Source organism: Rhamphochromis sp. 'chilingali' (assembly GCF_963969265.1).
Source record: "Rhamphochromis sp. 'chilingali' genome assembly, chromosome: 5".
Classification (NCBI taxonomy): Eukaryota; Metazoa; Chordata; class Actinopteri; order Cichliformes; family Cichlidae; genus Rhamphochromis; species Rhamphochromis sp. 'chilingali'.
Window position 1 is genome coordinate 35,879,301 of NC_137932.1, and position 131,436 is coordinate 36,010,736.

At 41.5% G+C, this 131,436-nt stretch overlaps 6 protein-coding genes across 7 annotated transcripts; 3 read left to right on the forward strand and 3 right to left on the reverse strand.

Moving 5' to 3' along the window:
* Positions 1 to 3,800: 3,800 nt before the first annotated feature.
* cgrrf1 (cell growth regulator with ring finger domain 1) lies at positions 3,801 to 12,895 on the forward strand. The gene is made up of 6 exons (XM_080882218.1): positions 3,801 to 4,020; positions 6,031 to 6,161; positions 7,928 to 8,105; positions 9,256 to 9,403; positions 9,809 to 9,916; positions 11,247 to 12,895. Exons 1-6 carry the CDS (start codon positions 3,917 to 3,919, stop codon positions 11,547 to 11,549), a joined length of 972 nt encoding a protein of 323 aa, XP_080738344.1. The 5' UTR covers positions 3,801 to 3,916; the 3' UTR covers positions 11,550 to 12,895.
* Positions 12,896 to 14,435: 1,540 nt separating this feature from the next.
* psmc6 (proteasome 26S subunit, ATPase 6) lies at positions 14,436 to 23,000 on the reverse strand. The gene is made up of 14 exons (XM_080882217.1): positions 22,843 to 23,000; positions 22,357 to 22,436; positions 21,887 to 21,926; positions 21,614 to 21,666; positions 21,117 to 21,184; positions 18,680 to 18,794; positions 18,414 to 18,501; positions 17,271 to 17,332; positions 17,062 to 17,185; positions 16,672 to 16,733; positions 15,436 to 15,556; positions 15,272 to 15,352; positions 14,916 to 14,987; positions 14,436 to 14,836 (listed from the first exon to the last, which is right to left on the reverse strand). The coding sequence occupies exons 1-14, from the start codon at positions 22,925 to 22,927 to the stop codon at positions 14,718 to 14,720; spliced, it is 1,170 nt and encodes a 389-aa protein (XP_080738343.1). The 5' UTR covers positions 22,928 to 23,000; the 3' UTR covers positions 14,436 to 14,717.
* Positions 23,001 to 26,611: 3,611 nt separating this feature from the next.
* nus1 (NUS1 dehydrodolichyl diphosphate synthase subunit) lies at positions 26,612 to 37,134 on the forward strand. Its single transcript, XM_080882219.1, has 5 exons — positions 26,612 to 27,168; positions 33,118 to 33,249; positions 34,638 to 34,790; positions 36,188 to 36,287; positions 36,445 to 37,134. Exons 1-5 carry the CDS (start codon positions 26,757 to 26,759, stop codon positions 36,533 to 36,535), a joined length of 888 nt encoding a protein of 295 aa, XP_080738345.1. The 5' UTR covers positions 26,612 to 26,756; the 3' UTR covers positions 36,536 to 37,134.
* A 3,635-nt stretch (positions 37,135 to 40,769) lies between these two features.
* Positions 40,770 to 58,349, forward strand: slc35f1 (solute carrier family 35 member F1). The gene is made up of 8 exons (XM_080882045.1): positions 40,770 to 40,918; positions 42,707 to 42,882; positions 45,750 to 45,877; positions 47,632 to 47,791; positions 48,034 to 48,190; positions 49,326 to 49,378; positions 51,042 to 51,196; positions 57,057 to 58,349. The coding sequence occupies exons 1-8, from the start codon at positions 40,830 to 40,832 to the stop codon at positions 57,288 to 57,290; spliced, it is 1,152 nt and encodes a 383-aa protein (XP_080738171.1). The 5' UTR covers positions 40,770 to 40,829; the 3' UTR covers positions 57,291 to 58,349.
* Positions 58,350 to 60,119: 1,770 nt separating this feature from the next.
* serinc1 (serine incorporator 1) lies at positions 60,120 to 70,976 on the reverse strand. Its single transcript, XM_080881869.1, has 10 exons — positions 70,842 to 70,976; positions 70,145 to 70,306; positions 67,389 to 67,582; positions 65,767 to 65,846; positions 65,410 to 65,547; positions 64,946 to 65,115; positions 64,568 to 64,658; positions 61,702 to 61,843; positions 61,341 to 61,565; positions 60,120 to 61,094 (listed from the first exon to the last, which is right to left on the reverse strand). The coding sequence occupies exons 1-10, from the start codon at positions 70,878 to 70,880 to the stop codon at positions 60,956 to 60,958; spliced, it is 1,380 nt and encodes a 459-aa protein (XP_080737995.1). The 5' UTR covers positions 70,881 to 70,976; the 3' UTR covers positions 60,120 to 60,955.
* A 5,179-nt stretch (positions 70,977 to 76,155) lies between these two features.
* Positions 76,156 to 100,854, reverse strand: hsf2 (heat shock transcription factor 2). 2 transcript variants are annotated; one of them, XM_080882214.1, is made up of 12 exons: positions 100,529 to 100,846; positions 100,025 to 100,133; positions 89,519 to 89,646; positions 88,079 to 88,203; positions 87,252 to 87,327; positions 86,850 to 86,911; positions 85,556 to 85,634; positions 84,145 to 84,275; positions 82,715 to 83,002; positions 79,061 to 79,163; positions 78,161 to 78,227; positions 76,156 to 77,478 (listed from the first exon to the last, which is right to left on the reverse strand). In XM_080882214.1, the coding sequence occupies exons 1-12, from the start codon at positions 100,619 to 100,621 to the stop codon at positions 77,144 to 77,146; spliced, it is 1,596 nt and encodes a 531-aa protein (XP_080738340.1). In that variant the 5' UTR covers positions 100,622 to 100,846; the 3' UTR covers positions 76,156 to 77,143. The 2 variants fall into 2 exon arrangements, with proteins under 2 accessions (XP_080738340.1, XP_080738341.1); XM_080882215.1 differs by lacking the exon at positions 76,156 to 77,478 and adding an exon at positions 77,716 to 77,765 and having other exon boundaries at positions 100,529 to 100,854.
* Positions 100,855 to 131,436: the final 30,582 nt, after the last annotated feature.

Sequence of the window (131,436 nt, forward strand, 5' to 3'; positions counted from 1 at the left end):
AAGGATCGCTCGATCCAGAAAGTATTTACAGCGCTTCACTCGTACCAAATTTTGTAATGTTACAGCCTTATTCCGAAATGGATTCATGACAAAGTGAAATTCCAGGATTCCAGTGAGCGCAGTGACCTCTATCATCCAGAAATGGAGTCTTCCTAGAGTTGGCCAAGCTGACCTATTTGTTAACAGTGCTCACAACAATTTTTCGAGTATGCAAATATCTCATAAACAGAGAAGCCATGTGAAATAAATGGAACCCAAACTCCAGTCTCAAACAGTCAAACATCATGCCCCAGTCACACACAATATTACATCCATGAGGAAAGTTTATCAGCTGAACAGCACATGACATGCAGTTTCAGATTCTAGTTTCAGATTCTAGGATCAAATCTTTAGGTGACTCAGCCCCTGTTCATAATGTCATGCATAAAGTCCTGAAATTAATATTAATTATTCAATTAATATTCTGCTTTCACACTGGGTAAACAAACAAACAAACAAAAACTTTCAGTTATTAATGGATGCTTACACAGCTACAATGTTCATTTACAACAGTGTCATATTTGCTATGTCCACCTCCAGACTGTCATAGAGCTTTGCACTGCTACAGATAGACAAGCACACACAAAATATAGTTGATAATAAGAGTGAGAAGGGACAATAATTTCACCCTAGTGCATGCGGATATCACTTTGTATTAGTTCTGATGGATTGTGCAACACGAAATCCCAAAGCAGTGCTACTGTGCACCTTTTTTTTTTTACAAAGAGTGTTGCATAGGTGCAATTTCAGGCCATTTTCTGAGTTGGCATCCTGAAAGAAATACTGACCAGGACACATCGTGTATGTCTCGCACATTAAAAGAACTGCGTGAATTATTGGGAATTACCTTTGAGAAAGTCAAGGTGTTAGACCTAAAGAAAGAAAACTGGAAGCAAGGTCCAAGACCAACTAAAATGAGATTTAATACATTCTGGACACTCTGAGGGCAAAGCTTCACATGTTAGGGGAGTAGAGGGCGGACGTTGCTGCATAACAACAGCGTTTTGCAGATGTATTCTCCCCTTATTCGGCTGTACCAATCTCCTGGAGCACCATTTGGAGACGGTTACCCTACAGGTTACCTGAGCATTAGGGACAATTTGTTCAAAGAAATTGTCTGAAATGCTAAAAATGTGAGTAATAGAAGAGTCACACAGTGCCTGGTGTAGCCCCGTAGTTCTTGTAGTAAGGAAACATGGATCTATCACAAGGTGAATGAGGTGTCACAGTTTGATGCATATCTGATGCTTCGGTCGACTGTGTGAAGACTCGCCTGATTCACCTGATTCACTCATATCCATGTGTATCAGGGTCGACGATGATGCTTGGTTGCATCGGGGCAGACAACAGGCTTGGCAGCTTCGTGACTACAAGATGGCTGCAAACAGACGGAACAATGACCTGTGGCATTTGTATAACCTGTATAACTGTGGTCACATACAACATTTGTGCCCAGAAATGCTTTAAAATGTTAATTGGTGTAATAAAGGTTCTCAAATAGAAATAAAAACAGGGTTTTTGCAGTATGGTGTGTGGACGTACTCTTTGTCTGAAGGTTGCTAAACTCTTGAGGGACACTTATTGCGAAACATAAATGGTGACTCAGGTCATGCCCTATGCCAGCTTTTCTTTTTGATTACTTCATTGTTCAGTAACTATCAATATGTGAAGGAGCTCTGATGGTAACAATGGAGCTCCAACTTCCAGCGAGAACATTACAGTCAGTCAAATTCAGACAGATCATTATTACAGTACAGTCGCAGAAACACTATTTTGCAGCCGATGACCTCGCAATTCTAACTTAACTACATCTCAGGCACACTTCCCATAATATTCGGCATAATTTGGAGTATTATCTGGAAGTGGAAAATTCAAAATGCGTCTAATCTCCATGTTATTGAATGCACTTCTCAAAAATACAGCAGGATGTGGTACTCTGTTCTGCATTTCCTCCTGGTTGTTGTAATGAATAATCACATTGCTGGTTTAATGCAAACTTTGCAGCCGAGGTCCTAATCGATGCACTATCTTCTACATTGTTTTGGTATAAAGTTACCTAAGGGTTGACAGTGACAAAAATTTGGGAAGCACTGGACTTCCGAATTTTCACTTAGTATATTTATCTCACTTAAGAGCTCATCTGATATTTGAATCTCTGATTCTAATCGCAAGTCTTCAAGAGCCTCGTTTCTGGGTGTCAGCAAAAATGTTTAGTAAAAAGGCGATTTCAGACTGATCTATCTCCACATTCAAATGTAAAATAAAACTATTTCTAAAAATACACATACATAGAACGGTATTCTTTCTTTAATATTAACATTGTTTAAGTCACCAAACACGTTGTGCAGCATAATAAAGACACACATTGCTGTCCCGGACCAGCTGTTATATGAGAGATGGTCTCATTTTTGTTTCTTTAATGTTGTCTAAAACACCATCATCAGTAAAAATCAATTACACATTCATCTGTATTTTGAATGGGGAAATCAGAGTCTGAAAGAGTAAACAGTGAAAAACATTTCAAACACGTAAAGAAAGGCTACACCATGTCAGAGGAAGCTACGATATCAAATGTATCAGCTACCGTTTCTTAGTCTTCAGCTTTGTACATATGTAAAACTGCATTAAGGTGCTATAATTCCCCTGTTATCAAAACGCTGACAAAAGAGGCATGAAAAATAACAAATCTTTGGCCAGGTAAAATTAACACCCTGCCTTATCATAAGCACAGCAGGACACCACCATCTGTTTTAATCAGCTCTGAATTGGCTTTGGTCATCACAGAGGCTTATCTCCCAGCGTGACCTTCTGAAATCCCCCTTTGTCTGACTGATTTGAAACATAAAACCTCTTCCTCAGAAGGCCGTAAAATCAGTTACGTTTCCCACTGGTCAGCTCAAAGCCATTCTCCCCGCTCTCTTGTTGGTCTAAGCGAGAGCCTGCCTATCCCATATTGCTTTATTGGTGATTCAGGGAGGAGCTCCCAGACAGCCAGTATGGTCAGGTGTGGACTTGAGGTTTGTGAGTTGGTGTGAAAAAGTCCCCCCCCCCCCCCCCCCCCCCGCTTCCTGATCTCATATTTTTTTGGTGTATTTTCCACATGTAAAAGTTTTAGATGATCAAACGAATTTAAATATTAGAGAAAGATAACACAAGTAAACACAAAATGCAGTATTCCATTATGATTTTTTTTTGCTTCTACGGTTATAAATCACAGGGCCAGAACTCACTTTCTAAAAGTACTCTTATCCCTCCTTAGCATGAATGGAAAATGCAGTTAACATTTACATGATACGCGCAACTTTCTTGCTACTTTGTTGTTATTTTCGTGAATGGTCGGATGATCCGTCACAATGAATTATGGGGCGGCGTTTTCTCCTCCCCTTTCATAAAGGGTGGTCCAGTGTATCCTCTGCTAAAGGAAGTGCTGATGCTTCTTTCCTTAGTATTTGGAGAATATGAACAGCTCTTACTTACTATGACAGCCACAGAGATACTTCCGGGAGTGAAAGTTATCAGACTGTTTCAAATTATGGAAGAGGATTAAAGTCACTGGGGGAAAATGAAAGTGGGCACATCTTTTTTTCCAGAATTCTGAGAAAAAAAGTTAGGTTTCTGCCTTTTTTCTCAAATTTATTTTTTCAGACATTTTCTCAAATTTTTGTGATATTTCACTCCACACCAGTTGGTGGCGGTAATGCACCATTTTGCTGTTTGACAACCACCAATACATAATAAAAACAAAAAAGAAGAAGAAGCTATTTCCGTGTTACGTCTCAGTGAGAACCTTGCTAAGCAAGATGGATTATTGGAATGAACCCAAGGTGTTATATGAGGTTTTTTAAATAAACACGCTTATTCTTGAAGCTGATGTGAAATGGCAGGGGTGTTTCTAGCCACACTCTACGAGTACTCTCCGCTCTTTTATATTAGTGTGGTGTCGCTTTGTTTCGTTGTAACCGCTGCTATGGTCCTCGGCTGGTAAGTTGTATTTAGCTAATATAGTTAGCCACACTTTGATATATAATTTACATTCGTTGTCACCACACAGGTACCCTTCGACTTTATATATTAACGACTTGAATGTGGCCTTCATGATATAACATAGCATGTAGGTCTGGCGCAGCGTGCTGTAACATGTCTATCAATCATTTTGCTTATTTTCTGTTGAACAAAATACTGCATTGACCTGTAATTAAAATAATCCAAACTATTTTTTACAGTCCATTAATTTTCACGGTTTCAGAACTAACTGGAGAAACTATCATAATTAAAAATCTGAGTTTAGTATCGTTCCCATTGATACTTTAATCATAATGTTTACAGTCTCTAATGACTGCCTTAAGACTGGAACCGACGGGCAATAACAAATTTGATGATTTTTTTTCCCTCGGTGATGCTGCCAGACAATCATAGCTTCTGCACTGAGCGATCAATCTGGGACTTCTGGGCTTTGTTATGATGTTTGTGTTCCGGTGATGGGTGTGAAAATGTTCTTACCACACTACCTGGCGTTATCCACGCTAGTGTACTCACCATTGCTTAAGTTTGGTTTCTGGGTCTCATCGGGGTGCACTTTAGGGCTGTGGGTATTATGAAGATTACTAGAACAACCTCACAAATGTGCACACACACACACAACGAGGTGAAAAAAATAATGGGCTAGTGATGTTTCAAAATAATATTCGTTGTCAGAGGCCTCGACCTGTAGATGATAGTAAATATGACATGTGACTCTAGTAGCGCGGCTTACCATTTAATTCTTTTCTGATCCCCCGCCCAAAGGAGAAAAAAATAAATAAAATCAATGTACAGGAGTCTGGCGTGGTTGTCTTTACTGTCCAGGTGGGTTAATACCGAGTGCTGTGAGCAGTGATGTGTCAGCAGGGAGCACACCTCTATGGTCTTCCAGGTTTTCTGATTGCCACATGTAGTGAAGTTCTTACCTACAGTGACATCCTCTGTACACTGTGCAGTGTTGCTGGTTACTGTCTTCGCATACTCTTGGATGTTTATGTGGTCTCGCCGAGAGGCTTCACTCAGTGTGCCTAAAGTAGAAGTGCTAAGGCTGCATCCTCTGTTTGTCATTGGCTTTATGTGCTTCAGTGAGGTTTGTAAGCAGGTACAAGCATAATGGAAAGATGATCAGGTGGGGTCAGGGGGTTGCCTTGTATGTGTGTTGGTGGTTTGTGTACACCAAGAGTCCAGCATGTTCACCCCTCTGGTTTTAAAGTTGTTGTATTGCTTGAACTTGGGGAGCGCAGTCTTGAACCTGTTGTGGTTAAAATCCCCTCCAATCACTTCAAAGCTGCTAAAGTGTTTAGGTAGAAGCCCAACGTTGCTGTCGTGTAGGCCTCCAAGTGCCTAATTAGAAATAGCCTTAGCACTGGGAGCAGTGTACACAATGGCAGTGATAATAATGGTGAATGGCTGCCGTTTACTCTGAGGAACTCTGCCATCTGTCATTTTTTCTCCTTGACAATTGGTTTTTGTTCCTCTGAAGTTTTTGCTCACTACCTGAATTTCTTTCATTTTGCAACCTAATAATTGCCCGTTATTCTTGAATATGTTATTCTGTGAAATGGACATGCAACACTTAGAAACAATTCAGACGTTGTATCTGGTTAGCTGATGAAGAAATAACAAATTGCTCATATGACCTGCATTTGAAGCTCTAAAGATTTGGGTCTCTGTATAAAGGATTGTAATTCCTCAATGCATTATTTTTGTTCAATCCTTTTACAATAAAGTTCAGAATCTGCACTTGAGTTGGATTTTTGATTGTTGATAATTGGTTGTAGAAACATTTCCAGGCATAACTGTGTCATGTTCTAGACTACAGTCAACATAGTAGCAGTTAATTCAGAAGAGCATGTTTCTACACAGCCAGCCAGTGTGTGCACCCCTCTGCATTTAATCGAATCGGTTTAGATTTAAGCGAGAACACCACCAGACAGAGAGACTCTGCTTATTCTCGCCTCTTTTCTGTAGGTTTGGCTTTGACGTTCCAGTTATACTTCGCAGCTATGATGAGCAAGAGCCCAGCTTACCAGAGAAACAGATGGTTCAGGTGACCAATCCCTTCGCCCTGGAGTTGGGTTCTGGATCAGCAAGTGTTACCGGTGAGAACAGATGAGGAATGAAATAATGCTGTTACTGGAAAAAGGTATTTTTTGGCCCAAAAGTATTTGGGGATGTGAAACTTCCATGCCTGCATCCAGAAACATCTGTTAACCCTCATATTCTAGTGTGTTTCCAGAGGATGGTGTCCAGCTGGATGTACTAAATAGAAAAAACTGTAAATCTATTGACTGCCAAGAGAATGTTTCTGTGTAGTAGAGCAGGGCAATATGGCCAAAAATATTTATCACGATATATATTTGAAAATTTGCGATAACGATATAACTGATGATATAATTGATGCGAGACAAAATACAACTCCACAACATTACTAGCGCAAAAAGACAACCTTCCATTTATTTTCACTTAAACAAGAAGCTGGTTTTTATGTACATTAAAGCTTTATAAAAATGTAACAGTACAAATGCAAATTCCTTGCTGAAAGTTTAACCAAAAGGCATTTCCAGTAGAAATGGGCTGACATATCCTGAGCATAACCATGTATAATATCCACTGAAGTTAAAAAGAGGTGCTTTGCAACATTAAACTGCAGTGTGCAGTACGCATTTTTCGGACCATAAGGTGCACGGGATTATAAGGCACATTAAGCGAAACAAAGCAGTCAGATAAATCAAACTTTATTAAACTCATTCTTCTTGCTTCCTCCACTTCTGTACCATTGATTCATTAACGTTGAATTCTCTGGCAGCTGCTCTATTCCCATGTTGTTGCAGTATATTAATGACTAACCTTTTATTGTGGATGGATTATCTCAGTTCTCCTGACTGAAGTTTGGTCCGTTTACAGTATCCTGCCATGCGATTGCATTTGTCTCTAACTATCAGGAACCTTAACGTTAACTTTTATAAGTGGAAAAGTGTTAGTGTTCGTCCTCCAGCTTCACTGTTTATGTTATGCTAACATAGCTGTGTCGCTAGCGATCACGTAGCACATCATTATATACCAGCTAGCCCAACTTCAGTAACCCTACAAATGTCACTGCTGTTTAGTTTCCTGTCTTCATTTATGTTGGACGTGATAGCAGAGCTGTACGTTTGATTTTTTTTCAGAAATCTCTCAGTCAGAACATGCTATATCATGCTTAGGTAACTAGCGAAACTAGCGAGCTAACTTCCGCTAGCTCCCTGCTAACTTCTAACTCCGTTAAATGTAATAAATTTTGTTTTCATGGATGCCTGGAAGTTAAACTTCATAGTTACACCTGGTAAAGCAGCAATGCTGATCGTATTAAAGATGAAAGAATTTAGACAGTTTTTAACTCTCAGTGATGCTGCAGTGTTCGTTTGACCTGAAGTATACGGGGTTTAGGACCCAGATTACTCCCAGATTTAAGAGCATCTTAGTCCGACAAATACGACAATAACGACGGCCGCTTGCATGTTCTGCAAAAAAATGTGCTTTGTCGTGTATCTGACGGACAAACCCCAAACCAGTTCCACATCACTGAAGTTGCACCATTTTTACAAACCAATTCTGGTTCATCTGTTTCACTCAACAATCGGCCATGTGCGTATGAAAACAAAGGCACTGCGCATGCGCGTTTTACTCATATTCTATCGCGATACTTCATTTTCCTATCGTTGTCTAACATTATACCGGTATTACCGTGAACGGTATAATATGGCCCAGCCCTACTGTGTAGTCTATATAATTATCAATTTGATTTGTGGTCTGCTGTTCAATGGAAAGAACTCTAAATGGTGATGCTGTGGAACACTGAACCTTTTTCTGTTTTTGCTCTGTTCAGACGGTGTGCTGGTGAGACCTTGTTGTCTGGAGTCCTGTGTCCTGAGCTGTTTCTGGGGCTGTGAGGTCAGTACCCTACAAGGAGTGCTACATGCCCACCAGCATGGCATGATGCTCAGCACCCACCAGCATTTCCAGGAAGCCCTGAACCTCCACTACTATTATTGCCAGAAATTCCAGTATCCTATTTGTTGCTAACCAAGTATCTCAGTGGTATGCCTCTGTCAAACAGTTTAGACTTAATCTTTGACCTGTGAGATCTAAACTTGTGTTGTTCAGTCGAGCTGGAGTGTAGAAATGTCTTCTTTCTTTTTTCACACTGTGTGTCACTCCCCTCTTCCCTCACTCCTGAACGAAACCCAGAGACATCTAAACTCCCCTACTTGGGGCGTCAACTCGTCCTTGACCCAGCCTCAGATGGCCTCAGATTTAGAATGGGAGATTTCTATTCCTGCTATTTCAAACTCTGCTGTGAACCACTCTAGTGCAAGCTGGTGGCCACCACCACCTGACAAAGCCAACAGAACCACATCATCTAAAAAAAGCAGAGATGAGGCTGAGGCTACCAAAGTGGAAGCCTTCCGGCACCTGAATATGCCTAGAACTTCTGTCCATAAAATTTATTATGAAGAGAATCAGTGACAAAGAGCTCTAGCGGAGTAAAACACCTACCAGAAATGAGTCCGACTTATTGCTGCAATGCTGCTCTAATGTTCTATGACCAGGACGAACGCCACACTGTTAAGATTCAACTAATGGACAAATTGTCCTTTCCAGTATCCTGGAAAAGACCTTCATAGGGAGACTAAGGAGTGTGATCCCCTGTAGTTGGAGCACACCGATGTTGCAGCAGCCAGCCTTGATAGCCGGGTATCCAATTGCTAGGGCCTGTGCCACTGCCCTCCACCTGAAACACATTGCACCTGACCCCAACACTGTGTCCTGGAGGGGGTGGGCGTGCCCATGTTGTCTTTTTGGGGCTCCTTTCTTTCTGCCCAGCTGGACCAAGTGGGCTAGGGTCCGGTCATCAAACACTTACAGCATAACAGCATAGTCCCTGAGATCACACAGTGGAGCTTGTTTCCGCTTGTAGGAACCTTTGAGGTCCATTCAGGTGATTGGCACTGGACTAATTGTTACATGTGGTCTGTTCACGTTCTTGTGCCAGTGGCAGCAAAGTTTGTGTTATTAGTCATCAGTCAAAGCAATCATTTCTAACATTTCCGCTCTTTGACTCATTGAGCTTCATGCTTCATGTCTGCCTTATGAAGGAAGACATGAAGCATGTCTTCATGTCTCCTGCCGTTAGTGTCTTTGACCTTCTCTCAGTATCAGCAGTGAAGATAGAGCGGAGCGGCACGCACAGATCCCCGCTGATCAGGGCATCACTGATTTTGGACCACTGCCAAGACAGCGCTACCCTCTCGTGGCTGTGCTGACCCTGGAAGAGGCACAAGAAAGACACGTGAACGACATTGTGAGTTTAATCATTTAATTTATTTATTTTATAAACATCTCCAGTTTGTCTTAAGGCTCTTTATACTGTGAGAAGGAAACCCACACAGGAAGGCCCCAACTGGGATTTGAACCAGGAACCTTCTTGCTGTGAAGCAACACTATACCATCTTGCCTTCACTCAGGGTAACAGTGTGGTCAAAATGAAGAGGGGCGTGGGGGTAGAGAAAGTGGGCAGTGCATCATGAGAACTCCCCGAGCAGTCTGATCTAACCCTAACGATGAGTTTTATCTAATAAGAAAACTTAAAGTGTGTCAAAGTGGGAGCAGCCGTCAGTCAGAGAACAGCAACACTCACAGTGAGTTAAAAAAATGCAGATTTACATGGTGAACTGGTAGAAGTGATTGTAAATGTTTTCTCTTTCAGGTGGCTAGTGTCATAGTTATTCATGTTCCTGATGACAAATACAAGCTTTCTGCACGGATTCTCTTCCAGTACCTCCTCACCTCACAAGGGAGCATGTACGAGTTAAAGGTTGGTCAATAATAATAATAATAATAATAATAATAATAATAATAATAATGCATTTGATTTCAAGGACACCATTAAATGTCAAAAATAACATAAAAGGTCCACTTCTTTGTACATTCTGATGTCAGTTTGATCAAACTGTCAGGACTTTGCTGTTATTTCTAGGTTGATGCTATTATTCTTATTAGTATTATTCCTTATACTGAGACCATTGTTATTCTGTCACTGACAAATTCAAAAACTGAGGTGAAGAATTGGCCAGAAAATGCATGAGAAGAACAAAACGGAATAGTTGTTGGCTTTGTTCAGTTATTTTTCACCCATGGTTTGAGAGGGGGTTGCGGTTATGACTTCATTTCCCACTGAAGCATAAATCCCAGTGACTCCTGGATTCTCCTGTGTCAGCGCAGCCAGCCAGCAATCAAGAAGCACTTGTGTTTAAAGGCCAAGAGTGAAAGTGGACAGTCTTTCCTTGGTTTTCACCACTAGAGTCATTGCTGCAGCCACGGCCAGCACAACAAAAAAGCAGCTTTTTTTATTTTACCAACAATACAAACAACAGGAGGTTGGTTACTATTATGTAGTGCCACATTATGGCTCTAAAAAGTTTGGGTTTAAACAGTTATTTCAAGGACAGTCTTAAATGTGACAGTTTTTTAGAGCAAGGCTCCATGTGGTAAATCAGGTTTCATTAATGCAGTGCTTCCTGCCTTCTGTAATGTGTGCTTTGAAGGAATATGTATCATGATGTAGTGGTGTGTCAGTCAGGAATGAAATGTGTCTCTTTGAAGTCAACAATGGGACTAAGAGCTTTTTTCTTTTTGTTTTAAGCAGTTACATTTATTTAGTTGTTTGATTGTCTTTTATTATTTCACTGTAAATAATTCAAAGTTTATAATCAGGGATTGTATGTTTTTTGGCAAACTGAGATGGATGTTTGTTTTTGTACTTTAATAAGTCATTATATATAATAAACATTAGTCATTAATTATAGACATCATTTTACTTAGTTAATTTTTTACCTAAACTTAACAAAACTTCTGACGAGCTGCTTAGAAACCAAAAGAGCAGGCTCTCTTAGTAGAGCTAGAATTCCCGTCACTTGCAGGATGAACACTCAGAGGAATTCACTGACTCTTCTTGCAGTTCTCACCCTGATGCAGATTACTGCAGATGCCTATCAGGCAGATCTTGTGGCTTTAGACTAGCAAAATGTTACATATTTTGTGTCGTCTCTGTCAGTGTCAATACACGTGTGAAAATCTCCAGTTTGCCAAGCACTTAGGGCCTTGTTACAGCAGTTTAAGAAAAACCTATCTCTTGTCTCTTGCAGCCTCTTTTCATGTCTGCTGACAGCGGGGGGATGTCTGGGTCTGCTGATTCGGGGCACACTTTCACACCCAGTGACACTCAGAGCGAGGATCAGATCCCAGTGATGGAGGAGGAGGACTGGTCAGAGGGGACGGAGGGCAGAGACTGTGTGGTGTGTCAGAATGCAGCAGTGAACAGGGTGCTGCTGCCCTGCAGACACGCCTGCATGTGTGACAGCTGCGTGTCCTTTTTCCAGCACTGCCCCATCTGTAGAGCCTTTGTCCAGGAGTCGTTTGCACTGACACAGAGCAATGACTGTCAGTGAACTGGTGAAGATGATAGAAGAGATGACTACAAGGATCTGTCGCCTGTGTGACAGGTGTTTTGGTTAGCAGCAGATCAGACCTGTCTGTGCTCCTTTAAGGTCTGGTGGCTTTCTTTAAAACATTCTCCAGGACTTTACAGCGTTACCCAACTTCTGCAGTGCTTCAGCTAGCCTCTGGGATAGTTTCCTTTCTACGAGAGTGACACTGCCTCCACCATACATGGAAGGATGTTCTCGGGTTGTTCTGCAGTACTTTTGTTACACTAAACAGTTCCTTATGTTCACTCAGTTCTTCCGCAAACAGGATATTGTGATGTTTTCTGGCTCCTCTTGCTGAAAGTGGCATCACTGTGACCGCTTATGATGTGGTTGTTACTCACAAAAGTAATCGATTAGATGTTACTTGATAATCTTCCTAAAAGTAATACATTATATTACCTATATTCACCACTTTTGTGTTACTCCATAATTGTCTTATAGTTACCAGTTAATAATTTAAAACTACAGTTCTGCACAACATGCATACAAGCTGTGTTGTACTTTTGACATATGAACAGAAAAACAGCCCAGAGTGATGGCCGGGGTGATTCTATGGTAGAAACAGGTGGAAGTGGAAGCTACAAGGTTATTTTTGGCTTTGTTTTTCTTGTCCTTTAATTCAATAAAAAGATTGTCCAGACCTGCACTCATCAAAGCTGTCAATCTCTTCATTTTCCACCTCCCAGAAACGAGCTGATTCAGCTGACTGTAGTGTGAGCATGCAGGGTAAAAAAACAACAACCTGAGAGCCATTGCAATTTAAATAATAACATAATTGTAATAAATTACTAAACATGATGACTAAAAACATGGAAACTGGTTACAGTAACTTGTTACATAACTGCTTGCCAGAGTTTAGTTTCACTGTTGATGCTCATTAACTAAACTCTGGAACATTGTCCAGCTCCAACTTCCGAGTTCTGTGTCAAACTACACAGCAAAACTTTGATGCATTAGAAGGAACAGCATACATTTTCACTTCTATGATAATACTTTATCTTTCCGTGATAATTAAACTGCAGGTGTTTCTGTAAGACTTAAAGACCTTGATGACCTCTAATTTCTTGTTTGCTTACTCTGGATGGCATTATCATATCAAACGTAGACTGAGCCCATGTTTGACGTTTGTTTTTATATTTTCATTCAGTCTTTTATTTACAGCATGTTTTAAGTGACAATATAATGGGGGAATATGTTTTATATGAGCAGTGTGCAGCCTGCTGTACTAAAATCAGTGCGTCGCATGGTCACAGGAACATGCGTGTATTAATTTGGTGATTTATTAAATGTATGAATGTTGTACTTGATTCTAATCTGCTGCTGAGTCTCTTACGCTGAAGAAAATAATGCAGATAACAAAGAACACACATCACAAACACTCGTTCAACCAATCGCATTCATTTCACTTTGACCTGCAACAAACTGAAGCATTCATCTCTTTTACAAGTGTTGCGTTTGACTGCCATATTTTTATGTTCTTTACGATGCAGGTTTTCCCATCTCTGGAATAGTTGGCAGTAATAAGGATGAGTTTATGTTGATGAACACAGATATGACCATTAGATTACTTTGATGCTTTCATGTGCCCATGCTGGGAAACCTTGGGTTAACTTAGAGCTCCTAACCTCTTATCCTGGTCCCAGTGTTGGGGTCAGCGATTCCAGATAATGGAAAGATATCCTGGAGATGCTGTCCTCGCTCCATGGTGTACAGGGCTCTGAGGCAGCAGCTGGACTGCCTGTTTAGCCTCATGATTATTATTCACAATAAAATATTAGTCTGTGTTTCACTAACAAGCCTGGTACAGTTAAACCAAACAGTTACTACATGACGGACACCAATGTTATCCATTTTAATAAAGCTTATGTGTGTATACACAGGTCATGCTGATTATTGAACAAAAACTCAAAGATCAGATATTAATCAGATTTATTTGCTCTCTCTCCTCCTTTAACATGTTTTTAATGTTAGTTATAATTCAGAATTGGTGACTGAAATGAGCATGACACATACGAACATCACGAGAGAAAGACTCGATAGTTTAGTTAGTTTCTGTTTGTTGTTGGCGCTGAGAAACGCCCGCTGAAAGGCCAAAGCAATGGTGTTGACTCGACCAGCGTTAACCCCGCCCCCTGACTGTGATTGGTGAGGCTGACTGATAAAATTAATTCATGAATTGTCCCTCCTGGCCCTCCATAGACACCCTCTCTACTTTTAGAAATAAAGCATAGAGTTAGGACTGGATCCATTTACACTCCAATTGGTCTCAGCTGCTTCCCATGATGTACCAAGTGTTTCTTCTTCAATTACTGTGTGTTTATACAACACTCTGCATTAGTTACTCATTAGTTATTATTCTCTGGCGCGCCTCCTTTCCCTTCACCCTCAACTAGTGGTAGCAGATGGTCTGCTGGAGGTTTCTTCCTGTTAAAAGGGAGTTGTTCCTTCCTATTTTTGTGCTTGTTCATAGCGGGTCATCTGACTGTTGGGTTTTTTGTATTATTGTGAGGTCTTTATAATCAATATTAAAGAGCCAACTGTTGTTGTGCTTTGGCGCTATATAAATAACACTAAATTAAATCAAGTAGGACCTTCACCATGGATCCATAAAGTTTAGTCCATATTATTATGTCCCAGTTGCTGCCATCTTAAAATATGCATTTCAAAGGTTAATATCACCCTTCTAGATAAAAATCAGAGACTGGTTGAAAAAGTTTAAAAGCAGACTAAAACATAAACTGAACACCTCTGTGGTCATCTGTGGATGTGATTAGTTAACAGGAGCATGTTTTTGTCAAATTTCCATTTCAGTTGTGAATAATTAAGAAGAAAACTGAACGATGGAAATAAAACACAGCTTCGGCAACAGTTGTATTTGTGGACATAAAGCCGTTTTATACAAGTGTAGATTATAAGACACAGCCTCTTTCATGTGGTGTAAACACTGAGGCAGGTTCGACTAATAAGTGGAAACAGCAGGTAACGTCACTATGAAAGTCACTTTTGGCAATCTTAAAGGTGGAGGGATTTTTTTTTCCTTTTTCCTTTTAATACCGCTTCCCAACAAACAAACTTTAACACAGCAAATCCATGACAGAGGAATAAAAAATAAAGAAAAGGACAGACAAGTTATACAGGTTTGTAGTCCAGCTTAGACTCGAGCTTCTTTGAGTCCGCCACCTTCCTCACGGCCTTCATAAAGTCCTCCTGAGTTACGTACTCACGATCTGAGCGGATGGCAAATAACCCTGAAAACATACACAGAGCCATGTGAGAGAAGAGCTTCTCAGAGCTCATCATAGATCTGATAAGGAATGATCATCTGACCTGCTTCTGTGCACACGTTTCTCAGGTCAGCTCCATTGAAACCATCTGACAGCTTCACAATGGCTTCAAAATCTGAAAGTAATCATACAGTTAGATCCATGAAAACGGAGGTCACGTGTCGATTATTCTGCAACAAATACATTAACAAAAGCCTTCAAAGAACAGAGATATGTACAAGTCATGAGTAGGCAGCAAAGAGGAAAGCAACCTGTTGTTCATCTGAGGGATTTTTGTCAAGTTAACATGCTGAAACTTCCAGGCAGAGCACCTTAAATGAGCAAACTACCAAAGTAACACAGAGTCCGTTTGACATTTGGATAAGTGCAGCAGGACTGAGGTGAAGCTCGTCTACTCACCTATTTCTCCGTGCTTGGTGATAGGACTGGAGTGAATCTTAAGGATGTCAAGACGAGCCTGCTCATTGGGCAGTTCAATGTCTGAGGAAGAGACAAAGGAAAGTGGTTTTCCTGCGTGGGCTCACATAGCGCTGACAGAGAAGCTGAACAGGAGAAGTTCTTACGAATTTTGCGGTCCAGTCTGCCAGGCCGCAGCAGGGCAGGGTCGAGAGTGTCAGGTCTGTTGGTGGCCATGATCATCTTGACTCTGTGCAATGTGTCGAAGCCGTCCATCTGATTCAACAGCTGAAAACACACAGACGTCATGTATTCTGTGTGATTAAGCACTTGTCCACTGCAACGGCAACCATGTTACTGGTGACTACAAGAGTCAAGTTAAAAACAACAAATGTTTGGAAAGGTCTGCTTCAAATGAACAACCGACATACTGACGTGATGTCTTATTGCCTAAACAGACCCAGTACAGACGATTGAAAAAGCGTGTTGTGCTGTTAATGTCTTTGTGTTAACATCTGTTATAATAACAACAGATGGGTGGGGTGGGTTGGGTGGCTGCGTCAGGAAGGGCATCTAGGGTGAGTTGATGTGCTGCTTGTGAGCAGCCAAAAGCATTTTTAATCTCACAGACTCAGAGAAACAGACATTCTCTCTTACAACACTGTAACCACACAATTTTACTTTCAGGTAAACTTGTCTCCTGTATAGAAAAATGGGAATGTGTGGTATGTGGATAGCATAGTGAGTACAAGCCCAGAAATTTGGAGTACTTCTGATTCATGTCACACATGGCAGAACAAAAGTGGAGATGCTGTAGCTCAGGGGGGAAAGCAGGCGAGACACTAGCCCCAGTATATAGAATATAGAAAGTATTTAAACATAGAAAGTGCTTGTATGTATGGGCGAATGAGGCACGCTGTATAAGAACCAGTCCACTTTAAAAGCTTTGCATCAATTTGATGGAGATTTTGTGTGTGAGCTTATTTCTCGTGCAGGGTAAAAACGTGCATCCTTACTCACTAAGGCTCAATTATACTTTCATTTGTACTTTGCTTTCAAATTCATTTGGTTTAGTATGTTTCTTACTGTAGATAGTCACTACGTGACTGCAGAGTTACTATAAACTGATAACTGGCAGTTATTATTGGCAGGGACTGATACAGCTAAGGACACCCTCCAAGTACAATACAATTCTGTAGAATGGAAAATGAAGTCCAATAAAATGTTTTTTAGTTTTTATAAAGGCACCTAAGCTGGACACTTGGGGTATTGGGTGGATTGAGCACCTTCTGGCTGCAACATGAAAGCATGACGCAAAACAGGCGATCACACTGTTCCATATTTGCTGTTTATATTCAAACAACAAAGAGTGCTGCTGAGTGGTGTTTTGGTGCTTCTGTTACCTCCATCAAAGTCCTCTGAATCTCTCTGTCAGCTGAGGTTCCCTCTGAGAAACGTCGGCCACCTACAGGGAAAAACAAGTATCTCAAGCACCCTTCTAACAATTTCACTGTAAATAAATGCTCAGTACACAACTCTTTTTTGAATGAACTTTGTGCTTGCTGTGTCAGTATTGAAGCTCACACCTGTGACATGTCTTTACAAAGTACTTCAATTTAATTCAAACTGGTGACAAGCAGGCAAATAAAAAGACAGCTCCTGTTTTCAGTACGTCTTAACTTTAAGTATGATCTGAATTTTGGAAATACGGCGTTACTACTTTAACAAAAGAATTTCCCAAATATGGGATAAAGCATTTCCTATCGTTCTCTGTAGAGCTGACGCTGACTTACCAATGGCATCAATCTCATCCATGAAGATGATGCATGGCTGGTGGTCCCTGGCATAGTTGAACATTTCTCTGATCAGCCTGGCACTCTCACCAATGTACTTGTCCACAATGGAGCTGGACACCACCTACAGCAGCCACACAGACACACAATAAGCTGAGTGACTGTGTCCGAGTGTGGCAGTACACTCTGATGGAGCTGCTGAGACTCACCTTCAGGAAATTGCAGTCCAGTTGACTGGCCACAGCTCTAGCAAGAAGAGTTTTTCCAGTGCCTGTTTCACAACAAATCATCACTGACCATTAGAAGTACTGGTTGTACGGATTTCAAAAATACTACATCGTGTTCTACTCGATTTATCACATTCACAGACTTGGGTGTCCATGCCACCCGCCTGTCTTCCTGACACCAACACCCCCACCAGGCTTTTACGGCTGATTGATTACATTATGCTCCCAACGAAGAATCAGTGGGGGAAAAAAATTGTTGCACCCATAAAACAAACATATCATGGATGTATGATGAAGCCTATTGGCGTATTCACACCATGCGTTAAGTGAAAATTGGTGTGATTACATCAGTTCAAGAAGGTGTATTGAAACCAAGACAAGGCTGACATTTTCAGCTTAGGCAACAATTTGCTCCACACTGCATCGAGGTGTGATTAGAGCGTGTAGCCTTTAATGTGTACAGCACTTTGGCTTGCACTGACAACCCAAGGCTAACTAGAACTGTATGTTCAAAGTCACTTTTTGCATATGAAAAACAATGAAGAACTCTAATTGTGATTAAAATCAGGTGCAGTTGAAACACTAGTGACAAATGAGTAAAATTCAGCTTATTCAGCCTCACTTTAACACAAAGACAAGAAGGAACACAGAAGACTCTTTGGACTAAAATGAGTGAAATCACAGGATTTCTTGGCAAGCTGTGAAAACATTGTATTCTAACTTGATCCTAGCTGTTAGATGTACTCTTCCTCATGCCATTGGCCATTAGGAAGAAATATTCATAGGTTTATGAATGTTTTCAAGAGAATAAAGCATTGTATTATTCTATTTTTATCTTATTGTATATTTTTATTCGATTTTATTCTACTGTATATAGTATATTATTTTATTCTATTCTGTACAGCTGTGTACTGTATTTATTCTTATTGTATTCTAATTTTTGCATCATAACTTTTGCACTGTCCACTTCCTGCTGTGACAAAACAAATTTCCCACGTGTGGGACTAATAAAGGTTATCTTATCTTATCTTATTGTAGGGTCTACCTTACAACATAAAGCACCTTGAGGCAATTATTGCTGCGATTTGGCGCTGTAATGTGAAAACACCAGGAAATGACAGTTACCTGGGGGCCCATACAGCAGACAGCCTTTAGGAGGAATGATGCCAACTCTCTGGAAAAGCTCAGGGTTGGTCAGTGGGAGCTCAATCACCTGCAGGAAAACAGCAGCAGCCCCATTATTGTAGACTCATTTAAATATATAATGTAAAACAATGACTAGTGAAGGTGAAATCATACAAACAAAATGTAATAAAACACTGGAGCCAGTCACACTGAGATAAATAATGCAGAGCACACGAGAGTTGAGGAGGACTTCATTTTTGTTGTACCTCTCTCAGCTCACGGATCTGTTCAGACAAGCCTCCGATCTCAGAATAGGAGACGCTGCCAGGGTCCTCATGGGACATGTTGTACACCAGAGGGTCCACCTCCCTGGGCAGGTACCTGTGAAAAAACAGGCCACACATACACTGGCATCATCACATAAGCCAAGTTCAGGAAGCTTCCTTTTTATTAAGTTTGCAGACGACACCACCCCGATGGGCTTCAGCACAAATAGGGATGGGTATCGTTTAGGTTTTATCCGATACCGGTGCCAACCCGGTACTTTTGAAACGGTGCCGGTGCTTAAAGAATGGAGAACACAAACTTTGTCCAAAAACCTCTCATGTTTAACTGTTTTCCACTTTTTCTTTGGTCATTTTAGCCTTTTTGGCCAGGGTGAAGGGAGTATCTGCCATCAAACAAGAAGACAGCCGCATGTAGCTATGATGATGTTTGCTAGTTCACCTTACGTGCATTAATGTAATAACATGGTTAACCTACTTAATGTAAATTACACACGAACAACATTAAGCTACTCGCCCAGAGAAGAACGGCTGCTGCTGCCATCATCCGTCATCATTTCTGCTACACTGGCAGGGCTAGGGGCCAGGACTCTACTCTTTTGGTTCTTGGGGGATGTTGCTAACTCCGGGTCCGATAACAGGCACCACACCCGCAGTAGATGTGCTCGGTGTGAGGTCTCGCAGCAAGCTATCAAATACGGTGCATTTCTCGGCTTTTAAAAAAACCCTATGCGTCGCCAGGTGTTTCATCAGATTCGAGGTGTTACCTCCTTTGCACAGCATCACCTTAAAGCACTTGTTGAAGGCTGCTGAGTTTGCATATTTTGCTGTGAAGTACAGCAAGACTTTTGACCACTTTGCCTTGGACATTTTTAATCTGTAGCTCTGCTCTAAAAGAATGTACGTACCTCGGCCCGCCTACTGTCCTTGGAAAGGTAAAATGATTGGCTAGAATCCCAAAAAATTCTTTCCATCTCAGGAAAAAAAAAAAAAAAGCACCGAAATAATGGCACCGGATACCAGTACCCATCCCTAATCACAAAGGGGAATGAGGCTGCTGACAGAGTGGTGTGAAGCCAACAACCTGCTTCTAAACACCTCAAAAACCAGGAAGGTCCTCGTCGCCTTCCGTAAGACTGCAGGGGATTATACCCTCTATGGAGACTGGGTAGAGACGATTTCTGGGAGTTGCAATCATAAATTATAATAAATTATCTCTCATGGTTGGAGAATACACGGGCGATGGCAGTGAAGGCGATGCAGGGTCTGCACTTTGTGCCAATCCTCAGTAAAAAGAAACTGAATCAGAAGCTGCTTGTGTCCTTACTTACTGCATCTCAGTGTGGTACAGTGGAAGCAGCAGAGCGTGATAAACACAGCACAGAGGATCGTCAGATGCTCTCTGGCCCTTCCTGGAGGAGATCGCCAATTCCAGATGCAGAAGAGCTAAAAACATCCTGACTCCTCCCACCCAGCTCATCATCTGTTCAGCTTAATGTCTTCAGTCAAGCCCTACAGGCCGATGAAAGCCCCCACAACTAGTATGAAAATTATTTAATTTATATTGATATTTAAAGGAAGCTGCAACTGTGATTTCATTATGTCATATAATGACAATAAAGCAAACCCATATGGAGTTTCCCCACTGCAGCAGACTTATTAATTCAGAGATGTAAAAGTAAACAAACCTGTGTGCTGTGATAAATCTATTGTTTATTAATCAGTGCTGAGGGCCGTACTGCAAAGCTGGAGAGCACTTTGTTGAACTTTCAGTCAGAGCTTTCCTGTGTCATCAAAGCAGCTCTCTCTTGTTTCCTGGCTGAATTACTATTGTAGCTTATTGTGAATAACAACCTGATAAAAGATGCTGTGTTCCTAATTTGGGTTTTCAGGAAGCTCCACATTTCCTGGGATCTGCTCGGGCCACTCGCCAGGTTTGGGGGTCACTAGCTTGAGTGCTCCGATTACCACGTGCTCTAGGACCACTGTTGCCTTCACCCTCCACATCTTCTTGAGCACCTCTCTCAGCCCTTATTACTTCTTGAGCTTGTTCTGTTCCTTCTTCCTGATGTTGTTATCACTACGGCCTCCTTCCTCTGCTTGTCCACTACTATGGTAATAGTAATACTGTTGGTTAGCCACCACCATCCTCTAGGTTGTATTCCGTTTTGACCTCTGGACTTCAGGTCACACTTGGCACAGATGTTTCTGTATACTATTCCAGCCACTTGGCTATGGTGTTCCATGTATGCCCTGCCTGCTAGCATCTTGCACCCTGCTGTTATGTGCTGATCTCACTGCTTCTTTACACAGCCTGCACCTGGGGTCTTACCTGGTGTGCCTCTATAAACCTTTTTCTTAGTGCTGTGAGACATGATTCTGGTGAACCAATTCAAAATAATAATCATATCCACCTTACCTCATAATAGTAAGCGTAGTCATGTCCAGAGCCACTCTGGTCCCCGGCTTCAGCTGGGATTTGTCCAACTGGAAGTTTCCATTTTATACAGTCAGGTCAGCATTTGTTGAGAAAGTTTGATTAGTGAAAATTAAACAAATCATTTTTAATATGTCACAATGTAAACATTGTGAAGTGTGTTTCTTCTTTAGCTGTATTGACCCAATATACAAGAATAAAGTTAGACTGCCACTGCTGATTCTAAAAATTACATAACTCAGTGCTGAATAATGGAGTACTTCCAGCTGATTTACAACATTGTACACAAAGAAACAGATCTGGTCATTGGTACAGAGTCTTTTGTAAACCTATTTTTATTTCCTCATCATTGATAAATGATGAAAATCAAATGACTTAGCACTCAAAGCTCTCAGATGTGACTACAGAGGGCTTCCAAACCCTAAAGAAAATTCTGCATTACAAGACAGCACAAACACTAGAATGTGATCAACCCTTACCTGCCTGCGACATCCAACCACATATCGGGGTCCATTGGTAGCCTTTACAATGACTGTAATTTAGAAATACAGATGACTTCAGTCAAAAAACAAACAAACCACACACCTGAGTTTAACACTGTAACACATGTCACAGATTCACATTTGTTATTTCCATTGATTACCAGGCTTCAACATAGGTGTTGCATAATGAGCCTGACAGTAGAAGACTAAAGAGAAGTATAAAATCAATCAGCCTTTTCTACCTCTGCTATAATATATGGGAAGACTTACATTTCTCCTCAGTGAGTTGTTTGAGCACTTCTCCAACAATCTGCAGGGAAGACAAATAGTTAGCTAATAAAAAAAATACATCAGGTCCCTTCTGTTTGTGTTGAAATTAGCTTCATGTACTATAGCCTCACTATTAGTTATTTAACTGGGACACAAAGGGGAAAAGGAGAAAAGAAAAATCACTCTTTTCATATTGTCTGCTGTTAGTTTCTCACCTGTAGCACAAAGCAGCTTAGTCAGCTGAAAGTGTTTAGCACTCTAGCGCATTGGTGGAAACTGCTTGTTTCTGTCTGTTGACAGCCAGAAATATCGCACATCTAATTACTGTCACTGGCTTCAGATTTCTGTCATCAGATAACAAGTGAACAGTCTTCTCTTTGCATTGCTTGAGTGTGACTGCACTGATGTACAACGTTAACCTTCAGTCTTTAGTTGAAGCCAAATGATTAATTTCCACACGGTATATTTACCTGACCGACGCTTTGGAGAGCCTTGAGATCATTCTCTGATTTCTCGTACTGTTTGGTCTGTTCTCGCAGCTGCTCTCTCACTGGAAAACAACGGACAGTCAACATGTTTCATACACACACTAAGAGCTAATTGGAACAGTTTGTTATAGCTAATGCTCGCATCAACGTGAAAAGTCAGACGTTAGCTCTACTTATAGCTCTTGATAACGTTAACAAATAATGACCTCACATTCTTAGATTAACCAGCCTTAAAATATGAATTATCCAATGAACGGACGAACTGTATCACTGTCGTGTTTATGCTCCTAAGCTGGTAGCGAGACCCGGTAGCCTCCATACATTTCCACCAAGAAGCTAACTGCATGACAAAGCACTAGCTAGCTGGTATGCTAGTCAATGCTGCCTGTCCATCTACAAGTAACCAGTCAACTAAACAACACGAATTTCTAGCACGAACGCAAATATCAGTGTTAAATGTTCCTTTACATTCTTTTAGTCGCCCATCAACTTCTTTGTGTTCCAGCAATTTCTTCCTGTAGTCCTGCAGCGCTTTTTCTCTAGTGTCCGCCATGACGCCCCGCTGAATGATGGGAAAATGCGGTGTCACTCCACTCTTGGTTCGTTCACTTACCTCAGTCGGATAGCGAAATTTCGCGCCCCGTGATGTTGCTGTTCGCTGGGATTGATATTCACACACACACTGCTGCCTGTCATTTTGACATGCAACACGTATAATGCAATAACTGATATAACACTAATAGAAATAAATAAATAAACAAGAGGACCCTATAGAAAATTTACAGAGCTCATCTTAGATGATGACAAAAGATGACGAACGTCCCAACCAAAACCTGAGCCGTTTGTACTAGATGATCGTGTAAATAAAGCTTACATTAAAATAGTCCTTCATAAATTATTTAGCCGCATAGCTAAAAAATTAAAGATTAAGTGCACTTGTGTATGCACACCAAAGATCCACACCTGGCTTTTGGAAGAAGTATGGGGCGAACTCAGGGATAAAAAAAAACTCACTATAACGCCACAAAACCTAAAAAATGTGGAAAAGTACATTCTTAGAGACTTGCGCAATTTCTTTGGGAGTGTCGAATATGTTCAGGTTGCTCTGGAGTTACAGAAATCCACAGCTGTAAAAACCATTGCACATAGCTTGACTGAACGTCAGACGCAAAAAAGAAGCCAAATGGCATAGTCAAGTTTTTCACTGTTGGCCAAAGCCATCACCGCACAACTTGAAGTGGTGTTTTTTAACATCAACTTAGTATTCATCTTGAAGGAAAAACAGTCATCTTTTTCCTTGCAGATGAATACCTAAATACATCAAACATCAAAAATGTCGTCGCAAGAGAGAAATTTGATTATAACTGGATTATAATCCCCCAACCGGTCTCGGCAGATGGCCGCCCGCCTGAGCCTGGTTCTGCCGCAGGTTTCCTCCCATTAAAAGGGTTTTTTTCCCCCTGCCCACTGTTGCCAAGTGCTTGCTCATAGGGGATCATCAGATTGTTGGGGTTTTCTCTCTTGCATTGTAGGGTCTTTATAATATAAAGCTCTTTCAATCAGCTTTTCTTATTGGGCCCTGTTTAAATCAAATTGCTCAGCAATTTGAGAATATTTTCCAATTCAATAAAACAAATTCTAAATGTTAACTTGTATTTCTGTCTCTTTTTATTTTCTGATTGTCATTGGATTGTCTTTTAAATGAACATGTACTGTGATTTTAAAATGAAAATGCATTGGTCCTTGTATATAATAAAAATATTGTTTCTTATAAATAAATACTGTTAAATGAATAACTGCTCACTATCAGTTTTCAGGAAATGAATAATGTTGATCATTTTTCTATTAATGGAAAAATGGAAAAGTTCTGCTGACATACGAGCTGTTTATTTAAAAAAGGACAAAGCCTTATATATCATACATACTATATAAACAACATATATAAACAGATTTTCCAATATAATATTTACCTTTGAGTTGTTGGTGCTTTGTAAATGGAAATCTCCAGAGATGAGAAGATGGAGCAGGTTTGTAGTCCTGGTTCAGTCTGTTCCTGCATTGTGGTCAGACATACAGCAGTGTTAAAGCTGCTGCCTGAGTACTGAAAAACAAATAATAATGCTACAAATTATTTCTCCTAAAGGATGTAAACTGTCCAGAGTGCTGCACATGTAACTTTGTGACCATTAACATGAATTCAGATTCGTTTTTTAACCTGAATATTTGAATCAAACTCTGTAAAAATAAAAATAAAAATACAGAGTCGGTGCTAAAAAAAAAGAATTAATTTGTGGGAAAATTAAACGTAAATTTTAACTTAATCTGCCTGCTCTATCTGCCGTTCCCAAACACAAGTTTCACCGTGACTGCAGCTGCCAGTCAAAGAATCAAACATGGGAAAGGAGACCCCTTGAATATAAATGATGAGAACTATTGATAGTTAACGAAAGAATCTTTGGAGAAATTTTTATTTTAGTCTTACCCCAGTCCCATCCGCTAACATGGAGGAGGTGGGATTTATGACCTATACTGCAGCCAGACACCAGGGGGCGATAGAGACGTTTTGGCTTCATTTTTGGGGAGCTGTTGTGTCGTCCATGTTATGAGTTGTATGAAAGGTTAAGTTAGGCGTGCAATCTGATATCAGGTTGTACTTAAGCTCTCAAGGTTACTTTGTTTATAAGTTGTTGATCAAGTAATTTCTTTGTGCGTGACAGAACAGATTCATTTTTAAATAACTCATGACCAAAACTAGCAAAATTTGGCATACACAATGAAGTCGTTTACTAGATGATGTATTCGGTGAAAAAACTGAATATGTGAGGGTAGCCAGTAGTAGCCTCAGTGTGGGTACAAAGTTCTCTCCGTAAGTACAGTGAAATGACATTAAACAATCATTAAACAATCATATAGAAATATCACTGTTTCTTCGTGTGTATAGAAAATGTACAGTGATTGTAAAGTAAAACCCAGGGTCAACCCTGAAGTTACCCACATAAGCTTAAAGCCTTTCTTCACAGTATAGAGGCCTATGAAACAGGATTTTTGACTTATCCAGATAACTTCAAAGCTGACCCTGAAGTTATCCAATTTTTGAATAGCGTGACTTTGAAAAATAGACGTTGTTTATTATCTAAACTTGCATGAGTTGAAAACTGAGTCCAGTCCACACAATTTAAATTCCATGACTTACATTAATGAACAACAGACCACACTGTAGTGATGGGATTTCCGTCTCTTTTTAGAGAACCGGCTCTTTCGGCTCGACTCAATAAAAAGAGCCGGCTCTTTTGGCTCCGAACCGGCGCTTCAGGTTGTTTTGTTGCTTTAATTAATTTATTATTAACAATAATATAAAATTATGCACAAAAGGAATTACTAATGTAAAAAAAAGAAGTTGTTTTATTTATATATATGTTTATATATAAATATAAACCGCATATATTTATATATAAACATATATAAATATATGCGGTGGCCCCTAGAGACAAAGCACGTACAAACTCCAAAACACATTTCTAGCATTAACTGAACTTCCAAAACAGAGCTACCTAGATCACTTAAATGACACAATTGAAAGCATGTGTGTATTGTTTGTGCATTTATACACAAGCACTCATATATATTCAAATAATTAAAAAAAAAAAAGTTCATTTACCTGTTACTACCACACACCAAATCCGGTCTTTGGTACTTGCTGGCTGGTGTAGCCACTAGGTAACAAAGCTCAACACTGCGTCCTAGCATCCTGGCACACTTCTGTTGTATTTTGTACGTGTTTTGAGTTTTTGTGTGCTTCTGAGTTTGTACATGTTTTGGAGTTTTTACGTGTTTTGCAGTTTTTACATGTTTTGGAGTTTTTACGTGTTTTGCAGTTTTTACGTGCTTTGTCTCTAGGGGCCACCGTAAATATACTTTTATTTATTCACTCCACATAAAATGTAATAAATAAATCATATAATACAAAAACCAACTATTCACATTTCAACTTTTAACTATTTAAATTTTCAGCTTTTTCCTTTTACAAATTTAAAGTGAAACAACACAAAACACTGGAAACCACAATACAATTAAATATAAATTACGTCGTTCACGTCAAAGATCCGGCTCTAAGAGCCATTTCGTTCGCGAACGACACATCTCTACTCTGTTCGGTTCTCTGTAGTCAAACGCATACGCAGCAGCGTCTCGCTTACCTTGTCCAATCCGAGAGCTACGTGTATCACACGCGGGGTTCGGAGTTCAGAGGTTGCCAACCAGAAAACAAGATGGCTGCAGTCATGATGAGCCATAAGCACTGCTGAGCTCATTTACGCGGATAATATATCAGAATAAAGTGGTCGTGTTCTTGTACTTTATCCTGGGTTTTCCCCCTACACGAAATGCGGACACGAATGGCGCTTATGTACAGTTTGTTATGGCGGCTATTACTGATTCTCGTTCACGTCAACAGAGCGCTCTTCTCTTGGCTCCACGTCCGCATCCAGAGCTGGAAGGGCCGGCTGTGGGAGCGAGCAGCGACCGTCCTGCTGTTGCCGATATCTCTAGTTGGATTTCCAGACTTTCAGAATAATCTGAATCATGGCCCAGATGCTAATGTTAAACCGATAACTGAAAAGAGCACCGGCGGTGGCCGGTCACGGTGTCTGTCTGACGGAAAGTCCCTGAAGAAGATACCGGTCCATATCGGCCTGTTGGTTGCGGAAGAAGAGCCCAGTTATCCGGACATAGCAAACGTGGTGGTGTGGTGTATGGCTGTCGGCATATCCTATGTTAGCGTGTATGATAATCACGGTAAGCATGTTACTCCTATCAGCTGAGTTTGCTGCTTGCGCTTTTATACAGTGAAGTTCATAAAATAATAAATCACAGCTTCATCAAAAATAGCTTTAAATTTGTTGTTTAAAAAAAAAACTATACACGTAGTTTAGTGTAGTTTGGATATTATTTGGACAAGTTCATCCGATGTGAATGCAATGATTTGCAGATGTCACTGAACCCATATTTTATATCTTTATATCTCTCTCTCTCACTCACACACACACACACACACACACACACACACACACACACACACACACACACACACACACACAGATTCTTAAGTGGAAAAAAGAAAATCATAATTCCAGTCTTAAAGAGTATTAATGTGTGTGAGCTTTAAATATTCAGTATTCTTCTGACTCTTAAGCATTTTTATTTTATTTTATTAGATGTACATTGTTTCTAATATGCATTTTAAAGATATTGTTTCCAACTTTGAGGCTTTTAAGATTACATTGTATTACATTCATTCTCTGTATAAATTTCCCCTTTAATGCTTAGGCTGAAGATGTAGCGAATCTTTTCCTTTTCAGATTAGCAATACCCTGTTTAATTGTTTACATTAAATGCAAATTAAATCTGTCTTTTTTCACCACTTCCAAGTCCTAATTTTGTTTCAACATACTTTCAGCTACAGACACTATTCAAACGTTAAAACAACTGCGCAATATTTAACTATTAAACTTGTATTCATCTTTTCATTTTTTTGGTTGATTCTGTTCATTTGGCCGTCACATTTTCAGTAGGAGAAACGTTTCATCACTCATCCAAGTAACTTGACAGTGACCTCAGCTGACTGCAGATTTTCACTAACCTTATAAAACGTTATTGTGCAAATGCACTGTTTATAAGATTGGGGAAACATGGATGAGTGACGAAACGTTTCTCTGAGTGAAAACGCTACATCCAAATGAACAGAATCAACTTTTGGGATTCACTTACCTGGATGATTGAGCATCCATCAAGACTTCATTTTGTTGCTTTTTTTCCCCTGTTACAGTTATGTTTCTGCTTTTTAACTTTAAGCGGAGGTTATACTGCAGCTGAGCATTTTAGCCTCAAATTGTTGAAATTATTGTCCCCTTCTCCCTAAATGACAAATCTCGTAAAGCTAACTGATATTAATGTTTTGACTGAATTAGGGAGAGTGCCTTCTGACTGAAGTTATTTTACATTCCCAAACTACCTCAGTTGGCCCCTTTTGATATGGAGGAGCAGCGGCTCTATTCCATCCCTCTCTAATGACCAAGCTCCTCACCTTAGGGTCTCTCAGATTGTAGTTTTTGTCATTGCCAAATGATGTAAAGTCTCCACTATGGTGACGGTTTTTTATTTAGCAGTTTTCTACCTATCCCTCAGTTAAAGCACTTCATACAACATGCCACATTGTGTCTGTCTGATTACTGAATCACACAGACGTAAATACAGTACTTTTATCTAACTTTCACACACATTCAATTTTCAATTCAATTTTATCACAATAGCAGTCGCCTCAAGGCACTTTATATTGTAAGGTAGACCCTTACAATAATACATATAGAGAAAAACCCAACAATCATATGACCCCCTATGAGCAAGCACTTTGGCGACAATGGGAAGGAAAAACTCCTTTTTAACAGGAAGAAACCTCCAGCAGAACCAGGCTCAGGGAGGGGCGGGGCCATCTGCCGCGACCGGTTGGGGTGAGAGAAGGAAGACAGGATAAAAGACATGCTGTGGAAGAGAGCCAGAGATTAAAAACAAGTATGATTCAATGCAGAGAGGTCTATTAACACATAGTGTGTGAAAAAGGTGACTGAAAAGGAAAACCCAATGCATCATGGGAGTCCCCTAGCAGCCTATGCCAGCATAACTAAGGGAGGATTCAGGGTCACCTGATCCAGCCCTAACTATATGCTTTATCTTAAATCTTAAAAGTAGAGATAGTGTCTGTCTCCCGAATCCAAACTGGAAGCTGGTTGCACAGAAGAGGGGCCTGAAAACTGAAGGCTCTCCCTCCCATTCTACTTTTAAATACTCTAGGAACAACATGTAAGCCGGGAGCGTGAGAGTGAAATGCTCTAATGGCAGGATTTTGAATTCAATTCTGGATTTAACAGGGAGCCAGTGAAGGGAAGCCAATACAGGAGAAATATGCTCTCTCTTTCTAGTCCCTGTCAGTACTCTTGCTGCAGCATTGGATTAGTTGAAGGCTTTTCATGGAGTTTTTAGGACTTCCTGATAATAATGAATTACAGTAGTCCAGGCTAGGAGTAATAAATGCATGAACTAGTTTTTCAGCATCACTATGAGACAGGATATTTCTAATTTTAGAGATGTTGTGCAAATGGAAGAAAGCAGTCCTACATATTTGTTTAATATGTGCGTTGAAGGACATGTCCTGGTGAAAAATGACTCCAAGGTGCCTCACAGTGTTTCTAGAGGCCAAGGTAATGCCATCCAGAGTAAGAATCTGGTTAGATACCATATTTCTAGAATTTTCAGGGCCGAGAACAATAACCTCAGTTTTATCTGAATTAAGAAGCAGAAAGTTAGCGGCCATCCAGGTCTTTATGTCTTTAAGACATTCCTGCAGTTTAACTATTTGGTGTGTGTTATCTGGCTTCATAGATGGAGCTGTGTGTTATCAGCATACCAGTTAAAATGTACACTATGTCTTCTGATGATACTGCCTAAGGTAAGCATGTGTAATGTAAACAGAATTGGTCCTAGCACTGAACCCCGTGTAACTCCCTAATTAACCTCACCATGTGAAGAAGACTCAACATTTACATGAACAAATTGGAGTCTACTAGATAGATATGATACAAACCACTGCAGTGCAGTACCTGTAATACCTACAGCATGTTCTAATTGCTCTAATAGAATATTATGGTCAACAGTATCGAACGCTGCACTGAGGTCTAGCAGTTTCTGTGCTGTGATGAGCTCTGAAACTTGACTGAAACTCTTCAAATAAGCCATTCCTCTGCAGATGATCAGTTAGCTGTTTGACAACTACTTCTTCAATGGTTTTTTATATGAAAGGAAGGTTGGAGATTGGCCTATAATTAGCTAAGACGGCTGGGTCTAGAGATGGCTTTTTAAGTAAAGGTTTAACTACAGCCAGCTTGAAGGCCTGTGGTACATAGCCGATTATTAGAGATAGGTTGATCATATTTAAATTTAAACACATGTAGATGAATGCATTAGGGCAGGGGTGGCCAACCAGTCAGAGACCAAGAGCCACTTTTTTTTTACTGTGTTACCGCAAAGAGCCACATCATACGCATGGGCACACATGAACATCACCCATCCTTTCCTCTCTCTCTCTCTCTCTCTCTCTCTCTCACTCACTCACACACACACACACACACACACACACACAAAATACACACATCTCTGCTCAGCCAGATTTATTGTAAATGTCACACACCAACATGATAATGACAGAAATGGACTCCTACAGTACTAAAACCACAGGCCAGTCATTTTCAACAATGAACATTGTGTGCACTGTCTCACACACACAAACTCTCAGTTCAACCAAGTCCACAAACAAAAATATAATAATCTACAATAGCATTTACTTTTATAATGCATGTTGTTTAGTGGGACTTCTGGCATTCCTTGCCTTGAACAATCCTCTTTAAATCTGGCTTGTATTCCGTTGTTGTCACTCGAAGCAATTCTTTCACATGTGTGTCAGTCAGAACAGATCGATGCTTTGATTTCACATGTTTTAGGGTAGAAAACACAGACTCGCAGACGTATGTTGACCCAAACATTGACAGTATCTTAAGCGCAGCCCGTTTGACATTGGGGTATTTTTCCATTGGCACACTTTTCCAGAACTCAATGGTCCCTTCCCTTAAAGCAGGTTTCAATTGGTCCTCTTCACAAAGATCGATCATCTCCAACTCAGCCGCAGCTTCATCTGTGACTAGCGGGACTTTCAAACAGCCGGTCTCTGCATTAAATGGGTCGGCGAGGAACGTAATCTGTGGCCTTTTCAATTGTAGATCATGGAACCGGGTCACGAAGCTTTCGTGCAAGTTTTCAATCAGCGTTGCATATCTGGCTCTTTGCTTACTCAGGGCAGCACTGGCGACTTGCCCGCTGGCTTTTAGCAGAGTGGGAAAATGCGTTAAATCTCCCTTTTGAATATGTGTCTTGAACAGCTTCAGTTTGTTGACAAACGCAAACACACTTTGCACTAGGTCAGGGAGCATTTTTAACTTACCCTGCAGGGTCAGGTTCAGTCTGTCCAAGTGACACAGCATGTCGACCAAAAAGGCCAGATCCATAATCCACTTGAGGTCCGAGAGCTCGGGATAGTCCTTGTCCTTCTTTTCCATAAACAGTTTCACGGCATCCAAAAGCTCAAAGAAGCGAGAGAGTACCTGGCCTTTTGACAGCCACCTCACAGTGCAGTGCAGCGGCAGGTCACCTGGAAGCCCTTGGTCCAGCTCAGCGATGAGATTCTTGAATTGCCTGTGGTTAAGCGCATGTGTGCGGATATAGTTGACGATTTCCATCACAGGCTTCATGACGTTATCTAAATTCAATGATTTAGACACGAGTTGCTCCATGTGGATGATGCAGTGGAAATTCCAAAAGTCAGGAATAGTTTGGTCAGCTTTGCACAGCCCCACAAGCCCGTTCACAGATCCCATCATGGCTGGTGCTCCATCCGTGGCTATTGCAGTTAATTTCGTTATGGGCAGATTTGCTTTTTCAAATGCAGCCATCATGGTTTCTTTCACATCTATGCCACGGGTTCTGTCTTTTAATGGCACAATATCCAGGAGTTCTTCTTTGATCACACAATCGTTTGAAACAGACCGTGCAAATATTGCCAACTGAGGCTTGTCTTGTATATCACAACTCTCATCCAATGCGACACTAAAATACTCACATGCTTGAAGGTCAGAGTGCAACTGTGATTCAATAGCCGTGTTAATGTCCGATATTCTGTGTTCAACAGTGTGGCGGGACAGTTGGACGTCTGATACCATGCGTTTTAATTTGTCGTTTTCAGGAGACAAGATTTCAACAACATCACTGAGGCATTTTTTAACGAACTCCCCTTCATTGTATGGCTTTTTAGCCCGTGCAATGTTCCAAGCCAGCTGATAGGATGCGAGCGTTATGGTCTCTGACCGCTTCGTAAATTTTTGGAAAAACTGTATCTGCTTTTCTGCCTGACTTTTCAAAGTGGCCAACTCGTGCTTGCGAAGTTCAGTCCCTTTTGGAAATTCCTGGTCGATGTTAGCATGGAGTGAGCTGAAGTGGCGCTGAAGATTTGAAGCTTTGAAATGCGCTAATGACGTCTGACATATAAGGCAGAATGGCTTACCATTGCGTTCAACAAAAAAATATAAACTCTCCCACTCTGTTAAAAACGTCCTGTGTTCATCTTCATATTTTCTTTTTGCTGTGCATTTTTTTCCTGCCATTTTAAGGGCGAACTTGCTCCTACTGGGAAACTTTGCGGTATTTTCATCTCACACACATGCGCATTTGATGAAAATACCGTATTGAACTCAAGCGAAGCGAACGCGCACATTTTAAAACAACAACATAAAAAAAATCAAAACACAAACTTTGATATGAACGTAAGAGCCGCATGAAACCAGGCAAAGAGCCGCATGCGGCTCGAGAGCCGCGGGTTGGCCACCCCTGCATTAGGGGATTCAGTATTTTGCACATTGATACCTGGTTTCTCCAATCTATCTATTGACCTTCCAAGTGGTAGACCACGCACCCTACTGACTGAGCCACAGTTGCCCCTAATTTTGGATTTATTTGCTTTGTTTTAAAGAAAATAGATTCTATCAATCCAAAAGTCATGTTTCTTCACAATTACTGTTTCTGTCTTAGGTCTACTTGGTGATTTTGATCAACCTGAACTGAATGATGTGCTTTTCCTCAACCCAGGTGTTTTTCAGAAGAACAACTCTCGTCTACTCGAGGAAATAAAAAGGCAGCAACAGGATCTGCTGGGTGTTGATGGATCTATGCACAGTGTGGAGTTCCTGAGCAGTGGTAGTGACCAACACCAGCACAATGGTAAGAACCTGGCATGATATCTTTGATTTTAAGTTCATACAATTACAGACTCAGATGTACTTGGAAGCTTTTTACCAACAAGAACTTTTAAACTTGTAATACCAACATTTTGATTAGTAACTGTATTTTAATTGTATATTTCCAGATCAATGTTTTTCTTGTAATTAAATTCTGTGACTGTGTTACATATAAGTAGTTACATTCCAAAATTTCTGTGTCCACTTGTTGGAAGTGCCTACAACCTCATTTTTGTTTTCTGTATTGTTCTTCATTAGGTTAGATGGAATCCACTTATAAAACTTCAAACTTCAGACCCTTACACCCTTTACTTTGGAGAGCCCCCGGTTCTGGGGGCAAAGGGGTTAAACTGTAGTTTAACGTCAATTCTTTGATGCAAATATCAACATGTCTGATATCCATAGAAACCTCAGAATCTCAGCTAAATGCTAATATAAACCATTTCTACAACCACTGAACACAGCAAAAAAATAAATAAAAGAAAGACAATTAAATGAGTAGTTACGTAATTGTGCAAAAACACACACCTGAGCCACTTACTCTCAAGTTCAAACTTTTCATGTAATGTATGTACAGGCTGAACTTTTTGTCCTCACACAGTGTCAAGAAAAAAAAATTAAGTCAATGTTAAACCATGATGAGCTGGTCCTGAAGTTTCGAATTAAGACAATAAAATAATGGAAATTCTGGGTTCATCAGATTCTCTACAGATAGAAGTAGCAGGTAAAATTTCATGGGGCAGTTTCAGCTGTTCTTGGTAAAGTTGCTGTCACATCTGAGGAAGAGAAATAATTTCAGATACCCAGTTGACCAGTCATGTTTTGAGCTACGAGTCCACTGGTCTGGCTGGTCAGAGCTTTTTATTCAGACTTGGATTGGTAATAAATGCCACAAATTCATACAGTGAAGTTACATGGTTGGTGTGAATGGTTACATTTAAGAATAGGTGAGTCAGAAAGTGTCAGTTCATTTCATCGTAGTATTTATCCACATATTTTAGTTTTCTTTAAGTAGTTCCTTTGTGGAAAAAAATTATTAGTCAACGAAATGAACATAGATGGTAACATAAATAAATAATGTCACTAATTGGCTTGTTCCACTGAGGTAATGTCTGACTGAAGCCGAAGCATCATTATATTGACCCAGCAGTTTCTCAGTTTACCCAACAATATGTTTCCCAGGTGTAATCTAAAATCCCTCAACCCATACTTCACCAGTGTGCTCCAGTAGTCTACATCAGGTGTGCAAGTGAGGTTACAGTATTAAAAAAAAAAAATTTACAAAGTTGAAAATTTGGGTGTGTATTTGCAGAAGAATACCATTAGTAGTCATATTTAATTTAATGTGTTTTTATGTGTCCTTTGTTGCAGTTGTGTCCTGCAGGCCCACAGTGAGGGTGCTGTCTCCTGACGATGGGAAGCAGAGCATTGTCCATGTAGCACAGCAGCTCTGCCGCTCTGTGGAAAACAAGGAAAGGAGCTTCAAAGACATTAATGTTTCCATGCTAGACCTGCTTCTCAGAGGTAGCACTTTATGCCTGTGTGCATGTGTAAAGATACTTTGATGTTTTTCAGAACACACTTGAGAGATTGTTGCTCACCAACCTGGGAACACCTTGGTAGCCCTTAATAAAGCTAGAGGGGGTTACTGAAGCTGCGTGTGCTTATTAAGAAAGAGTCTTAGAAGGCTTCTTTTCCCTAATCATTAGAAGTGTGTCATGGAGTTCATTAACTCATTACTGTTGAAAGCAAAAGAATTTCAAGATCCAGTGGATGTGTGTACTGTGTGTTTTAAAAGTAATTAAGACGTGTATTAAGTATTTTATTCTGTCTTTATCCACTCACTCCCAGCTGGTTACGCAAATGGCCGCCCCTCCCTGAGCCTGGTTCTGCTGGAGGTTTCTTAATATTAAAAATGTTTTTTTTCTTTCCCACTGTTGCCAAAGCGCTTGCTCATTTTGGGGTGGGGGGGGGGGGGGGGTTTATATGATTGTTGGCGTTTTTGGTTTTCTTTATCTATTATTGCATTGCATTATTTTAGGGTCACCTTACAATATAAGTGCCGTGAGGCAACTGTTGTTGTGATTTGGTGCTGTATAAATAAAACTGAATAGGATTGAATCATTATTGGACAGCTTAAAGAAGGAGCGTAACCTGTAGAGGATCCAGGTTAGCTGCGCCATGTCATGGGATTGTACTTTTACATGCAAGAGATGGACATGACATTGAAGTGCTGTAAAATGTTTCTCCTGGGCATTTTTCCCCACTGTTGAACCTCTTGTGTAAAGAGGCCTAGGAAAAGTGTCGTATGGATATGTCCAAAAAAATACTTAGAGGAGAAAAGTGAATGTGTGCCATGTAATTTATGAGTGTTGGAAAGAACAAAGAAGCACAGATGTAGCAGTCAAAATGTCTTTTTGTTATTTGACACAAAATAATATCCAAAAACCATTAAACTATTTTAAGAAATAAATCATCTTGTAACAGAGGTATTACACAACATATTGCCCCAGTAGAATTCCAGTCCACTGGTTAGGCTTCTGTATTTAATTAGACTATCCAATGCAACAGTTCAGCCAATTGGAGACAAATAAATGCAAAACAAACAACCTCTAGAAAATCAATTTAACTTAAATAATGACTCAAGTTTTCTAAAATTCCGGGGATTGGACACATTTATGGCACCAAAAATGACCATAACTGTGGAGAAGTGTATTATCCAGTGAGAGTGGATGTATATTACCTAAATTTTCTTTAACCTGTGTGGCTGTGGATCTCGGGTGACAGCTACACAAGTACTGCTGAATGGGAGCCACTCTCAGATTTGAGTTCATTCTATAGTCAGAACATGCAGATTCTCAGTAAATAGGAGAAAAAAGATTGTCTTGATAACATGTTCGCTTTCTTTGTGCTTGTTTCAGAATCAAAGAATATTCCAGACCCTGAGTTGGTGGTGAAGTTTGGTCCTGTGAACAGCACACTGGGCTTCCTCCCCTGGCACATCAGGCTCACAGAGTTCATGTAAGCTTCTTTACATCTCAGAATTTGCACGTTTCGATGGACCACGTTTAATAATGACAAAGTATGAAAGTTTGTTTGAATTTTGAAATTGATGTCATTAACTGAATTCACTTTGAAGCGCACTATGTTCAATGTGTAACCTACTCTGTGCCCTCAGCTCCCTGCCATCCCACAGAAATATCTCGTATGAGGACTTGTTGGGTGCCCTGCAGCGGTACGGGGCTTGTCAGCAGCGGCTCGGACAGTGATATTAAATACACAAGTGTGGGCTTTACACAGCCAGGACATCCCGGACAGATAATGACTACCGTCCCTCATTACTCGTCGGCTCAGCTATGCCCATCTGCTGGACCTCTAATACAACAAGACATTTCAAATATATGGAAACCAGGAAACATAGCCAGCCAATCTTTACCACCAGCTTGTCTTCTAATGAATTCACATTCCAGGACTCATGGAACATGCTCGGTAAAACAAGAAAAAATGGCACTGACGTAAGACTGTCTCCACAGACTCGGTGGTCCTAACACCCTTGTTTGTTTCATTCTTTCTCCAGCTGTCATTTACTGCTGATGGAAAAATTGCCTTCACACAGACTATATAAAGAAAAAACGAATCTTTTTGTGCAAGCTGCATCACAAGGAAATATAGCAGCAGTTTAGGGGCATGCAGCACAGGAGCTGAACAGCAGAGTGGCTAATGTGTAAATATGAGAAATTCCTGTAGCTCTGTTTGTCTCTGTGGCCTCCAGCTTGCAGTCATGTTCATGTGTAGTGTTGTTTCATGCACATACAGACGGTTGTTCAACATTGTTTTTGGTCTGAAATAAAGAAATGCACTGTGTGTATTTGAGTGTGTTTTTGTGTCTGTTAACACTCTTAGAGGAAAAGAAAGCTCCTTTTATGACAGAATGAACTCTTTCTATTATGATTTAACCTCGACTCACTGTGTGCTTGGACACGACTCAGTTCTTTATATTTTGCTTCAGTGCAGCAAGACTTGTTTGTCATTTTTAAGGTGGTCTTGAATAATAGTTTGTCTGAAGTTTTTCTTCGGACATTAGTCTGAAAATGGTTAGGTACAATGTTGTTTTTTTTATTGTTTTTTTTTAAAGTCACTTAGCATATAGATCGTTGAATCAAGCATAAATCCAGCTATGAAAAATGCCAACGGTGACATTCTGATGGGCATCAAATAGTATTTGTGCATCAAAAAAGTTTTTAACTGAAAACTTGGCATATTAGCATTCTTTGCATTTTAGTTTTATTATTTCACCAAAACACAACAGTCATCTCAAGGCACGTATTGCCATGTCCTTGAGATATAGAAACAGAAAAAATCCTGCAAGGTATTGGCACAAGACCCGTGAGATGGATCTGACCCTTCAGGTGATCCATATGTTTTCGAAGCCTCATGTAAAATGGTTGCTGCCAAGAAGCCATTCTTAAGGAAGCTGAGCAATGCCAAACTACACAATTTTCTTCCCAGACCAATCATTTCAAAAAATCGTGGAGGGGTGACTTGGCTAGGGTTGCCAACCGTCCCTTAAAAAACGGAATCATCCCGTATTTAGAAACAAAAGTACATGTCCCGTATTGAGCTAATAAGGGACGCACTTTGTCCCGTAATACAGTGAGAATCAAAAGTAGTCTATAAATGTTTATGGAATTAACACTTTGTTTGAAAACATAATTCCCAGCCCCTCTCCTGCTTTGTGACCAATGAGCTGACACCACACTTATGACAATTCGAGTATAACAATTCAGATTACCGCTCATCTCATTGGTCGAGGAAAGGTCGCTTACAGAGAAAATACCGGAAGACAACAGATGACCACAACAAGAAGCATGGCCAACAGGGAAACAAACGCCGACACTGCGGTGCAAGTCTCGGACGACAGTACACCTAAAGCTGGGCAGACACTGCGATTTTTTCAGTCGCGTTATTCAGCTCCTGCTCAAACTGCACAATTGACTCGCAGGGGTTAGAAGTTGGTAGGTCACGATGCAGGTCTCACACTATACGGCCCGATGCTCTGATGCGACCTGAGTGCGCACACTGTGCCTCCATAAAATGAAGGTTATAACAGAAAATCTGTCGCTCGCTCTCTCTGTCTTTCACTCACACAGACACACCACCACCATCAACTTTGCTAAATTGCTAATGAAAAACATTGATCAGGCAGCTGTGATTGAGCAGCAGTGTAGATCCAACTATTTTCACGGTTGTTGTGGTCGTGATCATTTTGTGATGCCACATCGAAAAGGCTCGGATGAGCTTTCCAAAGTTCTCCAAGTTGTGCCTCCGTCGCTTGTGTCCAGATCACACGCTGCACAGCCGTGCTGCTCCGTCTTTTTCACCGACGTTTACGTGTTTGCGCGTGAGCAGTGTGAGCCCCTGTGGTGACACCCTCACGAGCGATTGATGATCGGGAGCTGGTCGTGAGGTGTTAATCACTTCTCGTTACCCCACGTATACTACACGACGCACGATGACGGCCAAAATCGGTCCGATCACTCAAAAATCGTCTCAAAATGGGCCTAAAACCACACAGTGTGAGCCCAGCGTTAGAGCAGCAATGTTTGTTCCCCTCAGAGAAAGGGAAGAATGGGAAAAGGAAAACACCTGGCTGGAAAAAGTTAATATGGGCATGTGCAATGAATATCAGCGCTATGTGGCCAGAAGTGTGATAATATAACTTATTTTGTGTAATAAACAACTGCAAGGATAGATGATTACAACAAATTGATGACTAATACATAAAAGTAATACATAGATGAATAATGATGATGAGTTAAGATGCGTAATCATGGGAACAAGCGGGTTTACAAACAGGAGCAGCTGATTAGCATTAGAAAAGCTGAAATAATACCTCAACTGAAGCCAATTGTACTAAATGCACTAAATGTGCACTGTTACAAGAATATTTTTCTTTCTATTGTTTTCTATTATTTTAAGTTAAGCAGGACAGAGTTCTTTTAAAGAAAGATTTACTTATATTCTCAAAAGTTAAGCATGACAGGCTTCTGTTTAAGAAAGAGACCTGTTTTACTGTGTTAATGTTGTCATTTTGAGCTAAAAATAAATGGCTAAATGATCATTTGTTTCACATGTGTTCATATCACAAAGAATACACATCTACTTAAATCAAATTCAAGTCAAATGGTTAAAAAAATAATTTCACACACAAAAAAAGAGCTAGAAAATTCACCACACTGGGAAGGGTGAAGACAACTGGGTCGCCCGGCCCTGGCCACGAGGTGTCCCTTATTTATTTTTCAGGGAGTTGGCAACCCTAGACTTGGCCTATGTTATCAATGAATGCTTCACATACCATCTGGAGATCACACCTGCTATTTTATTATTTCTCATCACAGTAATTTTACTTAGTAAAACTTGATAATGAATGCAATATTCTAACCTCACTCATAATGTAACAGCAGTCTGGCGAGGAAGGAGCGGCTAGCCGGTCCAGCGGGCATGTGGTGTGGAGGTTAGCCGGATAACACGGAGCCAGTCAGTTAAATTAAACAACAGACCTTTATTCCTTGTCAGCAACATAAGACCATACAAGCCAGGTCTCCACGGCTCTACACTGTCCGTACATACATGTGCGGGGATCGGTAGTCGCCGGTGCCAGGCCGTTACAACGGTGAGGTCTATCCTGAGAACAGAACACGAGCAGCATGTAATGGCTGCCGCTAACAACTCACACACCCCCTAGGAGACTCCCATAGCTACTACAATAGTAGGGCAACCCCCCCCCCTAGTGGTGCTATAACCCAAAAGGGTTGTTACAATAAGTAAGTAATTCGTTACTGTTACGTCTCCAAGAAAGTAATCCCATTACTTTAAAAAAGTAATCAGATTATGCATTACTGTCCCATCTCTGCTCATAATACACTGAAACCCTTAGTAACTCTCTAGGGTTACATTCAATATAGAAACAGCTTTAGTGAAGGTTACAAATGATCTTGTGGACTCATCTCTGCCTGTCATGCTAGACCTCTGTGCAGTGATCGAAAGTTGATCACATTTTATTACAGCGATTAGCGCCAGCTGTAGGCATTAAAAGGTACCGGGCTATACTTGTTTGAATCATTTAATAGATCTAATATGATCACGGAGATGGAGAGTCCTCTTCACACATTATGGAATTCCACAGGGTCCCATGTCAGGACCAATTCAGTTTACATTATACACGCTTCCCTTATTAGAAGGCATATTTTCATTACTATGCAGATAAAGAGCTCTGTCTGTCCACAAAGACGGATGACACACACCAATAACTTTTTAATAAATCTTAAAAGATTTATGCAGTTAGAGGTCAGCTCCTGGATGATCTCTAATTTTCTACTTCTAAATTCAGAAGTAGAAACAGCGTCGTTGCTTTTGTATCACCTGCGAAGTGCATTGCAACCTGTGCACTGCTGCCCGCGGGACGGAGACCAGTAGCTCCGCAGCTTCTCTGCCGACGCCCCTCCTTCTCCTCCGGTACTCCTCCGAGCACAATGCGCTGATATCCGCACGCTCGGTAAAAGAATGATTTCTTTTGTGTCGACAGTACAGGGTGTTCCCAGAGATACGGGCACCGCAAGCCTTTACCAGCGGATCAGAAAGGTCTTGACGAGGTAAGATGATCGTGATGGCGCTGAACAATTTACATTCACTCTGCGCTCCAAACACAGGCTCTCCATCACACCCGTCAGATTCTGCTGCATACTGAGCAACAGATGTCATCGTAGCATCGTGCAAAGAGCTGTGTGTGTGGAGGGTAAAGCATTCGAGAAGGAGCGTTAATACATTTATAATACATTTCGTTTTATGTTGGTGTCCAGGGCTAGACAAGTTGTGTTGGGTCGGTGTCTGCTGCCGTGCTGCGTTTATCTTTCCGCTAAATTGCTGCTGTCCAGTCCCCGTGTCTGCTAAAGCCTCCGTCACCTCTACTCATTGGCCTCACTCACTGCATCCTTCAAACTCCCTTTGTATTTGCCTACTACATGCCTACCAATACCAATATGTAGGACTGCTCGCTTCCATTTTCGAAACATCTCCAAAATTATAAATATCCCTGTTCACAGTGACGCTGAAAAACTAGTAGATGGATTTATTATTTTTAGGCATGATTACTGTAATTCGTTATTATTAGAATGTCCTAAAAAACTCCCTGGAAAGCCTTCAGTTAATCCAAAATGCTGCAGCGAGAGTACTGACAGGGACTAGAAAGAGAAAGCATATTTCTCCTATATTGGTGTCGTCTATTAGCTTAAACTAGCTCGAATTTATATGTGCAACACATCAACGTTTCAGCTGTGAAAACAACGTGACAAAGTGAAAGAGTCACTTGTAGTAACCTACAGAAAGGCTTAAGTTGATCCTTCTTTTGCAAGATGCGGAAAGTAATCGAATGGGTTCAATAGGTTCTTCCTTTTCTCATGTCCCACATCTCCACCAAGTTTAATCAACATCCTCTTGGTAATTATTGCACAAATAGTTATTTCCGTCTTGGTGGAGGAGGACCATTTCAGTTTTACATAGCTTTATGGTAAGTTCAATTCTAATTCTATTCTATTCTACTTCTAATTTTTAGCTGCCTTCCTTGTACTGTTTTGATTCATTCTCTGTCATTCCAACAGTGGACAACCTTATCAGACACAAACAGTAAGATATCAAGTGATGATCATTTTTGGTTTCCATGGCCGAGCAGCTACATTTAAGCATTACATCACTAAGTACAATATAAAGCATTGGATGCAGTGGTTGGTGTAAACTGGGTATTATGGTCTGGGGTTGTTTTTACAAGCTCCAGTGAAAGGAATTCTTGTTTGTTTCAAACAAACTATTTTGTCTGTTTTTGTCTATTTGTTTCTACCTCCCCACCTGTTGTATTTTTTTTTTATTGTTTTGGTGTCTTGCCTGTCTTGCCTTAGACATCATTGTACTATTCCACATATAATGTAATGTCTGAAATAAAACAAAAACAAACAAACAAACAAACAGATAAAAGATTCACATGAACAAGAGGAGCCTATAGAGATTCTGTATAGCTGTTGTTGCAAAGGCAAAATGTGTTCGGCACCACCGTGCACTCAGATCACAATACTGACTGCAGGACAGGTTTTCTTTTTAAAAAAAGTTCACATACTTGTGAAGGCGGACAAGCGTATACTTTTGACAAAATATTGTGGGTCACTGTGTGCTTCTTGGTACATTCAAGTACTCCTGGTGGCCAAAAACGGTTATTGCATTAGTAAGTATGATTTCAGGTATTTAATTTTATAAGTCATCTCTTATGACAGAGAATGATGTAACAAGCAGAGAACGTTAGAGTATATTATTGCCTTATGATTATAATAATCCTTGCCATTCATGCTCAGTCATAAAACTGACTTTTTGTCCGTGTGTGCTGTCCTCCACAGGGACCTGCTGGTGACCTTGGCCCTGGGTCAGGTCCTGTCCTTGTTAATTTGCGCTTTAGGTCTGACAAGCAAATACCTGGCGAATGACTTTCACGCTAACACTCCAGTGTTTCAGAGCTTCCTCAACTACATCCTGCTGTTTCTGGTGTACACTACCACGTTGGCAGTCAAGCAAGGTAAAGCCACAAGCTAAGATGTGTGAGTGCATAAATCAATATCAATATTCTATCTAGCTATCTAATTATAATAAGAATGATAATAATGAAGATGAGGCAACTGTCTATGTCAATGAATACCAGGGTCTATACAGTCTTTTTTGTGTTGACTTTTAATTCATGTTCAGTTTGAGTACCATCAGGCCTGTTTTATGTTTTGTTTTTATGTTAATATTGTCACAGCCTGCGGAGACAGACTGTGTGGAGTGTGTGAGGAGGACCCAGGTGGAGACACAGATGACGAACCAAAACTAAACTTGAACAAAAAGCAAGCCTTTATTTTGGGGCTGAAACTCACAAACATAAGACAAGGCAAAATGAGAGAAAACCGAAATTTACACTGGGCAAATTTTAACTATGACTTTAAACTATGATTCTCACTATGATTTTTAACAAGATAACTATGAAAACTGTGAGATGATGTGGGTAGCACAGACACAAGACACTGAAGTCAAGAAGACAGAGGGCTTAAATACACAAACGAGGAGATCAATGGAAGTGGAGACACATGAGGAAACAGCTGACTAGAATGAACCTAATGACACCATGGAACACAAGACCCCTTCAAAATACAACAGGAACTATAAATAGGACGCAGACGTGACATGAGCTTGACAACATGAACCACGCAGACATGAGACATGACAGACAGACACACTAACCAATATGGGAGACTTAAACACAGGGGTGGGACATAAGGGGAACGTGATAAGCCATGAACTTACACTGTAACCTAGGCATGACAGAATTTAACCAGATAAGCTGAAATGAAACTAGATTCGCAAATAAATACCAAAATGAAGAGCAGGGATCCAAGCACAGAACCTTGAGGCACATCTTGGTTAACTGGAGTAGACGTGTAACAGACTGGGTGGCTGTAGCTCAGGCGGTAGAGCAGGTCATCTGCTAATTGGTTGTTCAAACCCTCCAGTCTGAATCCTAAATATCCTTGGGCAAGATACTAACCCCAAGTTGCACTCCGATGCATCCACTGGAGTATGAATGTGTGCCAATGTTAGTTAGAAAGCACTTGTATAAAGTGCTTTCTAACTAACTGTCTGTGCAGTCAGCAAATATGCACTTTCATATTTGCTGACTGCAGGTTTCTCCAACTGTATATAGAGTAGAAAAGTGCTTTATGTCCATTTACTGTTCACAAACTATTGTGTGTTGGAGAGATAGGACTGAAAGCAAGAGAGTAAAGCACCGGTTAGTTAGATGAGAAACCGGTGTTGAAGGCTAGAGAAAGGTCCAGGAGGATGAGGATGCTGAGTTAGAGGTTAGTGGTCAGAGTCCACTCCAATAAGAGTGGACATTAGTTATTTTGATGAGAGCCACTCATTTAGCTTGGGAGTCACTTCACCGAGCGCTTCGATTACCACTGGGATCACTGTTACCTTCACCCTCCACATCTTCTTGAGCTCTTCGCTGAGCCCTTGTTACTTCTCAAGCTTCTCATGTTCCTTCATGCCTTCCTTCTGTATTGCTACATCTATCACTAAGGCCGTCTTCTTCTGCTTGTCCAACACTATGTCGGGTTGGTTAGCCACCACCATTTTGTCCGTCTGTATCTGGAAGCCCCTCGGTCATTCTCCACCACCCTTGGGGGAGTTTGCCATTTTGACCTCGGAACTTCCAGGCCATATTCGGCACAGATGTTTCTGTATACTATGCCGGCCACTTGGTTATGGTGTTCCATGTATGCCCTGTCTGCTAGCATCTTGCACCCTGCTGTTATGTGCTGGATTGTCTCGGGGACATCTTTACACAGTCTGCACCTCGGGTCTTGCCTGGTGTGATAGACCCCAGCCTCTATGGATCTTGTGCTCAGAGCTTCTGACTACCTTCCCCTCTTTTTGTTATCATCTGACTACACTTCTCCAGTCTGAACTACATTCCGATGTCATTGCTGTATATCCTGGTGGTGTGGATCAGTGAATCGATGTCTTGTTCACTCTTGGCATACAGCTTAATGTCATCCATGTAGAGGAGGTGACTGACAACTGCTCCATTCCATAGTCGGTATCCATAGCCAGTGTTGTTAATGAACTCACTGAGGGGGTTCAGGCCTATGCAGAACAGCAGTGGGGACAGAGCATCTTCTTGGTACATCCTGCACTTGATGGCGACTTGTGCTATGACTTTGAAGTTGGCCTCTAGTGTTGTCTGCCACGTCCCCATTGAGTCCCTGATGAAGACTCTTAGGGTCCTGTTGATCTTTCACATTGATGTGAAAGACTCACTGTCACTTGTTGCAAACTTCTGTGTTGCAAGATCCTAACTTTATTTGATAATGACAAAGTTGTGGAAATGACTTTCATATTTGATCTTATGGTATAAACTACTTGCACAATTTTCATGAAATATAAACAGAAAATAATATTTTTGGCTGACTGACTAAATAGGACATTTGTAACTTTGTGTGTGTGTGTGTGTGTGTGTGTGTGTACACAATGTTTACATATATTTGTGGGGACCAAAAATTTGAATATTACTAAACTTGTGGGGACCAGTAGCCCTTATGGGGACAAAATGCCTGTCCCCAAGAGTTTGAAGTCTTTTTGACACTCAAAATGTGGTTTTAGTATCAGGGTTACAATACGTTTATGGTTAGGTTTAGGCTAAGCAGTTAGGGTTATCCTTCATTTGTGATGGTTAGGGTAAGATGCTAGGGAAAGCATTAGATGTCCCCACTAAGATATGAAAACACGATTTTGTGTGTGAGTGTGTGTGTGCACATGTGCTGTAATGGAGTGAATTCTTGTCCCTATGTTTGGAATACTGTTGTGAGATTCTTTCCTTTTGTCCCTTTCTATGTTTCTCACCAGGGGAAGGGAACTTGCTGGCCATTCTAATGCAGCGCTGGTGGAAATACATGATTCTGGGTGTCATAGACATTGAGGCCAACTATTTGGTCCTTAGGGCTTACCAGTACACTACACTGTCCAGTGTACAGGTTGGTATGTGTGAGTGCTTCTGTGCGTGTTTGCAGACATTACATCAAAGCCAGCTGTCCTCATAGTACCCATAGAGTTTTTGTGAAGTCTGACAAAATAATGTTGATGTTTATGGTACAAAGCTTGTTTGAGGTTTTTTGTTTGTTTTTTTTAAATAAAAAAGCCCTTGAGTTCCATTATGGAAAATCAGTGAAGAATCAGGATACCTTGACTTCTGCTTCGCCAGTGTGGCATGGTGGTGCCATGCTAGGTGTTGCTGCATCAGAGCAAGCAGGTCCTTGGTTGGATATGTGGGATTTGCAGTTCAGAATTTAGTTACTCTGGCTTCCTCCCACATTTCAAAGAAATGCATGTCTTTGAATTTCAAAGACATGCATGTCTTTGAAATGTAATAAGTGAATTTAAATTAGCACAGGGTGCAAGGTATGTAAAGTGCTTAAAGTGTATAGAATAAAGTAGGGCTGGGTGATGAGAGGAAAATCTAATATCAAGATATTTTTTGGCCCTCTCATGATACACGATATATATTGCGATATGTTTACGCGACTCAGGAGGGGAAAGTGGTGCTCTACCTGCACTGTGTATAGTGCGAGTGGAGCACTGCCGACTTCAGTTGAATTCAATTTTATTTATACAGCACCAAATCACAACAACAGTTGCTTCAAGGTGCTTTATATTGTAAGGTAGATCCTACAATAATGCATACAGGGAAAAACCCAACAATCATATGACCTCCTATGAGCAAGCACTTTGGCGACAGTGAGAGGGAAAAACTCCCTTTTAACAGGAAGACACCTCCAGCAGAACCAGGCTCAGGGAGGGGCGGCCATCTGCCGAGACTGGTTCTGGAGAGGGAAAGAAGACAAGAAAAATCATATGCTGCGGAAGAGAGCCAGAGATAATAAAAGTATGATTCAATGATGGGTGATGTGAAGGAGATGTGAAGGAGAGTCCGTAGTTGGATACAGGAGGAACAATGCGGCTTTCATCCTGGTCGTGGAACACTGGACAAGCTGCTTTGTGGACTTGTGGAAGGCATTAGACTATGTCCCTGGTAGTGTCCTGTGGGAGGTGCTTCAGGAGTATGGGGTGTCATAAATGGAAACTTTAACGGCCTTTGAGCCTGTTACCAGCTTAGGTGGGTTGCCGAACTGGCGGTGAGGTGACAGTGAAGTTGGCCATAAATAGCCTCCATTGATTGTCCAGATCTAACTCTAGGTGCGCTGTCCAGTTGAGAGAATGGTAGGCCCGCCCCAAGGTGGTTACAGGAGGCAGGGATCCACACCAGCTACACCCACCTGCTCAAATGGACACTTCTCTGCTTAGGCTGCTGCTCCCACGACCCAGATCCGGATAAGCGGAAGAAGATGGATGGATGAATAATTATTCCTGCAGTCTTACTATTTATATTATATTCCTGCAGTTTGTGTGGGTCACCCACAATTTCATTGTACATCTACAATGACAATAAAGGGCTATTCTGTTCTATTCTATTTGATTATTAATCTTTGGGTCTCTTAAACATTAAATTGGTATCCTCTGACAGTGATGCGGATCTAATCTGCATTGACAGACCACTAGGAACTCTACTGAAATCACTTATTGCATTGTTTAGAATACACAGTAATGGAGCCACTAGTCAACAGTAACAAAAAGATAAGTCTGATTAGAATGAAACAACACTTCCGGTGTGAACGAAAAAGAAATCATCAACCTGTTTATTTTTTTCTCTGTGCACGATTCTTTCTCTCAGCTCTTAGACTGTTTTGTCATCCCAGTGGTATTGCTGCTGTCCTGGTTCTTTCTCCTAGTGAGATACAAGACTGTCCATTTTGTCGGGACAGGTCTATGTTTGCTTGGCATTGGCTGCATTGTAGGAGCTGACATTCTTCTTGGTGGACAGCAAGGCTTTGGCAAGTACCAAGTACACACTGTCAAGTACACATAAATACTTAAAAGATGACACTCAACAAATTTACATTTGATTGCAAGCAGCTCATCAAGGCACAGATCCACTGGTAATTTGATATGATAAAGAATGCATTATTGTGGCCCACTAAGGGTGCATGCATGTGTGGGTGCTGTGAGTTTGTTGGGGTCTCTTGGTCATTTGTGAGTGTTGATTCCTCCTCTCTTTCTTCCTGAATCTTTCCAGGAGAGCAGAAGCTGTTTGGGAATCTGCTAGTTCTGGGAGGAGCTATGCTGTACGGAATATCCAATGTATGCGAAGAGTTTATTGTAAAGAACTTGAGTCGTGTTGAATTCCTGGGCATGTTGGGACTATTTGGATCCTTCTTCAGCGGCATTCAGCTGTGAGTTTGTGTGGAGGAGAAACATGCTTCATAAATGCAAGTGGTCAAAATTTAATAAGTAACAAGCTAGGTATATTTAGCACAGTTTTGATGTAGTTTTCTTTAATTTCTAAATTGAAATTGAAATTTAATCAAATTTTAGACATATTGTACTTTTAACTGAACTATGTGTATTTTACAGCATTTGTTATTAGCCTTTAAGAGAATACATTTTACCTTTAAAAAATTAAGTATTAATGCATAATGATAACACAGGTACATTACAGGTACAAATGGTGAGAGGATGTAAGAACAACACTTTCTGAATGTAACTTATAGGTAGGCTCAGGTATTTTAGACAAATTTTCACCAGGAAATGAAATCTAAAACTTTGAGGCACATGGACTAGTTCTTATATAGAACTTCTTTTACTCCACCTGAGCACTCAAGCCAGTTTATACAACTTAACTTATTCACCCATTCACACAAGCACTTTTTTAATGTGTTTTCTAAGTAAGTGCTTTCTATCTAACATTCATACTCCAGTATATGCATTGGAGAGAGCAACTTGGGGTTAGCATCTTCCCAAGTATATATGGCATGCACAATAGAGCAGCCAGGAATCAAACCACCAAACCTTCCAGTTGGTATGCAGATTACCTGCTCTCCCTCCTGAGCTACAACCACCCCATTTATCTGCAATTTGAACCTTTACACAAAAAGCGAAACACCACTGAAAGTGTCTTGATGCATGCTCAATCATCCAGGTAAGGAAATCCCAAAAGGTTCATTCTGTTCATTTGAACATAGTGTTTTCAGTGGGAGAAACGTTTTGTCACTCATCCAAGTGACTTCTTCAGTCTCTGCTGACTGCAGGTTTCTCCAACTGTATAATGAGTACATTTGTATAATGACTGAAACTAGCACCACTGGCAAACAATGGGCCATGAGGTCAGTTTCTTGATCATTAATATGCAAATTGTTATGTTACGTCCAGATGAACAGAATCAACTTTTTTGGGACCACTGAAAGTGGTTTTGGCCATACTAAACTAGAATAAACATTCTTTGTCCACTGTGCACCAAGACCCTAAAGGAACTCTGGTTCTGTAAAAATAAGCCAGTGCTATTAAATCTCTGTGTATGCTTTGTTGCAGGGCTATCATGGAACACAAAGAGCTTCTAAGAGTATCCTGGAACTGGCAGATAGGTGACTCTGAACACACACACACACACACACACACACACACACACACACACACACACACACACACACACACAACTGTGTGTGTGTGTGTGTGTGTGTGTGTGTGTGTGTGTTAGTTGACCCTCGGAAACAGGTGGAACAATGCAGTTTTCGTCCTGGTCATGGAACACTGGACCAGCTCTTTATCCTCTTGAGGATACTCGAGGGTGCATGGGAGTTTGCCCAACCAGTCTACATGTGTTTTGTGGACTTGGAGAAGGCATTCGACCATGTACCTCGGGATGTCCTGCGGGGAGTGCTCCGGGAGTATGGGGTGTCTGGTCCATTGCTACGGGCCATTCAGTCCTTATACGACCGCTTTCGAAGAGCTTGGTCCGCATAGCCAGCAATAAGTCGGACTTGTTCCTGGTGGGTGATGGGCTCCGCCAGGGCTGCCCTTTGTCACCGATTCTGTTCACTATTTTTATGGACAGAATTTCTAGGCGTAGCCAAGTGGTGGAAGGCTTTCACTTTCTCAGGATCTCATCTCTGCTTTTTGCAGATGATGTGGCTTTTTGCAGAGATGCTGACCTACAGCATCTCTGTATTGACCTAGAGGTCAATGAAAATGCAGTTAATGCATTTACTCACACTTCCAAGCACATGGGTCCTCGTATTGAAGTATGTAATGAAGCTCATCACTTAGGAAAACATGGGAAACCATCACTCAAGGATAAAAAGTCAAAGCATTTGTTTCTCAAACTTTATCAGACTTTCTCAAGCTTTCTCACAAATAAGACTTCAAAGATTTGCACGCTCTTCAGCTCCCTTCTGTAAGTGACAGAGTCAGAGATGGAACCAGTGTGCTTTATCAAGGGATGGGCTTCTGAGAAGAAATTTTCAAGCTACATGCTTGCATTATAAGGTAGCCCTCTCTAGTGGCTGCTGCCAGTCACACAAGATGGCATTTTGATGGTAGGTACATCAGCCATAAAAGAGGAGGCAAAACACCCTGAAACCTCTCGTTCTCAGATCTGCTCACATGGATCTTGGTCAAAGTGGCAGGAATCACATTCAAGTTAGTTCAATTCAACTGTATATGTGTATAGAGACTATTTACAAAAGTCCCTTAAGGCACTTCATTTTAAGATAAAGACCACATAGTATTGGAATCAGACAACCCCCTATGAGCAAGCACTTAGAGACTCTGTGAAGAAAAAACTCCCTTGTAATAGAAAGAAACCTCTAGTAGAATCAGGCTAGAATTTAAATATAGATCACATTGAGGCACCTGTTGTTGTGATTTGGTTCAATATAAATACAACTGAACTAAAATGAAAAATATTGGAGAAGTACCCTGTTCACTTACAAAAAGACACAAAATGTGTTAGGAAATCCCATAAAAGTTTTTTGCCTTGGTTTGTCTGGAGAAAAGGGCTTGTGACTATGCCTCAGTATGTAAAAAATGTTGGTACACAAATGTGTTTTTCTGCATCTCTACAGTGTAGGTTGGGAATGAAGAGTTAGCAATAACTCATAGCATGATCCATAAGATCACAATAACCACTTTTATGGTAAATGGTACATAGACTGGTTCTTATATAGAGTTTCTCTACTGTATTTGAGCACTTTATCATGAAATAAAAGTAAATCCTATTAAAAACGATACCTCTTTGTGTGTTCACAGGTCTTCTTTATGTTGGTTTCAGTGCCTTCATGTTTGGCCTTTACAGCTTCATGCCTGTTGTGATGAAGAGGACTAGTGCCACCTCAGTCAATCTGTCTCTGCTCACAGCTGACCTTTACAGTCTCTTCTGTGGCCTCTTTCTCTTTCACTACAAGGTAATCAACTGCCAGGAATCATTTATGTGATGATGTGCAGTTTAAAAGATATATATATAAGAGTAAAGCACTATTTAGTTTGACTAGACTAATTGATTTAGTTGATTAAAACTAAAATAAGTGAACTGCATTGTGGTATAAATGATGTACACTGTTGTGACTTATGAAAATGCTAATGATACTTGTGGCACTTAGAAATATTTTTTTGCTCATAAAAAGTGATATAAAGTTAAGAATGGATGAGGTGAACACAAAAAGGCAAGAGCTATGCTGGCAGGCAGGTGGCACAGGTCTGATGGTGGAGGGTGAGTGGGTTTGGTGACATGGGCAGCAGGACATTCACACAGGCTCCAGAAGTAATACAAGGAAAACGGAGTTTATCTTTACTGTATTCGGTGATGCTATAATGAGAAATGTATCTTCAAAGCTGAGAACTTGAGATGTGTTGTAAAAATTTGTCAAAGCATATTTTAAAATGCCACCTAAGAGTTTAAACTGAGCAGATTTTCTGGAAACTGTTTTCTTACAACCTTAGAAAAAAAAAATAATAATAATTTTTATAGTAAATTTTTATCGGAAGTCTCGTAACTGACGGTCTTTATGCCACATTTATTTATGTTGTAGCTTAGTTGTAGCATATAAGAAACTATCAATAGCTTAGTTGCCATTAACCATGTCCACTAGAAGGGAAAACAGGTAATCCCAAAACTGGGAGCTGAAATGCTTAAATAATGCCTTTAGAGAGTTTATTTGTCAGATGATTGTTTTAGCACAGTATAGGGGGTAAAATAAGTATTGAACGCTTCATCTATGTTCTTAGTAAATATATTTTTAATGGTGCTATTGACATGAAATATCACTAGATGTCGGTAACAACCCATACAATCCACACATGAAAAGAAGTCAAGACATTGTATATGACCTCAAAAACGCCATCCCAACACCGAAGTTTGGAGGTGGGAACCTCATGATGTGGGGCTGTTTTTCAGCATAGAGCACTGGTATGCTTCATGTAATTGAAGAAAACATGTATTGAGACGATCATATAAAAAGCTGCTGCCATCTACCAGGATGATGATGATAAAATGAAGGTGGATGTATAAGCAAGAGAATGATCGCAAATACACAAAGTGTGGAGCATGAAATTGTCTAAAATGTCTTGGTATGCTGAACTATTAAGAGTTCCTGGGAACTAAGGGGCTAAGCTCACTTCCTGAAAAACAACCCCACACCATATTTCAATTCAATTCAATCTTATTTATATAGCACCAAATCACAACAGCAGTTGCCTCGAGGTGCTTAATATTTTAAAGTAAAGACCCTACAATAATGTAGAGAAAATCCCAACAATCAGATGACCTCCTATGAGCAAGCACTTTGGTGGCAGTGGAAAGAAAAGCTTTTAACCTCCAGAAAGAAACTTCCACCAGAAGCAAGCTTAGGAAGGTCATCTGCTGCAACTTATAGAGGTGAGAAAGACGGGACAAAAAAATGCTGTGGAAGGGAGAAAGAGATGAATAATAATGCTTAATTAAATGCAGAGTGGTGTATAAACACAGTGAGTGACAAGGGTTGAGAGAAGGAGAAATACTGGGCCTATGGCGCAATCACTAAGGGAGGATTCAGGGATACCTGGTCCAGCCCTAACTATAAGCGTTGTCAAAAAGGAAAGTCTTTAGCCTAATCTTAAGTTAGAGATAGTGTCTGTCTTCCAAATCCAAGCTGGGAGGTAGTTTCATAGAAGAGGGGCCTGAAAGAAAGCTCTGCCTCCCATTCTACGTTTAAATACCCTAGGAACAACAAGTAAGTTTCCAGTGTGAGAGTGATTGGGGCTGTTGGGGTGATATGGTACTATGAGGTACCTAAGGTATTTAAGATAACATGAGGTCTGATTTTGGTCAAAATCTTTTGACTTATTTGAGCTACACTGCCAGTCAATTTGTCCAGTTTGTTATTGAAAATTATCCAGTTTAATGTCTGATTGAACTCTGAAAGGAAAGCACAGTACAAATAAGTATTCTAAACTGTTGACTCGTCAAAGTAGCCACCCTTGCAGATATAACAGCTGAACACACCTGTGGCATTCTTTCTACAATACAATCAAATATTTGTCAGAAAGTTCTTCCCATATCTGTTTTTTTTTTGTTTTTTTTCAAGTTTTCAAGTCAAGTTGGCTTTATTGTCACTTCAACCATATACAGTTAGTACACAGTGAATCGAAACAACGTTCCTCCAGGACCAAGCTGCTACATGCAACATAAATTTACAACATAAATAAACAGAAAACACTAAACTAGCTAACTAAGAGGCCTAGTTAGCTGGCTAGCAGAGACAAGACAGACTGACCTAACATGAATTACAACATAAATTAACAAAAACTAACTATCTAACTATCTAAGGAAGACTGTTGCACAAGTTCCCATAAATGTGTGGCACTTGTAGGTTACTTTGCTTTCACTCTTTTGTCCACCTTGATGGGGTTTAAGTCTGGAGACTGTGCTGGCCATTCCATGTTTTCAAGCTTACCATCTTGTTCTTTTTTCTGTTGTGGTTTATCAGTTGTGGCTTTGGGTCTGTCAGACCTCTTCCTGTCAGAGTGTTCAGAGTGAAAGGTTGGAACAGCTGTAGGAATTAGTATGAACAGCTTTCAAGGCTTGATGAGCCTCTATTGCTGCAGAACAGCTTTAAATTGTTAACCCATTTTGTGTTCCCTGAAAAAGGCATTTTTGTATAATTCTGAAATAAACATTATCTTTCAGTTTTTGGTAACCTTACCTTTTTTAACCTCTGGCAGTTCACCACTTACCCATTCATTAGACTTGAACGACTTGAATTGTAAGAAATAACTGGAAAAATTGGGGTGTTCTGAACCTTTTGACCTGTAGTGTACCTTACTAAGTACTGATGTACTAAAGAGAGGACATCCTATGCTTTCCATTGATATGTCATGTGTTTTTTGGTGGGTACTTTTAGTTCCCCAGAGGAAGGAAAACACAAAAAAAAAATTCAATGGGAAGATTCTACTAGTTATTACTAGTTAATGTTAAAGCTCAACAGAGCTAAGTTATCTTTTTCAGAGGAGCCAGAGTATCCAGGGTCATACTGACCAAAGATGTAACATTATTAACGAGATAATCGACCACTGTGGGAGTAGAATTTAGCTAGCTGCTCTCTGTGTTGGTATATAACATTGAAGAGAACGGTGGAGGAATTCTTTCTGTACTTACCAGACTTTCAAAAAGACATCTACTCTGATATTCCCCTACTGCTGTGTAATCCATTAATCTAAATTTAAATGTTATTAGGAAATGATCAGACAAGAAAGGGTTTTCTGGAAACACTTTTAAACGTAAAGTTTCTATGCAATATATTAAAACAAGATCTAGAGTGTGATTAAAGTGGTGGTGGGTTCTTTTAAATTTTGAGAGAAGCCAATTGAGTCTAATAACAGATTAAATGCAATGTTTATGCTGTTATTTTCAGCATCTACATGGTTGTTAAAATCACCCACAATATAATTATTTTATCTGAACTGAAAACTAAATCAGTAAGGGCTAGGGTGGACAATAGATAACAAATAAAACTGTTTTTTGAGTTTTCCAGTTAGGGTGAAGAAGGCTAAGCATCAGGCTTTTAAATGAATTAAAACTCTGTCTGGGTCTTTGGTTGATTAATAAGCAGGAGTGGAATATTGCGGCTGCTGCTCCTCCTCCTCGTCTTGTGCTTTGAGGATTCTGAGCTAGTATAACTCAGGGGTGTTGATTCATTTGACCAGTTTTCTGTAACGCAGGGTACATCAATATGCTGATCAATTATTAAATTGTTTTCTAGCCTGGGCTCAGAAAGACAGACCTAATGCTTAATGATCCACATTTAACAGTTTTACTCGTTGGTGCAGTTATAGATACTAAATTGGTCTTTCTTTGTGATTTGTTTATGTTTAAGTTGTCTTTTGCTGAGTTTTGGTTTGTTTTTTGTTGGACTGGGAGCAGATACAGTCTCTAAGGGGATGGGTTTTTGGGGAGATAACGGGAGGAGAGAAGCTGCATAGAGGCTTTTAGCACTGCAACTCTGCTTCCTGGTCCCAGCTCTGGATAGTCATCTTTTGGGGGCTTTAATACATTTCTAGAAATGAGAGCTGCTCCATCCAAAGTGGGATGGATGCTGTCTTCCATGCTAAGATCAGGTTTTCCCCTGAAAGTTTCCCAATTATCTATAAAGCTCACATCATTTTTTGGACACCACTCAGACAGCCAGCAATTTAAGGAAAATATGTGACTAAACATCTCATTCCTGGTTCGACTGAGGAGGGGACGAGAGAAAACTACATCTACGTCTGACATTGTTTTGGTAAAGTTACACACTGGTTCAACATTAATTTTACTGACCTCCGATTGATGTATCTAGGTTTTAATTGCTGCCGATGTGAATTAGAATTTTACCAAATCTGTTTATCTTTAGCCAGCAATTTCAGGGTTCATTGAATGTCCCTGCTCTGGCCTTTGGAAGACATGGTGTTTGTAACGACACGTTTCTCAAAACAGAATGATCCAAACCAGAGTTTGTTCCTTGGCGGGTGTGCCACAGAGTGGGGAAAAATTTTAGATGTGAATGGTTGGTGTACTAGGGGTTTCTGTGTAGGACTACTTGGACTAAGGTGCAGGAGGGACAGTTGAAGACACTGTACTGCTAGTAAGTTGGCTAAAAGCTAAGCTAATGTAATGAATCCCTAAAGACACGGTGAATGAATACTGTAAATATAATTAGCCAGTTATTCAACAAAGAGTGTGCTTTGAATAAAGCTTTGGGACACTAGGAAATAAGTCATTTTCCAACAGTTTTTACTTAAATGGGCTACACAGCTAAGCTACACCATTGTGTAACAGGAACAGGAAGTGATACTGTTCCCAACACTGGACCAACACCGAGTGAGAATGCCACCACCCTCGACCAAACCTTGGCACAGTACAGTCAGATCTTTCTCCTGGTAACCACCAACCCAAATTCATCTATCCGATTGCCAGATAGAAAAGCGAGATTCGTCACTCCAGAGAACAGGCCTTCCTTTCACTGCCTGCACTGAAGTCCAGTTGTCCAGCATGCTTTACACGACTGCATGCAGGTTTTGCATTGCGTTTGGTGGTGTAAGGCTGGATGCAGCTGCACAGGAATCTGTCCTTGAGCTAATCTGAAGATCACATGAAGTTTGGAGGTCTGTAGTGATTGACTGTGCAGAATTTGGTGACCTCTGCTCACTATATGCATCAGCATCTGCTGACACCACCAATTTGTGAATAAGTTACTGTCTTCCCCAGTCACTTCCAAGTTGTTATAATACCACTTACACTTGACTTTGGAATATTTAGTAGCAAGGAGATTTCAGAACTAGACTTGTCGCATAGGTAGCATCCTACCATGGCACCACACTGGAATTCACCAAGTTCCTGAGAGTGACCCATTCTCTCACAAATGTTTGTAGAAGCAGTGGCCATGAAAGCACCGTAAGTGGGACACTTGAATTTGGTGATTTGGATTGGTGAGTGAATACTTTTGGCAATATAGTGTTAATACCAGCAGCAGAGATCTCACTTTGACACTGCCTTCTTGGATAATACTGATTCCCTACATTTTCTACCATGCACTATCAAATAAAGACAAATATAATAGATTTTTATGAGACTTTAAATAAGATTTAAATAAAAGACAAGTCAGGACAACCAATCCCGATGAACTGTTATTAATCAGCATTATCCTAAAAGAAATGTGCATCTTTACATTAGTTTTAGAATAGGTTGAAAATAAAATATTGCATGTATGCATATATTGAACGTCACATGATAGCTCTGTCTCTGTGTTTCAGTTCTCGGGTCTCTATCTGTTGTCATTCTTCATTATTATCTTGGGCCTGGTTTTTTACTCCTCCTCGTCAACCTATGTGGTCCAGGACCCACGAGTCTACAAGCAATTCAGAAACAAAGACAATCAAACACCATATGAACCACCTCCACTTTGCCCTAGAGTCTTGGAGCCCACTGTCATCTACACTACCCTGAGCCCTGAGCAAGGAGACGAGTTTCCTGTTAAAGTAGCCTAAGAACTGGGACAGAGTTAAGTGCATTAGCCTGATAAACTTGTGAGTCAGGTGCAACCCCCAGGTTTCCCTTGTATACAAATGAATAGTGCTAGGCTTTGCCCAATCTGGTAAGCAGGATAGCTGGGATCACCCAGGTAAGTCATGGTATTCATTTTATGGTCTGAATGGAGAAATGTCTCCATGCTCATAAACACAAATTCATTTAGCTACATATTGTATGTACTGAGAAATGACTGACCAGAATGTAATTTAAACACATAGCAATGTGAGTTGAGTTCACGGTCATCAAAGACTGTGCATAGAGTATAGTAGCTGTATATGATGATGTAAAGAGATGGTATTGTAATTTTTATGTTATCACGTATTTCTTCTAATATTTGCAAGAGGATATTGTATGGATGTAAACTATCGTCTGCCCAATATTGCTCTTATTTCAAAGAAAGAAGTTCAATAAATTTACAAAAATAAGTGCACATTGTATATAATAAGAAGGATTCTCTGTAGGATCTGATTGTTTGCAGGCTGAAAGAAGGATAACTATATTCTAATGCCCTGTTTTCCACAGTGTAAGTATTAGTGAGGCGTGAAAGAGATTTCAAATTCAGTGTTATATTTGTCATAGGCCCTAGAATGTTGAATTCAGGATCCAGCAGATGTTTGTGAGGTACATTTTGGTTTTTCAAGAGATGCATTCAGAGGAGTCATGTATCATCTGGACTGCTGTTACAGCTGTATGCTGTTTTGAAAAATACAGGTCATTGTTCAAAATGTTTTTGTTGGTTGCTTTGGAAAAAAAATGTACAGTACATACAGTGAGATCAACCTTAACTGAGTTTTATTTATCGGACACGGTTTTTATGTATAAATAATTGTATGCAATTGGAACATAAAAAACGAAGGTTGACAAAACATAACTTAATTGCGTGCAACCAATGTACATTTTTTTTATGTTAATCCCACAGGTAATTTTTTTCAGTGTACTCTAGTGGTGTACATGACAGATGATTCATTTCAAATAATAAAATATAAAAGATGTCCATTTGTTGGTGTTCATAATTCTATTTTTCACATCCCAAATTTCCTAAAAATAATTAGAAAACCATTTCTGAAATGCACTTACTCAGTAGAAACAATAATACAGACATAATACTGCTGAATACTGACTGACATTTTTAACAATATGTTGCGTTACTACTGAGTCACTCATATTAAATGAAACCCATTGTGGAGGAGGGTGTTTCTTCTTCACTCACTATGTGTTAATAGACCTCTCTGCATTGAATCATACCTGTTATTAATCTCTGGCTCTCTTCCACAGCATGTCTTTTATCCTGTCTTCCTTGTCTCACCCCAGATGGCCCCGCCCCTCCCTGAGCCTGGTTCTGCTGGAGGTTTCTTCCTGTTAAAAGGGAGTTTTTCCTTCCTACTGTCGCCAAAGTGCTTGCTCATAGGGGGCCATATGACTGTTCGGTTTTCCTCTGTATGTATTATCGTGGGGGTACCTTACAGTATAAAGCACCTTGAGACGACTGTTGTTGTGACTTGGTGCTGTAAAAAAAAATTGAATTGAACTGAAGTAAATACAAATAGCAATTTAAACGATGACTTATTTGTTGAGGAATAAAAATATCCAATCCTACTGGTCCTGTGTGAAAAATAGTTGTAAGTTGTTAAGCTAAAGATTAATCATAGAAAAATAATTTAGGTTTAAACCGAATGAGAAAATGTAACATGTGAAATAAAGTGTCCAAGCATGCCAGGAACATGCTTGGATGTAGTTATGTGGAAGTATAAAAGTGCTGAGCAGAGAAGGCAAACTGTTATTCCTTGTTTCAAGCTGGTGAGCAGACGGGTGACTGATCTGTGGGATCTGCAGTAGAAATAGTTGAAACGAGGAGCGGCAGGGGAATAGCCAAATCCCAACCACTGCACGTATCTACTCTTTGCCCCCATTATTGTCAGAAACCCATCAGAGACAGGTTATATTTTTATGCCTTAGTTTAGCTTGTGTTCATTGCTTATTTTATTTGACCTCTGAATGTACTCGAGTATTTATATATTTTTGCATTGAAGTTACATTTAACTAGGGCACGTAGACAGACGTAGCTAAAATGGAAATTTTCACCTTTTGAATATTTATTATTGTTCATTAATAAGAAAATGATTTATCTGATTAATTGGTGGAATACTCAATAATTACTTGATGAGCTCTACACCTCACTGCAACAAAAGGAATCCTTTGCAAATGTTGACATACAAGCACTGAGAAGAGATGCACTTTATTTGTCCTCTATTTGATACATTCCTTTATTACAGCAGTTGAAATTAATATCTGCAGAGCGCAGTACTGTATTATAGATGAAGATTATATTTGGTACAAAAGATTTCCACCTGAATCTTTTGGTACACGGCCTGCATAAACTGAAGAACACTGCAAGATATCCAGAAAGTGGAAAACTGTCGTTGATGAGCACTTAAAAAAATAAAATACAGGTCTAACTGCCTGGACGCAAACTACAAAGAAGTGAGCAAAATTGAAGATAAATGTAAACGCCTATAAATAGAAAAATAACTTTAGAGTTTCCTGCCACTACCCTGGTGGTTTTTCATGTTACTGCCATCTCATCTTGTGATTTCAGCTTGGATTTAATGGTATTAAGCATGATGAGATGAGATTTCCTTTCAGGAAACAAATGACTGAACACTGTGTGACACATTACCACAGGAGACCTTTAGGTTCAGAGCTCAATGAGTGTTTTGGTGGACCTACCAAATAATGGTGAAGCTGACAACTGTGTACGACCCAGCTAAACAACAAACAACAACAAATTAGACTTGACTCCCCCCACCCATATTTCTTTTATTAAATCAGTTACAATATACTGTTAGGTCAAGAAGAAAAAAAAATATCACAGATGAGAGTCAAACACATCCACAATATGTCTGAAACAAGCTAATGCGCTACGCAAGAACTTATCAGGAAGCTTGTCAAGCAGTCAAAACCACAAATGTTATCAAAAAGCAAGTCAGAAGCAACAAAAACAAGAATGCATCTTGTTACTCAATTAGCTGAGCGTGTGCAGACATGTGCAATATAAAGAAGAACTATCTACACCAACACATATGCACAACACTGCTCACGCAGGGTGATGGAGCCAGTGGGAACCTACTCTTGCTTCTAAATGTCACAGCTGCTCATGCACAACTCAAAAGAATAAAAACATTTTTTCCCTTTTTTAAACAGGAAACAGCATACAGAACATTACAGTGCAGAGTTGATGTGCACGCAGGATCATAGGAACCTTTTCAGATACAACTACTGTTAACATCACGTCGAGTTTTCAAAGAAAAACGTGCAAGTCGTCACTGGGTTTAACAGGATATACTAATGACTGCAATGAACTGTTAAGGATTCATGAGAATGGGCTGAAGTCACAGCTGGAAAAAACAAAAACAAAACAAAACACATGAACGTCCTGACTAGTTCATCATCTTCTGGTTATGTAGCTACACTCAGCAATACAAGCAACTCACCAGAGCCAATAAACAACCATTCCTTCAGCACTGACTCATGCAATGTTATTTAACTACTAAGTTTCTTAATTTGCAGTAACAAAACACAGGTGAAAGCTTCAATATTTGGAGCAGTGGGACAGTGTGCAGTTTCAGTCAAAGTCCCTATTGACCAGGACCAGTGGAGCCACCAATGTCCACACATAGAGTGCGATGCAGATCCAGCTGGAGGAGATCTTCACCCACACAGACGGCCACTTGCTGGTGATGGCCTCATACTTGGAGTCAGGGCTGCGGACACACACAAACAAAGTGGACTAGTTGCTTCTATCCAAATAATATACCTTAGCAGAAACACAAAACGCGCCTTATTTGGACCTAAACCCCACATATGAGGTAAGAAATCCAGAGCAAAGGTAACGTCTCTGACTATGGAAGACTGCGCAACTTTAAACTTATTGTGGACAAAACCCATGAAATAACAAATATAAAGTACAAAGACAGACTTATACAGGTCTCCTACAGCGTGAAACCTACCTATACCAGTTGGTGAGGGTCATCATGATGTAGAGCGACGCAAGGAACAACATGAAGTGGAAGAAAGAGTAAGAATACGTGACACCATCTTTCTCATTGTCCACAGCTCTGTTGGGGCCGTTTCCCTCCTCAAAGCTGTCCGTCTGAGGCCCATCTTCAATGAGAGCAGACTCATCACTGGTCAGAGTCAGCTTGTTGACTTGGGCATTGGATGAATTGCGGATGCTGACGAATAAACAGAGGGCTACAGTTAGAATCGTGCTATCCACAAAGAGACAGCCTGCGGGTTAGTAAATGAACCATTTAGTTGTCTGGGTGTTTGCAAGTTTAGAATTACAAAGATAATTAAGGAGTTCCATACCTGGAGTAAAGGACACACATGAGGAAAAGGATCAATCCCACAATCCCTTGGGCATCCCACCACTGAACCACATGGTTCTGACTGCCAGGACTTGTGGTGTTTAGCCCAATAATGCCCAGAAGGCTTGGGTTACATTTCCTGTCTGAGAGACAAGAAGAGATTCTTTAATTATCTAATTACCGTCATCTGCACAGCCACTGAAGTCTATTCAAATGCACTACATGTCAGTGGTATCAGTAGCGTTTAGCATTCAGGAAGGTGTTCTATCCATCTATATTCTTAGTGTGCTCCTGTACTTCCTTTCCTTCCTGTTGCCACCAACCCAGTGAAGAGGTAGAAGACAGCAATGCCCTGCAGGAATGCTCTGACACTACAGACATGTTCTGTGATCCAAATGGAAATGATAGCTATAGCATCACAGACTACATCACTGACTGTATACATTTCTGTGAGGATCGTCCCAACCAGGACTGTATGCAGTTTTCCTAACAACAAGCACTGGATCACCATCGACACTACACTGGTTGGATGTACTAAGGGTGGGCAGGAGTCAGAGTACAGAGAGCTGGTGAGGAAGAAATCCCCTCGTTCTGAATGTAATCAAGACAACAGAGATGGCAGTTGACTTCCAAAAGAAAAAGTCTTCAGCTAGGCCCATCAACATCATGGGTGAGGAGGTGGAAACAGTGGAGAGCTACTGGTAGTTTACATTGATGCTGTTTATAAGAAGGGGAAGCTCAGATCCTTTAATGTGTTGGAGGTGATCTACCAGTCTGGCCATCTAATTTGCTGTTGTCTGCTGGCGGAAAGCATCAGCGCCAGAGTCCGTAGGCTTTGAGTCGGTGAGGGACAAACTGCTCTCCATTATGGACAAGCCAGCATCACTCCACACTTCGAAGGCAGCAAAGCTCCTTCCTTCATTCTTCCTCAGTGTGATTCAACCCCGCTGCCTCAAACAACACTACAGAAACTCATTCCTACTGTTTTATAGAGAACAGTACAGTAACTACTTGTTCTACGACAGCAGATCACACCTATTAGCCAAACCATCCCACACATATTTTTGTATTATACCTTCATGCAGCAGTTTCTTAGATTAATAGTGGACATATTTATCAACACAATTTGCAGTACTCTGCAAAACGTCAGTCTTAATTTTACTGTTTTTTTTAAACCAACTTCGTTGCTACTTTTTTAAAAATCACTGTTGTATTTGTAAATCTTTGCATGTGCATTTATTAGCGTCCGCACTAGGCATCTGTGGCACTCTGTTTATTGTACACTGCAGTATTTTTATTCTTTGTCCAGCTGCTCTAACACAACAGTTTTCCTTGTGGGATCTATCTGGACCAATAGAAACACCCATATTCACAAGTAGAGTGTGACCATGTGGAGAGAATGGAACTGATAAATCACACAATAGATCGATGCAGCATGAAGCATCCCAAAAATACACAGGCCCACATTAGATAAAAACTATTATTGATCAGTTTGAGAATAAAGTTGAAATCCGTTGGTGTCAAACTGATTCTCAAAGCAGCGTTCCGGGATCACTGCTGGCTTTGGGCGGGCACCTGTCCGTTCACGTCAGAGCATGGGGTAGATGTGGACGGACGTGTATCTGTGTGTGTGGGGCTAGGCCTGGGTCTGGGGGTCAGTTATGGGCACATACCAGTAGGGCTGCTCAATTAATCGAATTTTAATCACGATTACGATCTGGGCTTTCAACGATCATTAAAAATGACTGAGCCGATTATTAGCCCCTCCCTCATTTATCCGCGACACCTTAAAGGCCGGTCCGTGAAAATATTGTCGGGCATAAACCGGTCCGTGGCGCAAAAAAGGGTGGAGACCGCTGATTAAGAGGACCTGAGGGAAGCTCGGAAAGCTAAGCAGAAGTTATTTGGAGAGTGACTGCCGTTGGTTGAAAAGAGAGGTTAAAAAAAAAAACTTCAGTGGTGTTGCACACTATTTTATATTATTTTTTTAAAGTCATTGTTAACCCTTTAAAGCCAGTCAGAGCAGCACGCTCCGTTTTGCGTAACTATTTTTAAATCCCTGTAGAACCTGAACCGTGTAAGCTAGCGCAATAATTTGTTTTGCATATGAAACCGGAGGAGTTGTACTTACATCTGATGCCATCAGCTTGTCCTCGGTCACGGTTTCGTTCCACATATAGCTTTGCAAAAATTGCATAAAAAGCGCTTGCAGGAACAAAAACATAATATTCCAGAAACACGCTTTGCCGATCCGATCAGCTGTTCGTAACACTTCCCACAGTGAAATGATGCACATGCTGTTTTCTTTGCAAATTTGCATCATAGAATGTTTTTTGTTTTTCCTGCAGTATATAAAAATTGCTGTATCTCCAAAATAAAACTATGAAGACACTCAAAATAAATTTCCTGTGGTGGGAAACTATTTTTTGCAACTTTATTGTATTTAAAGTTTTGAGGGATAAACCTCTTAAACTTCTCCAAGTAGAAATATATGTAAACAAAACAAAAGCGATTTTCAATTTTTTTTGTAGTTTATTGCACTTTTTTGCAATTTATGTAATTACTATGCACTTAATGCATACATATTATTAAAATATGGGCTATAACAGTTGTATTGATGTATAGCAACTTGAAATGCTCCCACAAATGGCACTACAGCATGTAAAAAAAAAATAAATAAAAATAATATAAACTCTGGTGGACTTGGTTCTATAGTAGGTCTTAAAGGGTTAAATAAATATCGTCAAATAATCGTGATCTCAATTTCAGTGAAAATAATCGTGATTATCATTTTTGCCATAATCGAGCAGCCCTACATACCAGTACACTGCAAAACACAGCAGGCTGAAAAGCTTTTGTTTTCTTACCAGGCTCATTGGTCATAGCAGACCAGGTCAGGTACATGGTGTACAATGTCACCAGAGAAGACTGCAACAGGCCAGACCTGGGCTGGGACTCCTGTACATGACACACCACACATCAGTTATCTCTAATTTCTAACAACAACTTTCATACATGACACATTCTGAATTATATTAGGCGACACCTCCATGACTCCATCATCTCATGTCTGACTCATCTTGCTATAATTCATGCCATTATTCTTTTAGTGTTACATTGCATAACATCACTTCATAATAAAGCCCTACATATCCTGTCATGTTAATATGATTAATGCATCTTACTACTACATATAAAAGCTGAACATGTCGAGTCATCTAATGTACACAAGAAGTGGTGTGAACCTGGATCTGTGGCAGGATGGACATGACGGAGGCAGCGATGCAGAGGAGCATGTTGATGCTTATGAAGACCTTGTTTTCAGTGCAGCCATCAGAGTGGGTGTAGTAGACATAGAACATGACCAGAGACACCAGAGACAGCAGGTAGCTGACTGTGGTGACTGACAGCAGAGCTGTGAACATACAAAAACAAAGAAACCTCATTAACATAGAGTTGTGTTAATCTTTTCCAGCTGATGGAAACACCACCTTGAATTGTTTACTTGTCATATAAAACAAATACACCCAAGCGTACACCTAATTATTTCTTGTGACTGTTGTAATTAATAACATAAAAATAAGTCTTAAGTAAATCCTATTTTTCCAGCTATGACCAAAACATTTTTGTCTGCACTTCAAATCTATTAGATCAAAGACAGAGCTCTTTAGTCATCTCCACGAGTATCCTCTATCACTTGTCATCATACCTGCATACCAACAGCGAGAGTTGCCCTCCTCCATCTTCTCCACCCAGGACTCGTTCCAAGAATGGGCAAAGTCGATGAGTAAAACAAGCTGGATAAGGATGAAACAGAAGGCCCCCGCCATACCGATGTAGAACCACACTGTGGATCAGAGTGAGAGAAAGAACGTCACACAAAGGACACTAATATAATGAAACCTCCAGTTTAGTGTGAGATGAATAGAGAGCTTTAATCTGGCACATTCACATTTCTTTATTCTTGTCCTTTAATGTGCACTGTAAAATGAAACAAGGTGTGTGTGTGCAATCAATGATCAATGTAATCAATTGGACTAAGTGAGAGTGAACCAAAAACAGTTACCAGTAGTGAAGGGCCCTTCTGAGATGAAGAAGGATCCAACAGTGATGGCAACAGCTGCTGCAAACTTGAAGAACCAAAACCTGACAAACAGAACATAAAGAAATTAACAATCAGATTACTGCTGAAAACGTTTGCAGATGTTGTCATTCAAGTACATTAATGGTAACATGTTTTAAACGTGCAATGATGGACATCAGGAAACTGTGAGCAACACATCTGGTGCTGTGCTATTTAAATAAAACTGAATTTAATTGAAAATGCTTCTTATATTCATGAAAATAATCACTAGCTGCAGTCCTAAGTGGGATGTTCCGCAGTAAAGATGGCCTTTCACTCCCTGCTGCTAGTTTTGATGTGAGCTATAACAACAACACGTTCCAGCTTGTCACATGTTCTAATAACATGATATGTTTGGCATGTTTAAAGCAGGTAATCAATAGGGGTGGGTTTTTATAATCGATTTATTGATTAAAATCGATTCTGGCTTGGATAACGTAAAATCGATTCATTAAAATCCTGAATCGATTTTTTAATATTAATGTATTTTGCCCGAAATGCCAGAATCTCAGGTGAAAGATCACAAAATTTCAACAACCACCAAACAGCTAAGACAGTAAATGAGAGCAGGTACACGGCTTCTGCACAAAGACGTAAACACACAGCGGGACCCGCGGATCAGAATCAGTGAGATGTCGCCTTTCTCACCTGACGGCACGGACACGGTCGGGGCTGAAAGCCGACAGCTTGCTGATTCTGATCCGCGGGTCCGCGCTGTGTTTACGCCCTTTTTGCGCTGATCATATGGCTGTTAGTTTTATCTCTCTCCAAACAATATTGACCGAACCAGCAGCAAAAGAAGATCCAAACTACGCTTCACATAAACATCGTCATGAATTCCCTCCGACTTTTGCTGACTTTTCAGGATAAAAATCACACTTCATGCACAGCTCTCTCTCTCTCTCTCTCTCTCTCTTCTGCATTATTCGCTTGCTTGTTACGCACAAGTCTACCGTTGTTTACAGCGCTGTCAGCCGACGTTTTTTTTCTCCCTTTTACTTACTTCCGAAAAGTAAACCTAATTTCTGCTGTTCAATACTGAACAAATTTAAACTTTTTAAAATTAAGCAAAATGCAAAACGCTTAGCCGTGTCTCTAATAAAACCGCTGTAACTTCAGAGGTAATGTTCATATGCTGATTAATGGTTTTCTTTCGTTTTTGATGTACTGCAGAATATTTTTTATAAAATCCCAGGCCAGGAAAATCACCTTCATGTTTTTCTGTGTTTTATCTTCAGCTACTTTGACACAAAGGCATCTGCTGTGATGCTCACACCTTTGATAAAGTCTTGCGTGTGTCAGCTTCCTTTTAATAGATACAAAAATATGTAAATGTACTGATCTGAATTATAATATTTCTGACTGTCAAAATTTCCCAGATTCAAATCGAATCGAATTAAATCGAATCGTGGATCGAATCGATTCGGGACCTTGTGAATCGGAATTGAATCGATTCTAGAAATCAGTGACGATACCCAGCCCTAGTAATCAATCCATCAAATCTCAATAAAACCTGACTTTGTGTCATAGCAGACATGATGTGGAAGATGGACATGCTGACTCACCCGTTGTGGAGTGCAGCACGGGGGTCTTTACTGCTCTTGACTTTGATCATGAGCAGAGAGAAAAGCAGGAAGAACATAGCCATTCCGAAGCAAACACGGTACACGGCCTTGTAGCCAACCAGCACATCACAGTTCACATGTCCCTCCACACCAGGAATAGACGAACCCCTCCCTCCTTCACAGAAACCTGGAATCTAGAGCAACATAAAAAGAGACAATGTATACAGGTGTGTCGTAGTGCAGCACCCGCCACGAAAGGGCAAAGGAGCCACTGGATGCAACAGAGGCACTGTACTGCGAGCCAAAGAAAATCCACAGAGATCCCACAGGTCAATTATCCACCTGTCAAGTGCAGGCTGGACATGAGCTAGCCAAAATTATCCTTTAACATGTTGCATTTTGTACTCAAACGACGTGTCGGTCATACAAACACCACCACTGGATACATCAAAGCTAATATTTGCCTCTTTTCTAACTTTTCTTTTGGTCAGATATGTCACGCTTAGATATTTTAGAGCAAACACATTTCAGTATTAGACAAAGATAACCTGAGTCAATAGAGAGCAATTTAAAATGATGATTTCATTTATTAAGAGAAAAGTTATCTGAACTGAATCTGTTGTAGTTGCTTTTGTTTTAAGACAATTAGTGTTGCTTAATGTCACTAACACAACTGCTTGCACAAGGCCATACAAAGCTATCTTGAAAATGGAAATTGGTCTGGTTCTTATACAGCGGTCAAAGTGCTTGAGCACACTTGGGTTATGCAGCAGGACAATGACCCAAAGCACAACAGCAAGTGGTGGTTCCATCTCTCCAGTCTGCATGCCAAATATCCGCATTCATTGGATGCATGTGTGTAAATGTTAAATGGAAAAAAATAGAGCTAGATAGATCCAGCATAGAAAAACGTAGAAAAAAGTGCTTGGGTGAAAGAGACAAGTTGAATAAAGCACCGAGTGCTCAGGTAGAGTACAAAAGTGCTACATAAGAACCAGTCCAATGATCATTTGACTAGTCAAAGCCTGGACTTAAATTTAACCAAGGTCATGAACTTAAAATCCTCCTTTGTCGCTGAATTAAAACAATTCTGCAAAGAGGGGGCAAAAGCTCCTCCACAGTGATGTGGTACACTCACCGTCAGTTATCACAAAACAAGGAGGATGCAATCAGTTATTACGTTTGAGGGGCAATAACTTTTCCATTAGAGCATTTGTAGCTTTTCCATTAAATCAAATTATCATTTAAAAAAATTTACATTTACTTGGATAATCTCTGTCAATGTTCAAATGTGAAAAATTAGTGATGTTTGCGACTAGCCGACTAATCGTTGTCACTATTTGGTACCAGATTTGATGCCTAATGCTGGTAAATTGTTGGATCATAAATGTTATGCAGCCATCTGCCACTAGATGGAGCACTGTTGAAAAAACACCAAAAATCTGTTATTCTAATAGTGATGGCCTGGATTGAGACAGCTATACAAACGACGGACAATGGCTTTCTTCGAAGGGCGGATGGTCTCTCCCTTTGCGAGGCTGAGGAGTTGGATCATTATGGAGGAGTTCAGAGTAGAGTAGCTGCAGCTCTACACAAAAAGGAGATGGCTAAAGCTGTCACCTCCTGGGTAAGGTGTCTAAGCTGGGCGCGTCATATCGGAGGAGGCCGCAGCGCAGACCCAGGACACACCAATGGCTGGATGTTTCCCCGGATAACCTCCAGGAGGTGATGAGAAGGAGGTCTGGGCTCCCCTGCTGCTGCCCCCGCGACCAGACTTCAATAAACGGAAAAAATGGCTGCAAAATTTGTTGTTTTCTTATTTTTAGATTTGAACTTTTATTGAAGTCGTTGTCATGAATTTTCAAACAGTGTGCATCGTTCATGATGCAGTGCCACACTGTTCAGTTACAGTTTTAGTTTTTCAGATGTTCATTTGTCCTATTTTAATAATTCGTGAACATGTTTCCATAACATATTTAACATTGGTTTATCGGAAGGGTTTTTCCTCTTTGGTGTCTATTTTGAGTATAACGTGTTGATGATGAATGACAAGAGGTGGCGCCCATCTAAACAGCACTGAAGAATCGGATTAATGGTTTGAAATGCCTTTTTATTAGTTTTTGACATTTTCCACTAAACTGTTCTCAAATGTAACATATTATCTTAGTGTTTCTGACTTGTCAGTTATTCTAGTATTAGAGTGTTGTCTCACTTGCTTAGTTGAGAAACAAAAAAAACCCCCAAAGAATGAGGTTTTTCACAGCACTGCAGCTTCCAAACACGGCCGACTGAACACCGTTAAAACTTTTTTCCAAACATCCCACCAGATTATTTTGTTATAGCCGATATTATACAACAAAGCTGCCCAAACAGAAAAAAGGGGATTGAGGCCACTGTAGGGATCAACATAAAAACAGTTACCACGTGAGAGGAAAGATCACAGTATTTTCACAGCCGTGTATAGTTCTCTTGGTGTGAATATCACACATAATTAAGTATTTAACAGTTGGAACGGGCAGGTATGGCTCATTAGGAGAATACGGTGATTAACAACTGGTAAGCTACTTAACAGCAAACAAATGCCATGTGTCTTACATAATTAGGAGCAATGAACCAAACTATATTTACTCTCACTGCAGAATCCTGTTAAAGCCTTAGCAAACTAAAATATCCATGAGAGTGTTTTCATAACTTGTGACATCTCTGTGCTGCAGGAGATATTCCAAGGCTAGTTTTATGTCAGGAACACTGTGTACCTTCTTGAGCTGGCCCTCCATGCCAGGCATCAACATGATACAGGCAACAGCCACTCCCAGAAGCAGGAAGAAGGCATAGATGAGGCGAGTCACTGTGGAATTATTTCCACTGGGGCAGCATCGACATAGCAGACAGGGGGCGCTGCCACAGAGACACGGGATCTACATACACACATGGGAACAAGTCGAGTATTAGAGTTAAGCACAGATATTTCAAAGCTCATTGGTTAACAGGAATAACGGTAATCATTTAGTTCCTAGAAGCACCTCGTGTCTGTAAGTGTATCTGTCCGTTTCACATGACACGAACCTGCTGCGTGCAGCGGATACCGCACTGTGTTTACAAGGTTGAGCTAACGTCACACCCCGGTGTTTTCATTTCACGGACAGTGTGTTTACGAGCCATCACTGTAACATGAACATCAACAGGCCTGCTGGATGGGAGGTAGTACGGCGATGGTTCGCATAATCGGCTCCGTCTAACTAAAAGCGCAGTAACACGCTCACAGTAACTGAATCACTAAAGTGTGTTATGAGCCAAACGGTGATGTTAGTATGTCTGCGCCACAGACGCTCATCGTGTTGGCCTGACATTTTCCTCCTGCGCAGTCACTGCAACATTTGTTAAATCGAGGCAGCTAAAACGTCCTGTCGCTGTTAAAACTGTTCTCACAGTCAAATGAAGAATGATACTGACCCAGCTTGCCATCGAGCACAAACCCAAAACAGCTCCCATGATCGCTGTTGTTGTTCTTTTGTTGTCCAACAGCAGACCGCTCCAAGAGCTCGGTTGACAATTTAAGAGAAGATGGCTGACGCCCGGACACTGGCTTCTTTTGCGTCATAAGGCGACAGTGTCGGTGCCGTTCACCGCTTGGCTGCCCCCTACAGGACAGTTATAGAAAACAATCCAAATCAAAACGGAACTCTAGAAAAAGGAAGAAAAATACGCAGAAATAGTCTGATAGCCCATTTCTTACAAAGAACTGTACGCGGAAAGTATTGGCTAGGCCTAATTACTTTAATCCCTCAATCAAAGAAAATATTTTCTATCATTAAACAGTTGGCTACCAATATTAAATCATGCTTTTACCTTGCAACAGACTGACCGGGATTCATGGAAAACAGACATATTTAAGTCTGAGCTTAGACATTTTTACTCTGAACTTGTTACAGAAGACAGCTTTAGTCTTTTCTTAGGCCTCTTTAAAGCATTTCCTCAGTATATGAGTTTATGGCTTGATGTGTTCCTTATAGCAAATTTGTCAAAGCCCCAGTGGTTGTCAACGTTTTTACATCATTCACTACATGCAGGAGGAAAGATTTTCACGCCACAGACAAAAACAAAACAAAGACAGAAAAGCCTAGCTGCAACTTTGTTCTGATAATAAGCACATTCACAATGAATTCTTCATTCATTTTTCTTTTAAACAAACAATAGAATAGAATAAACATTTATTATCCCACGAATTAGAAATTTGGGTGTCACACAGCTCTTATAGCAAGAGGAATATAGACACAAAGTAGTCCTATATACACAGCAACCGAAATTCGTATGCACAGATATACATACAGAGATATGTACATAAGTGTGGGGGGTGTATAAATGCTCCTGGTGAAATATACAGTGTACAAACAAGCTGCTAATGAGTAGCAGCAATTAAAAACATATGATATGTCAATTAAACTGGTGATGAGTGAGATAACCATGTAATAGAGGCTGCTGTAGAGGCTGCTCAGTACAGTCTCATACAGGGGGTGGCAGGTGTTGTCCATGATGGATGTTAGCTTAGACAACATTCTCTCCTCGCCAACCTGCTTGATGGACTTCAGTGGACAGTCCAGGACAGAGCTGGCCCTCTTGATCAGTTTATTAAGTTTCCCCCTGTCCCTCTCTGCCATTCCACCACTCCAGCAGACCACAGCATAAAAGATAGCAGACACCACCACAGTGTCGTAGAAGAACGCCTTTAAAAGAGTCCTGTTCACCCCAAAGTATCTCAGCCACCATAGCAGGTGAAGACGACTTAGACCTTTTTTGTAAAGGGGATTTGTATTTGCGGACCAATCCAGTTTGTTACTGAGGTGAACACCCAGGTATTTGTACTCCTCCACCATTTCAATGTCCAAACCCTGGATGTTCACTGATGTAGGGGGGACTTCTTGCTGAAGTCAATCACCAGCTCTTTCGTCTTGCTGGAATTGATATGAAGATGGTTCTGTTCACACCAGCTGACAAAGTCATTGATGATGACCCCCCTGTATTCCAGTTCGTTTCCCTCTGACGCCTAGTCCACAATGGCGGTGTCGTCTGAGAACTTCTGGAGATGGCAAGTGTCTGTGTTATAACTGAAGTCTGCAGTGTACAGGTTGAAGAGGAAAGGGGCAAGTACTGTTCCTTGTGGGGCCCCCCGTGCTACAGACTACCACCTCAGACTACAACAACTTTCATTTCAAACAACTTTGCAACTTTTGTCACTAGACTGTGTCATTAGTCTGCACCACTTCTTCAAAAAAGCAGCAAGTTACACAGAATGTGAACTTTGCCAGAAATGCAAAAATAAAGTTCAGTCTTAGTCTTATGAAAAAAGAAATCCAGAAACTCATGAACAGAGATGAAAAAATATATAATTTAGTGAGAGTTTAATACTTGTCACTCGTAGTGGCTGCACTGAGCCTGTGGTTGCAGGCTTGATACCGCCATTGTCAAGTCATGTTCAATGTTCAACCTAGATCTATACTTTGTTTTCAGTGAGGCTCACTCCATCTCACAGAGGTAGGACGTGCCAAATGGAAGCAGAATGCCCACAGCTTTCTATCCATGAGTGGATGCTCCCTCTCCACACCAGCCAGACTCACTCGGGGTGGGTTTCGATGATAGATTTTCTGAGTAAAATCGATTTTAGTTTGAATAACGCGATATCGTTCATTAAATCCTGAGTTCATTTTTAAATATAAATGTATTTTGCCAGAAACGCCAGAATCTCAGGTTAGAGCTTTTATTTTTTTTCCTGCTGACGGTAATCTCCAATTTTCTTTGAAAGAAGTCAAGTGTCTTATGGATGTCATTGGGGTGTAATGTCTCTGAGTGTCTTATTAATTTGTTGGGCATCATACTGTCAACTGCCAGAGTTCTCAAACATAAAATACACACCGGTCTCTTTTCATCTCCTATCACATTCACCGTGAAACCAAGAGCAAGATACACTTCATCGTATTTCCTTTTTGCCTTATTATCAGCATTTGCCTTGTTTGTCTCAGATGCAACGCATGTTTCTCGTCAGATATCTCTCCATTTTAACGACCATCCAAACCTGTGGCTGCAGCAGATGCGCATATTATTATCGCAACTGCGGTGAATTTCTTTGTTCCACTGTGAAAGTGATTCCGATGCCCTTTTTGACCTTACAGGTCGGAGCCGTTTCAGTTGTAGGTGTTATTATTGCAGGAAAGGAAATCTCTATCAGCTGGGTGGCAGATGACTGATAGAGATTTCATCCTATTATTCATAAAAGCCAAAATCTTCTAACTGGTTACAAAAAAAAAAGATTGTCCCTTAGGTCAAATCTGTTTCACCTCTCACTAAAGTGTGAATGCTAACATTGGATCACTCTTACAACAGAAGGTGATCTCAGTTCCTTCAACAGTATTTCAACAGCATGACTTTAACATCATTCTGAAGGAGGCTGGAGACAATAAGCTGAATGGACCTCCATTGCTGAGGCTGTTGCAAGGCACTGTGGTTGTAAGATGGTACCTGACATGGCGATAATCCATGCACTGGATGGTGGACACCAGAGGTGAAGGGTTCCCTATCAAGAATCTCATACCCAGATTCTGCTTCCTCTACAGAAGATGTCATTGGGATTAAGGAGGTCCTGGAAATTTTCCTTCCAGTCAATTTTCTTTCCAAGCTCCTTAGATTAGTGATGGCAAAATGAAGCTTTGTGAATCACTGAAGCTGGTCTTGAAAAAGGGTTTGTTACTCGAAGCTTTTCGACACCGTCCTCTCTGGTGGCATCTGGTGGCCAAAAGTATGAAGAGCAGTGCAGCTTGAATCTACAAGTTGAACTGCTTCATTATGATTGCCCACTGTACAGAGCTGAGTTGACAGCTTCTGTTTAGCATCATGTGACTGTGGCGTGGGTGTGGTCTCTGGCCGGCTGCAGAGGAGGGATGACGCAGTGAGCTCCCGGGGCGGCGCAGGGGCGGGGTGAACAGGTGTGCTGGGAAGTGAAGGTGATTGTCACTCTTTATATGTTCGCAGTGACAGTCAGAGGCGGAAGAGTGGACGTGACAGCAGAGAGCGGGAGTGACTGTGTCCCAGTGAACCTGAAACCACAGTATTAATGAAGGTATTGCTGTCCCCACACCCGTGTCCTGTGGATGCTTTACAGGACAAACGTTACAGTGACAAAACAGTGTGATATCGAAATCTATCACTTCTAGGCTTGAACATAAAAGCCTTGCTTCATCTGGTGTGGTGTGGAGGATATTTTTTGGCACGTACCAACTGAGTATCATTTAAATGTCACAGCCTGAGTATTGTTGCTGAACATGTCCCTCCTTTTATGATTGCAGTGTATCCATTTCAAAAGACTGCCTCCAGCTGGATAACACGCAATGTCACAAAACCTTAAATCATCTCAAACTAGTTTCTTGAACATGACATTGAGTTCACTGTACTCAAGTGAGCTCTACAGTCATCAGTAGTGATGGTGACTATAGAGGCCAGTAGTGTATGAAGCAGAAAACAGTGACTCACCCGTATCACTGCGTGTATCGCTTTAAGAAAAACCATGAGACTGGTGCAGCTGCTGTGTCATACTGCAGTGAGGTGCCAAATTGTATAGGAATTGTGTAGAAAGCACAACTAAGATGATAGGAGACAGCCTTTAGTGCTTACTTTTTAGCTTGTTGTGGAAGAACTCCGAAGCAACTACTAATGCCATCACCCAAGTCCAGCAATATCTCTCAGAGAGCAACATATCCAGAACACAGGATCCTCTAGTATACTGGGAGTATCAGAAACATTTACCTGTACCTCTACAGATTTGCTTTAAATTTTGATGTTACTAAAACCTCTCATTCTGTGGAAAAATTTGTAAACCGTGCCTTCTGCCCTCAGATACAAATACACAAACACTCCCACTGTCACAAGCACTTCTATTTCCTAAACAAAACCTTGGCTTTTATTTCCTGTGTTCCCACTTATACTTGCTTACAAAAAAGATCAGTAAATTTAGCATTTGACAGACTATTAGTCAATCATATGTAGTTCTCATCTAATTAATGTGAATATATACACTTCTATTTCATCATCTGCTGGTTATGTAAAGACCATTCATCACTCATTTAGTCCAGATGTTGTAGTTTAGTCTCTAAGCTTTATCCAGGTTGCCTGCAATGAATATTTAATCCAGCAGATGGTGCTATTGAACACCTACACTCTTTCAGAATCAGAATAGTTGTTATTGTAGCAAAGAAACACTGAAGAAAACTTAGGTGCAATTCTCAGCACAACAGAAGCATGGTATTAGCATGGTATCTTCACTAGCCAAGCAGTATGCATTTCCCAGATCAGGTCCTCCCTGACCTTAACTCCCAAAAAGCAGAAGTCTGAGAGCCTCTCAACAGAAAACCGCTTGACAGTCAATGCCAGGATATAATTGATTTCTTCCTGAAATCAATGATCATTTCTACTTTTCTCATATTCTTATTTGTCTTATTGTGTACAAAATGCTAAAAGGTTAAAATGCTGCTGGCCCTCAGTCTCCCAATAAATAAGGTATAAATTTAAAAATGGTAGGTGGCTTCTTTCTTCAGTTAGCACATTCACAAAATGTTCAGAAAACTTGACCTCTGTCACTGAATTTGTAGTAGGAGCACCAACTGTACTGTGCCTCATTTTGGAGCTACTGTCTGCCCGGCCGGGTGATGATAAAACAGAAATCAAACTTCTCTATGATCTATGACCACCGTTCCAAAAAACACACTGACACTTACAACAACTCAACTTTATTGTTATATACTGCTAAAGGAATGCAGGACAGATTTCGCAATATATATTTTGTATGTCTCGTGTGTGGTCGGGTGGACACAGCGCATTCTTTCCACATCTATCATATCTGTAGCATGCACACATGCTAAAGCCACTCACATATTATCATCAAGATTTTTTCTGTCTGCAGTTCTGAGAATGAAAACTATGAGCTGACTGAAGGATTGAATATTATCCTCCGTTTCCGTTTTTAATCCAGTGTTTGCCCCAGTCCTCCAGAATTCAACTGAATGTAAATGTACAAGTTACTTTCCAAGGTGTTCCCTAAACAAAACACAATCCGCAGGAATGTTGCTTAATGAAAAGTCTAAGCTCTGTGCACAAACATTAAGCCAAATATAAACAAAAACTAGAATAAATAGATTATTAAATTATATACAACAGTTTACTGTTCATCCTCACTAAAGTTGTAGAAGCAAAACTGAAGCAGTTTTCTTTAGACTACAAAGACGCTGAAGGAGATGGAACGAAAGCCAATGTATTCTTCTGTCTGTGGATCCAGCAGCACAGAGATGAACAGAGCTTATACACAAGTGATTACAATGCCTCCACTTTGTGCCTTATTTTTACATTTGAGACCTTTGATTTGAAAAAAAAAATTCAAGTTCTAGAACTTGAAAGTAAAATGATCAAGTTTCAGAAATGTGGAAGTTCATTTAGCTCTTTGTGCCCCTCCCACAGATGACGAACACACCTTCCAGGATTTTCCTGGATTGTTTTCCTTACAGAACACAAAGAGAATGAGTATGGAGTAATCAGATGTGACTTTTGAGTGACTGACTATTACCCAAAGCCAAAGTCATAAATCTAAAAATGTGTCCAAACTGCAGCCGCGAAGATTTTCGCTTCATTTTCTGCTGTTTAAAAGAACTCCAGAGATGAGAGGAAGTATTAACATAACTGAGGGATACAGTCTGTGATTGAAGCAGTCTCGGTGTTCACACTCTGCTAAGCTGAACTGAATCAGCTTCAGGCCCAGCAGGACTCAGTTCACATAGGTAGAACAGGGTCTCCTCACTAGCTTCTGCCTCTGTCAGGGGCTCCAGGCGAATCAGCGAGCTGCGATGTGCCTGCTTCGACTCCAAGCTGGTGTCCACTATCTCTGATGACTTCTCAGCATCAATAGAAGCCACAGAGCTGGAAGAAGGCTCATGTTGGGTGCTTGAGGAGCCTGTGCTGCTGCCGTCTATGGCTAGATCCAGGTCTGGAGGAGGAATACAGCCATCGAGGAAAGCCAACAGAGGGCAGGTGGTGTACTGGATCAGCTGCTTATCTTGTGGGGGGAGCAACAAAAAACAAACTTTAAATATATCTGGTTCAATGAAGAAAAACACAGGAAAAGTAAAGGATGTTTCACAACTTTATTAACAACATAACATTAATGATCATCTGCTCATGTCATAAAGAAAAGAGCTTCAAACAATCAACACTAACTAAACTTGTGAAATATTTGAATGTCTGCTCTCTGACGCCGATTTGGAGACACAATGTTGCAGGTAGAGAGAGTTGTTAATTAATTGTAATTTTAGATATTACTCCAAATCTTAATCAGCTGCTTATTAAATAAAACCAGCAAGTTCACACCACAGTGTGGGAAATAAAAGCTTAAATGGCATTATATGAAGTATCATTAACCCTAATAAAGTGTAATGTTTCAGTAGTATCATACCAAATTAAGTACTAATCTTAGGAAGATTGTTTTGCTTGTAACTGCTTATAACAGTCTGTATTACAGATTTACAGCACAAAACAGTGACGACTTTATAGCATTAACAATCAGTAATTGCCTACAGGATACTGAAAGTACATAGTTACTGTACATCTGTTGTATTGTAATTTAGAAAATAATGACATCCATATGCATCTAACTCATTTCAGCAGTACCTTTTGGATTTGCAATATATCCAATGGCTAATTTAAAACTATCTTTGGTTCATTGTGTAGTTTATCCTTACCTGTGTTATCTTCCTCACTCCTCCCTTTGCTCACCTCTGCTGTGCTCCCTTTGGAGGGCACATTCTCCTGAAGGGTGACATCACAAGACAGAAGCTTTAAAACAGACAAAAGCTAACAGCATAGATGTAAATTAGAAGTTAGAGAACAGATTTACATGTTCAAGAACAAATATTCTTACAGACAGGGAATGAGCTGCTGCCATATGTGGAACACTTGCAAGTGTCTCTGAGAAGAAAACTGGCACGTGCAGACTGGTGCAGCTGCAGTCTCTTCTTGCCGAGTGTGCAATCGACGCTATTAGTTTACCAGTCAATCTATGTTGCCACTCTCATCTATGGCCATGGCTTTTTGGTAGTGACTAAAAGAATGAGATTGTTGATACAAGCAGAGAAAAAGAAGCTTGCTCTGTAGAGTATCTAGGCCAGATAGTGAAGAGGTTAGCAGCTTGGTCATTCAGGAAGGACTTAAAACAAAAGTCCTCCCTCCAATTGAAAGCCCTGAGATAACAGAGTCAGACACTTGACTAGAACCACCTCTTAGGTGAGGTGATTCAGGCATGTCGAAACTAAGAGGAGACACACTGGCAAGACTATGTCTCAGCCAACTTGGGAATGCCTCAGCGCCCCCTCCCCCAGAAGAGCTTGGAGGAGGTTGATGGGGAGAGGTAGGTTTGGCTTTCCTGCGTCCCAGAGATGGACAGGCAGCAGAAAATGAATGGGTGGCTCCTTCCATATTTTTACCTCAAAATACTCCCATTACATTACCTTTATAGCAGTGGAAGTACCAATGGTCAGCTTATCCAGTTTTGGATAACACATCTGATCAGTTTGACTAAGGCTAGAAACCACCAATGACCTAAGTGGGTGTTTATGATGTGTGTGTGTATAATGCTATCTTACCTCTTGAGTATCAAAATCAATGCCACACTGTTTTCCATAAAGCATGGCCTGGAAGTCCTCTAGACTGCAGTCAATACTATCCAGATAGTCCATGAGTTCCACCCTAACAAAAAAAGACAAATTCACACACGTTAAATAAAATGAATGAAATGGAACACCATATTCACATGATCACATGACCAACATGGAGTTGTAGAGTTAAAATGTGACAGCACTAGACACTTAAATGTACTACATGCCTGTTCAGCTGTCTAGAATTTGGGGAATTTGTGGTTCGCATACTGCACACAGCACACAGCACACAGCAAAGTATTTAAAATACTAAAAACAGCAACGCACATGCAATGCTTTTACAATGTTACATATGCATCTTGTGCATAATCAGCCCCCTTACAATGTTGCTTCCATGACTCTGTACAGACAGCATAAACACAGCAACATATACTGTCAGTATGGATGGGTCAATCCAGCTTGGAAGGTCAGAGCAAGGGTATGTGCTAATTAGCTAAGATAAGGTTCAGTGTAATCAGTGTTCTTGGGAAACTGTGCCTGACCAGTCTAACACATGACATTAACCATAACTGATTTCCAGTGAAAGTTTATATGGCTTGCCAAAAACAATCTGTGATTTGTGCTGCCTTGCAGAAAGTGGTACTGTTGTAGTGAAAGGGTTTGGAGAACTAAGTGGCTAATCCAAGGACAGGCTGGCTATGCAAGACACATCTCCTGGATGCACTGGTACGCATCTTCTGTGATGTATCCTCAGGTGTTTCAGGTCTCGCAACATCATACACCCTCGCCCAGGCGACCCAGCCGGGGGTGATCAGGCCCCAACTTGGTACCAGTAGCTGCCCATGGATCAGCCCTCTCAATCCACAGCCACCTTGTGGCTTTCTCTGCCGCTTTGTTCACAGCCTGGATAGCCCTCTTCTTGGCTGCCCCAGCCACTCCCAGTCGGCCCAGGACTTTGCAGAGTGATTGTCCTGCAAAGCCCCTACAACCCACTTCTATGGGCTCATAGATAGGGATGGGTATCGTTTAGGTTTTATCCGATACCGGTGCCAAATCGGTACTTTTGAAACGGTGCCGGTGCTCAAACGGTGCTCAAACCGGTGCTTAAAGAATGGAGAACACAAAATTGGTCCAAAAACCTCTCATGTTCAGCTGGTTTTTTGTAAAAAGATAACAATGTTAGCCTTTTCTGCAGCTATGGGGCATATATGGTATCACTCTTGGCTGGAAGCAGTGCTTAAACAATGGAAAAAACACAAACTTTGTCCTAAACCTCTCATGTTTAACTGTTTCCCACTTTTTCTTTGGTCATTTTAGCCTTTTTGGCCAGGGTGAAGGGAGTATCTGCCATCAAACAAGAAGACAGCCGCATGTAGCTATGATGATGTTTGCTAGTTCACTTTACATGCATTAATGTAATAACGTGGTTAGCCTACTCAACGTAAATTACACACGAACATTAAGCTACTCACGCAGAGAAGAACGGCTGCCGCTGCATCATCATCCGTCATCATTTCTGCTACACTGGCAGGGCTAGGGGCCAGGACTCTCCTCTTCGGGGTTTTTGGGGGATATTGCTAACTCCGGGTCAGATAACAGGCAATCCACGCACAGTAGATGCGCTCGGTGTGAGGTCTGGCAGCAAGCTATCATACGGCGCATTTCTGGGCTTTTAAAAAAAACGCTATGCGTCGCCAGGTGTTTCATCGGATTCGAGGTGTTACCTCCTTTGACAGTATCACAGTATCAGCTTAAAGCACTTGTTGCAGGCTGCTGAGTTTGCATATTTTGCTGTGAAGTACAGCCAGACTTTTGACCGCTTCGCCTTGGACATTTTAATCTGTAGCTCTGCTCTAAAAGAACGCACGTACCTGGACCCGCCTACTATCCTCGGAAACGTAAAATTATTGGCTAGAAGTGTATCACAGCTCAGGAAAAAAAAAAGCACCGAAATAAAGCACCGAAATGTGCGCTGCTTTGCGGTCTGGTTACTACCGTTTATGTCAGAACCGGTGCCATCATGGCACCGGACACCGGTACCCATCCCTACTCATAGAAAGTCTTGCAGCCCCTTCCCCTGCAGTCCTGCACTAGTTCCTGGTACTTTGCGCGCTTTCTCTCGTTGGCCTCTTGGATCTGCTCTTACCAGGGCACTGTGAGTTCCAGCATGATCAGATGTTTTGAGGCATCAGAAATAATGATCATGTCTGGCCAGAGGGATGTTTTTACAATGTGCCGTGGGAACTTTAGCTGGTAAACAGCTAAAGAAACCCAGTATAAATAACTAGCAGGCAGAAAACGAAAGACTTTTTTTGGCCTCCACATGGACATTTCTATAACGCCTTGTTAAAGCTAAGACATTACATGTTACAAACATGGGAAGGGTGCATTTGATACTGCACATGTAATCCAATGATAGCTTTTAAATGTAACTTCTCGTGTAGTTCTCACTTGATATTAGGCTACTCGATATTTGGCTAGCAGAATTCCAGAGTTCATTTAAATTATTTGATTACCTGGGGCAGACCTAGCTTTAAAGCGTAGTTTACATATTTCAGAAACGTAGCGATAACTGTCCCGTGGAAACATCCAGTTGTGTGTCAACTATTTAGCTATTTTTGCACAGCCTGCTCCTGGGGTCTTGCCTGGTGTGGTTAACCCCAGCCTCTATCTACAGTTTACATGTGACGTCAGAGCTACTGGTGAGAAAAAAAACCAGTATCGTGCTCCTTTGCCCTCTAGCCATCCTTTGAACATATTTGAGACTTAGCCAAAATGCCAGCTATTGGATGGCCAGTGGAGAATATCTGGTTTATTCTCCTGGTGACCATCTCTCCGCTTCTTCAAGCAGGTGGCAAAGCCTGTGAGTGTTTGTTTGGCAGCTTCCAAGTCCTCAGGTATAGACAGCTTGCTGAACTTCTTAACAAGTGCACAAGACAACCCCAACAAGGTGGTTTTACAGGTGGTAGACACAGACCATCCTTCCCGACTAATTTTACTTGAGTTCTGCTTCTTGTTAAGTGTCCATTTCACTACTTGTAGCATGAGACGGTACCTGCAGCCCAGTAAAAGTGCTGTCTCATCTTTATATACACCATCACAAGACATTTTGATGTCACCCAGCATAATCTCAAGAATGTGCACAAGATAACAAAAGACAGCCCCCCCCCCAAAAAAAAAGCATCTATCCAACGGCAAGACCAATGTCTGCTTCTTTGTGCAAAGAACAGGAGGAGCACTGCCAGAGGCCGACAAAATGACCTCTACCTGGCTACTAACATTCATGTTTCTTACCAAATCATCAGTAAAAGACTCACGAGGGCCACAAGGGTCCAACAACATTAGAGTGACCCATATTCACACACCAGTTTAACTGACTATGCATTACACTACGATGATCCCCCGCGTAGTTTGGAAGATCAGTTTTTCACACAGAAGGATCTGGGTCACAGAGTATCTTATAACCAAGGGATGACCTCAGTGTAACCAGTCAGCCATCAGTTCCACATCAGCTCAGTGCTCCATTTAAATGTTTTGTAAACATCTGAAAGGGATCGATAGTCTTATTTGAAAATAAAAGTCTCACAATCTAAACAACCAATGAAGCATCAATATTCAGTGAGAATTTTGGTTCAAACTTACTTCCCCAACAGGTTGATGTTCTGTGATATTGCTGCTCCATTCTCATTCAAGATGGAATCCATCATTTTCACGGGGTCCTCAAGACTCAGCACTGAGGGTTTATTAAGCTGTAGGGCACTACTAGTTGTTCCACTGCTGTCTAGAGTGCTGCTCCTCTGACCGTCATCTGCTGCGGCTGCCGACACAGCTTCAGTGTGTTTGAGGCCTTCTGTAATGGTGGTGCACACCTCTGTTTCAGCTGGAAGCACTGGACAGCTCTCGAGCTCTACTTCCACAATTTCGACATCGCTGAAGGAAAACATATAGAATATATTTAACTATATGAATATATTTAAAACTTAACCTAAACACAACTTTCTAAAGTCAGTGTATTGTCATTTTACTTAACTGGCAAAGACTTTATGGCACTGGTTGCCATATACATTACCAGTCTTTAAAGTAAAATATTTAGTGGGAAAATTAACACCACAATGTTGCAATAATATGCAAATTATTTCAAACCTGTATTGAATTGAAAAATGAACAAATGTTGAAAGTGAAGTGTGTTGTTTTCCTCTTTTTAAAATTTATTATCATTATTTAAAAAATTTTTTTTTAGCAAAGCAACAATAACACAAGACAAGGACATACAAAAAGGAAAACAGGACGAGGTGAAAACGAGCCACGAGTGAAAAACCTCAATTTTTGGGACAACCAAAAGCAGCTGGTCGACTGATCCAAGGGCCCGCGAAGGAACAGAAATACATCAGAAAGATTTGCTAGGTATTTACCTGTTTTTCCTAATTGTACTGGAATCTGTGGACCTCATTTTTAACAATGAGTTTAATTCCAAATTATTTTCCTTATTTCACAAAGCTTTTTCAAACTGATTGGTTGCAAATAGATTTATAGTTCTGTCATTTTGTGCTTCACATTTGATTTCTTGTTTGGTGTGTTTTTTATTTGATGCATATGAAGCGATCATGCCATGCAGAACTGCTTTTTTAGTTTCCCAAATAAGTATTTGGGGAATCATTTATGTCCACCAAAGGATGTAATTGATGCATGCAATGGTGCATCACTCTTTACACTTTAAGTGTGACAAACATATTTAAAAAAACAAACAAACAAACAAAAAAAAAAAAAAACGGGGGGGGGAATCAAATAGTTTTTCACACCACTGTAACTACTTCACAGCTACAAAGAGCTCAGCAAGTATGATGGGTCTTGTTTGGTAGCAACATGTCATGTAATGACACTATATAGATTGTATTGATGCAAACTGACTATTCCATTGTTCAGTGTAACAGGTTGGAGTACCAATTCAACATCTTCAAAGGCACTTGACAGAGCAAAGCACACCTCTACTACAGCTGTTAAGATGTTACCATCTGATGTTATAAGGGCAGAATGCTAATGCCTTTCAAGAAGTCTTAGGTAAATCGTCTTACCCTTGCTCGTAGGCTTGTGACTCTTCTGTGATCTCCGACGTTACCTCTCCATCATTCTCAGGCAAGTCACAGATAATGACATCATCAGACAGCTCAGAACCCTTTACGCCATTGATACTACTGACAGAGGACTTAACACGGGGCACAGAGAGATTCATGACTTTAGAAAAGATTGTTTACAGAGCTCTTACAAGATGATATAATCAACATGCCAATGCTCAACTTTAGGACCACGCACGCACGCACACGGCAAGGTGAACAAAACCCTTAAAGCGGAACATTTCAACTTTAAATTGCAAAGAATTTGGGAATATCATCATCTGTTGTTCATAGTCTTAGATGAATGAAATCTGTACGCAGAGAAAAATATAAAAGCAAATTTTGAATAGTCAATAACTTTAGGCACTTAGAGCCACAGCCTCAAGAGTAGACAGTTCTGCTGTGGCAATCACTGCCTGCACAAGCACATCTGTGACCAACGGTCAGGGGCAGAGTTCTTCACTGCATCTACAAATACAACTTAAAACCTTAGTATGCAAAGAACAGCAAAACTGGGATCCATCCCAAAAAAAATAATAAAACAAACTGTTTTGAATTTGTATTTGATCATTTAGTGTGACTACTGCTCAGGACGTCCAGCACACTTTCTATTAAATTAGAAGGTGAGTGATTCAGTCTGGCTCCTCTAGTTTGAGTCCCTGAACTACCCCAAAGCATCAGTTTATAGTGAGTGTGAGTGTTTGTGTGCTTGGCAAAGTACTTGGACAGAGAATGAAGTGCCTGTATGACAGGATTTGTGAATGGATGAATGAGGCTTGTAGTTATAAATATACTTCTCTTACTCTAATTTTACCAAAAAGTTAATAAATACATTCATTCTTACATGGAAAAACTCAGTACCTCTCTAAATTAATCAGACCATCAGATTAATTGAATTACAATCAGGACTTTCAAACTAAATGCCAAGAACCTGTGTCAACACAGGAAGCCAGTCGCTTGTCTTGTATTGCTTTGGTTTGGTTAGTTGCTGCAAATCAGCTACAGCAACATGCTGAAGACTAAGGCCAGCCACATAAAAAAACTACATATTAAAGAGACCCACAAGAGCAGCAGCTCGTGATTGACTTGTTAATGAGATAGTACTTGGTGTTGTTATCCTGAAATACACGTTACCATTGTGATTGTAAAATTAATTATGTTCAGTTAGATAAAATATTTGCAATGGCTAACATTATAGAAATTTTCATTTTTCTGCTGTGGTACAAAGTTGGGTATTGAGTTCAGAGTTACTATATTGGTAATCATACAGGAAACATTTCTGGTATCACTAGACTTCTAATTTATTTAAGGCAGCACTTAAAAACAATACTTTTGAAAAGCATAATGTGAACAGTAACCATTCTTTACTGACCTGTTCAACACACACTTTGTCATCATAGATCTGGTGAATGAATTTGGGCTTCTTCCCATTGCCATTCATAAGAATGGGCCTGTTTAAAAACAAAGACAAAAACTGTGATATGGTAGTCCTTTGGAAAACATCTTTATTGTTAAAAGTTCTTATTTGTTGTACCATTGTATTTAATGGCCAACCCTTTGTTGAAAACCAAACTAATATTTTATGTCACTAGTAATCAATAAAAAAGCAGCTTTATCATTTGTATAATTTAAACTCACAAAAAGTTACACTTTGAAACACCTACAACAGTAACTTTATTAGTATGATATTAGTGTTATACTAGTGAATTATTTTTATCACATACGCCTTACATAAAACTGACAACCCCCACTTCCAAAATGTAATTCAATTTTCTTTTGCCTCGAGGCGCCTTGTACAGTAAGTATAAATGCCCTACAATAATACAAAGAAAACCCCAACAATCATATAACCCCCTTTGAGCAAAGCCCTTTGAAACAGTGGGAAAGAAAAACTCCCTATTAACGGGCAGAAAACTCCAGCAAAACCAGGCTCAGGGAGGTGTGGCCATCTGCTGCGACCGGTTGGGATGAGGGGATGAAGACAATATGAAGACCAAAGATGAATATAACTAATAATTAAATGTAGAGGTGTATAAACACATAGTGAGTTTAGTCAAAAAGAAACCCTGCATCATGGGAATCCCCCAGCAGCCTAGACCTTTAGCAGCTTAACTAAGGAAGGATTCAGGATCACCTGATCCAGCCCTTACTATTGTATACTGTCAAAATGGAAAGTTTTAAGCCTAATCCTAAAAGTAGAGAGGGTGTCTGTCCTCAGTAGTCAACATCACTACAGGATTAGTCGTCTGCTTGCCCACCACTGGTGTCTCCAGTTGGTTAGCCATCACCAGTCTGTCTGTATCTGTAAGTACCACAGGATCCTAGCCTGGGGACCCTTACTGGAAACAGACGCCCTTTATCCACGAGCAGTCTTACTTACCGCTTACCACACAGTTTTTTTCCCCTCCCTAAATTACATCTTGACCGTTACTTTTGTTACTATTTATTTATCTTTAACACACAAGGTTTTTGGCAACTTATTAGTATAGGGGTGGTCATCTACTAATCAGAAGGTTTGTGGTTTGATTCCTTACTGTGCCAGTCTGCATGGGCAAGATACTAATTCCAAGTAAGCACTTACAGCAGAGCAGAAATGCATTATATCAGAACCAGTCCATTTACTATGTATAGCTACTTACTGTAAAGAATTAACACTGTAAACTCACCTTTTACGTTTTAAATTCAGGATGCGGTTGTTCTGCACCAATGTAACAATAAAATGGAGCAACTGAAAAAAAGACCAGTATGAAAAATTCAAGCCTGACATGAACACTTCATCGCTTTTCATCTCTGTATTTTTAATACATGCTGATAAAGGTTTTACGTCTGGCTGCTGAAAAATTAGGTGGTAAAAGAAACGGGATAAATCACTAAAAAACTTGTTTAGCTTTCAATGTACCAAGTAATTAGAAAGAGTCTTTTAATAACATATCAACAACATAACATGAATAATAAGGCATAATATTATGACATTTATTACAAAAGAAGTTCAACTTTAAATTCAGTATAATCTAATGAAGATACAATCATAACTTATGAATACAGTTCCAAATCATATGACTGCTGACCTTTTTGATGAGCTGTTGTTGGTGGGCATGTTTCTGTCTCAGATCTGATAACTCTCGCCACAGAGACTCGTTCTCTCTGAAAAATACGATTTTTGCAGTCAACAGATTGGACTACAGGACCAGCTGTCACCTGTAAGATTCAGTATTCGATTACACAGTCTTGCATTCATGTAAGAATTCCTTCCTGATACACTGATCAAACACAATCGGGTTATTACATCTCAAATCAGCACGAGCTTACTGCTCAACTCTCTCTGATCTGCATAACAATTTTAATGGAACATATATAGTTTATCTATTTTAACTTCAAATATAAAACACTTTAAGAGATGTGTTTTCATGCCTTTGTTCTGGCACAAACAGGAATATCTCAAAGGTATATTTTTTGACTTATTTCTCCTAAATTACAGGTCCTGGTGCATTTTGATAGCAGGAAAGACGAGTGAAAATTACAGGCTTTTATGCGCAATGGCCATTGAGATGTTCACTTTGAAACACTGCCAATGTGCAAAAAAGAAACAATGTTTTAAAAGTGGATGGAACAATTTAACTTTCTGGTGAGAAACCTGTTATTTAGTTGGGTGTTACTTTAACATGTAACTACCACTTCATCCAGCAGGCTACACGACCAAGCTCTGTGATTGACGGTGACCTGTTCAGAACATACATAGTGTCAGGTGTGATAGGTTTCTGTATTTTTGTTGTGTTAAAAAAATGATACCAATAACAATAAGAAATACAAATGACTATTTACTGACCAAAACCTTTACATGCAACTTCTCCAGATGTGTTGGTTTGCATCTGTTGGTTTAAAGCCCTACACTCACCTCTTGAGTGTTGCCAACAGGGCATCGATGTTCTCCTGTTTGCTGTGAACACTTTGAACACTTGCCAAAATCTTGGTCAGGTCTTCCTGTCGAATCTTGTTGTCCTCTGGTCGAGCATTAGAAACCTGAAAAACATAAAGCATGACTAAGTCTTGTGCTTAAAGGACAGCAAAGTTGTGATCTGCCACAATGGATCAGAAGACTGAGCAGATGGTTTCATCAACAAACTCTCTCTGAGATGATTTAGCACAGCTGAGACTATTTGCGAAGTAACAGTTGTTACTGTCGTCCTTGTAATGACACTAAACAAATAGAGGGGTCCAAATGTGACTGTGGTATAGGCTAAATGTAAAAAAAAAAAAAAAATTTTGGAATGACATTTGAATTTTCTGACTGAAAATCATTTTTTGATTCAGAAAAAAAGGAAATGGTTTGCAAAATACTTTGTTCCATATTTACTTCCTAAAACAAGGCAGCATTTCAATCGACTGGAGCTTCTTAACACATGGTTGTGTATGATAAATGGAAATGGACTGGTTCTTATATAGCGCTTTTCTACCCCGAGCACTCAAAAACACAACTTGCCTCATTCACACCAGCGCCTCTTTCTACACTATCAGAGTCTGGCTGCACGTTGCATTACCATTTTCTGGAAATCCCCCAGAGATCAGGAAAAAAACAAAACATGGGTGCTGGCCAGCGGTACTCCTCAGCCTCCTAGTAGATGCACCTATGGTATCAATTTCAAAATCTTACATCGCTTTGTTAGCAATCACCTGATTTTCAGAAAACTTGAATTCTGACCTTGACCTTGAGGTCGAGGTCACTAAGATTTTAACTGCTCCATGATTTTTAGTAGATGCATCTATGGCATCAATTTCAAAACCCTAGGTGACTTCCTTCTTGGGTTATTGCATTCACAAATTGGCGTGTCCATGTTGCCAGCCTGCCCCGCAGGGTGACAATATCACATGAGCTTTTCACAGCTGAAGGGTAAAAACATTTGTTCCTTATGCTACTAAGGATTATACCCTCTTATGTTACTCTTCACTGTTTTACAGTTAGTGGAAAAATGTCAGAACTCTCATATCATGGAACTGTAGTTCAGCAGCCTCAGTTTATCAGTAAGAAGCACACAATTTCAAATGGACTAAAACAAATTCCCTGACAAACTTGAAAGTGTCTTCTCTCAACCTAACTAGAAGACAATGGAAGCTGTCATTTGCATCTTACATTTAGACTCCTAATGAAATTGTATACATTTGAAAAATATGATGGTGAAGGTCAGGAGGTTTCCAAGGAGCAGGAGGATGTTTTTGACAAACAACAATCAATTTTTTAAGTCATCAAGGTTTGGGACTCATAGATACTGGCAGCTGTCTGAATCATGGGGGTAACTTTAGCTACATTTTTACATGACACAATGGTGGAAGACACCACCTTCCTCTTGATGTTCTCCAACAGATCATCTTGTCCTTGTCTGAAGTAGGGGTGCTGAAATTCCACTGGACCGTCTCTCTCCTGTTTCACAATGCCTGTATCAATGTGCATCACCTTACGGAATCCATCTACACACAGACACAAAGAACAGGGAAGAAAAACAAACAATCAATTGACCCTGGATTTCAAGTATATATACAGTATACTGACACTTGTACAGTCATACGATCAAAAACCAAAAACTTAAAATTATATCATAGATTTCAGTGTTTTGTGACTTTTGCCCCCTCTAAGTCCATAGCTTGTAGTCACGTGACTGACTCGATGCCTGGTGGGAGCTCCACTAATTACCCTATTATTCTAAGGTATTTACCTTACAGTATAAAAACAAAAGCAAGTGCTGCTGTGATTTGGACGATAGAAATAAAATAAAATTTTGTTGAATTTATTAAAAGTTAACAGTTTGAAAGACAAAATATTTTTACTATATGAAGGTGATTCTCAAAGAGCTATGAGCTGAAAAGTTGGCAGGATCGGGTGCAGCATTTCTTTTAAGAATAAAAAACAAAAACAAAATCTAAATTTGAGAAAACTGGACAAGTGACCCGAGGACACTCGCTCAGGGGAAGAGCCACCACTGAGACCCACAGGAGACCCGCCCAGTTCCAATAATTCACTCCATGGATGATACACTCAGCCTTTGACCACGTGATGAAAACTGATGGTCAAACGGTGCGCCCTGATGGAACGCTGACAATGGCCATATGGCACATTACAACCCAATGGCTGGTTGTTGTTACAGCAACACGGCCAAGCGTCCCTTGATGTTATTAGTATGCGACACAAACGCTACAACAAAGGTGGACGTCGAGGCGATGAGTTACCTGCTGCTCGCTATGTGGCTTTTTGTCAGATGACCACAGCATTGTTTTTCTTGCTATTTTCCTTGTTGCTGGGTTTCAAAAATGGCAGCTTTGATTTTTGAGAACAAGACTCTCTCATGACTCATCGAGTGACGCCACTGATTAGCCAATGGGTGGCATGGAGTCTTTTTACACCAGATTTCAGTACCTTCTCAGATCACTTTGGAGGTACTATTTTAGTACCTGGTACCAGGTACTATGGCCTAACCCTGAATACAATGGCATTTAGAAACATGCCCTGCCCTACAGGTTAAAAGACAAAACATAAAAGACAAAACTGTTCAGAAAGAATTGGTAGAAATGCTGAAAATGGGAGTCACAGAACTGTCACACAGTGCCTGCTGTAGTCCCGTGATTCTAGCCAATTTTATTGTTACATTGGTGCAGAACAACCGCATCCTGAATTTAAAACGTAAAAGGTGAGTTTACACTAGGGCTGGGCCATATTATACCGTTCACGGTAATACCGGTATAATGTTAGGCAATGATAGGAAAATGAAATATCGCGATAGAATATGAGTAAAACGCGCATGCGCAGTGCCTTTGTTTTCATACGCACATGGCCGATTGTTGAGTGAAACAGATGAACCAGAATTGGTTTGTAAAAATGGTGCAACTTCAGTGATGTGGAACTGGTTTGGTGTTTGTCCGTCAGATACACGACAAAGCACATTTTTTTGCAGAACATGCAAGCGGCCGTTGTTATTGTCGTATTTGTCGGACTAAGATGATCTTTAGTCTGGTAGTAATCTGAGTCCTAAACTCCGTATGCTTCAGGTCAAACGAACACTGCAGCATCACTGAGAGTTAAAAACTGTCTAAATTCTTTCATCTTTAATAAAACGATCAGCATTGCTGCTTTACCAGGTGTAACTATGAAGTTTAACTTCCAGGCATCCATGAAAACAAAATTTATTACATTTAACGGAGTTAGAAGTTAGCAGGAAGCTAGCGGAACTTAGCTCGCTAGTTACCTAAGCATGATATAGCATGTTCTGACTGAGAGATTTCTGAAAAAATTCAAACGTACAGCTCTGCTATCACGTCCAACATAAATGAAGACAGGAAACTAAACAGCAGTGACGTTTGTAGGGTTACTGAAGTTGGGCTAGCTGGTATATAATGATGTGCTACGTGATCGCTAGCGACACAGCTATGTTAGCATAACATAAACAGTGAAGCTGGAGGACGAACACTAACACTTTTCCACTTATAAAAGTTAACGTTAAAGTTCCTGATAGTTAGAGACAAATGCAATCGCATGGCAGGATGCTGTAAATGGACCAAACTTCAGTCAGGAGAACAACTGAGATAATTCATCCACAATACAAGGTTAGTCATTAATATACTGCAACAACATGGGAATAGCGCAGCTGCCAGAGAATTCAACATTAATGAATCAATGGTACAGAAGTGGAGGAAGCAAGAAGAATGAGTTTAATAAAGTTTGATTTATCTGACTGCTTTGTTTCGCTTAATGTGCCTTATAATCCCGTGCACCTTATGGTCCGAAAAATACGTACTGCACACTGCAGTTTAATGTTGCAAAGCACCTCTTTTTAACTTCAGTGGATATTATACATGGTTATGCTCAGGATATGTCAGCCCATTTCTACTGGAAATGCCTTTTGGTTAAACTTTCAGCAAGGAATTTGCATTTGCACTGTTACATTTTTATAAAGCTTTAATGTACATAAAAACCAGCTTCTTGTTTAAGTGGAAATAAATGGAAGGTTGTCTTTTTGTGCTAGTAATGTTGTGGAGTTGTATTTTGTCTCGCATCAATTATATTGTCAGTTATATCGTTATTGCAAATTTTCAAATATATATCGTGATAAATACTTTTGGCCATATCGCCCTGCTCTAGTTTACAGTGTTAATTCTTTACAGTAAGTAGCTATACATAGTAAATGGACTGGTTCGGATATAATGCATTTCTGCTCTGCTGTAAGTGCTTACTTGGCATTAGTATCTTGCCCATGCAGACTGGCACACTAGCCAGTGACTGAGCATGGCACTGAATAGATTGTCTCCTAGGAAGCAGGTAATACTTGCAATATGCCATGTGGTTACTATACTATCCAGCAGTCTCTAAAATTATCCCAAGTGATAAGGAAATGAGACTAGGAGTGAAATAATACATCATACTGATTGCTTTTGCAATAAGGTCAGGGCTCGCAAAATCGCTAGCCCGACGTCCCAGGGCTAGCGATTTTTCCAGTCGGGCTACCAAAATCTCTCTCTGCCCTGCCCGTTGGGCTATTGTAGGAAGGAAAAATATATGTCAATGCTTTTGCATTCTTTCGGAAATGTAGCTGGGTAATTATGTCATTGGCATCGGTGAGCCACTGTCAATATGTGACATATTGAAATCGCGTTTGAATTTGCGCTTGTTTTTTGCTTTCACTTTGCAATTGCGCGAACTGTGTATAGAGAGCGACAGTACTGTTTGGTGAATGACGATTGTGGCGTGGGTGTGGTCCTTGGCCAGCTGCAGAGGAGGCGTGACGCAGTGAGCTCCCGGGGCGGCGCAGGGGCGGGGTGAACAGGTGTGCTGGGATCTGACAGTGATTGTGTCTCTTTATGTGTTGGCAGTGACAGACGGAGAAGGAACGTGACAGCAGAGAAAGAGAGCGCGGAGTACATGTGTCCACTACAACCCGAGCTTAATAAAAAGTTCTGCACTGTCAAAAGTCGCTCCGGCTGGTATTTCTTGGGTCCACCGTTACACTGGTGCCGAAACCCACGCGTGATGTCCGGTCCCCTGCCGGCTCCCCCTGCTCCCCCGGCGGCGCCGCCGCCCGCCCCGCCGCCCGCCCAGCCGCTGCAGATCTTGGGCCAGATGATGTTGGACATGGCGGCGATGGCGGCTCGTCAGGCGGCCACGCAGGACCAACAGTTGGCGTTGCTTCGCCTGCAATCGGAGCAGCAGACCGCGGCTCTGGGGCAGCTGCTGGGGAATGCGGCCGCGCCGGCTCCCGCCCCTCCGCTGTCGGTGACGTTGCACCGGATGCGGGATGGGGAGGACCCGCTGGTTTTTCATCGAGGCTTTCCAGGCCACGGCGGTGGCCTGTCGGTGGCCGGAGGAGGAGTGGGCCGCCCGGCTGCTGCCGCTTCTGTCGGGTGAGGCCCAGACGGCGGCGCTGAGCCTGCCCCCCGGCTCGCGGGGGGTGTTCGAGGACGTGTGCCGGGCGGTGCTGGATCGTTTGGGGCTCTCCCCGGAGGATTACCGCCGTCAGTTCCGGGCCAGCAGGATGTCGGGGGGGGAGCGGCCGTTTGCCTGGGCTCGGCAGCTGGAGGATGCGGCGGCGAGGTGGCTGCGACCGGGCCCCTCGGCTGGGGAGACGCAGATGCTGACCATGGTCGTCCTCGAGCAGTTCGTGGGAGGCCTGCCCGAGGCGACGGCTCGTTGGGTTCGCTGCCACCGCCCGGCGGATTTGACGGCGGCGGTGACGCTGGCAGAGGACCATCTGGCGGCCGACCCGGGACCGGGCCGTGAGGAGCCGCGGCGGGGCGCCCGTGTTCCGCCGCCCAGGCCACCGGCGGCGGCGTCGCAGAGGAGAGGCGGCGGCCCTGCGGGAACGGAGCAGGCAGCAGGGTGGAGCCCCAGGAACCCGTTCCGGCCGCTGCTTCCCGCCGGAACCCCGGCGGCCGCCGAGGTTGCCCCGGAGCCACGGGGAGCCGCACAGACGCCGGGGCCGGACTGTTGGAAGTGTGGGCGGCCGGGGCACCTGCGCCGAGACTGTCCGCTCATGGAGGTGGGGCAGGTGTTCCGCGTTGCAGGCGCTCCAGCGCCCGCCCCCGGTCCAGGAGTGACGTACCGCGTGCCGGTAAGGTGTCAAGGGGGTATTCGCCATGCTTTGGTGGACACGGGCTGCACGCAGACTCTGGTCCACCAAAGTTTGGTTCGCCCCGGGGCATTGTTGGAGGCTGACTGGGTGGAGGTTAAATGTGTGCACGGGGATGTTCACAAGTACCCAGTAGTGTCACTGTTGCTGAAATTCAGGGGCAAAACGCATAGAGTGAAGGCGGCGGTTAGCCCGCGCCTGTCGCATCCCCTTATTTTGGGTACGAATTGGCCGGGGTTCCACAGCTTACTGGGGCAGTACGCGGGGATGCGATCGCGGTCTGTAAATTCGTGTGACGTTTGCGCGGCGCTCGGCGGTGACGCGGGGTCGACCGACGCTGACTCTGGGGGGGAGGAGGAGGCGGGGACTTCCACGGAAGCCCCGCCGCCTCCCGTTGTGTACCCCACGGAAGATTTTCCACTAGAGCAGTCTCGGGACGACACCCTACGCTCAGCCTATGACCAAGTGATGGATATTGATGGTCGCTCGGTGCGCCCCGACGCTGCGCGAACGTACCCTCATTTCCAATTGCGGAACGATCGGCTTTATAGAGTGAGCCGTGACACTCACACTAATGAAATCCGCACACAGTTGTTGGTGCCGCAAAGCCGCCGGGAAATGATTTTCCAGGCGGCTCATTCGAACCCCATGGCAGGGCACTTGGGTGGCGAGAAAACTCTGGAGCGCATAATGGCCCGATTCTATTGGCCGGGCATTTGGGCCGACGTGCGCCGTTGGTGTGCGTCGTGCCCCGAATGCCAGCTGGTTAACCAGCCGGCCGTACCAAAGGCGCCGTTGCGCCCATTACCGCTGATGGAGATCCCGTTTGAGCGTATTGGCATGGATCTCATCGGGCCATTGCACCGGAGTGCACGCGGCTATCGCTTTGTGCTGGTCCTGGTGGACTACGCAACGCGGTACCCGGAAGCAGTGCCGCTACGCACCATTTCAGCGAAGAGCGTGGCGCAGGCACTGTTTCAGGTCATCTCCCGAGTCGGTATTCCGAAAGAAATACTGACTGACCAGGGCACGTCGTTCATGTCGCGCACATTGCGGGAACTGTATGAATTACTGGGTATTAAATCTATTCGGACCAGCGTCTACCACCCTCAGACTGATGGGTTGGTGGAGAGGCTGAATAAGACTTTAAAATCCATGATTCGTAAGTTCATTCGCGAGGATGAACGCAATTGGGATCGCTGGTTAGACCCTCTGTTGTTTGCAGTGCGGGAGGTGCCCCAGGCCTCCACGGGATTTTCTCCCTTCGAGCTGTTATACGGCAGGAAGCCGCGGGGGGTGCTCGACCTGATTAAGGAAAACTGGGAGGAAGGTCCGAGCCCTGCGAAAAGTGAAATTCAGTACGTGCTGGACCTGCGAGCAAAGCTGCACACACTGGGGAGGCTCTCGCGGGAGAATTTGCTCCAGGCCCAGCAGCGGCAGCGACGCCTGTATGACAGAGGGGCTAGACTCAGGCAATTTTCACCGGGAGATAAGGTGCTTGTGTTACTTCCTTCTTCCAGCTCTAAATTACTCGCCAAGTGGCAAGGACCCTTCGTGGTCACACAGCGAGTGGGGGACGTTGATTATGAAGTGGTACGGTCGGACAGGGGCGGGGCCACGCAGATTTACCACCTCAACCTCCTCAAAGCCTGGAGGGAGGCGGAGACCGCTTCTCTAGTGAGCTTGGTAAGAGGGAGAGATGAGTTGGGGCCGGAGGCGCCAAAGTCTAGCATCCCCGCCTCCCTCCATTGCAGTGACCATCTCACACAGGCCCAGAGGGCGGATGTTGCTGCATTGCAACAGCGCTTTGCCGACGTGTTCTCCCCCTTGCCCGGCCGTACTTCTCTCATAGAGCACCATTTTGAGACGCGGCCTGGCGTGACGGTGCGTTCACGGCCCTACAGGCTGCCGGAACATAGAAGGCAAATTGTTTTCCGGGAATTGAAGGAAATGCTGAGGCTGGGAGTAATAGAAGAATCACACAGTGCTTGGTGTAGCCCCATCGTCCTTGTAGCAAAGAAGGATGGGTCTATACGGTTCTGTGTCGATTATCGCAGAGTGAATGAGGTGTCACGTTTTGATGCTTATCCCATGCCCCGGGTCGACGAGCTCCTGGACCGGTTGGGCACCGCTCGCTTTTTTACGACTCTGGATTTAACCAAGGGCTACTGGCAGATTCCCTTGTCTACAGAGTCCCGGGAAAAGACGGCCTTCTCCACTCCGTATGGGTTATACCAATTCGTGACGCTTCCGTTCGGCTTGTTCGGCGCCCCTGCCACTTTTCAGCGCCTCATGGACCGGGTGCTGCGGCCCCACGCTGCCTATGCTGCCGCCTACCTAGACGACGTCATCATTTACAGTGACACGTGGGCGGGGCATGTGCGGTGTGTGGCCGCGGTGCTGGAGTCCCTGAGGCAGGCGGGGCTCACGGCCAACCCGAAGAAGTGTGCGGTTGGACGGAGGGAGGTACAGTATTTGGGGTACCACTTGGGGAGCGGGCAGGTGCGACCTCAAGTGGAGAAGACGGCGGCGATTGCATCCTGCCCGCGTCCCAAGACGAAAAAAGAGGTGAGACGGTTTCTGGGGCTGGCCGGCTATTACCGGCGGTTCGTCCCAGGGTTCGCGGACCTGACCAGCCCCCTGACTGATCTCACCCGCAAGGGTGCCCCAGATCTGGTCCAGTGGACGGAGCGGTGCCAGGCGGCGTTTGTGCAGGTGAAACGGGCTCTCTGTGGAGAGCCGCTGCTGTTCACACCTAACTTCTCCCTCCCTTTCTGTCTGCAGACTGACGCCTCGAGCAGAGGGCTGGGGGCCGTTTTGTCCCAGCAGGTGGGGGGAGTTGACCGGCCGGTCGCTTACATCAGCCGGAAGCTCACGGACCGCGAGTCACGGTACAGCACCGTAGAGAAGGAGTGCCTGGCGATCCGGTGGGCGGTCGACTCCCTTCGCTACTACCTCCTGGGCCGCCCGTTCACCCTCTGCTCGGACCACGCCCCGCTGCAGTGGCTCCACCGCATGAAGGATGCCAACGCCCGGATCACTCGGTGGTATCTGGCCATGCAGCCCTTTAAGTTCAAGGTGATCCATAGGCCGGGCGCGCAGATGGTCGTGGCCGATTTCCTCTCTCGCTCGCGGGGGGGGGGAGTAGGTTCGGCCGGATGGGCCCCGGCCTCAGTCGGGCGGTGGGGATGTGTGGCGTGGGTGTGGTCCTTGGCCAGCTGCAGAGGAGGCGTGACGCAGTGAGCTCCCGGGGCGGCGCAGGGGCGGGGTGAACAGGTGTGCTGGGATCTGACAGTGATTGTGTCTCTTTATGTGTTGGCAGTGACAGACGGAGAAGGAACGTGACAGCAGAGAAAGAGAGCGCGGAGTACATGTGTCCACTACAACCCGAGCTTAATAAAAAGTTCTGCACTGTCAAAAGTCGCTCCGGCTGGTATTTCTTGGGTCCACCGTTACAACGATAATTTGCGCACCAATTCCTCTGACATCGTCTTATCAATCGTTAGCTTACTATGCAAACATGACAAGTGAAATCTCCCGCAGCTTAAACATGTGCACAGAGAATCGCTGAGCGTTATGTGAGTGCGTGTGTAAAAGCAGCAGGATATATATTTTAGTTCTGCTGAGCCAAATAAGACAGGTCAGGGTGAAGAAGTGACAGCCAAAGAAAAGCTTACCACAAAACGGAAAAGTTATGACAAATCAGACTATAAGGCAAAAAGAAAGTGCAGCTTTATGGTTTCATGGACAAAAGAATTTCTGTGGCTGCAATATGACAAGCTAAATAACCAGGGGTGCACATAAGTGGTCCGCAGGTGCGCATTCGCTGTCAAAATAAAAAATGCGCACAAGATAAGAAGTTGCAACGCGTGTTTGCGTACATAGGATTTTCTGGAGGACAGACATTTGTTTAGAACTCTTAAAGATATCGAAGAAGCTCCTTTAAGATAAGATAAGATAAGATAAGATAAGATAAGATAAGATAGAACTTTATTAATCCCTCGGGTGGGTTCCTCTGGGAAATTCGACTTCCAAAAAGCACAGCAACGACCCAAGTCATTTTTAAGCAATTACTGTGATGTTCCTCCACCTCCAAAGAAATGTCAGAAGGAGTCCGAACCACAAAAGAAGCACGTATTCTCGGAAAAGTGGTTGCAGGAGGTGAGCTGGCTTCAAACAAACGATGAACGCACAGAGATGTGGTGCAGAATGTGCTGTGAAAATCCCACTCTAGCGGACAAAAACAGTGCTTTTTATATGGACGCAAACGCACGTTGCAACTTCTTATCTGGTGCGCTTCTTTTATTTTGACAGCAAATGCGCACATGCGGACCACTTATGTGCACCCGTGTAAATAACATAATGTTCTGCCGGGTGTGTTGTTGGTTTTCCCTCGATTTCTGAGTCGACAAGCGCCTTTGTTACTGGGACCAGTCATTTTAAGAAAGGCCCCCATTAGAACCCATGAGAAATGCAAGAAATGCATTATTGCTCAGTCTGCAATATCTTTCCCAGAACAAACACCAATTGCAAATAACATACTAAAAATAAACCTGAAAATCAGTTTAAAACAGCGTACTATGTTGAAAATAGTGAACTACCACTGGCAAAATTTAGCAGTCTTTGCAAACTTCAAAAAGCAAATGGCCTAGATCTTGGTTCCACTTGCCTCTTACCCGTGACTTCAGTGGAAATTTCAAATTCAGGATCTGACACAGACTGATTCATGTCCTACACAGTTCTTACAAGTTCATAGAAGTTTCTGTTCAATTAGAACCAAGTATTTGAGTTGATGATTGTAATTTTTATACAATGTTGTAATTTGTGTTTCAACAATTTTTTGATTAATGTTTTGTTTCCTTTACAATATTATACTTTAATGTATAATATTGTAAAGGAAACAAAACATCAATCAAAAAATTGCTCTCTTTTTTATTCGGGCTACTTAAATTTATTTTGGGCTACCAAAATTGAAGAGTCCCTGCCCGAAGGGCTACCAGGGATTTTGAAATTTTGTGAGCCCTGAAGGTCATGGATAAGATGAAGCAAAATACGTTGTTGTTTTTTTTTTAATGCAACTGCTCTAAAAACACTACCCTATCAGTTTCACTTACTTAACACTTCATTAACCTTTATAAGGGGGTACCTACAAAAAAGGAGGACAAACGGAATGCCGTCATAAAGCTATTGTGATATGTCACAGAACAACAGTTTCAGGGACAACTTCACCAACAAGGTGCATGGAGTATCTGAAAGACTGAAGCTCACGCTACACTTGTAGTGAAGCCAACAGCTTTATTACGACCATGGCATGTGACTCTGATAAATGCCACAGGACATAAGTTGATGTATCGCAGCCTACTCCATGGTTCCCACCCTAAATCTGACTATAATAACTTAAAATGTGAAAAAACAAAGGCATATAACAAACAACTGTGAAAGTAATCTACAAATTAGTTGTAATCAATGGCGGTCTTGATATTGTCCATGCATTTTTGCTAGGTGGTCTAGTGGATGGGTGTTTAAACAATAACCTGATTGTGATCTTTGCACAGAAATGAATGAAGTGAACTGACATGTGTGTTACTACTTACAAAGCACCTGCGTAGCTGTCTAATACACAAAAAGCCAAATTCAAACAAACTTCTTCAGCAGAAAAAAGGACACCTTTCAGAAGCAGAATGCGTTTGCTTTGACAGCTACAGACCAAGATGAGGTAACGAAAGCATTCTTACACATGTTGAGCTGCCTGATGAAACTGGCCATGTTATTGTGCTTGAAAAACTTGGGGAGGATCTCTTTGGCGAAGCGCTGCTCATCCAAAACTAGAAAGCTGTTGCCCTCCTGGAAAAAAAAAATCAACACTACGACAGTGAGAACGCACCTTCAAGGACAACTGGAACTATTTTAGCGTGTACGTAATTACACACAAACACAATTATCAACCTGTAGAGGCCAAAATTTGAAACTGATCCTCGCATGCAGGGACTGGTTCTGTATGCGTAGGCTAGCTAAGCAGCAGACACGCAGCAAAGAAAAATTACTGGCTAGCTAATAGTTTGTTTTTAGCTTTGCACAATGCAATTTGTCGAATACATGTTATGAAAATCAAGGATGATCACATCCTGTTGTTAATTTTGATTACCGTTTTTTAAATTAGGTTATTCTCGCTAGCTAAATGTTTTGTTTGCTTTGGCATTTAAAACTAGCATGCTAGCTGTATGCAGCTTTAACTTTACCTGACTCCAGCAAATAAATTCATTGGTGTCTGTGTCCTCGACCAACGTCCACAATTTAGTGAGGAAAGCTGGGACATTCGAGTTGTGTTTCATATTGCCAATTTAACGACAGGTACACTTCGAAATTTAAAAACCCGTAATATAAGGTTTGTTTTGTAGCCTATAAAAACGCTGGTCAAGTCTTGCTTTAAGGAAAACGCCAATGGCGTACAACTTCCGGTTCTAGTAAGCAGGAGCTGATTGGTCAAAAACGATTTTACGTAAGCCTTCTCACGTGGAGTTTCATGCAAACAAAAGAGAGGCTTTGCACATCGGTCTCCGTCAAGTCCCTCGTTTACTTTTTTAAGGGGGGGTTCCAGACTCTACTCGGAAATCTCGATTGGTCCCGCAAACGTGTCCGTCCATGTACACGTTTCCGATAGGACGGGGAGGGTGCGGGGATCACCCAGCCCGTGCTCACGTGCAATCCAGCGGCGGAGCCAGGAAATTCTCAGTGGGGTGGTCAGGATGGATCGTTGGCATACATGTTTCACAACCACCACACACCTGCAATATTTGGAATGCAGGTAGTGGTGAAAAAGATCAAATAACTGTTGTACTTATATCGTGCAGATAAAATAACAAAGAACCATGCACTATACAAATGTAGCACAATTTACAGACAGTTGTAGTGTGTGTGTGTCACTACTGTTCTGAGAGGAGATTTCCTTAAAGAGCAATGAAAAGTTATTCATTCATTCACAAACAAAAAAGAAAATCAAAGTACATTCTGGTATCAGTACCAGAATGTACCTGAGAATAAATGAATAAGTGTCATGAAACATGGTGTATTTTGATTAATAGTACTACTGTGGTTGTTGCATATTATTGGAGTAGATGTTTATACGGCGAGCTGTCCAGGGTGCACCCCACCTCTGACCTCATGGCAGCTGGGATAGGCTCCAGTTGTGACCATGAAATGGATAAGTGGAAGAGAATGGATGGATGGAAGTTATGTACTTGATTAATCTACAGCATTACATCATATTTTATAAGGACGTTATGTGCCTGTCTCATCTTTGCCAGGTTGGTTCCTGCTTTTTTTTCTCTCCCAGTGTAAAGGAGTGTAAAAACTGGCTCAAGGCTGTCTTTGTTGGAACATAATTACTGCAAGACTACAGTTAAAAACACAGATTTACAGATGAATGGTCACCAGTGATAAAACTATATAAGAATAGTAGATGCCTCTTATAGTTCTTTGTTTGTACTTTCTTGTTTGTTTGTATTTTTTTTCCTTTCCTGTCCTCCACTGGTGATGGTACTCATGAAAAAAACATTATCTATACAAATGGGAATCAATAATTTATAAATAAATTGATATAATATAGAAGGCTTGGTTTTCTAACCAAGAAATTAAATTGAGAAGTGTTTTAAGGGTTGTATATGTTTATTTTCATGTTTTGCACTTTCTTTATGTTTGGTCATGTATGTGGATGAATGAAGTAAGTTAAAAATAAATTCTGCTCTGCCTAGTCTTCATTTATCAGAAACATGCAACTGAGCACACCTTGTCTTCTTACGTTCAGACAAATGTAGTGGAGCCAATATATTAAAATAACAACATTTGTCTCTTTTACATGCAATACATCCAAACATATTGTGTATGGATGCATTTATCTTTGAGATGAAGATATAAAGTGATATGAAATAGAAATAAATGCACCTTGAATTTGCACTGAAATCTAATGACTGCTGAATCTGTGGTGAAAAAACATGTCAAATGTTTGTGTTTTTGATTATTAATATTCTTCAGTTTAGTTAGTTTCTGGTTTTCTTTAATGATTTTTAGATCTTAGGTTGTGTCATTGTGCCTCCCTTGTGCTCCATGTGTCACATCTTAATCAAGTTATGTTTTCATGTCTGTGCTTCTCGTGGTTTCCTTGTCTTTTTTTTTTTTTTCCCCCGCCTGTCCCGTTTGGCTCTTTTGCCATCAGAATTATTGTCTAAAGGCAAAGAAAGATGTCCAACGGATTTACTTTACCAAATTGACCATCCCAGCCTTGCCGTAATGGTCCATTTGATTCACCTTTTATTGTTTATTTTATTTTCACTTGCTGAATACGGGACAGATTTGACTGGGGGAAAGAAGGGGAGAAAGAAAGAGGGAAAGAAAAACAGCTGAGAAGAGGGACGGGGGAGAAGGGCAAAAAACAAAAACCAACAGAATGGGCAGAAAAAAAAATGCATATATCGATCACCTGGATCACCTGCTGAGAAAGAAAAAAGAAAACAAACAGAAGAGAACAAGAGTAATAGAATAAACAACATCACAATGATATATGGGAATATGACAGTAAATACTAAATATTAAACATTATTGTGCAGCACATAAGATCAACAGAACACAGTGTGCTTTGAGGTAGGAGCCAAAAAGGGTGTAGTTTGTGGGTGTGATCACCCGTGTGTACACCTGTGAGCATGGACGTGCTTTTTTTTTTCAAAAGGTTCCTTCATGTAATGATCTGCTAGAGGGTGTGGGGGGGCCACAGCCCCGTCCTCCAGGGCATGAAGCAGGTATGGAGGAGATCAAGACTCCAGACATCCAGAGGCCCCCAGAACACAAGAGACCAAGGAAGACCAACAGAGGGGCAGCCGCGCCACTGTCCCAGAAAGAGCTGAGGAGAGTCCCAGATGAGGGCTCACTCAGCAGCCGCGGAGCAGAAGCCAGGGGGAGTTGCAGTGACGCGCCCGTGAGCTCCGCCGGCAGCCAGCTGTGCCTGAGTGACCGAGCCCCAGGCCGAGAGGCCGGGGGCACCCCACCTCCGAAGTGGCCCGAGCGAGCCCCAGGCTCCAGGCCCCGATAAGCAGCCACCAAGGAGTGAGCCGGTGTGTACCCGGACGCCCATCCCCAGACGTGGTTTCCTTGTCAATTCTGCGTCTCCGTGCCTGTCTTGTGTTTCCTGCTCTACTTTGATAGTCTTGTATTCAGTGTTTTCAGATTTTGCCTCCACCTTGTCTCATTATGTCAGATTAGTCCCAGCTGTGTTTCCCTCCTGTTTCCCATTTCCTCATTACTCTCTTGTGTATTTAAGCCCTGTGTTTTCCTCTGCACTTTGTTGTGTCGTACACCTTCATTGCTGTGTGTCTCCTTTGTGCTCCTGGTTTGTTTCCTAATTTTGAGTTTTGCATTTCTAGTTCCCAGTTAGGTTTTGTATTCAATATCTGAGTTTTTTTTTCCAGCAAATAATGCTTCTGTGTTGAGTTCAACCTTTTGTTTGAGTCCTGCGTTTGGGTCCTCATCCTGGCTGCTACACAGCTACACATGACAAAAATGTTGAATGAGCTGAAACACACTGAATCATTCATCTCAAAGCCAAAGTGCAGAACTGTAGAAAGCTGAAGTTCACATAGAAGTGGAAAGTAGCTGAACATCTTTAAAATGTACAGTAGAAAAAGCTAACTAATGACAAAAGAATAATTAGTCGGAAAACATCTGAATGAATAGTCTTTTAATTACTAGAAGAGTGGGATTTTAAATGTCTAAACTAAGGAATCTTAAAGTTACAAAAGTAAAACCAGACTATTTGCTTGTCTACTATAATCTGCTATGTTTAGATCAGTGACTTCCTCTCAAACAGGAAGTCAGTAAAATAAGGCTGAAGCGGTGGACAGCAGCCTCTTGCCAGAGGACAGTGTGACAAACAGTTCATGTGAGGCGTCATCAGCTTTTGTTGCTTCCTTTCAAACAGGAAGTGAGTGATTCACCTGAAAGTGGAAGTCCACAAACAGTAGCCTGACATAAGTTCCTTCAGAGTCCAGATTCTCTGTCAGAAAAGAACTCAACCAAATCTTTGGAAAGACATCAACTGACACTGACTAACCTGCTGAGTTTATGTCTGTGTGCGTATGCGTTTGTGTTTGTGCGTGTGCATCTGCGTGTTTTTGCAGGTAAAATAATTTTTTGATTTTAACAGTTTTTGTGGGTTTTATTTTCACTCTGAGTGTTAGTGGGGGGATAAACTATACAGATTAATAACAGAGACATTAAATTCAATTGGATGAGTTGAAATGTGGGAGAATCCACTATAGAAAGGTAAATTGTTTCATTTCTGATCATCCAGTCAGAAAAGATTATTCTAAAAGTCATCAACTTTTAGAATAATCTTGCCATCACCAGTGTGTGAATGTGTGTGTGAATGGGTGGATGACAGGTTGTGTAAAGCGCTTTGGGGTCCTTAGGGACTAGAAAAGCGCTATACAAATACAGGCCATTTACCATTTACCATCAACTGACTCAAACTGCCCAGATTTGAACTAATTATCTGCTGAAGACAAATCCACAATAAAAAATTAGCATGAATTTACAGTGGCTTGCAAAAGTATTCGGCCCCCTTGAACTTTTCCACATTTTGTCACATTACAGCCACAAACATGAATCAATTTTATTAGAATTCCACGTGAAAGACCAACACAAAGTGGTGTACACGTGAGAAGTGGAATGAAAATCCTACATGATCCCAAACATTTTTTACAAATAAATAACTGCAAAGTGGGGTGTGCGTAATTATTCAGCCCCCTTTGGTCTGAGTGCAGTCAGTTGCCCATAGACATTGCCTGATGAGTGCTAATGACTAAATAGAGTGCACCTGTGTGTAATCTAATGTCAGTACAAATACAGCTGCTCTGTGACGGCATCAGAGGTTGTCTAGGAGAATATTGGGAGCAACAACACCATGAAGTCCAAAGAACACACCAGACAGGTCAGGGATAAAGTTATTGAGAAATTTAAAGCAGGCTTAGGCTACAAAAAGATTTCCCAAGCCTCCAATATCCCACGGAGCACTGTTCAAGCCATCATTCAGAAATGGAAGGAGTATGGCACAACTGTAAACCTACCAAGACAAGGCAGTCCACCTAAATTCACAGGCCAAACAAGGAGAGCGCTGATCAGAAATGCAGCCAAGAGACCCATGGCGACTCTGGACGAGCTGCAGAGATCTACAGCTCAGGTGGGGGAATCTGTCCATAGGACAACTATTAGTCGTGCACTGCACAAAGTTGGCCTTTATGGAAGAGTGGCAAGAAGAAAGCCATTGTTAACAGAACACCATAAGAAGTCCAGTTTGCAGTTTGCTACAAGCCATGTGGGGGACACAGCAAACATGTGGAAGAAGGTGCTCTGGTCAGATGAGACCAAAATGGAACTTTTTGGCCAAAATACAAAACGGTATGTGTGGTGGAAAACTAACACTGCACATCACTCTGAACACACCATCCCCACTGTCAAATATGGTGGTGGCAGCATCATGCTTTGGGGGTGCTTCTCTTCAGCAGGGACAGGGAAGCTGGTCAGAGTTGATGGGAAGATGGATGGAGCCAAATACAGGGCAGTCTTGGAAGAAAACATCTTGGAGTCTGCAAAAGACTTGAGACTGGGGCGGAGGTTCACCTTCCAGCAGGACAACGACCCTAAACATAAAGCCAGGGCAACAATGGAATGGTTTAAAACAAAACATATCCATGTGTTAGAATGGCCCAGTCAAAGTCTAGATCTAAATCCAATCGAGAATCTGTGGCAAGATCTGAAAACTGCTGTTTGCAAACGCTGTCCATCTAATCTGACTGAGCTGGAGCTGTTTTGTACAGAAGAATGGGCAAGGATTTCAGTCTCTAGATGTGCAAAGCAGAGGTGGGACCAAGTCATTGTTTTGCAAGTCTCAAGTAAGTCTCAAGTCTTTATCCTCAAGTCTCAAGTCAAGTCTCAAGTAATGTCAGGCAAGTCAGAGTCGAGTCTCAAGTCACTGGTGTAAAAGTCCGAGTCAAGTCACAAGTCTGAAATTTTGAATTTCAAGTCCTTTCGAGTCTTAAAAAAAAAAAAAAAACAACGAAAAAAGAATGTTGCAGTTATATGCTAAATGTAAATATTAGACCATGTAATTTTAAAATCTGTGTTTTTCTCAACACATGACAAAATAGTGAACTTAGAAAATATACACAAATTGTGAAATTGCACCTCTTTAAAATGCAGCTCAATTAAACCTAGCTCCAAGAATAATTTTCACCGACAGTTCTGAGATAAGCTGCATGTTATTCTTGGATGCGGTTGTAGGACCGGCTTTAAAATCGCATGACAAAAATATCATACACATTAAAAAAAACTGTATCACCAACGTAGCCTGGACAACATTTGCTAGTTAGATGAAGTCAGCTATCTCATCGTAGCATATTTATATGCATATTTATAATCATACGGTTCTTGGAGTGAGTGCATACACTCATGAAGTTTAGTAACTTCAGGTCACTGCAACAAGCCCAGGTACAGTTTACCGACGGATGGGTGCAGGACCTTGAAATGCACCGTGTAGAAAGTAAAGACCATCGTACGTATCATAAGTTTACCAGTCTCACAAATCGTCATCATAAATACACATTCGTTAACCGTTTATTAATAGGACCTTTGAGCTCAATGGTAATTAATTAGTAGTGGAAATAATTTCTGGTAGCATCACAGAAATGTAGCAGTGACAATAATATTGTATGCTGTAATCGTACTGGGCAATTAGTGATACAAAAAACCTGTTTTATCCTGTGAATAAAAGTATGTTTTTGTCAATGTACCATAATAACAGAAGCGAAACGCAATATTGTGTCAGGACAATTCACTATTTATGCACAATAAATAAAGGAGCATAGCGCGACAATTTCTGTTCAGCGCCAGACTTACTTGTAACCTATATCACCAATTATGTTAAGAAAAATCCAGGCCATCCATCGCGTCTTTGTTACTTCGGAAACATGGCTCGAACAATTTCTCTTCAACGACGTAATCCGATAACAACCGATCTCTTTACCCGTCGGCTTCCCGTGGCTGTCATGCGACCGGCTATTGCAGTTAATAATACAACGGCTTCTTGACATTTTTGTGTTTCTTTTTATCGCTGTGACTTCAATTGAAAGCCTGCGTGCGCTAGTACCTCTTGCCACGAGTTCCCAGAATCCTTTGCGGTTCTACCCGTGAATGACGTCACATTTTCAATCTCTATATCAGGGGTGCTCAATACGTCGATCGCGATCGACCAGTCGATCGCAAAGGTAATATTGGTAGATCGCATGGCATTAAAAAAATAGATGCCAGCCTATCATCCATCCCGTCACTTGATTGATACAGGGAAGCCAGTCAGATGACAGCAGATTTTTTTCTGACGCTTAGGTCGCTGCGCATGCGCAAACAGCGGCGCGAAGTGTAGTAAAACTGACAAGCTAGTCAGCGAGTTAACTCCAATTTTTAGCTCTCGGTTTTTTCTCTTAAACCTGGCCGTCAGCAGCTACTGTCCGGACTATGCATCCCTGGCTGATTCAATTCAGTGCAAGTCATCAGAGTAAACTCAGGTAATGACAAAAAATTTACATAGTTAATTGTGTTGTGAAATATTGGATATTGCGGTTATGCATGTATATACATTGTAGATATAAAGAATCCTCAATATATTTATAAATAAGTATGTTTTGGATTTTTGTAGTGGGTAGATCATTTTGACTTGGTCATTTTATAAGTAGCTCACATGCGGAAAAAGTGTGAGCACCCCTGCTCTATATAATATGCGTGTTAAATTTTATATTTGGGGTAAAATATCAAGTCTTTTCAAGTAAACCGGTTCAAGTCCAATTCAAGTCCCAAGTCATTGGTGTAAAAGTCCAAGTCAAGTCACAAGTCTTAGAACATTTTTTCAAGTCAAGTCTAAAGTCATAAAATTAATGACTCGAGTCTGACTCGAGTCCAAGTCATGTGACTCGAGTCCACACCTCTGGTGCAAAGCAGCAAAAGGTGGTTCTACAAAGTATTGACTCATGGGGCTGAATAATTACGCACACCCCACTTCTCAGTTATTTGTAAAAAAAAATAAATAAATGTTTGGAATCATGTATGATTTTCGTTACGTGTATACCACTTTGTGTTGGTCTTTCAAGTGGAATTCCAATAAAATTGATTCATGTTTGTGGCTGTAATGTGACAAAATGTGGAAAAGTTCAAGGGGGCCGAATACTTTTGCAAGCCACTGTAACTGGCCAATCAGAATGCTCTGTCTAGTTGTGGCCTACTCTGTGGCAAATGCCTGTCAAATCTTCCTCGGTACACCTGTTGAAAAACTGCTTCTAAATCCGAGATGGTAACTCCTATCAAGTCTGTGAAGGTTCTCAGTCATCCAGGTCATCGTAGTCAAAGGAGCTTGCAGTTTCACACCTTGGCTCAGGTGATTAGAGGATCATCAGGGGGTCCTTTTGTCCCTCTGTGGGGGGTCACTCCCACTAGGTTTATATCTGGGACTCTCCACCATTTGACCTTAGAACTGAAGAAGCTTCGCGGATGAGAGGTGAAACGTCTTCAAGCAACTTAAAGAAGTCCAGACGCTTTTCTTTGCAAGCTCCTTTAACTCCTATCAAGATGACCTTTGAACCATCAGGATCCAGAGGACTTGTTTTAAACAACAGTGTTTTTTTTTTTTTTTTTTTTTAATATTCCTGGTGTCAAAAAGTGGGGTCTTTCATGCTGTTGACCCAAACTCCTGACTGAAAATCCAATGTATTTCTATACATTTAGATAGGTTAGAAGGTACTCCCTACACTTGGATCCACACAGTTCAAAAAGTTTACATCTCTTAACTTTAAGAGATGCATCGTTGGAAAGAGAGCAACAATGGCTACGTTGTGAGTGTAAAATGATGGGTGTAGAACGAACACTGTGGATACAGCAGCAATTGAAAAAGCCTCTGATGTAATTTTTTTTTTTTTCCATCATTTATTTTGTAAAATTACTGGCCTTCAGTTATCCAGGTATGGTATATTTCTTTAGTATATATGGAGTAAGTGTTATCACTCCTTGTTTATACTGGAAGTTAACTTTCACCAATTAGTTCTTGGAATACAGCAAGCAGAAAAGAAGCCAACTCTGTGATGAATGTTTTGTGAAATTCCCCTAGTAATCCATCATTGCTTGGTTTCATATAGAGCCAGTTACTTCAGGATGCTTAATTCACTGTCACATATTTCACCTGTCTGTGTATTTACTGTCAGTTCTCCTTGTGATTATGACAGGAGGGAAACAGTATGTGTGGAGAACAAATGAGATAACTTTTGGTTTGCATTTCTAAAAAATAACTGAACAGAAAGACAAGATAAGACAATACTTTTAATTATTTCCAAAGCTCGGAAACTACTGTTACTTTCTTGTAACACTGGCATGTTGTTTGAATCTGCAGTTTTGGTTATAGTGAACCTGCAGCCTCTTGTTGTTTATGAGATATTTGCACCAGAAGCGTCAGTGGGAATAAAAAAAGGGAAAAGAAAAACTAAGCAACAGACTATAGTGAGGATGAGGTCACTTAATGCTGCAAATAACATTTTCTGTTGAAAGCAGAAAAGAGACGGAGTCAGAGCTGGAAACTCCTCCTGTTTTATTTCCCCTTGAACACAGGGGCATTTTTATTAAGATATTTTAATGAGTTTACACCACAGCGTGCCAGTCTCTCTCTGCTGATGTGAGTTAATGCAGCTCACCCACCAGTCTCCTTTTTTCTCAATTTCTTATATTATTTATATACCTATGTCATATTTATTTAATTACACTCTTCATTCCAGTGGATGGCCAGTAGTGGTCAGATAATGAAAGATGGGGTATTGTTTTATTTTACACATGTGCATGTGAGAAATCCAAACGTAAGTGCCAACAAACATTAATTCAGTAATTACAAATGACTCTGGCTCATAAAAAAAAATGTAATCCTTGCACCTGGCACTGCGTAGAAACAGCAGGTGCGCCATCTGTTGAAACTGGTATGAAGCGCACTAAAACCTCCTTTAGTCGTGGCCACTTGATCTGGGTGTTTTGAACAATGCTTTGGAGCAGTTTTTCGAAAACCTTCAACAGCTTGACACGGTGTTTCTTTCGAGCTTTCCATCCCCACTGTTACAACAGGGAAAACACAAAATGACCTAGTTCAGTAAAATGCATATAATATCAAAGAACAAAACAGTTCAGAAAATTATACAAATGAAGAAAGTAAAAAAGAACCAAAAAAACTCCCAACATCTTATGGGCTGATTGTTACATAGAGCGCTTCTACTCTCCCTCACTCAAAGCACTTAATACAACATGCCACATGTTGCCACAAGTACTTTCTTCTACGCTTTTAAGTGCTTTCTGTCTAAGCACACATTCATACTTGGGGTTAATATCTTGCCCACGGATACTCTCCGTGGCAGACGAGGATTGAACTACCAACCTTACGATCAGTAGGCCTGCTTTACCACCTGAGCTACAGCCACCCTGAATGGGAACGTTACAAGTGAAATCTAACAAATAAAGTAATGTACTGTGGAGGCAGGAAGGATTTTTACTGATATCAAAACATTTAAAAAATGTATGCGATCACTTGGCCACTAGATGGAATAATTTGTTCATTTAAAAACAAGACTGAACACAACAGCCAGAATTGTTGTATTTAATGTACAGATTTTTTTTTTTAGTGTTTTAGAGTCCCTCTGCTATAAGTAAATATGCAATTCCTTGCCTTCATTTTTGTGCTTACAATCTGCCTTTGTGAACTTGAGTTGGTCAGAGGCTCTGTATATATTATATTTTTAAATTTGAATTTATATATGTTCCATTCCTCTGATCTTTATTAGACTTTCAGAGAAATAGCAACATGCTAACTATAGAACTAAATATAAATATAGAGCATTTATTGCGTTATTTAATCTGTATGACATGTAATCCCTAGTGTCTGATAAACCATACAGAGTAACACACACTCAATATAAATACAAAACTAGGTAGGGTTTGATTGGTGCAGTTAATCAGTAGAGGTAGTCCAATGTGAATTTGAAAGAACCAGTTGCTGCCTGGAACTAACTTCCAGGTTAGCATAAACTGCTCATCAGTGTTGAGTAAAGTTGACAAGTGTTGGGCTAATTGGATTGGAGGGTAATGTTACATCAAAAGATGTCACCCGCTCCTGTAAAATGGCAGTAATTAGTACATTCTTTAACTCAGACACAGGGGAGATTATGGCAGGGCAGGAATCAGAATGTATTAGAACCACCCAGGTGATCCATAGAAGGGAGTTTCACTTCACATTGCAGTTATTCCTAATGCTACATCTCTCTCTGTCTACATCTATATATACAGATAGAGTGGGTAAAATAAATATTGAACATGCCACCAAATCAATATAAATACTTAAGTGTGCATGCGTCAACCAACATACTAACCTTTCTTCCTTTTTCCCTTTATCTTTTACTTAGTATTTCTACGGTTAGTTTTTTTAACAGCTTTCTGAGATGCTATTGACATGAAATTCTCACCATATATTTGTAACAGACCATCCAATCCACACTTGCAAAGAAATCAAACCATAGATGTCCATACATTATGTGTAATAATGAGAAATGAAACAGGTAAACAAGTATTGAACATGCTTATTGAAACATATTTTTAGTGATGACAGCTTCAAGACTTCTCATGTATAGAGAAACCAGTGAGATGCATTGCTCAGGCGTTATTTTACCCATGATCACTGACAAGTTCTCCCAGCTTACCTTCTAGCTTACCTCTCATTATATTAAGCAGTTCATCCCTATAGGCGTTTCCTAACTTATCTTTAATTGTAATCAAATTACAAGTCTACTTAATATGATGAATGAGAAATGCAGTTTTGAGTAATGAAAATAATGAAATAATGTCAATGTCTGGATTTTTTTTGATGATTCAAAAGGCTTCTCACTGAGATTCTGTATGGAGTGGCTTGTTTGTGCTAAATATGACCTCGGAGGCTGTGTGTGAAAAGGATGGGAGGGTGTCTGAGACATTGAGGAGACATTAATCTCAAAAGAATTTCTGACTTTAACATGAATAAGTATACTGTGACTGACAAACACAGAGTTATGAAGAGAAAAAGTGAGAAAAAGTATTTCTGTGTAATTGAGTTAAAAACATGTTGGAATCATACACAGTCATGATACTCATATAAAAATTGAGCCAATGATAAATCCTATTGAAGTAAAATAGCATAAGATGAATGAGACATGAAGAAAAGTATATTCACATGTGACTGAATGTTCATATGTAATGACAGCTCATGTTAAAGTACAACATAAAAAAGAAATATACATAAAAAGGAGAAACAGAGCATATACAGTGGGGCAAAAAAGTATTTAGTCAGCCACCGATTGTGCAAGTTCCCCCACTTAAAATGATGACAGAGGTCAGTAATTTGCACCAGAGGTACACTTCAACTGTGAGAGACAGAATGTGAAAAAAAAATCCATGAATCCACATGGTAGGATTTGTAAAGAATTTATTCGTAAATCAGGGTGGAAAATAAGTATTTGGTCAATAACAAAAATACAACTCAATACTTTGTAACATAACCTTTGTTGGCAATAACAGAGGTCAAATGTTTACTATAGGTCTTTACCAGGTTTGCACACACAGTAGCTGGTATTTTGGCCCATTCCTCCATGCAGATCTTCTCGAGAGCAGTGATGTTTTGGGGCTGTCGCCGAGCAACACGGACTTTCAACTCCCGCCACAGATTTTCTATGGGGTTGAGGTCTGGAGACTGGCTAGGCCACTCCAGGACTTTCAAATGCTTCTTACGGAGCCACTCCTTTGTTGCCCGGGCGGTGTGTTTTGGATCATTGTCATGTTGGAAGACCCAGCCTCGTTTCATCTTCAAAGTTCTCACTGATGGAAGGAGGTTTTGGCTCAAAATCTCACGATACATGGCCCCATTCATTCTGTCCTTAACACGGATCAGTCGTCCTGTCCCCTTGGCAGAAAAACAGCCCCATAGCATGATGTTTCCACCCCCATGCTTCACAGTAGGTATGGTGTTCTTGGGATGGAACTCAGTATTCTTCGTCCTCCAAACACGACGAGTTGAGTTTATACCAAAAAGTTCTACTTTGGTTTCATCTGACCACATGACATTCTCCCAATCCTCTGCTGTATCATCCATGTGCTCTCTGGCAAACTTCAGACGGGCCTGGACATGCACTGGCTTCAGCAGCGGAACACGTCTGGCACTGCGGGATTTGATTCCCTGCCGTTGTAGTGTGTTACTGATGGTGACCTTTGTTACTTTGGTCCCAGCTCTCTGCAGGTCATTCACCAGGTCCCCCGGTGTGGTTCTGGGATCTTTGCTCACCGTTCTCATGATCATTTTGACCCCACGGGATGAGATCTTGCGTGGAGCCCCAGATCATGGGAGATTATCAGTGGTCTTGTATGTCTTCCATTTTCTGATGATTGCTCCCACAGTTGATTTTTTCACACCATGCTGCTTGCCTATTGTAGATTCACTCTTCCCAGTCTGGTGCAGGTCTACAATACTTTTCCTGGTGTCCTTCGAAAGCTCTTTGGTCTTGGCCATGGCGGAGTTTGGAGTCTGACTGTTTGAGGCTGTGGACAGGTGTCTTTTATACAGATGATGAGTTCAAACAGGTGCCATTCATACAGGTAACGAGTGGGGGACAGAAAAGCGTCTTACAGAAGACGTTACAGGTCTGTGAGAGCCAGAGATTTTCCTTGTTTGAGGTGACCAAATACTTATTTTCCACCCTAATTTACGAATAAATTCTTTACAAATCCTACCATGTGAATTCATGGATTTTTTTTTCACATTCTGTCTCTCACAGTTGAAGTGTACCTCTGGTGCAAATTACTGACCTCTGTCATCATTTTAAGTGGGGGAACTTGCGCAATCGGTGGCTGACTAAATACTTTTTTGCCCCACTGTATGACTATAAAAGAGGGATCCTAGCAGCATTCAGTGTTCTTCCCTTCCTCTCCTGTGAGGTTTTCCAGAACAGAAGATTGGATCAAAGAGTTCACCGTTCAGCACAAATGTCAGAGGGACCAAGTGCTGCCGAATTGTGGACTTACAATTAAATAAAATACAAAATACAAACATGTGTTCCTGCTGGATTACAACTTTCAAGGATTTCCATTGTTATCCTGTGGATTATAACTTTGAGAGGATTGGGATTGCCACTGTATTCCTGGAGAACTGAATATCCAAGGGATGCCGCTTTCCTGTTTGACTATATCTACACAGAACAGAGATAAGTGCACCTTCAGGCCTGGATGTGCCCATTCTCTCCTCAACCTCTCTTCTTTGAAGATTAGCTGCTGATAATGGATGTGACTGAGGGGAGGGCTTGACCCAGGGGTGCCCAATCCCAGTCCTTGAGATCTACTATCCTGCAGCTTTTAGATGCATCCCTACTCCAACACAGCTGAATCAAATGGTGTGATTACCTCTTCAGCATGCCATCAAGTTTGGCAAAGGCCTGATAACAAGCCATTCAGTTGATTCAGGTGTGTCAGAAGAAGGATGCGTCTAAAAGCTGCAGGACGGTAGCTCTCGAGGACTGGGATTGGGCACCCCTGGCTTGACCAAAGAGCCATATTGGCAGGCATGCCTCCAGAGGCAGCAGGATCAACATCCACAAGCCCTTCTGTAATGCATTTCATGAAGACGGGGCAGATAAGAACGCCTTCTTTGCGAGCTCTGTATGAATAATGAAATAGTAAATGTAAGGCTGTCCTAAGACCACAGACTATGACTAAATTGTTTGCTTAACATGTATTCTGATAAATAAGAGGGGAGTAAACCAGAAAGCGATTGAAGATAAAAATGATACCAATGAACTGTCTACATAAGGCCAGTGAGGACCAGTCAACCAGAGAATATAAAGTACAATGGTGTGTTAATGGTTTAAAGCCGGTTATAACTCTTAATACCTTGTAATAAACAGATTCTAACAGAGAGCGAGATGGGCAGAGGCATTCATGTAAATTATATCACCGTAATCCAGGAGAGGTAAGAAGGTGAAAGCAGCAACCCTTGCAGTGAAAGAAAATACACAATCTGTTTTGGAAGAGGAACCATTGGTCTCTCTTCCAGTTTTTTTTTTTCCAATGTTATGAACTGTTTGCGGTCTGAAAGGTCATTAGAAAACCAGCCAGCTGATTGATTTGACAGGCCTATTTCCAATAGCCTCTGACATAAAATGCCATGGTCAAAAGTGTTAAAGACACTGAATAAAGATTGAGAGGAAGACAGCACTATAGATATACAATGGTAATTAGGCAAAAAGGAAACATGCTGCTAGCAACCTTTAAGTGTTGAAAGGCTGATTTTTCTCTGACCTCATGATGGCACTGTTGTTTTTGCTATTAGAAAATTAATATGGCCAAGCCACAGCAATAAGAAATCCAATTTTATTTGTTTCTTTTTCTTTTTTGGATACTGGACTTCATGACTTGAAGATAAAGATGTAGAAGAACAGTAATGGAATAAATAACCTGTCACATGTTTCCAACCGAGTAAAGAAAGCTAAAAATAACCTCTTAACTGTACTTCTTACAGAAACTAAAGAAGGCCTCAGTTTGATTTCCATTCAGTGACCCCTTATGCATTATGAAAGAGATAAAGAACAACTTGCTCTTAATTGCTTGCTCCTCTTCTTTCTAAGAGAACAAATGGGCCAAAATCATCAAAGCGTCATGGTTGCTGTACCTCCCTGGTTGGCTCAGCGCGGCCATAAATGTTATTGTTTTGATTTTGCCTTTCTCTCTCTCGCTTGCATCACTCTGCCTGTGCAGAGCTCATCACCGGCTCCTGCCTTACGGCCCACACACCTGCAGCTAATTAACTCACCTGTGGTTCATCACTCTGTTGGCTGGCCACTTCATAAGGCAGTGGCTCTGATCTACTCGTCGCTGGACTATTGAGTAACCCATGTTAGGTTAATCCCGGCTCTGTAAAACTTCTGTGTAGCTTCATATTTTATTTGGTTGCAACTGTTTGTTTCCATACATAGATTTCATCTTGAACCCTGAACCCCGGAACCCTGAGTGCTGGCAGTTTGGCGTGTTGTGTGTGTGAGGAGGGATTCTCTGTGAGGAGCAAGCGAGCTGGCAGTGGAACGTGTGGAGATGAGTGCAAGTGTAAAGATCCCGCTTTTCCGAACCCCCCATGGATCCCTGGAATCCTGGCATTTCCCCCAACTTGTATATAGAGCACTTGGTGTTTAAATAAAGAACTGTTTAACTGCTGTTTCCAGTCTGCGCTTGAGTCTGTCACGCCTGTCATGACACAAAGTATATAAAAACAATAATAGAGCAACTACAGGCTCTCAACTGCAAAGTCTTTTTTTTTCTTTTCTTTTTAACATAAAGGTACATAGTGATCATAACAGATATGAATCCTAATAAGGTATAAATACACACAACAGGCAATGTTTTCTTACTAAACACTGGCTTTTTAAAAAGTAATCTCCAGATCATTTCGTCACATCCTAAGATCTCTATATAACTATGTATAAACCTGTTAATATATTAATTGTAAACTAATTTTCACTGTATTTGCATTTGCCACCTGGAGTTTATATTGCTGAATAAGATATTGTGGAATGGCAGCGACAGAGCAGTTCAGGGGGCCAACCGTGTGGGAAGCGGCAGCGATGCAGGTGAATCACTACGGAGGCTGACCGCATGGGAAGGGGCGGCGGTTAAGCTGTCCGGAGGCTAAGCAGGATGTGCCGGCATGCTGACCTCTGGTGGAGGCAGAGCAGGACCAGATGATGTGCGTTTGGCAGAGATGGAGCTGGAACAGAGGGCCTGCTGACCTCTGGTGGAGATGTGGCTAGGCCAGACGGTGGGATCGACGCCGCAGACGGGTGAGTAAGGGGTTGAGCTTCAGGCGGTGGCATGGGAGCTGTGCGTGGCTGGACAGACTTTCCCGAGCCCCTAGTGGAGATTTGTGGTGGTGTGGGAGCCGTGGGTGAAGTCACCAGAGCCCCCAGTGGAGACAGGTGGGGTCTGCATAGATTCCGCTCAACCCGCCGGGAAGGATGACGGTGGCTAGGCAGACTTTCCTAAGCCCCCAGCAGGAACAGGCAAAGGCTGGACAGACTTTCCAGAGCCTCCAGGTGACGAGGAAGATAGCTGGACGAGTTCTCCTGAGTCTCCAGGCAAGTCAGGTGGCAGCTGAATGGGTTTTCCTGAACCCCCAGCTGGCACAAAGAACTGACTCAACAGAAAGTGGGGTGTTTGAAACAGATTCCATTGTACTCACTGTGGTGGCTGTCTTGGATGATGAAGTAGCAGGTGGAACTTGGTACCCGAGGAATTGACAAAAGAATTGTCCTGCAGTGAGACCACCGTAATCAGACTGTGGCATGAACACTGGCGTGCTGCTTCCACTGGGAGGAGGGAAGTGGCGGGCCGGGCTGCGAAATCTCCAGCGGACTGGGCAGTGAAGCCTCCAACGTGCATAGCGGAGGCATCCAGGCTGGAGAGTGGTCCCCGCGGTGCTCCCTATGCGAAGGTGGAGGTCCAAGGATTTGGAGAAAGTCTTTTAACCAAGCCGGCAATAAGTGTGCATACTGGGACAAGGCCCGAACCAAACTGAGATCTTACCGCAGCTCTTCCTTTCTCCTGTCACAAACCTGGGGGTCAAAGTGGACTCTGAACTGAAGCTTGACAGTCACATTAAGGCAGTGGTAAAGTCAAGCTTCTCAGCTGGCTAAAATAAAGCCAAATCAAGCAATTCTTTCATGGCAGCACTTTAAGACAGTTATCCATGCCTTTGTTACCACTTGGCTGGATTACTGGAATGCACTTTAATGCCCTCCATGGCCTAACCCCATCTTATAGCTCTGAGCTGCTACACCGACCCGCTCTCTCAGGTCAGCTGATCAGCTGTTCCTGAATGTACCCAGGGCTGAGTATAAACTTAGAGGAGATTGTGCTTTCACTGTAGCAGCTCCCAATGTGTGAAACGGTCTGCCTTTAGAGTTTAGACAGGCCTCTTCTCACATGGTTTTTAAATCACTTCTGAAAACCCAACTCATCACCCTGGTGAGATGTTGTTTTTTATTTTATTTTTTATTTTAGTTGTTATTAAGTTGATTGGATGTGGTTTTATATTGGTTTTAATATGGGGCTGTTTTAATATTTATCTATTACGTGTTTTATTTATTTTTTATTTGTTGTTGTTTCGTTTTATCCATTGTTCTTAACTTATTTACTGTGTGGTACTTTGGTCCTGTGCTGGCTGTTTTAAAGTGCTTTATAAATAAAGTTTGATTGGATTGCTGGACTATGGAGATGTAATTTATATTTATGCTTTGTCAAAGTGCTGAAATTCTCTTGTGACAGTCTATCATGGAGCCTTGAGATTCATCACAAACCTCAATAGTCTGACCCATGATTGTATGTTGTAGCATATGTTCTATCGTTTCTATAGCATTACACCAATTACAGAAACCAGTTCGATGTTTTCCCAACCTAAAAAAAACGTGATTCAGAAAACAATGACGTGCTCTTATTCTATTTATAATTATCTCCTCCCACCTACTTATTCCTCTATTTCTTATAACTTCAACTGTATTTTGAACTTTATATAAATGTCTCCCTTTTACTTCATTATTTTATGCCATTTTCCATAAAAGTTTACTTTCTTTTCCAACCATAATTTTTGCCTTTGGATTTAAAGAATATCTACTCTTTTTAATAGCTTCTTTAACCAACCTATCTGCTTTTTCATTACCCCAAATATCTAGTCACTGTACTTGTTCTCCACTCTATTATAAAATTCTTCATAAATATCTGTTGTAAATTTCCTCTTCTTAATATCTGATAGTGATGTGTCTACATTAATGTATTTCCATGTCCATGTAGGCCTTAAAGGCCACAACACTGTCTGACTAAATTCTTTGCCATATACTTTAAATCAGCGGTCTCCAACTCCAGTCCTCGAGAGCTACTGTCCTGCTGCCATTATATTTCTTGACTCTGAAAATGATACCAACCACTAATTCACCACACTTTCCATCAATTTACTCATATTGGAAGTCAAAGTAATGGGTCTATAATTCCCAGGATTACTATGGTCTTTTCCAGGTTTCTTAATTGGGATAATTATTGCTACTTTCAATATCTTCTTAAATAACACGAACAATTTATTCCACGCTACATCACTTAAATGTTTCAGCATAATATAACATACTTCGTCTTCGTCTTTGGAGCACTATTCCTGGTTCTACCCAGAGCTCTTTTCATTTCTCCAATGGAAAAGGAACAATTCATTGTATCTTCAGTATTCTCTTTCCTTCTTAAAGCTTCAAGATTTCTTCTTTTAGTTCTCTCCCTTCGTCATTTATCCTCATCTGATAAATTTCTCTCACCATGTATTTCAACAAAAGTACTTGCTAATACAGACCTTCCCAAAGTGTGGGGCCCGCCCCCTGGGGGGGCACAGAGCCATTGCAGGGGGGGCGGGAGGGCGCGGTGTGAAAAGGGGAAAAAAAAAAAACAAGGCTTGGACACAGCTAGCACAGGCGCCTACACAAATGCAAACCAGGAGATGAAGCATCGCTGAATATGTTTCCAAACCAACTTCATTCTAAGCCAAAGACTAGAAAATATGATGAAGCATGTCTTCTGCAGAAGTGCCAAGGTAAGTCTCCCCTGCATAATTTGTTTTCCCTTCGTTGGGAGCAGCGCTGGGCTGTTTAAATCACGGACAAACAGTATCCCACGGTTGTTTATGTTTTTAAACCCATTTTGAACAGAGAGGCATTTTTTGACAAATGTATTGATAGCAATGTTGAATATTATTACACAGGAAAAAAATAACTACACGTAAAATAATCACATCGTGACGCCTCAGCCTTTCTAAATAGAGGGACAGTAACTGGGTGTGTATACGTAAGCCTGTAAAACCTGAAGATAGAGACAAAATACTGTTAATCTGACTATCTGCCATTCTGCAATTCATCTCATGTAAACAACGTGGCACACAGCGTGACGTGAAAAAGGCCCATACCTTTGACGTTGCGTGACTAACTCTGTATTCCTCGTCCACACGTAAACGCAAAAAAGGAGTTTTAAAAAATCTCAGTTTTCGGTGATTCGAAACGCTGTTTATGTGTGGACGAAACGGCTGCGTTTTCAAAAATACCCGTGTAGGTGCGGACGTAGCCTAAAAGAGTTAGTAGTTTATTTTATTACTACCTGTAATTTATTGCAGATTACTTGTATTTGCTTAATTGTTTACTAAATGTTTGAGGTGGGAAATAAACTGCAATGGAGCAAAATATGGGTGTGTGTGGTTGGAGGATATGTTTGTGCGTGTGTGTGCGTGCGCGCGTGAACATTTTTCTTGTGCTAATAAATCGACTTTTCCCTGCTACTTGATTATTCTTATTAGGTATTGGATAACTCTATTCTCTTCTGTCTCCCCATTTTCCTGAACATCCCCCAAACTTCCCCTAGTTATCTATTACGACCAATTATATTATAGAAATCTCTCTAATATGTTCTCTTTGTACTTCTTATTTGTACTCCTGTGTTTTTTTGCATTCAATTAAATGTTAAAAATGATGAGACCTTTTGACCAACTTAAATGCTCTATTTCTTTCTCTTACTACTAACTTACACTCATCCTTCCACCACAGAACTGACCTCTCCCTAACTTTACCTGATGTCTTTGGAATAGACTCCTCAGCATCTATTCAAATGCTTTGACTAATCTCTTAATTCATTCCTGCAACACTCAAATGATCTTGAACCCGTAAGAGCTTCCTTTCACATAAACTATTAAATATTCCCCAATTCTTCTTCTTATCTTACCTCCTATCCATACCTCACTTCCAACATACTCTAAATCTCCTTCCCTGTCAATTATTTTATATGGAATACCTTCCTTAATCAATGTAAGACACCCAATTCCATTCTTTCCTATCATGTCTAACTGCAATATATTCATATACTCTAAAGTCCAAAAAAGGCTTCAACGATGTTTCCTGTATACAAATTATCTCAGGTTTTCTGTCTGATCGTATATAAACTGTTTAAAATCTTTACCATTTGACAAAAGACTCCACTGTAGGATTCTCCGTCGTGGACTTCTCGTGTTGCATTTATTACTTCTGCAATTAAATGTCACCATCTTCTTCTTCTCTTCCTTTAACCATAATTACTTGTTTAGCCCTGTCATTTTCCATTCTGTCTCTCTTGCTCAAAGATTTTACACACCTCTGCATTGGTCACTTTCCGTAGTACCCTTGTTTACTGAACAACTGTCTGCTGCCTCAGCACTTCACATCCCCAAAAAGCAACACTATGTTCTCCTTCACAACTACACTACAAACTAGCTCGAGGACAGAGGGAATTATTCGGTTTAGAGTGGCTTAGTTGGCAGGCAGAGCACAGCAGGCTCAGAGGGGGAGGTAAGGGTCCAGGTGAAGGGATTTCAAGAGAGATGGTGGCAGGAGAGCAGGCAGGCGTGTGTGATGGAAAAAGCGGCGAAGTGCCAAGCAGAGGGAGAGTGAATTCTTGCTGTGTTGACCAGCATTCAGAGAGAACGAGAACTTAGTAAGCAATACTCTTCATCAGGAGAGGGGTAACTCCTGGCCTCGAGGGCCGGTGTCCTGCAGGTTTTAGATGTGTCCTTGATCCAACAGAGCTGATTTAAATGGCTAAATTACCTCCTAAACATGTCTTGAAGTTCTCCCGAGGCCTGGTAATGAACTAATCATTTGATTCAGGTGTGTTGACCCAGGGTGAGATCTAAAACCTCCAGGACATCGGCCCTTGAGGCCTGGAGTTCCTCACCCCTGCTCTACATGAAACATACATGCATAAAACACAGTGGAAAACTACTGGCAGCTCATCCAGACCATGACACCGTTGTGTTTAGGAATTCTCTCTGAATCTTGCACTTTTTTATACACTTAAGTGCTTTCTAACATTCTTGCATATTCACACTCCGATTAACTTATACTGAACCCTGAGTTGGTTTGGATATTTCCTTAGGATACTTATGTAGACTACAGCAGCAGGGGAATCCAGCCAACCTTTCGATCACACTAACTATACTGTTGCTCTCTCTCCCCACTCCCACAACTTTCCCCTCTTCCTAAGCAACCAAATGCCACGTGTTGCCACAATTTTTTGATCGATTGGCATGATGTCACAAGGCCAAATGGACAGTGTGATTAAGGAGCAGACCCAAAAACAGAAACACAAGTGACAGAACTGAACTTTAACAAAAAGCCAACCATTTATTCAAATAGCAAAGGCAAAAAACTAAACCATAACTTGAAATGGGAAAACTAAAGCTAGACATGGTAAACCTCTAAATATAAACGTGAACATGAACCCGAGAAAACATGAATTCCAGGAACATCAGGTGAGTAAGACAAATGACCTGACGATAAAAAAAGGAGTCAGAGGACTTAAATACACTGAAGGGTGAAACAAATTAGTAGAAACACACGGGGAACACAGCTGACACAAATGAACATGAGGCCACAGGGGAAGCAAAACTAAACACACTGAACATGGAACACAAGACTGTCAAAAATAAAAAAGGAAACGTGGAGGGACATAAGCTGGGAAGCGCAAGCTTGACACAAGGGTCGAGGGAAAGCAGACACGAGAGAGAGAGGGAGCGGGGAAAACGAGAAGAAAGAAGCACGAGAGAGTGAGAGAGGGAACGAGACATGACAGGGGAGACGTGGAACGGACAGGGAGCAAAACATGTAGAGGAAACAAATATAACTAAACATACAGCAAATGCTAAGAATAACTTCATACCAAATAATAGAAAACTAATACATTACAACACAAAGAAATTACGAAAAGACCACGAACTCAAAAGCTGGGTCAAATGACCCAGAACCATGACACATGGTGCACTTTTCCATCAATGGGAGAGGTTTTTTTTGGGTTTTTTTGGGCTTGCAATGACTTTGAGCTTGTGTGCTTTCCTTAGAAAATCCAGTTTTTACCTTTTCTTCCTGCACCAAATGTGACAACAGTATTCAGAAAAAGTGTAGTGCAAAATATTTATCATAGCTCTGGTTTTACTTGTCCTGTCAGCTCAATTTAAAAACTGGTCATTTGAAATCTGCACTCTAGACACAAGTTGAAATGGAGAGTCAGAGAGGCTGCGTCTTGCTGCTGTCTTAAATAGGTCATGTGATTTGGATGTGCTGACACAATGGCGACTCAAGAGAGTTAAATCACATTTTTTGGTTTTTACAAAAATGCTCTATGATGACGGCAAATGTATTTATTTTTCTCTTCTGGATGAAAATACAGTAAAAAAAAAAAATAACAGTGTTCCTAATATGAATTATATGCAACAATCTTTTTCAGGTTTAATCTTTTTTTAATCTCTTAAAAGCATCGAGACATCCAGTGATGCCTGATGTCTGATCCTTGAAAACATCAGTTGTCAAAGGTGGACTCTAGACAGACTTCCCGGATCAGTAACAGCACTTGCAAAGACAGGGCGGCTTTAACAGCAATGTCAAGTGTGTTGATATGCTTTTTGGAAACTACAAATACATCTTCTCTTCTGTGGATGGAATTCGGCAGGTGTGTCACTACTGCCATACTGACTTCCCTAAACTCTGAGACATCCAGCTCATCCAGCTAAAGGACATTTTGGCCCAGATCCGTACTCGTTCCTCAGCTTTGGTTTGATGCAGTGCAGACACTTGTTAAACATGTTTCGCTGCACTCATTTCACAGCAAAGGATCCACTTAGGAGACTACAGTGAGAACGTTGAACACTCCAAACATGTAACATAGTGGTCATATACACAATAGGAGAATTCATAAAAACATATATGTGCAATGGATAAACTGGTGCAATTTGATGTTGCTCAGCAGTTAGATGATGGCGTTGTTGTTTATTAGTGAGAAGAGAAATTGTGTCCATGCCTGTGTGTGTGTGTTAAATGTGGCTCATGTCTGTGTTAGTGGAAAAGAAGTATCCCTGTTCTGTCGAAAACAAGCAGGCATGCGTAGTGAACGTGCATGTCAAGGGGCACCAGAGGCCAGTATATGGAAGTGGACCCAAAGCACAGACACCAAGCAAAAAAGTTTGATTGTGAACACAAGGATAACAATGACAAGGCGTGGGTGCGTAAAATCAGACGAGGTTAGGGGGTGGAGAATCACTGACGTGAACAAGAATGTAGTTAGATTTAGGGAATGAGGAGTGAGTACCAGAAGGTGAGAAGAATAATGAATTTTGTGGCTTACTTGCAGGTGGAGTCATTGAAGCTCTGGGGCAGGCAGCCAAGTGAGCGTCTGACAGGTGAGTGAGTGTATGAGGTTCCAGATGATTCAGAGAAGACAGTGGGCATGAGGACAGGCAAGTGAAAATTAAAAGGATTAGACTGGGGCAAGGTTTAACTGCAAGTAGTGATGTTACGTCTGACACTATAGCCCTGTATCGAGTAAAGGGGTCGTGTCCAAATGAAGTCTGTGTTGAGGCCTGCCTATTCTTCAGAATATCACCTGACCTTGGCCCTGTTTCTCTGAAGTGACATCACTGCCTCATTATGTGGTTCAAGCTGTTGAAAGGACACAGGGGTTCGGTTTTTCGTGTTTACTGGATCTGAGGTGATTCTGAGTATCATCACAAGCTTGCATGGAGATTGTAAGCACATTGTGGAGCCACTAAAAAGGTGAAAAATATCAGGAGTTAGTGAGCATGTTGACATTATCTCTCCCAATAATAACAGATCTTAAATCGGTCTCAGAGAGGATGGTTAGTTAGGGGTGTTTGTATATATAAAACAGGACCTCATATGTGTATTCTGCGATTTGTATGTCATTACGTTTACATATCCACTGGTATGTATCCCACATGTATTGTCACAGCAGGGATGCTGTACATCAAATAACCAGCAGATGTCAGTACTTCCAAATGAGCTGTTAAACAGGGCGTTTTGGTGAAGGCTTCATCACACCATCACTAACTGCAGATGAGCAAAGCGGGGACAAGATGAGGAGAACTGTAAATGCAGGTTTGAAGGGATGTTTTATTCCTTGGGAAAAAGATTAGTACTTGAACAGTTTGTATATAGTTATAAGCTCCAAACGCTAAAGAGCAGCATTTCAAAGCTGTGATCCACTGAAACATACACATTCAAGTGTCTTGATTTCTTTTTCTGCTTTTGTTACAATATATTTTGAGGGTTAGTTCTTACGATACAGAAAACGTCTTTAACTTACAAACATTTAAAACAGGGAGTCCCTTACCTTTAAAGGATTTGTTCTTTCTGTGACAGTGTTGGTAATGAGTAGCTCCCACAGAAAGCTACTGTGTTGAATAACTGACTGTAAACACTCAGGGAATGTTAATTAAGCCTCTCACAAAACCAAACAGATTCAGTGGATAATTATGCTCAGGGGACAGGGAAACCTCAAACAGTTCAGTACACTGCAACTTTGTTGAAAGCAAAGTGCTTCTATCAGTGTATTATGTAGTATTCTACTGAGCACTGACAGGTTAAAATGGTCTGAAATGTTTAATAAATTTAGGACCTCAGCCAGAAAAACATTAGAAACCACACTGTACAGACTATATAGATTTAATGGAACGTTTAGAGACCTGAAGTTTAGATAAAAGTGTAAAGATGATTTAGCTGTGCACTTAGTCAGACCTGGTGCACAGACCAAGTACTTAGCATTACATTCAAGCATGTTCTAACTTGTCCTTTTTAATGTGTGCACCTTTTTTGTGTGCCTTCCTCTTGATTTGTATGTGTTCTCCTTGCTTTGTTATTTGTTCCTGTTGTCTTGCTATTTATATTTGTTGCACGGTTGGGTGGCACACGCACAATTTCATTTTACATGCACATGAGCTATTTCTATTCCTATTGCTAAAAATGGTGGTGCTTAGTACAAACCATAAGGAAATTCAATGTCTGACATGGGAATTCAAAGCATTGCAGAGAAAGTGATTGTCACTAAAATAGAACCTGTATCATGATTCTTAAAACTTCTGCACTGAGAATCTCTGTGAACAAATACCTGAGTTCTCCATTTTCAATTCAATTCAGTTTTGTTTATACAGCTCCAAATCACAACAACAGTCGCCTCAGTGAACAGATGATCTGTTAGCTGTTTCACAACTACTCTTTCAAGAATTTCAAGAATTTTTGAAATAAAATGAAAGTTGCAATTAGTTGAAACATCTGCGTCAAAAGATGGCTTTTTAAGTAATAGTTTTAAGAGTAGGTGTACGTAATGATATGTCTGTGAGTTGTTATTAATATTATTTTCTCTAGTTATTAAAATTGTATTTATTCAGGACCACTACTACCAAGTAGTGTGTCTCATATTTCTGGTTTTAGTTTTATAGTCCCTTGTTTTGTATTCACTGGTTTGCTTCCTCCCCGTCTTGTTATGTCCGATTAGTCCCAGCTGTGTCCCCCTCCAGTTATCCCCTTGTTATCCTCTGTGTATTTAGTCCTCACCCATCATTGCTGTGTTGTTCTCTGTGTTCCACGATTTTCTGTGCACTCAATTTCCAGTCTCAGTTTCCCTGTTTTTCTACGTCCTTGTTTTTGGTTTAGGTTTTTCTTGTATGAAATGTTCGAGTTTTCTAACAGCAATAAAGCTGCCTTCTTTTGTTCATCCCTTTGAGTTAAGAGTCTTGCCTTTAGGTCCTACCTCTCCCTGCCACACAGTGCTACTTGACAGAATGGCGTGAGCATGAAATACAGCCAGCAGACATTCCTGAGGATCCATGGCAGCCATAGATGCGATAACCAGCAGGGAGCCGCACCTTCTTCAGCTTCTGACTGTTGTGAAGGCACTTAACCATCTGGTTCATCTGCAAGAGGGACTCGCAGGGGAGCAGGGAATCGCGCTCAAGCCCTGACTCAGGCCATCAGGACTTCCTCCTTAGCCACGCATCCACCGGTACAGTAGCAGCAACCCTGTGTGCAATTTTCACCTTTACTGCCTTGGTGCTCAGCAGCTGTTCTGGTGTTGCATGAGGTGGTCAGCACAACCTCACAGCTGCTATGCAATCCTTCAGCCGTCACTTCGCCACATGAGTGAGTTCGCTCTCCCTTGCCATGTTCTATCTACTCCTCCCCTGCCTCACTGCTGTCAAGAATATGGTCGGAGGATAAGGAACCATTCACCTCTCCGTCATTGCCTGTTTCCCTGCACCGTTTTCCAGGAAGAAGTGGCATCAGCGCCACCCACGCTCATCACCCTGGCCAGAACTTAGGACTTCCTCAAAGCAATTGGCCGTGGTGAGTGATTTTATCAAACTCCTTCAGAGCTTGGAGATAAAAACACTGAGGCCTTTTATTCCATGTTGGTGGATTTGAAAGACTCTTTTTCTTTTCAAGCCTGGAATTATTACTTCAAAGACAGTGTTACTTGTTTTCGGGCCCGTGTTTGAAAAAGGCTGTTTTCCAAGCCTGGAAATGAAAAGAAAATGCAAAGACAGAGACCTGTGAACAGATGATAAAACCTTTTGACAGGCCTGTTTTTGAAATCTTTTTTCTGGTACTGCTTGTTGCTGGGAGCTCAGGCAAGCCAACCCAGCCTCCTCTATCATCAGCTGGGGGCTGTCTCTGCCAGTTAGCCGGCGGAGATCCAGAAGAAAATATGTATTGCATGTAAAAAAAAGAAGAGGCAATGAGACATTGGTTTTTTTTTTTGGTTTTTTTAAAGATATGTGGGTCCTAATCTGGTCCGTAAAAATCTATATTTCAAAAAATAAACGAAAACAAGTCAGTAAACGGTTCAATTTACTACAGTGACAAACATCTCTCCTCAGACTCCCCAAAATGCTAGTCTGTTAGCTCTGCAGTACTAACATTTCAGAGTCTTTGGAATGTTAAAGTAATTTTAAGATGTACTCTTGATCTCATGATTGCTTTCATTTCCTTGGGCCCTAAGGCTGCACATTCTAAAGGAAACTTTAATAAAAGAATAAAAAAATATCCTGTACATTTGACTCGGGCATTTTACTTTCAATTCAATTTTATTTATATAGCACCACATATCAACAACAGTTGCCTCAAGGCATTTTATATTGTAAGGTAGACCCTACAATAATACATACAGTGTCATGTTTCGGCTGTGTGCAGGCAGTTCACGGGGAATAAACTCAAAAGCACTGCTTTATTGCAGGCTCGAGGAAAAGATACAAAACTAAACTGGGAAAATACAAACTAAACTTCACAGTGAGGCACACTATTGAACACACAGCATGAGGGACGACGCGACATGGAACAAAGGGAGACTCTGACATAAATACACAGAAGGTAATAAGGGAAGTGGAAGCACACGGGGAACACAGCTGAGGACAATTACACATGACAGCGCGGGGAGGACATGAAACTGAAAATGCTGACACCAAGACATGGACCTTAAACATAACAGAGAGAGTACACAGAGAGAGGCAGAGAGAACATCAGAATCAGAATCAGAATCAGAATACTTTATTGATCCCTGGGGGAAATTATTTTTTGTTACAGTGCTCCATTTTAAACCAACATTAAGACAAGACAGACAATACGCTAACTAAGAATAGTACAATATATACATATATATACATACATACATACATACATACATAAGTCACTTATAAATAAATATTTGGAAAAGAAACATGTGTAGTTGTAGCAGTAACCAGTGTGTTAAGTGGATGCGTTGTACAGGGAGATGGCCACAGGCAGGAATGATTTCCTGTGTCGTTCAGTGGTGCTTTTCGGTAATCTCAGTCTCTCACTGAACGAGCTCCTGTGACTGACCAACATGTCATGGAGTGGGTGGGAGGTGTTATCCAACATTGTCTTTATCTTGGACAGCATCCGCCTCTCCGACACCACCTTGAGGGAGTCCAGCTCCATCCCCACAACATTGCTGGCCTTACGGATCAGTTTATTAAGTCTGTTGGCATCTGCGACCCTCAGCCTGCTCCCCCAGCATGCAACAGCATAGAGGATCGCACTGGCCACCACAGACTCATAGAAAATCCTCAGCATTTTCTGGCAGATGTTGAAGGACCTCAGTCGCCTCAAAAAATAGAGACGACTCTGGCCCTTCCTGTAAAGTGCTGTGGTGTTTTTAGCCCAGTCCAGTTTATTGTCAATGTGTACTCCAAGGTATTTATAGTCCTCCACAATGTCAACACTGACCCCCTGGATTGAAACAGGGGTCAAGTGTTTCCTGGTCTTCCTGAAGTCCACGATCAGTTCCTTGGTCTTTGCCACGTTGAGCTGCAGATGATTCTGCTCACACCACGTGACAAAGGAGTCGACCACAGCCCGGTACTCTGTCTCATCATCCCTGCTGATGCATCCAACCACCGCAGAGTCATCAGAAAACTTCTGAAGATGGCAGGTCTCTGTGCAGTGGCTGAAGTCTGTGGTGTAGAGGGTGAAGAGGAAGGGGGAGAGGACAGTCCCCTGTGGTGCCCCTGTGTTGCTAATCACCTTGTCAGACACACACTGTGGGAGACGTACATATTGTGGTCTTCCTGTCAGGTAATCAACAATCAAGGACACCAGAGAAGCATCCACCTGCATCGCTGCTAACTTATCACCCAGGAGGGTCGGCCTGATGGTGTTGAAAGCACTGGAAAAGTCAAAAAACATGACCCTCACAGTGCTCGCCGGCTGGTCCAGATGGGTGTAGACACGATTGAGCAGGTAGATGATGGCGTCCTCTGTTCCGAGACGAGGCTGATAAGCGAACTGAAGGGGATCCAGATGTGGTCTTACTATGGGTCGCAGCTGGTCCAGGATGAGCCTTTCCAGGGTCTTCATGATGTGGGAGGTCAGTGCCACGGGCCTGTAATCCTGGGGGCCACTGGGACGAGGCGTCTTTGGTACAGGGACGAGGCATGATGTCTTCCACATCACCGGGACCCTCTGCAGACTCAGACTCAGCATAAACAGTTTATGAAAGACTCCACACAGCTGGGGGGCACAGGCCTTGAGGACAAGGGGACTCACTCCGTCTGGTCCAGCAGACTTGCCTGAGTGAAGTCTCCTCATTTGCATCTCAACCTGGTATTGAGTGAAGGTGATGGGTGGGGGAGGGGTGTCAGGAATCTCACAGGAGGCAACATGTGAAGAGAGAGGCTGGCACAGTGGTGTGGCTCTGGATTCCAGGCTGACTGCAGGTGAGGTTGTGGGGGTGGGAGCAGACACTGTGGTGTCGAATCTATTGAAAAACAGATTCAACTCGTCGGCTCTATTCTCACCTCCCTCAGCTCCCCTGCTGTTGGTTGGCCTGAATCCAGTGATGGTCTTCATGCCCCTCCACACCTCTCTCATGCTGTTCTGCTGGAGTTTCCACTCCAGCTTCCTCCTGTAATTGTCCTTAGCCTCTCTGATCTTGTCCTTTAGTAACACCTGGATCTTCCTCACCTCCTCTTTGTTGCCCCCTCTGAAAGCCCTCTTCTTGTTGTTGAGGAGGGCTTTGATGTCCTTAGTCACCCACGGCTTGTTATTTGGGTAACAATGAACAGTCTGAGCTGGAACAATGGAGTCGGTGCAGAAAGTTATGTAGTCTGTGATACACTCAGTAAGCCCATTGATGTCCTCGGCGTGAGGCTCACAGAGTGTTTCCCAGTCGGTCACCTCGAAACAGCCCTGTAGTTCCGCTATTGCCTCCTCTGACCACCTCCTAACAGTCCTGGTGGTCACAGGTTCCCTCCTCACAATTGGCACATAGCGGGGGGTGAGGTGAATCAGGTTATGATCTGACCTACCAAGTGGGGGGAGGGAGGAGGAGCTGTATGCATCCTTGACGTTAGCATACAGTAAGTCTAAAGTTTTCTCTCCCCTGGTGGGACAGTCCACATATTGTTTGAATGTTGGTAGTGTATTGTCCAGTGATACATGGTTGAAGTCACCCGAGATCACAATAAAGGCACTCGGGTGCTGAGTCTGTAGCCGAGCTATGGCAGAGTGGATAGTGTCACATGCAGCTGTGGGGTTAGCAGAGGGGGGAACATAAACAGCCACCAAGATGACGTGAGAGAATTCCCTGGGTAAATAATACGGCCTGAGTCCAACAG

Coding starts and splice junctions, on each gene's coding strand:
- cgrrf1 (XM_080882218.1), top strand. CDS start 3,917: ATGGCAGGGGTGTTTCTAGCCACACTCTACGAGTACTCTCCGCTCTTT. Junction 4,021..6,030: donor GCTGCTATGGTCCTCGGCTG/GTAAGTTGTATT, acceptor TCTTTTCTGTAG/GTTTGGCTTTGACGTTCCAG. Junction 9,917..11,246: donor GGAGCATGTACGAGTTAAAG/GTTGGTCAATAA, acceptor TGTCTCTTGCAG/CCTCTTTTCATGTCTGCTGA.
- psmc6 (XM_080882217.1), bottom strand. CDS start 22,927: ATGGCGGACACTAGAGAAAAAGCGCTGCAGGACTACAGGAAGAAATTG. Junction 17,333..18,413: donor TCTGCTGTATGGGCCCCCAG/GTAACTGTCATT, acceptor GTTGTGAAACAG/GCACTGGAAAAACTCTTCTT. Junction 15,557..16,671: donor TTCAGAGGACTTTGATGGAG/GTAACAGAAGCA, acceptor GTGTGTTTTCAG/CTGTTGAATCAGATGGACGG.
- nus1 (XM_080882219.1), top strand. CDS start 26,757: ATGCGGACACGAATGGCGCTTATGTACAGTTTGTTATGGCGGCTATTA. Junction 27,169..33,117: donor TAGCGTGTATGATAATCACG/GTAAGCATGTTA, acceptor TCCTCAACCCAG/GTGTTTTTCAGAAGAACAAC. Junction 33,250..34,637: donor TGACCAACACCAGCACAATG/GTAAGAACCTGG, acceptor CCTTTGTTGCAG/TTGTGTCCTGCAGGCCCACA.
- slc35f1 (XM_080882045.1), top strand. CDS start 40,830: ATGATTTCTTTTGTGTCGACAGTACAGGGTGTTCCCAGAGATACGGGC. Junction 40,919..42,706: donor ATCAGAAAGGTCTTGACGAG/GTAAGATGATCG, acceptor TGTCCTCCACAG/GGACCTGCTGGTGACCTTGG. Junction 51,197..57,056: donor TCTTTCTCTTTCACTACAAG/GTAATCAACTGC, acceptor TCTGTGTTTCAG/TTCTCGGGTCTCTATCTGTT.
- serinc1 (XM_080881869.1), bottom strand. CDS start 70,880: ATGGGAGCTGTTTTGGGTTTGTGCTCGATGGCAAGCTGG. Junction 65,116..65,409: donor CTCTCGCTGTTGGTATGCAG/GTATGATGACAA, acceptor GTATGTTCACAG/CTCTGCTGTCAGTCACCACA. Junction 61,095..61,340: donor ACCCTCACCAACTGGTATAG/GTAGGTTTCACG, acceptor GTGTGTCCGCAG/CCCTGACTCCAAGTATGAGG.
- hsf2 (XM_080882214.1), bottom strand. CDS start 100,621: ATGAAACACAACTCGAATGTCCCAGCTTTCCTCACTAAATTGTGGACG. Junction 79,164..82,714: donor AACATCAACCTGTTGGGGAA/GTAAGTTTGAAC, acceptor TTTTTTTGTTAG/GGTGGAACTCATGGACTATC. Junction 77,479..78,160: donor GAGTGAGGAAGATAACACAG/GTAAGGATAAAC, acceptor TCCCCCCACAAG/ATAAGCAGCTGATCCAGTAC.